The sequence below is a fragment of the Capricornis sumatraensis genome, chromosome 8 (genome assembly GCF_032405125.1).
Source record: "Capricornis sumatraensis isolate serow.1 chromosome 8, serow.2, whole genome shotgun sequence".
NCBI classification, from domain to species: domain Eukaryota; kingdom Metazoa; phylum Chordata; class Mammalia; order Artiodactyla; family Bovidae; genus Capricornis; species Capricornis sumatraensis.
The window spans coordinates 63,281,355-63,419,991 of NC_091076.1; the positions used below are offsets into that span (position 1 = coordinate 63,281,355).

General features: G+C 49.5%; 6 protein-coding genes and 2 non-coding genes across 14 annotated transcripts; 7 read left to right on the forward strand and 1 right to left on the reverse strand.

Annotated features, from left to right (window-relative positions):
- Positions 1-1,239: 1,239 nt before the first annotated feature.
- ZNHIT3 (zinc finger HIT-type containing 3) lies at positions 1,240-8,229 on the forward strand. Of its 4 annotated transcripts, none has more exons than XM_068978465.1 (5): positions 1,240-1,353; positions 1,454-1,485; positions 5,934-6,020; positions 7,210-7,305; positions 7,804-8,229. In XM_068978465.1, the coding sequence occupies exons 1-5, from the start codon at positions 1,268-1,270 to the stop codon at positions 7,983-7,985; spliced, it is 483 nt and encodes a 160-aa protein (XP_068834566.1). In that variant the 5' UTR covers positions 1,240-1,267; the 3' UTR covers positions 7,986-8,229. The 4 variants fall into 4 exon arrangements, with proteins under 4 accessions (XP_068834566.1, XP_068834567.1, XP_068834568.1 ...); XM_068978466.1 differs by having other exon boundaries at positions 7,210-7,293; XM_068978467.1 differs by having other exon boundaries at positions 7,210-7,293; positions 7,816-8,229.
- A 78-nt stretch (positions 8,230-8,307) lies between these two features.
- On the reverse strand, positions 8,308-40,814 carry MYO19 (myosin XIX). Its single transcript, XM_068976687.1, has 25 exons — positions 40,689-40,814; positions 39,317-39,470; positions 34,577-34,715; positions 34,098-34,246; positions 32,538-32,651; positions 26,491-26,623; positions 25,531-25,600; positions 24,877-24,979; positions 24,113-24,209; positions 23,914-23,990; positions 22,305-22,395; positions 21,669-21,840; positions 19,674-19,747; positions 18,944-19,065; positions 18,682-18,795; positions 18,299-18,475; positions 17,832-17,984; positions 16,865-16,972; positions 15,909-15,979; positions 14,963-15,066; positions 13,178-13,293; positions 12,951-13,080; positions 11,614-11,699; positions 10,012-10,314; positions 8,308-8,915 (listed from the first exon to the last, which is right to left on the reverse strand). The coding sequence occupies exons 2-25, from the start codon at positions 39,326-39,328 to the stop codon at positions 8,787-8,789; spliced, it is 2,844 nt and encodes a 947-aa protein (XP_068832788.1). The 5' UTR covers positions 39,329-39,470; positions 40,689-40,814; the 3' UTR covers positions 8,308-8,786.
- On the forward strand, positions 10,492-10,621 carry LOC138084924 (small nucleolar RNA SNORA11). The gene has a single exon (XR_011145322.1). It is a non-coding gene; the product is annotated as a small nucleolar RNA SNORA11 (small nucleolar RNA).
- A 903-nt stretch (positions 40,815-41,717) lies between the features above and the next one.
- PIGW (phosphatidylinositol glycan anchor biosynthesis class W) lies at positions 41,718-45,479 on the forward strand. Of its 2 annotated transcripts, none has more exons than XM_068977871.1 (2): positions 41,718-41,778; positions 43,537-45,479. In XM_068977871.1, exon 2 carries the CDS (start codon positions 43,549-43,551, stop codon positions 45,058-45,060), a length of 1,512 nt encoding a protein of 503 aa, XP_068833972.1. In that variant the 5' UTR covers positions 41,718-41,778; positions 43,537-43,548; the 3' UTR covers positions 45,061-45,479. The 2 variants fall into 2 exon arrangements, with proteins under 2 accessions (XP_068833972.1, XP_068833971.1); XM_068977870.1 differs by lacking the exon at positions 41,718-41,778 and adding an exon at positions 42,133-42,228.
- A 5,377-nt stretch (positions 45,480-50,856) lies between these two features.
- On the forward strand, positions 50,857-83,355 carry GGNBP2 (gametogenetin binding protein 2). Of its 3 annotated transcripts, none has more exons than XM_068976689.1 (13): positions 50,857-51,310; positions 59,315-59,395; positions 61,650-61,903; positions 64,472-64,570; positions 68,685-68,798; positions 74,768-74,977; positions 76,010-76,184; positions 77,632-77,826; positions 79,611-79,758; positions 80,092-80,217; positions 80,300-80,448; positions 81,416-81,664; positions 82,739-83,355. In XM_068976689.1, the coding sequence occupies exons 1-13, from the start codon at positions 51,218-51,220 to the stop codon at positions 82,940-82,942; spliced, it is 2,097 nt and encodes a 698-aa protein (XP_068832790.1). In that variant the 5' UTR covers positions 50,857-51,217; the 3' UTR covers positions 82,943-83,355. The 3 variants fall into 3 exon arrangements, with proteins under 3 accessions (XP_068832790.1, XP_068832792.1, XP_068832791.1); XM_068976691.1 differs by having other exon boundaries at positions 77,632-77,811; XM_068976690.1 differs by having other exon boundaries at positions 74,768-74,971.
- Positions 83,356-85,692: 2,337 nt separating this feature from the next.
- DHRS11 (dehydrogenase/reductase 11) lies at positions 85,693-93,837 on the forward strand. Its single transcript, XM_068977863.1, has 7 exons — positions 85,693-85,943; positions 88,631-88,840; positions 91,144-91,238; positions 91,999-92,128; positions 92,746-92,838; positions 93,033-93,098; positions 93,222-93,837. The coding sequence occupies exons 1-7, from the start codon at positions 85,812-85,814 to the stop codon at positions 93,261-93,263; spliced, it is 768 nt and encodes a 255-aa protein (XP_068833964.1). The 5' UTR covers positions 85,693-85,811; the 3' UTR covers positions 93,264-93,837.
- An 842-nt stretch (positions 93,838-94,679) lies between these two features.
- MRM1 (mitochondrial rRNA methyltransferase 1) lies at positions 94,680-101,911 on the forward strand. The gene is made up of 5 exons (XM_068979020.1): positions 94,680-95,242; positions 95,444-95,537; positions 100,813-100,945; positions 101,038-101,157; positions 101,643-101,911. Exons 1-5 carry the CDS (start codon positions 94,680-94,682, stop codon positions 101,813-101,815), a joined length of 1,083 nt encoding a protein of 360 aa, XP_068835121.1. The 3' UTR covers positions 101,816-101,911.
- Positions 101,912-103,402: 1,491 nt separating this feature from the next.
- Positions 103,403-103,483, forward strand: LOC138084913 (small nucleolar RNA SNORA17). Its single transcript, XR_011145312.1, has one exon. It is a non-coding gene; the product is annotated as a small nucleolar RNA SNORA17 (small nucleolar RNA).
- The last annotated feature ends 35,154 nt before the right edge of the window (positions 103,484-138,637 follow it).

Consider the following 138,637-nt stretch of genomic DNA (forward strand, 5'->3'; position numbering starts at 1 on the left):
AAGACAGCACCGCACATGTGGAGTGGGAAGCCTGGTAAAGCTGGACAGTGCTTCGAAGAGGAGCAGGGCTCCCAATAAAATATGACCTTGTCTATTCCTAAAGCCCAAGGTGGCATTCAAGCCCTTTTCTGGACCAGGATCTCCACCTTTGGGCCAGAGGTCATTCATCTGTTCCCTGGCCAATCAGTTCCACCCAGGGATTCTCCCTCCTGCCTTCACTCTAAGCCTTAAGCTCCCAGAGACAGTGGCTGCTACTCCCTGGGTGTTCCCAGCCCAGCGTCTGGGAAGCACTGGGCCCACAGTTAGAGCTCAATAAACATTTGTCACTGGCCAAGGCTTGTCTTCCTTTCCTGTGAGAAAAATGGCTGGGAAGAGCACCTGTGTGTCACGTGGTCTAGCTGAGTCTGGTTTGGCCAGTGTGTGGACTTCTCATTTGCTGTGCTTAGTCGCTCAGTCATGCCTGACTTTTTGCCATGCCATGGACTGTGGCCCGCCAGGCTCCTCTGTCCATGGGGATTCTCCAGGCCAGAATACTGGGGTGGGTACCCTTTCCCTTCTTCAGGGGATCTTCCCAATCCAGGGATGGAACCCAGGTCTCCCGCATTGTGGGTGGATTCTTTTGCAGCTGAGCCACCAGGGAAGCCCAAATGAGTTGTGTGGGGAGAACCCAATACCCATGCAATGCGGAGAAAGTCCAAGGCAGAAGATAAGGGCATTTAGCCCCACCTATTCTCTTTAGGTATATGCAGGGCAACAGAGCCGGAGAGTGACAATGACTTGCTGAAAGTCACATAGCCGCGTAGGGACAGGCACAGGGCTATATAACAAGTTCTTCCAGGACGTGACCTAATCAGGGAGTGAAAGTCGCTCAGTTGTGTCCGACTCTGCGATCCCATGGACTATATACAGTCCATGAAATTCTCCAGGCCAGAATACTGGAGTGGGTAGCCGTTCCCTTCTCCAGGGGATCGTCCCAACCCAGGGATCGAACCCAGGTCTCCCTCATTGCCGGCGGATTGTTTACCAACTGAGCCTCAAACCTAATAAGGGAGTATCCCTGACAATGGGCTCTGGATGCGTATCGAGCGCATCGACTTTCTACTTCTCAGGCCTGGAACGATGAGTGGGATCAATCGATTGCTTTTGACGACCAGTAAGTGATGCGCGCTGATTGGTCCTGGTTGAGGAAACGGAAGAAGGGGCGTGCACGTGGGGCTCCGTGGCCCGGGGCTGCCAGGCAGACGTGGGGAGCGTCCCGGGAGAAACCATGGCGTCGCTCAGCTGCGGTACCGCCGTCTGCGTTGTCTGTTTGGAGAAACCCAAATACCGCTGTCCCTCCTGCCGCGTGCCCTAGTGAGTGCCGGGGGTCGCTGGGAAGAGGGCGGGCGGCGGGGCGCCGGGAGGCTCTGCGCCGCCCTTGGGACTGACGCAGCCTGTGGCTTTGTTTTTGCAGCTGCTCCTTGCCCTGCTTCCGGAGGCACAAAGGTAAGGCCTCCTTCTTCGTGGACCGCAGCGCGCTCATGCCTCTGCGGTCTCGGGAACGTGAATCCCGGGGCCCGGCTATCAGCCTGTCAGCCTTGCAGCGCCCGACCCTGGGGACCGCCTCCCACCCACCGTGGGCAGACGGATACCTCTTCTTGAGAATGCGCCTCCACTTTACGGACAATAAAAAACCTTTCCTCTGCTTCACTTTCCTTTCTGCGTGCCATCTTTTTTTTTTTTTTTTAAACAGTCTGGTTTTTGCCCCAAAAGCCTCTTCTAGCTGTGCCTTCCTCTTACTGCTCTGGCTGAGGTTAACGACGTTTTCTTTCTTTTAAGTGATGTCTTGATAGAAACGGGGAGGTAACACCACTTTACTGTAAGGAACAGCGTCCCTGGCTCTCACTGTTACCAAGTCTACGTTTTATGTCTTTTTCTATCGGCGCCTCTTCTCAGTCTTCAAGGACCCTTTCCCACGCCCTCTTTCTCTCAGTGACTTTTCTGCTAAGAGTTCCTCACTGGTGGTTTGCCTGTAGTTTTATCCCCTCCAGTCTCTGATTTTATGGCTGTTTGTTTCGCGCACCACCGTCCCCGCTCCAGCTTTTTTTTTTTTTAATCCTAATGTCTTTGGAGCGCTTTGAAAAAGACACTTTTCAGCTCAAGATAGGAACGAAGTAGAACTGCTTTGCTGGAATAGTTTGGGAGCTGTGTCTGGAATGCTTCTGTCTGGTCCTACAGCCCTGTGAGGCCCCTGCCAAGACCCGGTAGCGCAATCTGGGTAATTTTTCTGATACACAGATTTGCGCAGTTCACTCCTGTGTTGAGAGTCTTCCCTGGTGGCTCAGACGGTAAAGCGTCTGCCTGCAATGCGGGAGACCCGGGTTCGATCCCTGGGCTGGGACGATCTCCTGGAGAAGGAAACGGCAACCCACTCCAGTACTCTTGCCTGGAGAATCCCACGGGCGGAGAAGCCTGGTAGGCTACAGTCCATGGGGTTGCAAAGAGTCAGACACAACTGAGCGACTTCACTTTCACTTTCTCCTGTGTTGAAAACTCCAGCTTCTCCATTAGTGTGTTTTTTTGAGGGGCGAGGGGAACGCTGCGTTGGTTCTTGTTTGCTGCTAAGGGACTTTGTCTAGTTGCGGTGCGGGGGGTGGGAGGGTGGTCCTCTTTAGTTACAGTGCTTGGGCTTATCATGCAGTGGCTTCTCTTGTTGCGGAGCACTGGCCCTAGGGTACATGGGCTCAGAAGTTGTGGCCCACAGGCTTCGTTGCCCTATGGCACGTGGCATCTTCTCAGACCAGGGATTGAACTGGTGTGGAAGCACTGGACCACAGGGAAACTCTGCTTGCTTTGTTCTTATTTAAAAAAAATCTTTTAATTGAAGTATAGTTGATTTACAATGTTTCAGATATACAGCAAAGTGATTCAGTGATCTGTATCCTTTTTTGGTTCTTTTTCATTATAAGTTATTACAAGGTAATGAATATAGTTCCCTATGATATACTTTCCTTGGTGGTTCAGTGGTAAAGAATCTGCCTGCCAGTGCAGGAGACACGGGTTAATTCCTTGAGCTGGGAAGATCTGCTGGAGAAGGACATGGCAACCCACTCCAGTATTCTTGCCTGGGACATCCCATGGACAGAGAAGCCTGGAGGGCTATAGTCCATGGGTCACAAGAGTCAGCTACCACTTAGCAACTAAATGAAACAATAATATATTTTAGGCCCATGTTGTTTATCTATTTTGTACATGGTAGTGTGTTTCTGTTAATCCCATATTCCTAATTTATCCTTCCTCATCCCTTCTCCTTTGGACCCATAAATTTGTTTTCTGTGTCTGAAGTCTGTTTCTGTTTTGTAAGTAAATTCATTTGTATCTTTTTTTAGATTCGATGTATAAGTGATATCAGGATTATTTGTCTTTCTCTGACTGACTTCATTAGGTATCATAATCTCTGGGTCCATGTATGTTGCTGCAGATGGCATCATTTCATTTTTATGGCTGTGTAGTATTCCGCCATATATGTATACACCACGTCTTCCTTATTCATTTTTCTGTTGATGGACATTTAGGTTGCTTCCATGTCTTGGCTATTGTAAATAGTGCTGCTATGAACATTGGGGTGCATATATCTTTTCAGATTTGAGGTTTTATTTTTTCTGGATATATGCCCAGGAGTAGGATTGAGGGCTATGGTAACTATTTTTAATTTTTTTAGAGAATCTTCGTACCGTTTTCCATAGTGGCTATACCAATTTACATTCCTACCAACCGTGTAGGAGGGTTTCCTCTTTTTTTTTGAAGGAGTTCCTTTTTTCCACACACACTGCAGCATTTATTATTATTTGTAGGTTCTTTTTTTTTTTTTTTGGCTTACTGAATTATAAGGTGAACACCACCCAGCTCAGGAAAATAAAACTTGGACTTCCTGGTGGTTCAGTGGATAAGAACCTGCCTGTGAATGCAGGGGACACAGGTTCTACCCCTCGGAGCTTCTAAGCCCGTGCACCGCAACTACTGAGCCCACATTCTAGAACCTCTGCTCTGCAATAAGAGAAGCCACTGCAGTGAGAAGCCCGTGCATTGAAAGAGCAGCCTCTGTCTGTTGCAACTAGAGAAAGTCTGTGTGTAGCAATAAAAACCCGGTGCAACCAAAATAAAAATAAATTATATATTTTTAAAAATATTAAAAAAACTGCCTGTCAGTGCAGGGCCAGTGTGTTCCATCCCTGGTCTCTGAAGTTTCCATATGCCTTGGGGCAGCTAAGCCCGCATGCCACAGCTGCTGAAGCCTGTGCCCCTAGAAACCGTGCTTTGCAGCAGGAGAGTAGCCCCCACTTGGTGCAAGGAGAGAGAAGCCCTTGGAGCAAGAAAAACCCAGCACATCCAAAAATTAAAAAAATTTAAAAAGAAAATAGAACTTTGCCATCTACTCCAGAAACCCCTCCACACGCCCTGTCCTGACCCACCGTTCTCACTTCCTGTAAATGACCACTCTGTTGAACTTTATAGCAATCACATCTTTGCTTTTTCAGTTTTATTTTGCAAGTATGTATCCTGAAAGAGTATTGTTTCATCTTGTTCTTAGTTCCCTGACCAGGGATTGAACCTAACCTAACCAAGTCCCAACCACTGGACTGCCAGGGAATTCCCCCAAAATGTGATATTTCTTTTAAGTCTCTCTTAATTTGTAAATTGCTCCTCCATCCTCTGTTGTTACCTTTTTTAAAAAACAATTTCTCTGTGGAAGAATTCAAGCCATTTGACTTGCAGAGTTCCCCACAGTCTGGGTTTTGCAGACTGCAAACTCATGCTGCGGTTAGGCATACTCCTCAGTCCTCTATTTCTTACAAATTGACAGATTAGAGACTGGATCAGAGCTCAGGGTCAGTCTCTGGGAAAACTACAGGTGGTCTTAGGCACAGCTATAGATGGTGCATAGTGTCTGGTGATCTTTTTTTTTTTTAATTGAAGTATAGGTGATTTACAGTGTTACTAGTCTCTGTACAGCAGTGACTCAGTTATGTACATACATAGCATTCTTTTTTCTTTATATTCTTTTCTATTGTGGTTTATCATAGGATACTGACTGTAGTTGCCTGTGCTATATAGTAGGACCTTCTTGTTCATCCATTCTCCTAATATTTTCATCTGCTAACCCAAACCTCCTGCTTCATCCCTCCCCCAGTCCCCTCCCCCTCGGCAGCTACCAGTCTGTTCTCTGTCCAGGAGTGTGCTGCAGTCTCATAGGCTCATTTGTGTCATTTTAGATTGCACATTATGGTGGTGTGGGATGAGACAGACTGGCCTCTTGCAGGTGGCTTCCTCCTCTTGTGCCCCATCCTCCTGCCAGGCCTGCTTTGCCTATCCACTGCCAGTTGCTTGTCACCATGTCCTTGCACCTGGCTCGACTTGCTCAAGGGTCCGCTCCAGCCATGGGCCTTTCCTGCTGCCCGGAATGCGCTGGCAGCACCTCCCCCTCGTCTCCCCACCCTCTTGGGTGACTCGGATCCGACTCGCCTTGCCTCGTCCATCTCTCTGTCCTCTGTGAGGCGGAACCCCTCCCAGGTGGGCCCGGTGAGTTTCATGTGTGGACTCCCGGTGGCGCGTGGAACCTGCACATTCAGTATCTGAAACCGCTGAGAACACAGTTTGTGGCTAATTAAAGTCAGTGTGTTACTGCATTGTGGTGAAGTCTCTGGGATCAGGCAGGACAGGGAGGATGGAGACGGGCCCTAGGGGAGCGTGAGGCGGGCTTCCTCAGCCCTTCTGCCGGGCCCAGGTTTCTCCTGCCCCTTGACGGGATCTCTCACTTCCACTTCTTTATCCCCCACCCAGTCCCTTGCCCCCTACATAGGCTTCCCCCTAGATGCTGGATGCTGGCTTGGGGGAGTGCTGCAGCCTTGTCACTCAAACGGAGGTGACGTACACCTGAGATTTGTGTCTTTCAGAGCAGTGCAAGCCTGCAGCTGGTCCTGTCGAGAAAAAAATAAGATCAGCTCTTACTGCAATAACTCAAAAGCCTGTGGAAAACGAAGGTGGGTTGGTTGACTGCAAACACACAAACTGAGGAAAGGCTTTCAAATAGAATATGTGGAAAGAGGAGAAGAGACTCATGGACTGGGGCCAGGAGGCAGGTTCACCAGGGAGCAGCAGGTTCACCAGGGAGCAGCAGCTTCCTCAGCCCTGTGCACTGGGGGGCACACGTCGTCACGGGTGGCGAGGTGGGGCCGCCTGAAGATGCAGGAGAAGGATGGGGGGGCGGGGGGGAAAGGCTGCAGCTGTGGTTTGGGGTGAGCGGTGGACCCTGCTGGCAGGAGCCGCCGCTAGTCACGGCTTCGGGTCTCCCTCCCTGGGCCTGGTGGGGGTTCACCTGACCTGGACCCGTGTGGCGCGCAGCCTTTGGCCTCGCTGCTCCTGGCGGCCCTTAGAGCCTGCAGCACGAGTGTCCTCCCCATCCATCTAGCCTTTTTTTAAAAATATATATATATATTTTTTCTGGTATTGGGCCTTGGTTGCCGTGTGCTGGCTTTCTCTAGCTGCAGAGAGCAGCACAGGCTCTAGGGTGAGCAGGCTTCAGTGGGACAGCGCTCGGGTTCCAGAGCGCAGGCTCCATAGTTGTGGCATAGCATACAGGATCTTCCAGGCCCAGGAATTGAACCCGTGTTCCTTGCATTGCAAGGCAGATTCTTAACCCCTGGGCCACCAGGCAAGCCCCACGTACCCTTTCTTTAATGCCTCCTGCGCCCTGTGCATCATGCTGGGCTCTGAAGACGGTGCCACTGAAAAGGTATTGAGCAGTCAGAGCCAGGGGATGGCCGGCTTCTGCCCTTTGAGAAACCTCCTTGTTGCGTTCAGAAGTTTCCGCCCATGCCGAAAACACAGGGAAGTCCTGTCCGCGGGTTTTTACAGACAGGGCTGGAGCCATAGTGAGCAGAGGTAGGCTGGGAAGAATTGGAAAATAAGGCCCTAAGCCCAAACATAGTTTAAGTGTGTGAACACTAGGAGGCATTTGTTAAAAGTCACCAGCTCTTCACTTTCCTAAAATAAAGCGTGTTAGTGTAGTCACAAATTCCTCAGAAGTGGTTGTTTGGTCTCTTCCCACTTGCTTTCTCTCTATTCTTGTCGTGTGTGCACACACATTTTTTTTATTTACTGGAGTTGTTAAAGTCTGGCACCTAGGTTTCCTTTGTGGTCACATAAACAGGTGACTGTTATGTTCCTTAGATGATGATGACGACTCTGTGGCTGATTTTCTCGATAGTGATGAGGAAGAGGACCGAGTGTCTTTGCAGAATTTAAAGAATTTAGGTAAGTCTGCAGGTAAGACAATTTTTAAGCTAAGTCTGTGCAGGTAAAATAACTTTTTCTTAGGTGAATGGCATTAAGATATTTACAGAGGTCTAATAAAGAAAAAGATTTGGACAGCATTTAACTTGGAAGCCACCTGATGTGCTGACCTCACCTTACATGAGCATGCATGCTTAGTCATACCCGACTCTCTGCAACCCCCTGAACTGTAGCCCACCAGGCTCCTCTGTCCATGGACTTTTCCAGGCCAGAATACTGGAGTGGGTCGCCATTCCCTTCTCCAGGGGATCTTCCTGACCCAGGGATCAAACCCACACCTCGCGTGTCTCCTGCGCTGGCAGGTGGATTCTCTACCACTGTCGCCACCTGGGAAGCCCCACCTCATGTGAAATGCTGGGTCGGGGGTGCAGCGTGCTTGGTGTTTTATTACGTTTGGAACATCTGGCTTTCAGCCGTCTCTGCCTGCACCCACTTGAGCTCAGCTTGGCTCTCCTCGCTGTTCATTTTAAGGGGAGTCTGCAGCACTGAGGAGCTTACTGCTCAACCCGCACCTCAGACGGCTGATGGTCGACCTTGATCAGGCGGACGACAAGGCCGAGCTCATGCGAGCCTGCATGCGGGAACCCTTGTTTGTGGAGTTTGCTGACTGCTGCCTGCGTATCGTGGAGCCGCCTCAGCGCGAGGGTCCTTAGGGTGGATTGCTGTGTTGCCTGCTCCTGCTGGGAGGCCGCCACGTGGGGGGCCCTGCCCAGGGGTGGCGCTGCCAGGACTCAGCGGCTGACGTCAGGTGGGCCCCCCAGACCCCTTCCAGCACTGCAGGCCGGGGCGCAGGCAGGCGGAGGTACTTACGGTGGCAGACCCATATGGAGAGAGAACTCGATGTTCAAATGGTGGTTTTTAAGTGTTTTATTTTTGGTACCATTAAGACATAAATATTTACTGAGTTTCCACACCCATTTGAGTAAAAACTTAATCAGTGTTTCTAAATAAAATTTTGGTGTGGTATTTCTTTGGTATATTGCATTGATCATTCTTGATTTATAATCTAGTTGTTTGACATTAAATTAATCAAATATTTAAATAGTAAGGTTTTGTTCCTTTTAAAGGAACTCAAGGCAAAGTTTTCCCCAGCCACAATTCTAGAGAGTGGGGTGCCCACTGCACTGATGGCCGGCACCGCTGAGTTGGATCCGTGAAGGTAGTGAAGGCCCTGATGTTTCCTAATCCTGGTTTGGTCACTGCCAACCCTGACACTCATCAGGGTGTGGAGGCAGGGGGTGTGTAGCCTGCCGCCCCAGGCCACTGGTGCAGCCGCTGGCCCGCCTGCCCGCGGAGCCACGGCTCCCTGAGTGCGCTCGGAGTCGCTGTGGGAGTCGTCTGGCAGCCGGGTGTTGATTACATGTCTCTGGCGAGGCCGCTGGCAGGAAAAGGCCTTGTGGAAACAAAGGCACAGGGGATGGCCCAGCTGGGTGAGGCTGGGAGGGGAGAAGAGGTCACACGTGGCCCGGCCTGTGTCTTTCCAGCAGGATCTGATTAAAGCCAGTAACACTGTCGGGCGAGGGTCCAGGGCAGGTGTCAGCGTAGCGCAGTGGAGACTTTCTGCAGTGGAACCTGACTGAGCCCTGGGGAGAGAGACGCAGCTCAGCCCCAGCTCCCGGGAGGTCGAAGGGACCTCTTGGAGCGAAGGCTAGGAGTGCAGGGACGTAGGGACACCCAAGGACTTGCTGGAGTCACAGCAGTGGCAGACTGAGTGTGGTTTTCCTCCTTACTCTAAAATGGTAGCAAAGTCCAAAAGGGTATTAAAGACAAACTGTCACATCCACCTAGCGTGAGATAGATGAGGAAACGCTAGGAGGGAGTGCTCTCCTGCCAAGAATATCATCTGTCCCAGTCTTAGGACTGCTTAAAGCTGGAAGGTCAAAGAGCTGCACTTCTGTTTACACTCTGGCGGGCCTGAGTGTTGTCATGGCGATTTTATCCAGATTATGTCCTATAGGAATTCCTCCGGTAGGAAATGCAGTGTTTCCTTCCTTCTGCCTTGTGTCACTTGATCCTTGTAAAAGGCGGGTATTAGCCCTTGTCTGTGCTCGCTGCCTCTTTCCCTGGCGGCTGCCCACAATATAAAACCCTGAATCACTGACTATGTGGTTCTCAGGAATAAGATAAACCAAGGGATACAAGTGAGGGGAAAGTGTGTGTTAGTCTCGCTAGGTCGTGTCCGACTGTTGGCCACCCCATGGACTGTAGCCCGCCAGGCTCCTCTGTCCCTGGGATTTTCTAGGCGAGAATAGTGGAGTGGGGCGCCAGTTCCTCCTCCAGGGGATCCCAATCCAGGGAACGAGCCTGGGTCTCCTGTATTGCAGGCGGATTCTTTACCGTCAGAGCCGCCAGGGAAGCCCAAGTAGGGGGGAAGCGTGGTGCTAAATCCAGCGCCATTGGAGGGAAAAGCTGCTGTTACCATGACCCATTTTTTTGGAAGTAGGACTAATTTAAAGATGACTCAGAAGAGATGCTACAACACTTGGAGGCAGCTTTTCAACAGTGAAAGGGCTTTGGAAAACCCTAACTGTAATGATGGGAACGACGCGACTGCTGCCAGCTGGGATGCGCAGGGTTCAGAGGCCTTCATCTCAGCCTCAGTCCTGCTCCTGCTGCGACCCCTGGCTCTGCCCCCCACCCCGCACCCAGTCAGAATGCCAGCCCCATCGCATGGCCCACCTGAGGCAGCGCTCGGATGGACAGGACTCCAGCTTGTTCTTGGGCCGTCTGGATGGCGCAGCTCCTGGGGCTGCCCACAGGGAGCTGGAGGCAGGCGAAGACCACCAGCTTCCTCTGAAAGCCGTGAACACCCACCGCTGCATTGGCCAGGGCCAGTCCCAGGGGCCAGAGGCGGGTTATTGCGCCCTGGAGCCTGGTCTGAGCCAGGGGCAGTGGGCTGGAGCTCGGGGAGCAGGGAGCTTGAGATGAGTGTTTTTCTTCCACACCATCCAGTTCTTCAGAAGCAAGGAAGGCCATTCTGATCTTAAAAAAGAACACCACATCACAGCTTTCTCTTAATGGAAAACAGAAACCAAAAGGCTCTTTGGTGATTCACCCTTAACAAGGTGAACTGAAGGGCACCTGGCTGGATGCGGCACAAGCCTGTACCCACAGCAGCTGTGCTGAGGCTTCACATTCTTTTAAAAAATAACAGCCTTTGGGGTGTGCTCAGAGCAGGGGGCCTGAAGAAATGGCTCGTCTGTTTATAACACACCCAACAGGAATCTGGGTTCACTGTAACAAGGGGCATAAAACGTGTGGCCTTCCTATGAACAGAAACCCAACACGTGTCCCCCTGACCTCCACGTGGCTGCTGGGCAGGGCCAGTACTGGACGGAAAGCCGCAGCACGTAGTGGGGGAGCCTGCCACCTGGAGCCTGTCTAGTCCACGCCTGGGTGGGCCAGGAGTGGTCTCATAAAGGGCCTGAACCTCTCATTTCAAGGAGAAAGAAAAAGATTCCAACTGTGTGGGAAAGGCAAAACTGTGGAGGCAATAAAAAGATCAGTGGTTGTCAGGAGTTTGCAGGGAGGAGTATATAGAGTACAGAAGTTTTCATGAGCAGTGGAAGTACTTTGAGCGACATTATGGATATATGTGGTCATCCTTTTGTCCAAACCCAGAGTATGGAACTGCTCCGCCCATTGGAGTGAGCCCTAAGTGGCCTGGGGATGTTCTGATTATGTGTCAGCGCAGTCATCCTTGGTCTAAAAAGAAAAAGAGAAGAGGTACCATTCTGTTGATAATGGCTGTTCATGTGAGGGGAGGCCATATGTGGGGAATTTCTGTACATTCCTGTCGAGTTTTATTGTAAACCTAAAACTGCTTTAAAAAAAGAAAAAGATCTCCAAAAAAAATTTAACACTCAGGTAGACACTTTTGGCAAAACTTTTGTTTCACTTTTATGTATGTATACATATTATATATGTGTGTGTGTTTGTTGGATTGTGATATAAAATGTATTTTTTTTTAGATCAAAGAAGCCTGCAGGCCACTGTGGTTAATTATGCTGGCGAAGAAAAGCATAAATTAACCTAAAAAAAAAAAATCCGCCTTATTGAGATCTAATTGATATACGGTAAAATTCATGCTTTTAAAGTGTACGGCTGTGTGAGTTTTAGTGTATTCCCGGAGTGGCTTGTACCCGTCACAGCTGTCCTGCCGCATGGCTGGCGCGGTGCCCACATCACTCGTGAGGCCCTGCGGTCACCTGCCCCGAGGGCAGGGCCAGTCCCCAGCCTGGGCCCATCACTGGCCACCCTGACCTCCGGCTCAGCACTTACCCTCCACTCCCGCCATGCACGCTTGATGACCGTGGCAGCCGCGTGCAGCCGCCGGACGTGCTTCCGAGTCAGCCAGGAACGGACGGCTGAGGGGTTTGTCCGGAAACAGGAAACGAGAGTTAACATGCTGGTTAGAGCTCTTGGTAAACCAGGCTATACCAGCGCCAGAGCTGCCGTACACGTGGGAATGAACGGCAGCATCCGCGTGAGGTCAGGGACCGAGTCAATGGGACATGGACCTGGCTCTGAAAAACAGTGCTCAGACCTGCAGGCAGATGCCTACAGCCAAGGGGAAGCTGCCACCTCTCACCCTGGGCAGCGCCCAGGGAGCACGAGGGGTCTCAACTGTCTGCACCTTTTAAAACGACCTCAAAAAAAAAAAAAAAAAAGACCTCTATTTTTGGAAGCCCTCATTTGAATTTGCTCGCTCGCCTTATGAATCCGTGATGGATGCCACCACACACCCACACCTGGTGAAGGTCATAGCTACTGGATGGGAGACTGATCATGGGGCAATTTTAATTTTCTCCTTTTGAAATAACGCATTTTCTGGTTTCTTGGTACAGTCACTCAGAAAAAGGGCTATTTGGTAAAGACATAGGAAAGTCACCGGTTATCAACCCAGGTAGTTTTGCAGCACCCTTCATATTTTTCAGGCCTACACACACACACCCCTTAGGAAGGTGGCATCACCTTGCTGTGTAAGCGCATCATGCAGGTTTAAGCATCAGATTGGAAGTGGGGTTCCCATGAAACTAAAAATATTCTTCAAGAACCTCTTAGCTGGATCACAAGGATGGGTCCATAGCCATGCCTCCACCAGTGTCAGATATTTGGGTTGTTTCTAGTATTTTTGCTTTTCAAAGTGAGGCTGTGTCATGGTTCATACACTGCTTCCCTGTTTCATCAGATCTTACTGGTTTTTACCTTCTTAAGCGCAACAAGCCCAGGAACCCAGGTGATGATGGGAGTTGGCGTCAAGGGGAATAATACATGACAAACATAGCTAGCTGGGACTGGGGGAGGGGGATTCAAGGCGACTTCTGAGCCTCTGCCACCTATGGAGCACCCTTAGTTGGGGTGGGACGTGGTCTGCACTGAACTGGGGGTGCTCTGGGTGAGCTGGACAGGGAATTGGAGGCCCAGCACACCACAGGGTCACGCAATTAACATCTAGAGGCTGGGACACAGGCCGCTTTGGTCTGTGGGGACTCTAGGAGTAGCGTCTCAAGGGAAACGGGTATCCTGTGGGGCCATGTGCAGCTGCAGAGATGGCCGCCCCTGGGCCCACCTGCTGGCCGTGAGTGCGGGCCGTGTGCCCCGGGCCCCCTTCCTACCTGCCTGGATGAGCACAGCTGCCCGCCTCTGCCTGGCCTGTGTGCGGCACCGGTGTCTCCTCCAGCCACGCTGGATGTGGCGGGCACACTGCTCCAGCACCTGGGCACGCGCACGCTCCAGGAGCTCCAGCTGGGGGAAGGGCGTCCGCTGAGGTCCTCAGCCTCCCGCGTTCCCCATCCTCCACCCAGGCCTGTGGCCGCCAGCTCCTCACCCCAGGCCCGCTTACCGTGGAGTCGGTCATGAACACCTTGGTCCTGCCGCAGTGCAGCGGGGCTGGCAGCACGTGGAGGATCTCCTGGAGGAGGCCCCGTAGCGTGGCCGGCTCGGTGCACGGAGGGCGCTCTGAGGATGGAGACAGGGCCAGTCAGCGTGTCACCATCCCCTCAGCGTCCCCCTGACGTACCACAGTCTTCCTTCCCGCTGCACCTGCTTTTCAACATCCCTTCCTTCCTTTTGGGGAGGAGGCCAGAGGGGGCCTCTTCTCATTGTCCCCCAGGCTGCCTCGAGGGATCTCGAGGTCCCCCTGGAGGCTGTGCCCTGCACTGGCCGGCAGCCCCCACCCTGGAGGTCCCCTCGGGCAGGGGGCACTTGGTGCCTAGACTCCCACGCTGCTTTGCCAGCCTGTTTCCAAGGCTCCAAACATGCTGAGGGCCGCACGGGGCAGCCCAGCCTCCCCCTCTGCCCCCGAGCCCTCCCACCCCAGATGGAAAGTGGAGAACAGACCCCCAGACCCCAGCGGAGGCCCTGCCTGCCCCCCACACCTGGCAGGGCAGCTCCTGCAGACGGAGGGTTTACCTGAGGGCTCTGACCACCTTTAGCTGCCCAGGGCCTCTCTGGAGACAGCGGCAGCCAGAGGTGATGCAGCAGATGAGAAACAGCAGCAAAGCCGACCAGGGGCCAGGGGGGCTTTGGGCGAGAGACAGAACAGGAGAGCACACCGCAGGGAGAGCGGGGAGAGGTAGGGAGAAAGGATGAAAGGAGTGGGAAAACTGCCCAAGAGATGGGAGATCCAAAGCAGAACGGTGCCTGCGGGTGCAGGGCCCTGGGGGAAGGCTGGGGGGGGGTGTGCTGGGGGGACTCGCCCCGTCCTTGGCCTTTGCCCAGGTGTGTGTTTGTGTGTATTGGGGGGACTCGCCCCGTCCTTGGCCTTTGCCCAGGTGTGTGTGTCTATGTGTGAATGTATTGGGAGGACGTGGCAGCCCTTGCCCAAGTGTCTGTGTCTGTGTCTGTGTGTGTGTGTGGGTGTATTGAGGGGACTTGCCCCGTCCTTGGCCTTTGCCCAGGGTCTTCACACCTGCTCTCACAGCCTCAGTGATGCCAAGTGCGACAGACAACCCCCCGTAGAGCAGGCCTCTCCTGACATCCCCCTGGCCAGGCCTGGCCCGGCAGCTGCCCCAAAAAAAGCCCTTTCCCGACCACTCTTCCCTGCTGGCCGGGCATGGCTAATCCTCCCTACATCAAATCCAGTGCTAGCCAAGTCCGACCAATTTCTTCCCAACATTTCCCAACTGTGCCCACATCTAGAGCCTCTCTCCCCTCTGGCCACTCAGGGCCCCACCCCGCAGTGGCCTCTGGAAAGCCCCAGGCTGGAAGTGCCTCCCATCTATCTGGAGACTGTCCAGCTTCTGGGACTGGGGCCCGCCTGCCCCCAGCCTCGCCTCACTGTCCTCTATCCCCAGGAGCCAGCAAGCTTCAACAGCCTGGAGCTCCTCACACACACGGTGCTGTCTCCTGTCCATGCAGTGCCTTCACCCGGCTAGTCCCACCCCACCTCAGATGCCACCTCCTCCAGGAAGCCTTCCTGGTTCATCACACACAGCATCCCGTTTCTGTCTCGCCATTTTCCTCACTGCTTAACTGCCTTCTTTTAGTCTCTCCCACTGGACCAAGAGCCATGAGGGCAGGACTGTGTCTTACTCATCTCTGAGGCCCCAGGCCCTCGCCCTGAGATGTTCCAAGTAGGTGCCCAGGGAACTGGGTGAACAGATGACTGGCCAGTGGGTGCCCTCACCTGAGCGCCCTCCATCAGAACACGGGCCATGGCGGCTGAGGGTTGTGGCAGGACGGAGCCTTCTCAGTAGCTCGTACCGCTCCACGAAGTTCCGGTGAGAGACCCTGGAAGCCGAGACAGGTGGAAGGAGAATCAGAGTGACTAGTGGGGAACCAGCTCACTGTTTACTCTGCTCGACCACCTGTGAGACACTGCCCTGCTGTGCCCACTGCGTGGATGAGGTCACTGGGCTCCATTGGCGGGAAGCCAGCCTTGGCCTTTGCCAGATGGAGCCTTGCTTTTCTCCGCAAGGCCTTAACAGAGTGCACTCGCTCTCAGCCTCCAGGACACCCGCAGCCCCGCTTCCTCTTTTACCCCCAACTCCCTCCAGGCTGTTGCTGGCTTCTCATCCCTCAGGGAGTGGCCTCACACCTCCCGCCTCACCCTGGGTCTCCTCCTTGCTCATGCTGTTAAAAGTCACCGAGAACAGTCCCTCACATGCCCCAACATTTCAAACCTGACTCCCCATCCCTGGGCGTCCCCCCAGGTCATCCTGTGTCAGCAACTGTCCCGATTCACCCATTTGCCTCAGATGGAAGCTGGAAGTTGCTCCTGTGGCCTGAAAGTCGGCCGCTCCCCTCCCCAGTGACCCACCATCCATCAGCCCAGGTCCCATTCCCACAGCCACGCCACAGTCCACTTCTACCCCTTTTCTTTCACCAGGCCATCCTTGCACCTGGAGGATCGGTAACCATCTCCCACTCACGTCCTCCCTTCTCTCCTGAGCGTAGGGCAGACCCGGTGCCTCAACAAACCAGGGCACAGCAAGTGAGCACAGCCCCCGAGCTCCAGGCCGACTTCTGCGGGCCTGCCTCTCACTCCCATCTCCGCGTCTGCTGGGCGTGGCCTGAGCGCCACCCTGGCTCCGCCCCGCCCCCACGCCGGACCGACAGACCGACCCACTCACCGGATGGGGAAGCCGGCGGCACTGATGTGGATAGTCTCCACGAGGCCACAGGCCTCCAGCTGGCTCAGGACCTGCGGGGAGGGGAGATGGCGTGGGCAGCAGGGGCCAGAGGCCCTAGACGCCACGCCATCAGTGGCCCCGCTGGCAGGGAGCTGCGGGCTCCCGTGAGGGCGGACACCCTTTGAGGCAGCGAGCAATCAAGGGACCTGGAGAGACTCTCCCTGCTAGAAGGGGTCCCGGTGGCTCCAGACCCCTTTATGTGAAGCCTGGCTTCTGGTACAGTGGAGGCCAGTGCTGGCCGTCTCACTGCTTCCAACTGTGCTTCACAATGTAGCCCCATCCAGTTCCTAGTTTTTATTTCTTTTCTATTCTGCAGACAACACAGTGCGTCACAGCCGAGAGGTGGGGGAGGTTGTACTGTGAAGACGCTTCTGGGACCCACCCAAGGTCTTTACCACAGAGCCATGATCCTGGCCATGGACCCTAAGGCCACATCAACCATGCGGCTGTGGGGCCCACTCCAGCACCGTCCAGCTCTCACACCTCACCCACTTCCCTCCACAGGCCAAAGGGCAGCTGCTGGCCACACAGTGCTTCTGAGCAAATTTTAGGAAGGAATTACATACACCCTCATCAGAACCGGCCCTGTGCCTGGTCTGTAAGGTGACGCAGACTCTCAGCTAATCACAAAAGACACCCGTTCCTCTGGGCCGCCTGTCCTTCAGGGCATGTGACTTGGCGAGCAGAGAGCAAGATGCACTGTGGCCCCTACTCGCCTCTGTGGCTGGGCCACTGTGCAGCACAGGCCACACCACCGTACACGACTGTCCTGCCAGAGCTGGGGAGAGAAGCCCTTCCTCACGCCATTCCACTTGGAGCAGACGTCCGTCTCTCACCCCTCCAGCCTCTCGGCACAATGGGACCCTCCACGAAGCAGCTCCAGCCCAGTGTGTTACCTCCTCTCGGTGGAATATCTGCGCCTGGGCCTGGCTGTTGGGCTTGATGCAGCGAATGTAGTGGGGTGTGGTGCTGTGTAGCACCTGCAGGAGCTGCTCCAGGGAGGCCTGCAGAGGAGAGACTGCGGCTCAGGCTGCAGGGGGGCATCGGCTGGGCAACCCGGAGACCAGGACCCTTACACACCCAGGATGACTCCCAGCGGCCCTCACTGGGTATACCCAGAGCACGCCCCCAGGGACCCTTCTTGACCTGTGACCCTCCACCTGGTCCATCTGCCTGCATCTAGTCTCAGGCTCCCCCCACAAAACCAGGGCAACCTTCCCAGAAGGGAACCGTCTCAGAACCCCTGTCGTTCATTTAGGCGACTCCTGTCATTACTAAGCTCGTTCTGTGTGTGGGGGCTACGACACAGCTGTCCACCGTCATCTCACAGCGCTGGGCCTCGCAGACACGCAGGGCCTCGCAGACACGGGGTGGTCCCTCAGGGGCGTGTCTGAGGCTGGACAAGGAGGTGTTTCCGGGCCCCGGGAGGTGATGAAAAGATCGGTCGGAAGCAGGACAAGGAATAAACCGAGAGGGGCGGCAGGAGGGTGGGAGTGCCACCGAGCTGAGGGGAGGGCCGAGGGGCGGGGCTGAGAGCAGCCCACGGCGCCCGAGGAACGGAGTCCGTCCGGAAGTGAGGGAGCTGGCAGCCGGCCGCCACGGAGGTTCAGCAGCCACTGCTCTTTTGTGATCACTCTATCGGTGGAGGGCGAGAAGGCACACCACCGCCCACGGGCCCGAGGCTTCCTGTCACGTCAACTACAGACCCCCAGTTCATCTGTCAGGTTCCCGTCTCTACCGCAGACCAGGACCATGGCTCTGGGCTCCGCTGTGCTCTGGGTGCACGGCCCCGATCCCAAGAGGTGTTCGGTAAATGCTGGACACTCATGAGAGAGCACGTGGTGTCAATGCCGCCAGACCCACCTTGAACTTGGACACCACGGTCAACACAGGGGCCCGGTTCTGCCCGGAGGGGTCCTCCTGGGACTTTTCTTCGGGTTCGGCAGGAAACAGCACCTTGAGCAGGGGGTCCTGGGATTGCTGGAGGAGCCTGGTCAGCTCCGGGGGGACAGGGTCCTATGGGGAAAGGAAAGGGCAGCGGGTGAGGGTGGGGGTTTGGGGGGAGCTGCCGGCCCTGTTCACTGGGGCTCCAGGAGGAGGGCTGGCCCACGTCTGAGCCTCGAGGTCAGGAGACGCTGTGTGAGGCGGACTGTTTCCAGGCAGGTCGTGCCGGAGTAGCAGAGACTTCAGAAAGGTGGGCCCGAGAGGTGACCCTAGACCCCGAGAAGATGTGTGGGTGGGCAGGGGACACCGTGGATGCTTCTGTACACGTGCGGCGACGCCTCCGCCTTTGGATTCACAGGTGACACTGGGCATGGCCCGGCCCTCACCTTGTTCTTCTCCACCAGGCCTGCGGTGCGGTACCGCACGGGCCCCGCGTAATGCAGCACAATGAAGCTGGGCTCCGGGCTCAGCCTGTCGCGGCCCAGGCGGGGGCGGCCGGTCAGGGCGCTCTCGATGCGCGTCTGGAGCTGGGCTGCGCTGCTTGGCCGATTAAGGCGGCACTCCTGTGTGGGGCGGGCAGTCAGCTGCAGGGCAGAGGGGCGCGGGAACCCACCCATGGGAGCACCACGGCACCCCTGCCACGGCGAGCTCACAGGGCAGGCGAACCCACTGAGCAGACAGAGAGAAAGAGGCACAGGGTGGGCCTCGGGGTCCCGGGAAAAGCCCAAAGCCCCGCCCAGGGGGCTCCGCACACCGGCGACCCTCCCACCTCGTTTATGAGGGAGCAGATGCTGACGGGGCTCCCCTCGATGAGATCCAAGCAGGGCTGGTTGTCCTGGAAGCTGACAAATGACCACTCCAGGCCCTCGACTGCGTACTCCTCCTGGGGGTGGAGGGCAGGGGTCTGAGCTCTGGTGGGTCACCCCCTGCTGGCCTCGGCACTCACAGAGGGAACTGAAGGCGCCCAGCGGCACCCAGGCAGGGGCTGGGGGCCGGGGAGAGGGCGAGGACGCGGGCCGCCCACCGCGCACCTGCTGGGCCCGGAGGTAGTGAGCCACGAAGTGCTGCTGCAGCTTCTCGTTGGCGTAGTTGATGCAGAGCTGCTCCAGGCTGTTGTTGGGGAACGACTCAAACCCGTACACGTCCAGCAGGCCTGGGGGGCCGGGGGAACCCGTGGGGGTTACTGTGGGGCTACAGGGGCCTGGGGTGAGGCCTCACCCTTGGCAGCCTGAGGATGGAACCGAGTGGGTACTCTACCCCACCCCAAGGAGGGAGGCGGTTCCCATCGCCACCTCCTGCCCCTCAGAACTCAGCAGGAAGAGGCCGAAGGTGTGAGGGAACCAGGACCCAGGGACCCCGTGTCCCACCCAGTCTGGACGGCCTGGGTCGCGGACACTCATTGAGTGCTCACCATTCTGTGAGCCAACATTACTGTTGCCTCTGAGCTTTGCTTTCTCCCCTACCTGACTGTCCCACCCAGGGTCCAAAGATGTTCTCAAATCCCCCCCGAGGCCCTTCGAGCCCGTTCGCTGCTCCTCACTACTCTCCTGAGACTGGATCTGGGTCTCCAGGGGGTGAAGGAGCCCTCGTGACCCGGGCACCAACTGAGCCTGCCTGGAGAGCTAGGGATGGCCAGACACGGGCACCGGAGAAAGCGACATTGGCCCACACTGGTGGAGCAGGAGGGGATGGGTGCAGGAGTTGCCCAGAGGCCCCCAGAAGACCTGGGCTCTGCTCTCTGTCCAGGGTCCCCCGACCTACCTATGAAAGTGGTCCAGGAGTCGGGGGCGGCACAGATGCTGCTGTTGATCACCGAGACCAGCCAGTCAAACAGCCTGTTGGTATGTGTGGGGGGTTCGGGTGAGGGGGGTCCGGCTGAGCTGGAAGGGTGGCAGAACTGCCCTTCCCGCCTGGGTACCACCCTTGGATGGAGGGCCTGTCTTCTGAGCCTGAAAGGTCAAGGGCTAAACCCTCTCCGCTGGTTTCCCGCCCATCCTGTCCCAGCTCACTACATCTGCAGGCTGGGGTCACGTGTGTTCCCAGGCACATGAAGGCCTGGCTGGTTCACAGCAAGAGTGAGCAGGGGACCAGCTGCAGGCACATCACAGTAAGCTCCCTTTACCGCCTGCTTACAGACTCAAAGTCTGTGCCAACTCGACATCGAGCAAGCCTATTGTGCCACTTTTCCGACAGTGCTATTTTAAAGATATTATACGATGTTCTTTCAGACATAAAGCTATCGCACACTTAACAGACTACATCTAGTGTAAATACACCTTATCTATGTACTAAGAAACCAACAAATTTGTGCGACTCGCTTTATTGCGGTGGTCTGAAAGTGACCCTACCATATCGCTGAGGTCTGCTGTGGAACACTGGGGCTAGACAGGGTAGGTGTGCGCCTCAGTCACTGGTCTGACACCCAGCTGCCGTCTTGACAAGAAGGGGTGGAGGGGCAGGCCTGGGTGGGATTATAAAGGACTGAATTCACTGGACTTCCCTGCAAACCTCGGCCAGTGGAGGCCAGAGCTCAAGGCCCCCCGACATCCCTCTACTCTGTCCTGTATGAGGGCACCCCGTCACCCCAGCTGCTCAGTGACACCCTGCACTCTGCAACCATCGCCCCTGAGACGATGGAATGGTTGCCGTCCAACGTGGTGACACGTATGACATGATACAAGGGTTTTCTTCCTTATGGCTTCTTTAAGTAACTGCTCTGCAAATTTTTACACGGTTTCTATTTTTGCAATAAGGGCTTCAAATATCCATGTGAGGTAGTAAAAACAAGAGACCTAGTGATACAAGGACCTGTTTGCTGTGTGTAGAATGAGCCACAGTTAGAGGTTCACTGTGTCTGTGACCGGCACGCTTTATCCACCCATTTTGCAGTCATTTGACACAAAACCTTTAAAAATCTTTGCCCTGAAATTCTGACCTGAAATTTGCTTCAAGGGAGTGAGAACAGAGCCCCTTGCTAAACTGGGTTCAGTCTGGGCCCAGGGGCCCTGGGCCACTTTCCCTCAGAGGTTCTGACTCCCTCAGCGGTGCTGGTCAGGCTCTTAGCTCTTGAGCAGTTCATGAAAGCAACGGGACCTTCCCTCCAGCTGCCGAAGCACTCAGATGTGTGCACACGTACACACAGAGGTGTTCTGTCCCATAATTTCAGAGACTCCTGGGCCCCAGATACCCTCAGGGGCATCCTGAAGGGTCTGAGAGCCCAGGGTGAGAAATGCCCCCAAGCGTATGCCTGGAGGGTGGAGATGCCCACAGAACCAACAGGGAAAGGCCATGACCCCCACCTTCGCCGTTCTGGGCTCCACTCCCTGCAGTGTAGCTCAAGGCTGTGGGCTAAACTCCCAGCTCTACCAGCAGCTATCAAAACCCCACTACAGAGAGCACGAGGGCAGGGACCCAGGAGCCTGTTCACCCACAGGTCAGCGCCTGGACCTGGAAGGACCTCACGTCACCTCTGGGCCGGCCTTGCCAGCGGCCAGCCAGGCAGGCCTTCTTCGCCCATCGCCAAGGTGAAGGCAGGCTCCTGTCCCCGAACAACACACTGAATCTAGGCCAGGCTGTGGCCACTTCCCCAGGCAGAGCCCTCTGGAATCGAGCCAAGGGCTTTGCTCGAGGAAGCCCAGCAGCCACTCCCTGCTGTCCCCCCGGGGCTGGGGAACAGGGCAGGGAACCCGTCTGCTTCCGTCTGGTCCAACTCCAGACTGGGGCATCTGGGAGGAGGGCAGGGCCCAGAACGCTCACCGTGCATAGACCAGTTTGGCCAGACAGTCTCTGCGGGTATCGCACTCGGCCTGGGAGCAGGGCTTCCGGAACACCTGCCGGCCCCTGCCCGCCCGGATGGTTCGAATCCGCAGTGTCTCCAGCAGATGATCTTCCGGGAGCCCCAGCAGCAAGGCTGACGTCCCAACAGAGCCTGGGAGGCACAAACATCCTCTGTCCAAACAGCCCTCTGCACAAGGCCCCGTGAAGTCAGCATGGTGGAGCCGTGACCCCCTCAGTGGGGCAAAGCAAACTCAGGAATGGGGAGGGAAGAGACTCAGCAGGGGCAGGGGCAGGACTTGAACCCAGAACTGCTGTGTCCCAGTCCACATGGCCAGGAGCGGGATAAAGCACTACATAACCCCCCCCCCCCCCCCCCCCCGCCCCGCCCCAGCTCTTGTTTTCTCATCTGTAAGGAAGCTGTCTGCCTCAGCGGAGATGGGGTGAGGAGGAACCCCTCCAGGGCAGGGCCCTACAGCGACAGCTTCAGGGGCACAGATCCCAAACTGCACCCTCTGGCCTCCTTGCACCCGATCCCACCACACGCTGGCCCTCCTCCAGTCAGGGCCTGCCTTGCTCCTGGGCAGTGTGACCAAGGCCCCCGGTCCTTGCCCTCACACTGAGCATCATCCACCAGCGGGCAGGGCTGGGCTTCGTTTCCTGAGTCAGCAAACCGGGTGTTGCCGAGGTGCAGCAATCCAGCCAGGGCCTGAGGGGGCAGGAGAGGACACCCAGTGGGCACCTTCTCAAGGGCTGGAGCCCAGCCCGGGAAGGGTCTCTCTCCTGCCGAACAGAATCACGATAGTGGAATAGCAACAGCTCTCATTTACTGCCCACTTACTCCCGGACTTGGCCAGGCAGGACTCTGCACAACTGATACGCATCGTCTCGTGTAACCAGTGAGGCACGTGCTATGGTGATGCCCATGGCAGAGACGACGCAAGCAGAGGTTAAAGCCCACACTTGGTAAAGGAGAAGGAGCCCAGGGTGGAGCCCAGGCAGTCCGACTTCCGATCCCTCCCGGGGCAGCCAGAGGGAGCGCCACGCCACCCAGTCCGACCCTCTGTCTCCCGCTCCAGGAGCAGGCTGTCTCCTGTGCTCCAGGCCACTTCTGGGTGGCTGCTGGGGGCTTGGCTCTGGTGCCCTTTGGCCCTTTCCCAACACTGTTGGGCTCCGATAGCTCAGCCCAGCCCAGGGAAGGAGCTGTGAGCTTGGTCTCTGTACAGTGGGTGCTCCCTTGCCTTTGCACTCAGCGATCCACTCGGGGGAGGCCCTGAGGGCTGAAGGAAGAGGACCCCGAGGTCCAGCAATTTGGAAACCCTTGGACCAGGCACCAATAGAGCAGGGCCTCTCCCCCCATCCCTGTCTGGTCCCAGAAAAGGTGGCTCCATATGCTACCGGCTTCCAAGCCACAAACACCTCAGGAGGAGACGCCGTGCTGATGGGCATTGTGGATGGGCCAGGGCTCACGCGGGCCTCAAGCTCGCACTCCTGGCCAGACTCCTGGGTGGTCCACTTGCCCTGGGCTTGTCCCCTGTGCCGTCACTCTGGCCAAGCTGCCTGTACTGGCTGTGAGCCCCCTACCCTGCCTAAGCAGGGGTGGGATCGGGTGCAAGGAGATGGAGGCCACACTTCACCCCACTGCTCTGCAGGGGTCACCACCTGCAGATGGAGGCTGCCATTGGGGGTGACTGGGCCCGGCTCGCCTGGGCCAGCACTGAGTCCCAGGAGGAAGGAGAAGGAGGTGGGAAGTTGGAACCAGCACGTCTCCAACAAACTATCTGTACCACCGAGTGCTGTCTGGCTTTGGGCAGGTCTCAGCCATGGAATGGGAATAATCTCCATACCCACGGAACTGCTGAAAAAAACAAGGGAGCTAAGAGTGATGATTTAAAAGTTTTAACACGCTAGACAAACATGTGGCAGACTGTTCGCTCTGCTCTGAGTTAACAGAGCAACAACTGATCCAGGCACTTTCCCTCTGACCTCCGGGATCACCGTGCTGGTCTCTTCTACGGCACTCTGTGCTCTGCCCCTGTCCACCCTGACACCCTGTCTCCAGGCTCCGCTGCGCAGAGAGGTGGTTGCCTTCTCTTGGCGATCGTGCCGTCGGAGCCTAGAGTCCTAGATCCTCAGGGAAAGAGACTCCCGAGTTGAGAGAAGGGCCCTTCGAAGGGGGCTGCCCGTCACCACCGCCACACCTGAGTGGTGTGGCTTTTCCTCTGACCTGAAAGATGTTGTTCTGGGTGGGGGCATCGATGCCCAAATGAAGCATGGCCTCCCTGGTCACCTCGAAACAATCCTCTGTAAAGGAATCCGAGCCACAGCCCTGTGTCAGGACCCGAGGTCAGCGGGGGCAGCGGGCCCTGGGGGGATGTGTGGGTGCTGCTGGGCCAGCCCAGGGCGCCGGGCAAGGCTTCCCCTACCTTCCAAGGTCCTCTCTGGGTGGGGCAGCCAGGAGAAGGTGGCTCCCTCGGGGAGGCACCACCGGACCCTCTCCTCCGCGTGGGCTCCTTTGTAGATCTGTGGGGGTGGAGGCGGGTGGCTGAGGCGGGGGTCCTGGGGATGCCCAGGCCTGCATGGGCTTGGGTGGGCGGGGGGGGAGCGGCAGCCATACCACAAGACCCAGAGGCCCCTGAAGGGAGCCACGGGTGGGCGGGGGTGCGAAAGCAGTGGCAAACAGTTCTGGGAGTCTCCACTCGGTGCGAAAAAACCCCACTCACTGATGGGGCCTGCGGCATGAGGAGGAAACCCTAACCCTGTCTGGGGAGCCCCCGGTCCCGATCTGAGAGCAGGGAGACACTGTCCATGCCTCGGGGGACCCCCAGTCTGATGGAGGGGGCACGGTTTAGAGAAGGCCTTGTTCGGTTGGTGGAGGCAGCTGCCGTTCCAGGACAGCCCTCCATCTGAAGGTGAGCGTTTCCCGTGTGGAGACAGGCCCAGCCTCAAGGACCCTCTGACGGGAAGAGAAGGCGAGAGCACCTCCAGGCCTGGGACTGCCCTGGGAGCTGAGGGCCAGGGTGAGGCGTGAGTGTGATGCGAGGTTTGTGGGAGTAAGTGGGGTGGCAGTGCTGAAAGCCGGGCGAACAGGAGGCAGGAAGCAAGGCGGGCGGGGGGCCGGGTAGGTTGAGAGGCACAGACCCTTCTCCACGCTGCACCTGGGCAGCTGCGGGCCCCGCCTGGGACCCACCTGGTAGAAGATGTGGAAGTTCCTCTCGCTGGGGGCCTGGCAGGCCACTCGAGTTTTCTCCAGGAGGTAGGTCTGAACTGCAGCTCCCGTCATCTGCTGGGCCCTGGGCACAAGCAGGTTGGCCCGTTAGTAGCCTGTTCATTCCAGAGCCATTTATTGGGAACTTATTGTGTGCCAGGCTGCAGCCTCGCTCCAGCTCTTTCACTTAAGGAAAGGGGGTCATGAGGACTCGGGAGGACCACTCAGCAGGTCCTGGGGTGGGGACAGGGGTAGGGAGGGGATAGGCCGGGACAGTCCCCTCCAACCAGCTCAGGGACAGGGCCCAGGCCTCGGTGCCTCACTTTGCTCCAGCCCAAGGCAGGAACAGCAGCCCCAGCCTCAGGCTCAGAGATGCGGCCGAGAGGTGACAGTTTTAACTAGAAGTCTCCACGAAGGGCAGAAGCCAGAAGGCACATGTCAGGACAGGCACTGTCCCTGGGTCCCTCGGGCTGGGGGAGCTAGAGTTCCCCAGGTTCAAAGTGTACACGCAGGTTCACTCATCTCACATAAGAACCTGCCAGGAGCCGCGGGGTTTTGTCCGCGGCGGCCGCCCAGGCTGGGCACTGCCCCCGAGCCCACCCGGCCCCTAGCAGCCAGGGCAGCCGCAGAGATTACCGGTTCAGCTGGAGCTGGATGAACTTCCCGAAGCGGCTGCTGTTGTTGTTCCTCAGCGTGCACGCGTTCCCTACGGACCACAGCTTCTGTTCAGAGGCCCCACGGGCTAAGGTGGCCGCAGGTCACCGACAGGCCCCTCTACTGGTTTCCGGGTCACAGAGGGCAGGGCTAGGGACTGGGCACTTGGGCTTTCAGCAAGTGTAATTTGGTTGGGTTAGAACTTCCTGGCAAAGTGGGAAGAGCCAATCTAGGCAGTCAGGGATTTTTGTTTGAAGGGAAAGGATGAAAAACAAGATGTCGGGACTTCCCTGGTGGTCCAAGGGTTAAAAATACTCCTGCTAATGCAGGAGACCCAGGTTTTTGATCCCTGGTCCGGGAAGATTCCATGTGTCTCGGGGCATCTGAGTCCATGCGCCACAACTACCAAAGCTGCTCGCCTAGAGCCGGTGCTCAAGAAGAGAAGCCACTGCAATGAGAAGCCTGCGCACTGCGACTGCAGAGTAGCCTCCACTTGCCACGAGAGAAGGCCCATTTGGAGCAGCAGAGACCCAGCATGCCCCACCACCCCCTCAAAAAAAACAGCGGTTACTACTGAGGCGGACAGTAAGGGGCAGCATCTAGAGTGCCAACATGGACACGACCGCTGTGCATCCTCAGACATGTCCCCTTCTCTGAACCATCAGGGAGCTGTTCAGAAGGACGCGACATGGACTGGGCGAGCCTCTCCTGCGCCTCTGCTCCCTCTGCCTGGGCGAGATGGAGAGGACGACAGAGTGATACTACCACTGCTGGAAGGAGGCTAAGGGCACCCAGGAGGCGTGGTTGCGGATCCAAGGCAGTGAATGATGAGTCACTCTCCACCCCGCAGAGAGGGTCTCAAAGCACTGCTCCCCCGCCTGAAAGGTGGTAAATCCCAGAGGAGACGGGGCAGGGGAGCTGTGCAGAGGACACTGGGCTTACCAAAAGCTTCCATGATGGGGTTGGAGTTCAAGATGCGCTGTTCGATCCTCTCGGCAACCTTGTGGCTTTCCCAGGACGTGGGTGAGGCAGCTACCACGGCGAAGAACTTCATCAGGCAGCGGGATGTCCATGTCTGCGGCAGAAATGGCCCTGTGGGAGCTGTGCCCACGTTCTGTCCACGTGTGAGCCTGCCAGGGGGACTGGGGGCCCATGACCGCCCTCTTGTCCGCCATCCATGGTGCTCATCAAAAGGCTGAAAGCTGAATTCAACTGTGTCCCTCATCTGTGTGATGGGGACACTGACTTCTGCTTCTCCTAGCTCCTGAGGATACGTTTAAGAATTGGGGGGGTGGTGGTGAGGAACTTCTCTGGTGGCCCAGTGGTTAAGAATCTGCCTTCCAAGTCAGGGGATAAGGGTTCGATTCCTGGTTGAGGAACTGAGATCCCACGTGCCGTGGGGCAACTAAGCCCAAGAGCCGCTAGAGAAGCTGGTAAGTGGCAACTACTGAGCCTGCGCTCCACAACAAGGGAAGCCCACGGGACACAACTAGAGAACGCCTGCAAGCTGCAACAGAGACTCGGCGCAGCCAAAGAGAAAAAAAGCAAATGACAGGGCCTGGGATAGAGGAGGACCACCCACACTGACCTGAGCAGGCTACTGAGCCACAGATGTTTTCACCAGCCCTACAGATGCAGGTGCAATTATATACTACCTGCTTTCTAAATGATGAAACTCGGGCATCAGAAAAACCTAGATTTTACTGAAGATGACTTACTCAGTAAATGATAGGGCTCTGATTTATACTCAGGCAATCTAATTATAAAATTCCCACTGTTTTTATATCCGCTGAGGTCTATTTACATTTTGATTTCCATTTGTTCATCACGAGGACAGAGACACCACAAGAGATTTCTGTATACTGACTCTGGATCTCGTCACTGCTCTAGACCTAAGTTGTTAGTTGTAGCTTTGTTTTGGGATTTTTTTTTTTTTTTTGGTTGCTCTTTAGGTATATGTTTTTTTAGATCTCCCTCTGAGGTGGGAGGTGTTCCCTCTCTACTGTTTTTTAGAAGAATCTGTATGGAACTGGTAACACTGATTTCTGAAATACTTGGTTGTAGCTGTCCTGCAGTGGCTCAGTTGTGTCCGACTCTTCCTGACTCCAGGGACTGCAGCACGCCAGGCTTCCCTGTACTTCCCTGTCTCCTGGACTTTGCTCAAACTCACGTCCATTGAGTCGGTGATGCCATCCAACCATCTCATCCTCTGTCATCCCCTTCTCCTCCCGCCCTCAATCTTTCCCAGCATCAGGTTCTTAAACACTTGCAAGAATCCACAAAGTGAAGCTGCCTGAGTCTGGGGCTTTCTATGATTTAAATTTGCCTCAGAAACTTAGATATTGAGGTTATATATTTCTTCTTGTGTGAGCTGCAGCTGTTTGCATATTTCAAAATACTTTTTCGCTAAATTGGAGAATTTATTGAAATAAAGTTAATGAGAAATCTCATCTGTGGGATCTTTAGTTATGCCTATTCTTTCATTTCTGACATTTGTAATTTGTCCTTTTTTCTCTTTAAGTCTGGTTAGAGGGGGACCTCCCCAGCAGTCGAGTCGTTAGGACTCTGTGCTTATACTGCAGGGGGTTCAGGTTTGATCCCTGGTCGGGGAACTAAGATCCTGCGCTAATGGACAGTAAAAAAGCCTGACTAGAGGGTTATTGATTTTACTGATCTTTAAAAAAGACAGCCATTGATTTCATTTACTTTATTATTTTTTTCTGTTTCCACTTTAGTGTTTTGTTAAAAATACATTTATTTATTTAAGAACTATGGACACCACTTTGCTGACAAAGGTCCGTATAGTCAAAGCAATGGTTTTTCCACTCGTGTACAGATGTGAGTGTTGGACCATAAAGAAGGCTGAAAGCCAAAGAACTGATGCTTTCAAACTGTGGTGTTGGAGAATACCCTTGAGAGTCCCTTGGACTGCAAGGAGATCAAACCAGTCAATCCTAAAGGAAATCAACCCTGAAGATTCACTGGAAGGACTGATGCTGAAGCTGAAACTCCCTTACTTTGGCCACCTGATGTGAAGAGCTGACTCATTCGAAAAGACCCTGACGTTGGGAAAGATTGAGGGCAGGAGGAGAAGGGGATGACAGAGGATGAGATGGTTGGATGGCACCGCCGACTCAATGGACATAAGTTTGAGCAAGCCCCAGAAGATAGCGAAGGACCGGGACACCTGGTATGTTGCGGTCCGTGGGGTCGCAGAGAGCTGGACACGACTCAGCGATTCAGCAGCGACAACTCCTTCATTCCTGGCTGTGCTGGACTCTGGTGGCCTTGTGGGCTTCTCTCTAGGTGTGGCCAGTGGGGCTTCTCTCCAGTTGTGCTGCGCAGGCCTCTCGTGCTCTCCAACACAAGCTACAACAAATCTCCCTCCAGGTACCGCTTTTTCTTTTTTTAAAGCACAGATTTTGATATGTTGTGCTTTCCTTTTCATTCAGTTCAAAGTGTTTTCTAACATGCATTGTGATTACTTCTTTGACCCAAAGGATATTTACAACACAGTTTATATTTTAATCTTTTCAAATTGAGATATATTTTATGGCTCAGAAGAGAGTCCATATCAATTCTATGTGTACTTGAATGTACAAATATCAAACTATTAATTCTGACTTTATTTCTCCTTTCAATTGCATTTAAGAACAAGGATCTGTGGTTGCCACCTTTTGGTAATTTTCTTAGGATATTATTAATACTTTTGACCCACATTCTCTCTTCACCTGGGACACCAATTACAAGTATGGTAAACCATTTGATATTGCACCAAAGCTCCTGAACAAACTTTTTCTCTTTGTTTCTCAATTTCCTCTTTGGTTTTTCATTTTTATTGACCCACTCTCAAGTTCACTGATGTATCTTCTGCATGTCTAATCTGCTGATAAGCATAAAGGAGTTGTTCATGTTTTTAATTTTTATCATTTCCATTTAACTGTAGTTTCCATCTCTCAGGAAAGAGACTGGATGAAATCTTTTCTGGAGATACTAACAAGCTCATGAGAAAAGTTATGGGCATTCAGGGTCCTACAGGTTTAGAAAGCTACCCCTGGTGAAGTAGCTTTCTAGACTCTCATAGTCTCTTATGTTTATGGTATCCTGTCCATAAACAAGAGATTCTAATCAGTTGCTTAAGGCTTTACTCTTAAGTATGAACAGAAATTCAATCATCAACTACTTGGTGAACTTCTTTTACGTGACTGGCAAGTTATCACAACAAAAGAGGAAAAGGACTAGAAGGAAACAGAAATGAAAAGGGCAGGAGCCAAGTAAAAATCATGAAAGATCCTCAAAGAGAAGAGAAGAAATAAGACCAAGATGCTGGGGGGAAAATTATACTCAGAGAACAAGAAAGAACTCCTAGAAGTAAACTGCTTAATAAAAATTCAAAGTTAAAAAGAACTGAAGGAGAAATTAGAGAATATCTCCCAGAAGACACGACAAAATATGAAGAGATAGAAGAATTTGTAAGGAAAATAGGATATTAGACAATTTATCAAACTCCCTCCTAATGGGAATTCCAGAAGTAGAAAACAAGGGGTGTAAATCATTAAACTAGTACATATGGCATTTTCCCAAACTAAAGGACGTGAGTCTCAAGGTTAAAAAGACCTCCACAAAGTATCCAGCAGAGCAAGAGAGAAAAGACACGTCACTGTGAATTTGAACACCTATGGATAGAAAAGATGACCCTAAAAACTTTTGGAAAGAAAATACAAACTGCCACTTATGGACTGGGACTTTTAACATCAACACTTGAAGAATATATAAAGAAATAACTTCTAAATTCAGAAAGAAAATGATTTCCAACTTGAGATCGGAATATCCAGCCAACATGTCGAATTAAGGCACAATAAACGTGCAGATGCGCAACAACTCAAAATACGCCCTTCATGTAACCTTTGTCGAGAAGCTACTAAAGAAAATGCTCCAGTGAAACAAGGCAGTAAAGCAAGAGGAGGAAGCCACTGGGCTCCAACAACAGGGGATTTACCGTAGGACAGACGGCACTCTGGATCCCCAGAGCGAGGCAGACAGCTCCCGGGTAATAGCGCCCCAGTAGCCCTTGGCAGCCACCAGTCCAGATGGAGGAGACGTGAGAGCGCTAGCTAGGGCATCACCAGGGGAAAAAAAGCACCTGATGTACCTGCCAGCTGGGCAGGTGTTTCCCAGTTCTGGTTACAAGTTTGCTAATAAAGAACAGGTATATAAAAACTATACAAGTGAAAATATGTGGGAGTTATTAAGAAGAAAGTAAAAATCATACAAAAAAGGAAATATAATCATAGAATATTATAGTGCTTGGCTGTGAACAATACGTACATAGCTGTAAATGAGCACTATAGATATTAACCTCCTTAGAAATCATAAGATAATTACATATGCATTTGGGGGCAGGGTAACAGGGTTACACCGTCAAAGTAGGAAGAGAACAGAGAAGGTTCAAAAGGGAAAAATCAGTAACTAATTACATAAGCACACTGTTTAGAAACATGGCTGGCCATACCCAAACTGCTAAGATGGAAAGTCAGTTGCCCCTGAGACAGGCAACAGGGTTGAGAGACACAAGGCAGGGCTGCTGTTTTTCTTTGTAAGCCCTGTAGTATTGCTTGATTTTTGAAGTATGTAACTATATTGCTAGTTTGGGTCTAGGGCCAGGTCCAGCCTCAGCTCCCCAGAGCAATTCTGGAGGACAATGGGCTTCATCCAGGAGCCGAGCATCACCACCCCACCAGCAGCCTCGGCACAGCTCTCAAAGATCACCTCTGTACTCAAGTCCTAGCCTCATCCCTAGAGCGTGCAGTCTTCATCTGCTTCCTTGTCTCTTTCCCACTGGGCCAAGCGTTGTTGTGAAAGTTGCTAAGTCGCATCAGACTCCTTGTGACCCCATAGACTATACAGTTCATGGAATTCTCCAGGCCAGAATACTGGAGTGGGTAGCCTTTCCCTTCTCCAGGGGATCTTCCCAACCCAGGCATTGAACCCAGGTCTCCTGCATTGCAGGAGGATTCTTCATCAGCTGAGCCACAAGGGAAGCCCAAGAGTATTGGAGTGAGTAGCCTATCCCTTCTCCAGTGGATCTTCCCAACCCAGGAATTGAACCAGGGTCTCCTGCCTTGCAGGCGGATTCTTTACCAACTGGGCTATCTCTGTTTCTCCCCTTGCCACTCCTCACTGGCTAGCCCAGGGCCTAGAACCTGCCTCGGTGCTTGGTAATGCTTTCATGGGTGACTGTAGACAGAGTGGGTTTACAGTCCAAAGAACCCCTTGAGAAGGTAACGTGGAGGAAAGAGTGGGGTGGCTGGTGAGGCTTGACAAGAAGGGGGTGAGGCCCGGGCCAGCAGGCCTCTGACAGCCGTGCGACTCCTCACCCATCCGTGCACAATGGTCCGTGTCACCTGGACTGACTGTGCCACCTGGGGACCACATGGCCACACAGGAGACTCTGTCCTTCCCCGCAGCCGGCCCCACGCACTGCCCTTGCCATCAAGGGCAGCCCAGAGATGCAGGCAGGCTGCTTCCTTATTGGAACCCTGACTCTGGAGGAGAGCAGCCGAGTGCCAAGCACGCCACCAAGCGCCTTACGTGCACAGAAGGCCCCCATGAGCTACGTGCCAGTCCTTCCCTCCTTGCCATTTTACACGTGGAAGAACTGAGGTCTGCAAGAGCTAAATACTGTTCTGATGTGATCTTCAACGCTATGCTGGAACCCCCAACTGCTGACTTTAGTTTCCAATGGCTGTCAGAGTTGGGAGAGTCCTCCCATGAGGACATGAAGGCTCAGAGAGGAAAGACTCTCCCCTCAGGTCAGGGCAGAGCTGGCGGAAGAGCCGGCCTAGAACCCCTGGCTCCTGACTTCTGCCCAGGTCCCATCCAGTGCTGCAGGCCGACTCCATGAGTGACACTCCCCAGAGCCCCAGCCCAGCCTGTCTGCCCGTCCAGCCAGTCATGAAGCTGACGGGGTGGGAAGGAGGCCCGCCTACCTTTCCAGCGCCACTCTCGCCACTGACAACAATAGACTGGTTGACCGGCTCCATCAGGCTCTTGACATTCCTGTAGGTCTGTTCACCCACAGTGAAGATGTGGGGCTTCAGTGTCTGAAACACCAAGGGGTGAAAGGTCATGGGAGCAAACCCCTGTCTGCGAGGAGTGGTTGATCCAGCGATGGCTGCAATGGGGAGCCTGTCCACAGCAGCGGCAGAGGCTTCCTCTAGAAAAACTTCTTGGTATAACAATGTGAGGCCCAGTTGCGGGCGTGACCCATTCATCTTCTGTTTGGAAGCAGTGCTGGCCTTGACCAGTCTGTGACATTAACACGTTATCCTCCCATCTTATCTTATGTCAATAGTTTTATTCTGCTACTTTTTTTATGTTATTGCAATTTGCGAGAACTTTCTTACCAGTTATTGCCTAAGAAGTAACCCTATTTTATAGATGAGAAATCTGAGGTTCATATGGGTTAAATAACCTTCTCAAGGCCACTCAGCAAATAAAGGCATCTGTGTGATTTGGATTCCAATGTCACTGTTCTCCTTTCCATCAACAAAGATTAATTGTTCTGTATGCTGGGCATCAAGCCGGGCACTGAGGGAACAGAGGGGACCATCACACGGCTTTGCCTTTGAGGAGGCAGTCGGTAAGACGGGCTCTCAGGCCAGACCTCCCTGGATTCCCATCCGGACACAAACCCTGGATGAGCCGGGTTAGTCCATGCAGACCCAGTGTGGCTCTGCCAGCAATGACCGCTTGCCTACAGCTTCCTGAAGGGAGAGGGCATCGTTCTGGAGGCTGTCAGAACCATCTCTCTCTCTCTCTAGGCCCTCACCCCACCCACTGCTCACCTGGACAGTTACAAAGCCTCCAACCCTTCAGCCGCTGATCTCACCTTCCTTAACCCAAGTCCGCCAGCTTCATCCCCATGGCGGGCTCCGCTCACAGCCCCACTCCCAGCCCGATGAAGCAGCTCTGTGGACTCTAAGCTATGGTGCAGGCCCTCTGGCGACAGCCCTGGAGTAGCTCACGTTCCCGGCCCCATCTGTGCTTCTCCCCACAGCACCCTGCTCCCGCCGTGGAGTCTGCTCTGGCTTCTCCCTGCACGCTAACATCAGCTGGGCTGTTCCCTGCCTGCACCAGCTTCATCCCCACTTGCGTAAGACGTGACCCCTCATCTCAATCAGTGGAGACGAACCTGTGCTGAATTTTCTAAGGCAATCCTTAAGCACGTAATTTTATTCTTTTCCCCAAAAAGTGGTTTTTAAATACACAAATGTGCCTTGGGAAATTCCTTCCGACTAATAAATTCACAAACAAGAATGTCTCTATTTTAGGTTCCAAAATCAGTTAGGCAAATACTGCTTTATCTCTCATTTTGCACCTCCTGGCATGTGTCCAAACTTCTGTGAGCTTCTGGTGGGCAGGTCACTGCCCCAGTAGACTCTGAAAGACAGCACGGCTGATGAAGACACAGATAAGGACAGCAAAGCTGCCAGGTGCCTGCGGGGAGGAGGGGGAGCCCTGATTCCCTCGGAAGCAGGGGGTCTCACCTGGGGCTGAGAAGCAGCGTGGTACTCTTGCATCAGGTCGGGCGAGTAGAGCTGAGGGACGGGCTTGAAGGGGTTCATAGCCACCAGGGTGCAGCCGGCGTTGGTGTAGAATGTGTCAGCCGTGTACCGGGCCTGCAGACACCTCAGGACTGAGGCAGGGGTGCTGTTAGCAAACTCTGGCTCAGATGGAGACACAGCCGCATGTACAGACCAACACCCCACCTACCAGAGTTCCCTCTGCAATTAGCTAAGAGCCATGAGATCCCAGCCTCTCCCTGATGAGCAGGTATGAGAAAGATCTAATTAAGATGAACCCCACATCTGGAGCAAAGCCTGTGTTGGGGAGCCTGGGGGGAGCTGCCAGGCGGGGGTCTGGAGCAGCCCACCTGGCTGTCCACGTCCGGTCTGGCCCGAGGCAGCAGAACTGAATACCCTCTGGGAGAAGGCGCACCCCTCTGGGGTGGCAGGGGGAGGCATACCTGTCTCCAGTGTCACAGGATTCACCTTGGTGAGGTCATCGAGCTGTTGCAGTGGGGCCTCCCCGCCCAGGAACTCCTGCAGGTCTTCCCTGAGGGACTCCCCGCTGTGGGCAGCAGAGCCTGAACCGTGGCCATTAACCTGGGAGGGAAAAACAGGACCAGAAGTGCGGGGACTCAGACCGGCCGGCAGCTCCGTCAGGGTGAGGGCTTGTACTGGAGATAGAAAACCGGCCTCTGGGATCACGGTCTGGTTGTTCAAATTGTACCTCCGCCATTTACTAGACCTGTGAGCCTGCAAAAGCTTCTTAACCTCTCTGAGGTTAAGTGGCGGTTTCTTTCTTTGTAAATAAAGGAAAACAGAATCAACTCACAAGGTTGTTTGGAAGAAAAACAAGAAAGAGATATGGAAAGCACTTAGTTGGGGACCTCCCTGGTGAGGCAGTGGTTAAGAATCTGCCTTGCAACGCTGGGGATGCGAGTTTGAGTCCTGGTCGGGGAACTAAGATCCCACGTTGCTGCGGAACAACTAGGCCCACAAGCCACAACTACTGAACCTGTGTGCTCTGGACGCAGTGGGCCACACCTGGAGAGCCCTAGTGTTGCACCTGCCACAACCAGAGATTCTGTGCTGCAAGGAAAGACACCAGACGATGCAATGAACACCCTGAATGCAGCAACCAAGACCTGATGCAGCCAAATAGATAAATGCTGGGGGCAAACACGCAAAGCCCTTGGTGCCTGGCACAGAGAATGTACTCAAAGCGGAAGTGTTTGTCGTTTCAGTCATGTCCGACTCTTTGTGACCCCATAGGAATGTAGCCCGCCAGGCTCCTCTGTCCATGGGGTTCTCCAGGCAAGAGTACTGGAGTGGGGTGCCATGCCCTCCTCCAGGGGATCTTTCCGACCCAGGGATCAAACTCTCATTCCCTGTGTCTCCAGCATTGCAGGTGCATTCTCCACCCGCTGAGCCATCAGGGAAGCATGCACTCAGGAAATCAATACATGTGATCCCTTCTCCTCTGCCAAGCACTCCAGCTTTCAGGTGAGTCAGTGCCCGGCCTTACTGGGCTGGCGGGGGTGAGGCCCGAGGTGGGGGGTACTGCGAAGGGAAAGAACCAGGGTTTAGGCCTTTTTTGAAAGAGACGCTATCAGCTTGAGGTGAAAAATCAGCTGTGAGGTAGTACCATGCCTTCATCACCTGCCTCTGGAGACTGAATTTAGCCTGGCTAATTAATTAGCTCCTGCTGCCCTGGTCTACTTGAGAGCAGATGAGGTCAAGAACAAGCACCAGGGGGAAGAGGCCATCTCTGCCTCTCCCTTGCCCATCCCTGATACCAACGCTTTACATAACTTCTCCCCACTTTCCTCCTGTGATCCCACTTCTCTCTTCTCCCAGGGGGCTGCAGGGAAGGTGTGCAGAGCAGGCAGTAACCTGGCTGAAATCTGCTTTTGGAGGAAGGGGATGTGATATAACATGTGTGGGTTTCTTTTTTGGAAATTTTTATTCATTTACTTGGCTGGCTGGGTCTTCACTGCTGTGCGGGGGCTTTCTCTAGTTGCGGCAAGCAGGGGCTACTCTCTAGTTGGGGTTCACAGGCTTCTCCTTTCAGCAGCTTGTTTTGTTGCCGAGCATGGGTTCTGGGGCAAGCGATCTTCAGTTGCAGCTCAAGAGCTTAGTCGCCCGTGGCAATATGGGATCTTTCTGGACCAGGGATCAAACCCGTGTCCCCTGCAGGTGGATTCTTAGCCACTGGACCACCACGGGAGTTCCTATGTGCAGGTTTCTAACGAGACCAGTGAACCTTAGAGTTCAAAAATCTCCAACAAAAGTGGCAAGTGTCACTTGAGAGGCCCAGTGATAAGTTTCCTTCCAAAGATGCTACCTGTTCTCTGAACTTAGGCCCACCACAATGCATGCACAAGGCAGACTCTTATCTCCAGGATTAACTGCTGAGGTCAGAGAGTGACTGTGTCCATGGAAATCCCTCTACCCTAGTGGAAAAAGGAAATCACTCACACCCAGCCATAATTTATGAACAGATCTGATCCAACCAGACAGGCAGCTGAGTATCATGGTTCTTGAGTTGGACTTGAAAGCTAGATTGCCTGGGTTTGATTCTTGATTCCACCACGTCCTAGTTACAGAATCTTATGTAAGTTTCTTAGTCTCTTTGCACCTCAATGTTCCTCATCTGTAAAATGGGAATGGTGGTAGTAGTGATAGATCTCATAGATGCTAACAAGCACATAAAGTATTTAGAAAAAACATCTGGTTTCTGCCACCAAAAGTTTGCTATTATTATTCTGTTAAAAAGTAGCTCTTCTAATTAGGCAATAAGATACTGGTGGCTCAGATGATAAAGCGTCTGCCTATAGTGTGGGAGACCCAGGTTCAATCTCTGGGTCGGGAAGATCTCCTGGAGAAGGAAATGGCAACTCACTCCAGTATTCTTGCCTGAAAAACCACATGGACGGAGGAACCTGATAGGCTACAGTCCATGGCGTCTCAAAGAGTCGGACACGGACTGAGCAACTTCACGTTCTTTCACTTTTCATACCAAGGGCCTTAAAACTACCCTGCAATTCTTCTTCTAGAACATGATACTATGTAAAGGCCATAAGAATGTTCTGTGCATATAGAAACATTTACAATTGCAAAACAAACAAACAAAAAAACCTAAGCGTCCAAATAGCACCTTAAATTATAGTGAAGTGAAAGTGAAGTTGCTCAGTCATGTCTGACTCTTTGCAACCCCATGGACTGTAGCCTACCAGGCTACTCCATCCATGGGGTTCTCCATGCAAGAATACTAGAGTGGGTTACCATTTCCTTCTCCAGGGGATCTTCCCAACCCAGGGATCGAACCCGGGTCTCCCGCATTGGAGGCAGACGCTTTAACCTACCTCCTTACAATTGAATTAAGCAGGTTACAAAGAGAATGATATCTTTAAATGTTTTAAAAATTTTTAGGGAGAAAAATCTAGGATATTCTTTAAAATGTCAGTTATCTATGGGCAGTACAATTATGGGTAATTGTAATGTTCTTTTTGCTTATCTATATTTCCCACATCATTGTAATGAACATGACCTTGAATAAGTCACCTAACTGCTCTGAGCCCTATCTTCAAAATGGGGATATAATGGCATTGGATATGTAATACTGTATCCTTCTCAAGTACTAAACAAAATTATATGTGTAAAATGCTTAGTATAGTGCTCACTATACAGCAAGAGTGCAATACAGAGGAGCTGCTAGTATAGTTATGATAAACGTGGTTGTTTTTTAGTTGCTAAGTCACGTCTGACTCTTTTGTGGCCCCACAGACTGCAGCCTGACCGACTCCTCTGTTCATAGGATTTCCCAGGCAAGAATACTAGAGTGGGTTGCCATTTCGTTCTCCAGGGGATCTTCCCAACCGAGGGATCGAACTGTCATCTCCTGCATTACAGGTGATTCTTTACTGCTGAGCCAACAAGGGAAGCCCTGATAAACATTACTGTTTTTTAAATGAGAAAGAAGTTAAAAATGGACAATAAAAAAGTTCCCTCTGCAAAAAAAAAAAGTCTGGAGCAGGCAGCTGTCCTGCCTGCTTCTCTCTGGCTTTCAAGCCTGTTTCTCGAGCCAAAGGATTAAGAGGTCAAGCAGCAGAGTCTACCAGGGTTCCCTTGAGGCTGGCTGACTTCACATTCAGTTATCCTGCCTTACTCGCCTGGGACTCCACTAGTCCAGGAATCATCTTAAATATCCGCCTTGGCCCAATGGCTGCTGCAGCTGCTGCTAAGTTGCTTCAGTCATGTCCGACTCTGCGACCCCATGGACTGTAACCCACTAGGCTCCTCTGTCCATGGGATTCTCCAGGCAAGAATACTGGAGTGGGTTGCCATTTCCTTCTTCATGGTCCAATGGCAACACTCAGTAAATTAAAAAATTCAGCTAATATCTGGCATTCTCTCCGGACCAAGAGCTGCAAGTGAAGGATGATATAGGTAGGAGGTGGGGCTCCACAGGGAAGGGTGATTTGGAATCCTGCAGGCCCGGGGCCATAGGAGCCTTTAGTGGCAGAGGCCCGCAGTCAAGGGCGGGTTTCACATCCATCCCATTAGCAGTCCCCCATGTTCCCTGTGATCCTTTCATCAGAATTCTTGTCTATTTCCACATAGGTCGTCATCTCCCACATTTCTGCACAGGCTGACTCTGCCTGGACTGCTTACTTTCCTTCTCCATTTGACCAATTTCTACTCTTTCTTTTTTCTGGCTGGGCCATGTGGCATGCAGGATCTGAGTTCCCCAACCAGGGGTTGAACTAGTGCCCTTTGCGATGGGAGTGCAAGTCTTAACCACTGGACTGCCAAGGAAGTCCCAATTCTTACTTCTTTAAGGCTCAGCTTTAAAGAACACCTCCTCTTAGAAGCCCCAGGCTTCCAACTTGTCTTTACAATTCAGGCTGTGAGGAGCATCTCTCAGGACTCCCTCACAGGTTCAGGCTTGTAAGGTCACCAAAACACCCCATCCTAGGGAAAGAGCTAAAAACCACAACAGGAGATATTCAAATTAGGTATCAGGAAGAGCTTCTCAGCAACAGACAAAAGGCACCAAGGTGCCTCTCTGAAGACAGAAAAGAAGGGGTCTTTCCCTCCCTTCCAGGTCAGGGCAGTGGAAGCATCATTTGGGTAAACGAAAGAGGCGGAGCTGCCTTAGGTACTTGAGGGTCTGGGTTATCTTAGGGTGAGGACTTTACCTGCTGGAGCATCCTGCTTCAGTGTGGTCAGCCAGGATTCTGGGTCACGGGTACGTGGAATGCTATCCACCTGGTCATGGGGGCACAGGCTGGGGCATGGATCCCGCGAAGGGCTCAGCTCCCAAGGAATCTCTGAGATGAGCCACCCCAGAACCTGTGGTAGAAGAGAGAAGATAAGGGCCGCATACAGGTGATGAGGGTTTCTCCAAGGTGACTCAGTCCTGCTCCTCCCACCGAGCACCAGGAACCAAAATGAGACCCAGGGCGAGCCTGGGCAGAGAGGAAGACTCTGTCCTGCTCCCTGCCAATTAGGGAACGAAGGTAACTTTTACAAGAGCCTCCAGAGCCTCCTGGGGTTCCTTCAGGGCCAGTTTCACTACAGGGCTTGGGGTGGGGCTGCAAATTTTCTGGGTCAGTGTGCCATGGAGGCTGAGGACACTGGAAGGCAGAGAAGCCTCTCGGGCACACAGAAATATTCCACCTTAGTACAGCCAGTATTCAGTGGGGCAGGAAGGCTGGAGTCAATTCTTGATATCCCAGGAAAGCGGTTGTGTGGGACAGAAACCATAGCTTAGTCTTTCACCTGCTCAGCCACCTCACCTTCCCTGCCTGCCTTCACTCCTCATCTGGAAAATGGAGATAATAAAAGCTACTTTGCAGGGAGTGGCTGTGAAGGTCAATCAGGTGAAACACTCTACAAAGTCCAAATCTGAATATTCATTTAGAGGAGAAACACTGTTAGTAAGAAGGATGGATGACCCATTCAGGAGCACTGATCAGGTGGAACAGTTCAGTGTCAGCATTAATAAGGCCAAGCTTTTGGAGGAGGAGAATCCATCTGAGAGGGGGGTGTTGTGAGGCTGGGTTTGGGCCAATCTCTGAAAAACTGTGAATGACAGAATTTTCAGGCCCCACACATCCCCAGCAAGGAGGGATGAGGATGAGGGGTCCTGGTAATGGACTGACCTTGGAGAAACTTTCTTGAGGCTCTGAACACATTGAGCCTTTGAAAGAACTCAGGAATGAGGGACCTCCAAGAAAACAGGAAAAAGGATAATGTAGGCAGAGGAGGGCATCAAGACTGGGATGGACACATTCACTCTGGACACTGACTGTACCCCATCCAGGCGACAGCTGTGCAGAGGGTTCCGGAGACTCAAGGCCAACAAAGTTCCCTCAATGGAAAGCTCATCTTAAGAGAGGGGATCAGAGGGGAATACAGCAGGTTGTGTAGTTAGAATCCAGAGCCCACAACCCCTCAAAAATGCAGTTCACAGGACCTCTGTAAGCCTTATCCCGTTTCTTCCTTTGCAAAAAGGACTACTAATACCCAGATCTCACAAGGCCGAGTTAAGGATCAATGAGATAGTACCTTTGACAGCGCTTGGCAAATGCTGGTTACTACGATACGGAGCCCACTTCCTGACAGAATCAAGTCAGATGGAAGCGGTTTTCTCCAGGTTCCGCCAGCTCTTGCTCCCTGTCGGCTTCGCGATCACCAGCCGAGAATTTCTGAAAAGGGCGTGACCACTGTGGGCAGGAGGGAGACAGGGATGAATAGATGAAAGCCCCTAGGCAGGGCAAGGCAAGTGGCAACCTGATTATCAACTCCTCCCTCCCCCCGCCCCCCTCCTCCAGCCTCCGGGCAGACGAGACTGGCAGGGTAAGGGTCCCGGGAGCCCGGCAGGCCCCGCCCGCAGCTTCCCGGCGGGAACCGGGCACTCCCGGGCCCGGCGAGCTGCCGCCGGGCCCAGGGCTGGGATGCCGCTCCGGAAACACTGGGCACGGGGACACTCCGTCCTTCTCGAGAAGGTGGACGTGACCCCCCAGCCAAGGGCGCAGCTGTCTGCAAGCCTCCCTGGCACCCCCTCCCAGGTCTCCAGGCGGGGAGAGGCGCGCAGCGGGAGTGGGGCCTCCCTGCACCCTAGGCCGCCCCTGCCGGCACGGTGAGGCGTGACCCCGGAGGGTCCTCGTCCTGGAGCAAAAGGCAGAGAGCCGGGCTTCCTCCTCCTGGGATACGAGAGGGTCAAAAACGAAAGGGCAAAGAAGTGAAGCCCGCGCTCTGGAAAGGGGAAAAGAGGGGCGCCCCCTTCTCCAGCGCCGCGGGGGCCCGCTGGCCTCCCCGGTTCCTTCGGGCCCGGCTGCGGGGTGGCACTCACCGGTTGCACGGCCCGAGCCGCCGAGCATGCGGCCCCCCGGCCAGACTGGAAAGACAGACGGGCGGGCCGGGTGAGGCGGCGGGAAGGGCCAGCGCGGCAGAGGGCGGGCGCGGGGCGGGGGCCGGCCGGGGAGGCGCCGGGAAGGCTGCGGGCGCCGGGCCTCGGGCCGAGTGGCGGGGAGCCGGCCGGCTCCTCCCCGGGGGCGGGGCGCGCGACAGCCGGGCGCACGTGGCCCGCCCGGGACGCCGGGATCTGGTGACGAGGGCTTGCTCCGGGACTGTGTACTGTAGAGCCCGCGGTGAGGTGCGAGGGAGCGGGAAGGGACGGAGGGGCCCCGGGGCCCTCGCGGGACTGCGGGTCTCCCAGCCGGGAGATCGGGCACCCTGACGCTCGCCGCAGGGTCTGATGGCCAGTGGTGGGGTGCGGGACCCGTTTCCGCCCGGGCGCCTCTGACAGACCGTCTTGCTAGCGGTCCGGGTCACGGAGTCAGGACCTGGGCTGGCTGAGCCGGAGGCCGGGAGGCAGGCGCGCGGGGAACAGGCGGGGCGTGGGAAACGGGCACCCTTCCGGGCGGGGCCGCGCGGTGGGCGGGGCCTGGGAGCGCGGGCCGCCCCGCCCCATTGCGGCCGGAAGCGCCGCTCGCGAGGCGGAAGTGGCGGGCTTCCGCTCTTCCCGCCGCGGCGGGGTCCCGGCTCTCCAGCCCGGTGACGCGGCGCTCTGCCGAGGGGCGCCGAAACCCCAGGAGCACGTGAGGTATGAGGACCGGCGCGCATGTCTGTCAGAAAAAGAGCTGTTTTTAAAAGGCCAGCCGGTTCAGATAAGATTTCTTCTCGGGTGACTGGGTCCCGATAGGCCATCCCTCAAACGTGCATTCTCGGGGTGGTTCTTGTTTGACTGACTGATGTGTGCTTCCCGTGTGCCGCTTTTCAGACATGGACTTGGGGCGTAGAGGCGTTTTGTAACCTTAAAACAATTAACACTAGTATATACTTTACGGTCCCTACTCCTCCGTGATTAGCGTCCCTTCCACTCTACCTACACCTTGTAAAGGAGGTGAGGAGCAAGCAGCCTGGGGAGCTCGGGAGATCCCTGGAGGGTTCGCATTTTGTGCTGGAGGCAGGAGGTTCAGAGAGGCTCGGGACAGAAACTGAGGCCCCCAAATCCAAAGTGTACTTTAAGCACCTTCTCTTTCCGCGTCCCTTCTCCTCCCCCCTCATGCTGCTGCTGCTAGGTCGCTTCAGTCGTGTTCGACTCTGTGCGACCCCATAGACGGCAGCCCACCAGGCTCTTCTGTCCCTGGGATTCTCCAGGCAAGAACACTGGAGTGGGTTGCCATTGCCTTCTCCAGTGCATGAAAGTGCAAAGTGAAAGTGAAGTCGCTCAGTCGTGTCCGACTCCTAGCGACCCCATGGACTGCAGCCTACCAGGCTCCTCTGCCCATAGGATTTTCCAGGCAAGAGTACTGGAGTGGGGTGCCATCGCCTTCTCCTCCCCCCTCATAGTGGACTGGAAATCATTAGTTAGGTGTGTTTAACTTTCATTACATTATTTTCATGACAATGTACTGTGTGTATTTTTTAGCAATTCTGGGTCTTCCTTGCTGTGGGAGGGCTCTCTCTCTTTGCAGAGAGTAGGGACTGCTCTCTACTTGTGGGTGCACAGGCTTCTCACTGCAGTGGCTTCTTTTTGTTGTGTACAGGCTTCAGGACGTGTCTGGCCTCAGTGCTTGTGGCCCAGGCCTAGCTGCCCTGTGGCATGTGGAATCTTCTGGGACCTGGGATCGAACCCATGTCCCCTGCACTCTTAAGGTGGACTCCTAACCACTAGACCACCAGGGAAGTCCCAGCTAAAGCTTTTTAACCAGTAATTTCATTCTATTAGTGGGACATCCTTATCTTCATATATTAGGCTTCTTCCAACAATCCTTGGAAGGGGAATCTCAAGTCCTAGATTCTGCTCTGAAATTCAGGAATAAGTAAAATCCAGTCAGGTGCATCTATATGCCAATCCCACAGAAAGGTTGCTTTTCACAAACGCATCCCTTTGCTCTTGTTTTCACAGGAAGAAGAAACAATGTCTCAAAAGCAGATGAAGGAAGCTTTTGTCAGTAACCAGAATGGAACGAGCGTGCTGGAGATCACCGAGGGCTTGTGCCTGCCTGCACTCTGCGTCCTGTGTAGAGGGCTCCTGATCATTCTCTCACAGCACTTATGTTCTTCTCCACATAACTCGAGGACTCGATTCTTGGTTGACTTTGCGTTCCTGATAGTTCCCCTGGTCACCACGTTGACCATTTTCTCTTCATTTGTCCTCCTCGAGTATCTTGTTGCAATTATCCTTGGGGCAGGGCTGCTCTATGAAATATACTGCAGAAGAACTTGCTATGCCAGAATGCCTTTCCAGAAAATCTGTGAAAAATTTTTGAAAGTCAGTCTAGAATCAGAATACATTCCAGCCATTTCCTGTTTCCGTGTTGTTAACAGTGCCTTTACTGCTGTTGCGATTTTGGCTGTGGACTTCCCACTGTTTCCCAGAAGATATGCCAAAACCGAGCTCTACGGGACAGGAGCAATGGATTATGGAGTAGGGGGCTTTATTTTTGGGTCTGCAATGGTTTCTCCAGAGGTTAGGAGAAAATATACGAAAGGCTCCAGACTTTGTTATCTTACAAAGTCACTGTACTCTCTTTGGCCATTAGTTTTCCTAGGAATGGGGCGATTAGTTGCTATAAAATCCATAGACTATCAGGAACATTTAACTGAGTATGGTGTTCACTGGAACTTTTTCTTTACCTTAATAGCTGTGAAATTGATAACATCACTGCTTTTGATTATTTTTCCCCTAAATAAATCCTGGATTGTAGCCATCAGCATTACTGCATTATACCAGCTAGCCCTTGATTTTACCCCCTTGAAAAGTTTAATTTTGTATGGCACTGATGGTAGTGGCACAAGGGTTGGTTTCTTAAATGCCAACCGAGAAGGAATCATCTCTGTCTTGGGGTACGTGGCAGTACACATGGCTGGTGTTCAAACAGGGTTATATGTGCTTAAAGAAAGGTCACATATCAAAGACTGGATAAAAGTAGCATACTGTATTCTATTGACAGCTATTGGCCTCTTCATTTCTCTTTACATAGTTCAGGTAAATGTAGAAGTAGCATCTCGAAGAATGGCCAATTTAGCTTTTTGTATTTGGATAGTTGCTTCTTGCCTGATCCTTCTTAGTAGTTTATTACTGGGTGATATAATTTTGAGTTTTGCCAAATTTGTAATTAAAGAGGCAGCAGTACCATGTTCTTGGAAACTTATCCAGTCACCCACTGCAAATAAAAAGCGTTTGGAATCCATAGTCTCTGAAGCCAAAAGAAAGGAACCCACTCTCTGTTTAATCACAGCAATGAACAGAAACCAGTTACTTTTTTTCTTGCTGTCAAATGTAACAACTGGTCTAGTCAACCTTTCCATAGATACATTACACAGCAGTACCCCGTGGGCCTTGTGCCTGCTCAATCTCTACATGTTTACCAACTGCTTTATTATATATGTGCTACACTTGCAAGATAAGACAATAAAATTTTGGTGATCAATAGGGGTAGTATATGTTTTGAGCAATATTATGTTAATGAGGAAGAATATAAAATGTGAAGAAAATGGGCGTCTATCGATCCAGGGTTAAAGTTTTATTCCTGCTTTAACAGTAGTGATGCTTAATATTTTAAATGTATGTCAACACTATGTAAAACAAATCAATATAGAAGAAACAAAACCTTATGACTTGTTAGAATACTTATAAATTTTAGTTATTTTAAAGAAGCTGTTGTGTTTACAGTTGTGACACTGGAAGATTGGAGGGTAGGAAGGAGGATTTCTTACATTATATCTTTTTTTGGGGGGGACAGAAGGAGGAAGGATCTTAGTTCCTCCACCAGGGATTACCTTTGTCCCCTGCAGTGGAAGTGGGGAGTCTTAACCACTGGACTGCCAGGAAAGCCCCTTTTACTTTCTGTCTTGTATCACCTATTACCATTCTGTATTTTCTGTTGTATGTATTTTATAATATTTACATTAAAATATCTCAGTTGTGGGATTGCCAACAGTACTGCTCAATTTTAATCTTTAAAAAAGACTCGATATAAGAAAGCAATGTTTAAAGTCAAATACTTAAAAGATCATAAAACAGCTAAATGCTCCAAAGAAGAATGTGTTAGTTGCTCAGGTGTCCAACTCTTTTTGACCCCAGGAGCTTGCCAGGCCCTTCTGTCCATGGAATTCTCCAGGCAAGAATATTGGAGTGGGTAGCCATTCCCTTCTGCAAGAGACATTCCTGAATCAGGGATTGAACTTGGGTCTCCTGCATTGCAAGTGGATTCTTTACCTTCTGAGCCACCAGGGAGGACCCAAATGCCCTAAAGAATAGATTGAATTATTTGTTGTGATTTACAAGCTTAACGAGACAACAGTTTTGCAGTGAGATTCGTTTTTTTTTTCCTAGCCTGCTCTCTGCTAGGGATTGGAGAAGGGAATGGCACCCCACTCCAGTACTCTTGCCTGGAAAATCCCATGGACGGAGAAGCCTGGTGGGCTGCAGTTCATGGGGTCGCTGAGTCGGACACGAGTGAGCAACGTCTTTCACTTTTCACTTTCCTGCATTGGAGAAGGAAATGGCAACCCACTCCAGTGTTCTTGCCTGGAGAATCCCAGGCACGGGGGAGCCTGGTGGGCTGCCGTCTATGGGGTCGCAGAGTCGGACACGACTGAAACAACTCAGCAGCAGCAGCTGCTACAGATGATAAGCAAAAGGTTCCTGATATCTTGGAGCTTGCAATCTAATGGGGGAAACACATTAAACTGTTATAAACTGTGCTGTCGTGAAATATAGGTTGCCAAAAGTGTCAAATCAAGAATTGACTTTAGAGTGAAGAAACTTTTCCCCACAGATGGTTAAATTTTTTTTTTTTTTTTGAGCTAGAGTCCATGGGTGGAATGAAGAGTTAGTGTTTGTGTGTCTAGGGAGCAGAAGGTCAGATGCTAGTAAGGGAGAGGGTCAACAGCAAACATGACTATTGTACCAATGAGTTTAAATTTCTTAAGTTGATGAGGACTAATTTAGTGCTTAGGTAGCATTTTATCCTTGCTAACTACAGTTAGTTATATTTGGAGGTAATCTATTGAAAGAAATTTCCCCCTTAAAAAAGTCAACATATTGAATAGTTATGTTGCTATAAAAACAAAAGATTAGATTTTATTTCTGATTAATAAGGAAGACTTGAAATTTAACCAAGATTATAGTATGTAAATTAAGTGACTAGCAAAGGTGACTGGTTTTCCTGTTGTGTTCAAAGCATTTTAGGAGGGCTGAGAGGCTCTAACCATATTGTTCTCATTAAAATAGTAATTTAAAAAGTATTTGGCGACTTAATGACCATGTGTCTAATTGGTCTGCTGCTTCTTGTCCCAGGTCTTAAATATCTTTCAGTAAGTCTGCCAATTATAGACACTGAATCATAACTAAGAACAAAATGTACTATATGTTTTGCTGCTAAGTTGCTTCAGTCATGTCCAACTCTGTGTGACCCCATAGACGGCAGCCCATCAAGCTCCCCCGTCCCTGGGATTCTCCAGGCAAGAACACTGGAGTGGGTTGCCATTTCCTTCTCCAATGCATGAAAATGAAAAGTGGCAAGAACACTGGAGTGGGTTGCCATTTCCTTCTCCAATGCATGAAAATGAAAAGTGAAAGTGAAGTCGCTCAGTTGTGTCTGACTCTTAGCGACCCCATGGACTGCAGCCCACCAGGCTCCTCTGTCCATGGGATTTTCCAGGCAAGAGTGCTGGAGTAGGGTGCCATCGCCTTCTCTGACTATATGTTTTTTCCACCTCCAATTAGGAAAGTACCTCCAATTAGGAAAGTCACAGAAGAGAAAGTTAATGAAATTACATTCATAAAAAATAATAAACCAATCTGATTTGATTTTAGTTTACAGAAGAGAAAGTGATCATTAAATAAGAATTTATTGAGTTCCAATATGCTAGATACAGGTGCTGGGGAAACAACAGAAAATAACACCCTGCCCTCAAGGGGCTTCTATTTTAACTTGTGGACATTATTTTTCCTTTAAAAATTTTCTTATAATGGGGAAAATCTGTCCCTATTTTTGACAGATACAATAGAACCTCCCACTGTCAGGTCATGAAAAAGAAAACCCAATTCACAGATACTCAGATCTGGACAACTGTGGTAAATTAAGTAATAAGATTTTGCTGTTGATTTTACTACCGCATAAAACAATGAGGTTATTATAGTGAAAACAACAGTAGGCATTTTAATCTTCAACTATCAATTTTTGAGGACAGAGAAGGGAGGGGAAAAGAAAGAATATAAGCTCGTCTAGGACTTATCTGTGACCTTCAGAAAGTGACTCATTCCCATGACTTTAATTTTACACTATTATAAACTGGGGATGTCTACTACATATGTATTAACAGTTTTGTGTTCATTAGATGACAATGTTTTATTTTTATTGAGCACCTTGTCCAATATGTTGTGTAAATTAAATAAGAACATACTTTGCTCCCTAGGAATTCCTCTATGAATACAGGAATATAAGGAACAAATCAGTATCCTCTGTTGCTTTTAAACCCAGGTAGCTTGGAGACTAGTCATATCTCATCATGTCTGAGTTTTGCCCTTGGCTTCTCGCACATCATGGACCTGCCAAAGAAGAAAAAGAATGGTATTTTTATGGAGAATGTGATACGATATCGCATCTCCATCGCACCAACTGTTCCTTATGAGGTACCAGCAAAAGGTCTTCTGTTGTTAACTGCCTGCTTTTTCTTAGCTTTTAAAAATTTTCAGCTTTGCCCTTCACAATGCCAGTATTGAAATTTAACAAGGCAACAACTGGCTCTTTAAAAAATGTAATCGTTTTATCAAAGATAAGCTCTCTGAAGGCAGATCCTTAGTCATGAAACATTTGCTGTAGCACTAAATATAATATTTGCTTCAGCTAAATATAGCTGCAGACCAATAGTGAAAAAAATGAATGCCTGCTCTCAAATGAAGAAGATACAAGGTTAAAAATACTAAAAAGTTGTTTTGCAGTGAGGTAATTTGCTAAGCATTTTCCCCTCAAATGTTGATTTTTTCTTATTTGTAGCACCCAGGGACCTCCCTGAGAAAGAGCAATTTATCAAGCAAATTAACTTTTTAGCCTTATAAGAAGTTCATTATTAAATAGTATGTGAAACATTGTCCAAAGATACTACACAGTGTGCTCAGTGGATCTAGAAGACAAATCCAAATCAGGGGAAGTAATCTCAGATTTAGACATTGCTGTAGTCTCCTCATTTTAAGTTTTATATCTGAGTTTTAATGCCTTTTTTTAAACTTAGATTTAAACCCCCAAGGTAAACACTCTTTCTTTGCTAGTCCCCAGTGTGTATTCAGTCATGAAAGTTATTAAAATTAACACCTATACATTGAACTTGTATTTTCAATGTCCTTTGCCAACCATCATCCAAGGAAAGTTTGAAAGGTATAACATAGGTACATGAATTGACAGTCGTTATAGGAGCACTTTCAGATTTCAGAAGCCACCTTATTCTTTTTTTTTTTTCCTTAGGGATGTTTTACATAAAACACAAAATTCTCTAAAACTGTCCGTATTTTGGCTATGGAGTCTAATTTGTCAGAACTTACATGCAATCCTATATGCCTACTGACTTTAAGCTAAAGACCACACTCTTCTGCTCTAACATGGCTAAGGACATAAATACTTACTGGATAATCACACCTTTGGGACTGAACAATGGTTCTTCCAGTTTATTATGTCACCTACCCTAACAGTGACCACACAATGTCATAAGTCAACATGGCTAAGGGGTTGCATGCACTATGGGTTTTTTTTTTTGCGAATCTCTAAGACTTCATGTGATGACCAAAATACTTTTTAAAGTCAGTATCACAGCTCTAGCCTATTCTACCAGGAAATACAGATCACCAGGATTAGTTAGTTGTAAGAGCATCCGATGGATTGAGTCTTAAAATCGTCAAGACTTTTCACAGGCAAAAAAATCTTCCCGACAACTATACTGGCTTTACAAACAGGACTCTAACGCCTTCAAGGTAAGAACCGAGTACACGATGGCACGCAGAGTGTGCATGAATTTGTCTTGACGGTAGCTCAGATTCTCGGAAGAGGATCAGAGGGGAAGGCCTTTGGCCAGCACCAGCACTTTGCCCAAGGGAACTGCTGTCCTGTCTGAGTCTCTAGGTTAATATTAACCGGACCCAAGAAGTTTCTCTGCCCAGGACGCGTACACAAGCCACTATCTGCACAGTGTAACAACAACAAAAAACTGTCAGCACTTAATATATTTTCTTCCCCTCTCGGAGGGATCTCAATGAGTCTGGAAAACACCTAGCTTCTGAAGAACCAGGGGGTCAGGGAAAGGGGCGTCAAGGGCCTGGAAACCCAGCCTAGTCTCCCCTCCCCCGACTCCCACCTTTTGCTCTCACTGCTTTTGAAAAGTCTCAGCTCCCCCCTCACTTCACTTACCCAAGTCCTCACTGGGCCCCGACCCTCGGCAGAGTCCCCTCGGCTCCGCTCCCTTCTCCCCTCCGCCCTCGGGAGGGCGGTTCCCGGGCCCCACACAGCGGAGGACTGAGGGGAGGCCTACTCACCCCTCCTAACAGCCCTATTTCGGGTTTATTTGAGTAGCTAGACTCCGGGGAGGGCGCAGGTCACGCGTCAGGAGACCGCCGGGGGAGCACCCCGTCCCCTCCGCCGGGGTTTCGAAAGGGGCGATCCTGGAGCGCGCCTGGAGTCTCGCGAGAGGAGGCGGGGCCCCTCCCGGCTCGCTCGGCCCTGCCCCGCCCCACCCTCCCCACATCCCCCCCACCCTCCCTCCCCCACTCCCCCGTGGCGCGAGCGGCTGACTGAGCCGGGAGAGGAAACGGCGTTCTGAGCCGCGCTCCCGCCCAGGCCGGCCCCGACGCGGGCCTCGTCAGCCGGTAACGGGGAGCCGAGGTGGGGGGGTCAGGGAGGCGACCACGCAAGCGGTGAAGGTCAGAAGCGGGAGGCCTCCTCCGAGAAGGGTGAGGAGGGGAGGGTCTATGCCTCCCCCGCGGACTCCGCAGAGCTGAGGCGGGGTCGACCCCTCCCAGGGGCGGGGTCGCGCTGGGCAACTGCAGCCCAGGGGACTGATGGGGCGGGGCGCGCCCTTAAAGGGGGAGAAGGGGTCAGCTGTATGGGGGGGTGGGCTGAGGGCTTTCGGGCGGCGGGCCGTGGGCTGAGGAGCGGAAGCTGGGGGTGGCGTCCTAGAGCTGGGACTACGCTGACCGGCTAGGGGAAGCCCCGGGGCCGCCAGGTCCCTTCCGCCTCTCCTTTGGACCCTGACTGGAGGCCGGCGGGCTGGGTGGGGGGGTGGGGAGAACGGCGCGAGGGGGCGGGTCCCCGCGCTGCTCGCCGCTGATTGGCTGAGCGCGTGTGGAATCGGGTGATGGGAAACGCAGCCCAGCTCTCCCGTCCCCTCCTGCTGCTCTCCCTCTCCCCCCGCCTCCTCCCCGTGGCGAAAGTGCTGCGAGGCGGCGGGTGCTTACGCTCGCGGGGTTTGGCTGTTGCAGGCAGGAGCTGGGAGGAGGCGGCAGCGGCAGCGGCAAGAGCGGCGGCGGCAGCAGCAGCAGCAGCAGCAGCTGGGAGGAGGTGGTGACGGTGGCAACGGCAGCGTCAGGGACGATGGCGCGACTGGTGGCAGTGTGCAGGGACGGGGAGGAGGAATTCCCCTTCGAGAGGAGGCAGATTCCCCTCTACATAGACGACACCCTCACGGTGAGCGGGCCGGGCCGGGCCGGGCTCGCCGCTCCCCTGGCAGCTGTTTCCCCTCCTCCCCCTCCCCCAGGCCGAGCGCTGCGCACTGGAGAAAAGAGTGTGTTGCAACTCCTAGGCGAGGCCTTCTCTCCGGCAGGCCCCACAAACTCGCCTTTGCAGTGGGTCGTTTGATAACGTCCGCGGGCCCCTAGGCTGGCGCTCCACCCGCAATGAGAGCCCCTCTCCCCGGCTCTTACCCTCCTTTGCCACTCTCTTCCTTCACCCTTTCCCTTTCGGAGACGGTGCTTTTGCCCAAAGCAAGCTCCTTGGAGAGGGGCTGAAGGATCTCGGGCGTCCAGGGCCTATCCCTTACAGAAACCACCTACCCTCGGGGAGGCTTAATTACCTGGAAATGTCGCAGCTGCACTGCTACCTGTCTATTTTCTAGCTTAATACTACAGCTCTCACTCCCTAAAGCATAATTACGGAGGGCAGGGTGACATGCTTTTGTACAAGAAAGATCCCACTAAAAGGATCTGATTTCGCTAGAGTCTCAGTATGCCTAGTCCATTAAAACTGTTGGAAATGATTGTATTGCTAGGCCATGACTCTTCAAAACGGGCTTTCTTGGCATTAATGATTCTTTAATTTACAGATAGCTTTTCCTAAGGAAGCCACAATATTGAATGTGTAAGGGCATTATAAAAGGCTGATGGCTCATCTTGAATGTCAAACCCAGTTCTGAGTAGTTTTCCTTTTTAGAGTTGATGGTGGTACAGCATTACACCCTCTGCCCTGGGTTGCTGTAGTGTTTCCTTTAGAAGGAAATGGCAGAAATTTGAATCTGAACAGGAAATGAGTTGCAGTCGCTTGTCACAATTTCTTAAGAAATGAAATGGACCTTCTCTGAGAATCTTGAAATGTGCATTTTGATGATGCTGAAGCTTTGGATTATACATTTGCATTTTGATAAGGTGTAACTAAGTGTCTTCATCATACCGCCTTTGCCTTTTTTTCTTTTCAAAGGTGGTTGGTGTGTTTTGTTCCTGAATTTCTTTTTTGCAAATACCTACTGAACTTTTTTCAAATTTTGTGTAAAATGCAAGTCATTGTAGAGATGTCACTCTATGCTTTCTGTTTGCCAGTCTCAATTAAGACTTGATTGAGCTGCAGTACCTTTAAAAAGCATTAGAAGAGCTATTGAATGATTTAATTTGTTAGAACTTTTTAAATCAAAGCATATAATTACCTAAGTGCATTTTTAAAATTTTTTCATGGAAAAAGAATGATTGGGCTCACATAAGGTACATAGACTTTGTGTTTCATAAGAAAGTGTACTTGTATGCTTTGGTCATGATTTCTGCACTTTTTGCATTAAAAGTATAATGGACTTGTATTTTAAAAAGTGTTTTTTAAAAAATTAGCACTCAGATCAAATTAAATGAAGGATTTCTCAATTTGAAAATTAATATGAGTTCATTTATTGATAATTTTCTTTCTTCTGTCTCCCTTCACCACAGATACTTTTCTAGAGCATATAGTTTGTTACCAATCTTTTGTGTTTATTGTCCTAAATAATCTTTGAAGTTAAAAAAATTTGGACATCAGGTTGCTATTGAGTGTATACTATCAAAACAGGGGAAATCAACCTAAGATTTGAGTATTTACAAAAATTTAAGACACTTATGAGTCTCTCCTTATGTTCACAGAGTTAACTTTAATATGGACGTGGCATTGATATATCCATTAAATAGTTTTTTAAAATAGACAACTTTTGGGTGTTTTTAAACTCTCTTCTAAATGAATTTCCAAAATTTTCCTTAGAAAAAGATGTAACCTGCACTGTGATTTATTATTGTACTTACTTCTCTAGGGAAGTTGGGATTGGCAGTAGAGTTTTGCTTTTATTGTATGGTGGACTTGTGACCCAGGCAAATAAAATTTAGGCTTGCTTAATTTAAGTATCTTAAGTAGCATCCTTTTTTTTTTTTTATGTATCTTTACTCTGGAAGGGTTTTTATCACTAGGAAGTGAGTGGGACTCTCCATTGCTTTGTTATGGAACTTACATATGTCACTGAATGCTGGTTTGTGTAAAATCTTGTCAAGAGTCCATCATATTTAGGGAAACAAGTTTTTTTCAGAACCGTTCTACCAGACACTACTTAAAGGAAGAGTGTAGAGCAAACACCTGTTGAGGAGGAGGGAGGAAGCAAGCCTGTAACAGAGGGTTATGCTCAGCACTGGGTCATTGATAGTTTGATGACATTGTATCCCTGAAGGTAACTTTTGGTTTGATATTTGTTCCTAGACTCCATAGGTAATCCACTGAGGAAACATTGTGTGATTATTTCAAGTCTTAGAACCTTGTTAACTTCTAGGTGTTAAGTCTAGTTGTAATGTTTACAGTCAGTTACAAATATTTATTTTTGCAGAAGCCAAAACCTCTAGTCTGAGGTAAACTAGCGATTTTAAGTTGGATCTGTAAAATGAAATTAACAAGCTTGTAGATGAGGAAGTAGCCTCTTTTATGTGGTATGTTGTAGCCACATTTAAAAGACTCATGACAGTTCAGTGGGTTTGAGTACGTGAGTACAGTGCTGATATAGGTGTGTTTGAGAAAAATCCCAAGTAAGTAAACTGGTGGAATATTTAGGAAAATGGTATGCTGTGTAGCCAAAATGCTTTTCAGTGTTATTAGAATTATAGAATAGCAGATGGACAGAATACAGATTTTATTTTAAAGACATCTTTGAAGAATTGGGGCTTCCCTAGTGGCTCAGATGGTAGAGAATCTGCCTGCAATGCAGGAGACCCAGATTCGATCCCTGGGTCGGGAAGATCCCCTGGAGAAGGATATGGCACCCCACTCCAGTATTCTTGCCTAGATAATTCTATGGACAGAGAGGATCCTGGTGGGCTACAGTCTATGGGGTTGAGGACAACACTGAGTGGCTAACACACTTTCTTTGAAGAACTACCGTTTTTAAAGTATTTTTAGAAGGAATTAATAGTCAGAATATATACTCCTTATAATATAATCTTGAAAAATAGTTGCAAAACAAAACAAATTATCCTTTACCCTGCTTCCCAGAGATAGCTGAGATTATAGAGCAGCATTTCGTGTAGTTCCCATCATAGCAACATACAGATTCAGAGTTGAGATATGTCATCTTCTGTAACACTTCATATCTTGCTTCTTCTCACTGAATGTAATATTGAGAACATTTTCTCTTGTTATTAAGCAGTGTTAATGGCCTTGTAATACTGTGTTGTATGACATTCCAGGATGTAATCATTCTTCCTTTGTTGGGTGTAGAGGTGGTCCTAGTTTTTGCTATGAATAACATTCTTAAGAATATGAATAATGCATAAAACTTTGCATTAACAATTTTTTCTGGCTTTTCAAAGGAAAATTACTGGATCAAAGGATAAAAATCTTCTATAAAATTCTTGATACATACTGTCAAGTTACTACAATGTGGAACAGTTTACCCTCCTAATTCAAACCAATCTAAATGGACTAGAAGCTCTGATAAGGGTTTTTGAGACTTTAAAAAGATGAAAAATGTAGTGTATCCTCTTGAGGATTAGGTAGTTAGCATCAGTTAGAAGTTTTTTATTGTTTGCTTTAAGAAAAAAAACAACTTAGATCTTTATTTATTTATTTTATATTTTAGGCTAGGCCATGTGTGTCATGGCATGGGGGATCTTAGTTCCCTGACCAGGGATCGAACCTGTGCCCCCTGCATTGGGAGCTCAGAGTCTTAACCACTGGCCCACCAGGGAAATTTGCCTGTTTTAAATTCTTGATTAAGTTTTTAATTTACCAAAGGTGATAGATGTTACAGATGGCTGTGAAGATGAAGAAGTAAAAAAGTAAAACTAAAAGGACAGGGATTTTTAATAAATACAAACAGTATTGTTGGATTAGAGCTTGTGAGAATGCGCTAGGAACAGATTATTTGTGATCAGGAGAAACCAGGACAGGTACTTAAGAGTGAAAGTGGGTAATGGATTCAATAAACTTTATAAAGCAGTAATTGCAGGACAATGACTTGTTCTATTTTTGGCAAGCCTAGGGATAGGCAACCTCATCATGAAGCCAGACACTAATGATTCCTCTGTGAGACCACACCTGAAGTACTTTACGTGAGTGTCTTCCTTTGGGTAACCTAGAATCTGAAGAATAAGTCAGGGAAGTGATTTTAAAGAATGAGGGAAAATAGTTCCGCTGTCCTCTTATCTTCCTCTTTTTATTTTTTCCCTTTTTCTTATTTTGGTGTCATCATTGAAGAGGATATAGTGATTGGCCAGTAAACAAGTAAAAAGCCATTGTTGTAAGGGAAAGGCAAGGACAATAATTATTTAGTGTGAGCATGGAGTTTCTAATTGGGGCGGTATTGAACGTGTGTGTGAGTGTGTGCATGCGTGCTCAGAAGCTCAGTTGTGTATGTACAAGAGAAAATTTAGTAGTATTCAAGCCAGTGAAACACAGGAAAGACACAGTAATATACTTGATCTTTTTGTCTGTACTAGTTAGGTAAAAATGAAACGGTTGGAAATGAGGGTTTTGTTTCAAAAATTTTAACCCTGTTCTTTATCGACTTTTTGAAAAGGATTCGAGAATTAGGTATTATTCATTAAATTTTACTTATTTATGGCTGTGCTGGGTCTTCATTGCTGCATGGGCTTTTCTCTAGTTGTGGCAAGCTGGGGCTACTTTTGGTTGTAGTGTGCAAGCTTCTTATTGCGGTGGCTTCTCTTTCTTGCGGAGCACACACTGTAGGGTGCATGGTCTTTAGCAGTTTCAGCTCCCAGGCTCTAGAGCATAGGGCCAGTAGTTGTGGCACACAGGCTTCGTTGGCCCAAGGCTTGATCCTCCTGCATCAGGGATTGAACCCGTGTCTCCTGCATTGGAAGCCGGATTCTTTATCACAGGGAAGCCCCTATTAAATTTTATAAACATATGTATTTTAAAGGTCAGCATGTAGATTTTAATATATAGGTATGCTCTCAGTCCTCTGCTTTAATTATTAAAACAATAAAATATAGTTGATCAGAATAAAAATAATTTACTTATACAGAGTCAGAATTTAGGATTTCACCTATGAACTGGTGAGGCATTGATTTGGTAAATTAAATAACTTTGATTTTAAAATAGTATAGGTAATTGTCTCAGTTTTTTTTTTTTTAATGGTGGCAAGTAATATGTGGTGAAATGATGTATCAAGCAAGTGAAAATGTAAATCAAAGTATTAATTGTTTAAATGGTAGATTGGAGTGACTTGCAGTGTTCTAGTGAGTTACATGGTTTATCCTGTACCTTTTTTTATGACTTGATGAGTTAAATTTATTTGTGTTTTAAACCATGTGGTGATTCCAGAGAACATGTGAGTTAATTGTACTGTTCTTTTTTTCAGTTTTTATGGGCCAGGATTTCTAATAACCAGGATTGTTAAGACTAGTAACCAATTTTATTTTGTACTGTTGGCAAAGTTAATATATGACAGTGCTCAGAACAAAGGCTAGTATACCTAAAGCTATGTTAAATGTCTTTATTATTATTACTGTCAGTCTTTGGGGATAAGACACTAAAAACTGGTGACAAGTTGGTTAGCCTAAAAATTCGGTAATTGATCGTAAAACTGTGAGCTGTGGACATGCAGTCTATATGTATGGAAGAAGAAACTTCCAGCATAGTAAAAGCTATTGAGATGGAAGCATGAACATATCTCTGAACTTGATATGATGAATATAGAATTGGAAACAAGGAACACTGGCTCTTTCCCTGGTAATAAGTGGTGTATGTGTGTTACAATACATTTGGGAAAGTCATCTATCTTTTCACCTAGAGATAGCCACATCTAATACATATTTTCTTTTTCTGTAAGAAAATAACACACATGAAAATTTGAATCATATTGTACATGCAGTTTTTGGTTCTGTAAAATAAACTCAAGTCCTCTGGATTGTTGAATAGGTGTTTGCATCCATCCTTAGTAACTACTTGCCTTTCTAGCACACATATCCAGTAGTCCCCTCTTCACAAATCAAGAAAAGGTCTTATATCTGTTTATACTTCCCTTGATTGTTTAGTCCTCTGTTTACTGTTGGAACAAGCACGTGTTTAGGTTCTCATTTCTGATGTGGAGGGGAAAGAGTGGTCACTTGTTTAAAGAAGCAGGTCTTTGTGATGCTGGTTGGTGAAGGAAAGTATGTTTTTAAGATCGCGTTCAGCTGAGTGGGTTTTTTAGTTTTTGCCTCACATGGTCTCTTGGTCTTGACTTCACTCTTTGAGTGTGTAGGAGTTTGTGGCCCTTGTCACCTGGAAATAGAAGTTTGTCCTAGCATAGTATGTTTGATACATTTAACAATGCTCTTGTTAAGATATAAATGTGTTACTTTATTTCATTGTTTCGAAGGCATACTTTTTTCATATTTAACATCTCTATGGAGAAGGAAATGGCAACCCACTCCAGTGTTCTTGCCTGGAGAATCCCAGGGCTGGGGAAGCCTGGTGGGCTGCCGTCTATGCGGTCGCAGAGAGTCAGACACAACTGAAGTAACTTAGCAAACCAGATGTGCACGCGTTCACAGAGCCTCAGGGGACGGTGTGTAGCATGGCAGGCCCTCTGCAGAGGCATGGAGTCCGGTCCCCGGCAAATGCTCTTCCGTTTCCACCACCCGCGTTCAGCTCCCCCCAGAGATGCCCATAGGAGCCGATCTGTAAACAGAGGATCCCCCAGTGTTGATCGTAGGCTGTGTTCACCCTCACCTCAACAGCACCTTAAGTCTAAACAGCTAACTAGGATCTGTACATTGAAACCTATAGCACATTAGAAACTTGTATTTAAAAACAATTAACCGTACTGACCGATTTTTACCTGGGAAATATGTAAATATGAAGTGTTGGGGTTTCTTTTTTTTTTTTAAGAAAAGGAGACGTTCACCGCCCTCACGTGCCATTTGTCCTCAGGGCGGCTTTACTTTTTTGGTAAAGGAACAAGCTGCTGATCTTGACAAGGAATTCACATATAATTGTTATTACAGAGGAATTGCTATTACTCATGTTTTAAAAATATCTATTAAACATTATTAAACTTGATCGGGATGGGCCAAATAAAGTTTTATTGGAACATTAAAAAAAAATCTCTAAAATTGGGATACTTCTTTCATTTGATGACATCTTCCAGTTACAGTGGTTCTTACCTAGTGGTACCTAGTGGTACATAAGTTACTCCTTGAAATTAGTGGTGTCACAGATCAGTGAAATGTGGTGATTACTGATTTCCATTGTCTGACATCCCGAAACAGCCTTAAGCTTTATATATCTCTCATCCTCTGCAATGAATTTTGAGAACTGAATAAGTATTTCAGTGTATTTTTTTCCGTTCATGATTAGAGCAAACATTTGCTATGTGTTGGGTATTATTCTGAGTATGTATCTGTGTGTGTGTGTGTATATGTAAAGTGAAGTCATTATATATATAGTCATATATGTATATATAGTTATTTACATGATAAGATTTACTGTGTTCTGTAGCTCTGAGGAATAACTGAAAATGTCAGGATTTTTAATGTAAGATATCAGGTTATTTCACTTACTAAGTGCTTTCATTAGCCACTACAACACACATTTTTAAATACAAGTTAATCCTCACAACCCATTCTATAAGAGATATTAAAAGTTACTACTTAATCTCATTTTACACATAAGGAAGCTGAAAATCAGACTTGTTAAGTAACTTGCCCAGAATTGTGACATAAATTGTAAAATTATAATAAAAGTGCATTTGAATTCAGGTCTGCCTGACTTCAGTGCCCTTGCTTATAATGACTATACCATTTCTGGCTTTAAAAACTGTAATTTGGATTTTTTTTTTTTAAACTTTTTGATGGAGGTGGGAGGGAGCAAATCTGGCTTTAGGGGAGTCTATTTCTGTCCTAGGAAATTATAAAATAATCTGTAACAATGCTTTCATAGAAGGTAAAATAATTGATTTGTATTCTTTTACATATTAAGATGGTGATGGAATTTCCTGACAATGTGTTAAATCTTGATGGGCATCAAAATAATGGTGCACAACTGAAGCAGTTCATTCAGGTAAGTTTTAAAAATTAATGTTTTAAATGGCGTGTGTGTGCATGAGCACGTGCGTGTATGTATGTGTGTGTGTGTTTTAAGGAGTCAGAGATGTGAGCAGTCATTTCATCTTACCTAGGGCTCTTTAGGTCTTAAGGTTCAGTGAGGTTGCTTTGTTTTACTATGGCTCCGGTTACATTTACATCCCTGTGATGCGAAAGATTTGGTGGTGGTGTGTTACCATTTTACATGTCCGTAAGGCGTTAGTTTCACTGGTTTAATTTTAAATTTAGTTTAATTTCCTTGTTTTTAAAAGATAGGACAGACAACTTTTCTTTGAGAACTTTGTTATTTTCTATAATTGTTTTCTTCGGTTTAAAAAAAACTTTGTATTGTGAATTTTCTGATTTTTATTTAATTCTTAAAAAAAATTTTTTTTTATGGAAGTATAGTTGCTATACAGTGTCATGCTCATTTTTGCTGTACAGCAGAGTGACTGATTATACACATGTACACATTCTTTATATTCTTTTCCTTTATGGTTTATCCCAGAAGATTGGCTATAGTTCCCTGTGCTGTACAGTAGGACCTTGTTGTTTATGCATTTTAAATGTAATAGTTTGCCGGACTTCCCTGGATGTCCAGTGGCTAAGACTTTACTTTCTAATACAAAGGGTGTGGTGTGAGTTCTGTCTCTAATGAGGAGCTGAGATCCTGCATGCCTCATGGCCAAAAAACCAGAATATAAACAACAGAAGCAATATTGTAACAAATTCAATAAAGACTTTTAAAAAATGTAATAGTTTGTGGCTACTAATCCCAAACTCCCAGTCCTATTTAATTTTTAAACTGTGATACTTTGTAAATAAACCTCTGCTGTACAGCAAAAATTAGCATGACATTATATATCAACTATACTTCCATAAAAAAAATAAAATTTAAAAAAGAAATAAAAATCAGAAAATTCACAGTACAAAGTTTTTTAACTGAGGAAAACAATTATAGTGAATATATATATGATCAGTATAAAGGAAGATAAATGGTTACTTTATTTCAAAATTGTTTCAACTTTTGGAGAAAACTGAATTAAAGGTTAATGGTAAATATGATAATATCCTTCTTGGGAGTTACCTTTCTCACCTTTATTTATTTATTTTGGTAAACTGGATTATTGGTAAACTACACTACATTACTTGTAGTATAACTATAGCTCCAGCTAAGTAGAAGTTATTTCCTGGAGTTTCTGTCCATTTCCCTACGTTCATATGCACCAGCAGTTTACTCACTCACTGCTGCTGCTGCTAAATTGCTTCAGTTGTGTCCAACTCTGTGCGACCCCTTAGACAGCAGCCCACCAGGCTCCTCTGTCCCTGGAATTCTCCAGGCAAGAACACTGGAGTGGGTTGCCATTTCCTTCTCCAGTGCATGAAAGTGAAAAGTGAAAGTAAAGTTGCTCAGTTGTGTCCCACTCTTTGCAACCCCCTTGCCTGCACCCTACCAGGCTCCTCCGTCCATGGGATTTTCCAGGCAAAAGTACTGGAGTGGGGTGCCATTGCCTTCTCCGACTCACTCACTGCAGGCTCCTCCATAGGTGAGATGGGCCTTGTTCTCTCCCACTGATCCGTAACTCACCTGCTCACGCCTCCAGGTTGAGAATTGCTGCCCTGCATGATCACCATCCTAACTTGACTCATGCAGCTAAACATAGTGTGTGGTTAAAGGTTGAAAAGGAGACATAGTAAAGCTACATTGTCTTTATTCTTTTTTCTTTTAAAGTTTTTTGTTTTAAGTGAGAGTGCTATGCTTAATACACACATTGAACGAACACTAGATTTCCAGATGCAGGGTTTCTTTTTGCTGTGCTGGTCACCTACTGCACAGCCCTGGCATCCCAAGCAGTGTTTGTTTATTTTAGCTGTGCTGTGCAGCATGCGGGATCTTAGTTCCCCAACTCAGGATTGAACCCGTGCCCCCTGCACTGGGAGCTCAGGGTCTTAGCTGTTAGACCACCAGGGAAAGTCCGTAAGTACAGTTTTTTATACTTGAGATTCTAAAACTGGGCTCGGGGGAGGGCAGTGTAAGGGTTGTGGAATAAACTCAGTGCAGCATGGATAAGGCTGGCCCATCTTGCCTTCCTGACTCAGTTGCAGGTAGATGGCAGGCCCTGCCCAGTTGTACTTACTGCACAAGGATAAGGAATCAGAAAGAGTAGTGAAAGTCATTTTATGTCTTCCTTTATGAACTCTTCTTTATTTTTCTTCCCCTTTTTTCTCAGCGACATAGTATGCTTAAGCAACAAGATCTAAGTATTGCCATGGTGGTGACATCACGTGAAGTCTTGAGCGCACTTTCTCAGCTTGTGCCATGTGTGGGTTGTCGTCGCAGTGTGGAACGCCTCTTTTCCCAGCTTGTGGAGTCTGGAAATCCTGCCCTTGAACCCCTGACGGTGGGGCCCAAGGGAGTCCTGTCTGTAACTCGAAGCTGCATGACTGATGCAAAGAAGCTTTATACATTATTTTACGTACATGGGTGAGTATAATCAATTAGGAAACAATGGATTTGCTTAATTTTAAACTCAGTGACAGTGGGTAGCTTTTTTGTAACTTTGACTGGGGCAAAGCTTGAGTTCAGATTTAACACAAGTAACTTCTGTGTGCCAGTGACTGTAAAGTTTCTTTTCTTGAGGGAGAGACAGGCAGTAGGCAAATACATACTTTGTCAAGAATGTTGTTATGAAGACAAACCAGTAAGAGAGAGAGAATGAGTGGGTAGAACTCACATGGAGAGTGGTCAGGGAAAGCCTCTCTAATAAAATGACATCGCATATAGGCTAGAATAGAGTGAGGGAGTGAGCCATGTAGTTATTTGGGTGAAGCAGAGAAAGGGCAGCAGGGTAAGGGTTCAGAGATTGGAGTTTCCCCGGCGTGTTTGAAGAACAGTAAGGAAGCCATTGTGACTGGAGGCAGATGAATGAAGGGAACAGTAATAAAAGATGAGGTCAGAGGAGCACTGAGAGGCCTAATTATGTGGTGCTATGCTGAGGTCTTTTATCTTAACTCTGAGGAAGGTTTTGAGCAGAGGAGTATGTGGTCTACCTTGGAGTTATGCTTCCTTTTACCTCTGCATTACGAGTAAGTGGAAGGCAGAGAAACAAGCTGTTCAGTAGTCCATGCAAGAAAGAATAGTGGCCAGTGTAGTGGCCACAGAGATAATGAGAGATGGCTGGATCCAGTAGTGGCAGTGCCTGGGCTAAGTTGCCCCGAGGCATGTGGGATTTTAGTTCCCCAACCAGGGATAGAACCTGAGTCCCCTGCACTGAAAGGCAGATTCTTAATCACTAGACCACCTTGGAAGTCCTAGGAGGAGCAATTTCGCAGAGCTGACTTTTGGGCATGTTAATTTGAGGTAGCAGTTGGGAGTGCAAGTAGAGTTCAGAGAGTTAGGGCCTAGGGATATAAATTTGTGTCATCAGCATATGCACACACACCCACCCACCCACACACACACACACACACACACACACACACACCCCCACCCACCCACCCACACACACCCCCACCCACCCACCCACCCACACACACCCCCACCCACCCACCCACCCACACACCCCCACCCACCCACACACACCCACCCACCCACACACACACACCCACCCACACACACACCCACCCACACCCACCCACACACACACACACACACACACACACCCCCACCCACACACACACACCCACACACACACACACCCACCCACCTATGAGGTGAAATGTGATCACCAAAGGGTAAGTGGTGTGAATAGGAAAAGTGAAGCTGTTTGAAGGTGGTGGTAGAGATTATGGATTTTTATTCCGCCTGAGAAAAGAAGCTTTGAAGGATTTCTGAATAGAGATAGAACAATATGATTTTTATCTTGAAAAGATGACTCCAGCTGCTAAGTAAAATGTAGAATGTAAAGGCAGAGGGTAGATGGCAAGGAGACCATTTGGGAGGCCAACTGTTGGAATTGACTAAGCTAGAGAGGTGAGTGGGACAAGGGTTATAACAGTGGCAGTGATGAGAAGTGATCTAATTCTGGATATATTTAAGAGTTGACAAGCTTTGCTTATTGGTTGGATTCAGGGTTTGGATGTTTAGCAGTATGTATTTCTATATTTGCATAAAATTTCTGTTGAAGGCTCTTCATCAAGGATAATTTAAGTTTATTTTTAGAAACTTACTAGCTGTATGAGCTAGGACTTTTAACAGTTATTTTTATTTTGGCTGTGCTGGGTCTTCGTTACTACTCGAGCTTTGCTCTGGTTGTAGAGAGTGGGGCTCTTCTCTAGTTGTGGTGCTTGGGCTCCTCGTTGCAGGGGTGTCTCTTACGAGCACGGGCTCTGGGGCTTGTGGGCTTCCGCAGTTGCTGCTCCGGGCTCTAGAGCATGGGCTTGATAGTTGTGCTCATGGGCTGAGGGGCTTCGTGGCACGTGGGAGCCTGGCAGAACAGGGATTGAGCCCGTGTCTCCTGCACTGCCACTCAGATTCTTTACCATTGAGCTACCAGGGAATCCCCTGTTTATTTTATTTTTAATTAACCTCTGCCTCCTCTTTTTTTTTTGGCCATACTACACAGCTTGTGGGATTTTAGATCCCTGAGCAGGGATTGAACCTGGGCTGTTGGTAGTGAGAGCTCAGAGTCCTAACCACTGGACTGCCAGGGAATTGTCAAGGATAATATCAGTTTAGATATCTATTGTTTGGATAAGGGAATGTGGCTGAGTGTCAGGTAGCAATAAGTCATAAAATACTGGAGTGCCAGGCACACTGCTAGATACAGTGGAGATGCAGGGATGAATGAGATGCATGCAGACTAAGGGAAAGAGTATGTTGAGTAGAGCAGGCCTCCTTCAACATTCTGAGAGTCTGAGAATGGAATAGGAATAAAATTGTATAGACTCTTGGGTTAGAGTTCATTTGAAGAGAATTTTTCAAAGTGATATGTCTGTAATACTTTAAATATACTTCTCATTAAAGGGCGTAAAGATTTTGAAAATTCTAAAGAAAAATTAATGTTAATCAGACCTTTAATGGTTTATTTATTTTTTATTATTTATTTATTAGGTCCAAACTAAATGACATGATAGATGCTATTCCAAAAAGTAAAAAGAACAAGAGATGTCAGTTGCACTCCTTAGACACGCACAAACCCAAACCTTTGGGGTAAGTAGAACTGATTATCAAGATACTTTGTTAGTGTTAAGATTATAAATGTTGATCCTATTTGGTAAAAAGAGAAGAAACAATGCTAGTTTTATTTCATTAATTGTTTACACTGTAAAATAGAACACCATATAATTGGTCAAAATAAATATGTCTCCTAGTTCTTTTTGCATTGGGTCTATATAGGGTCTCAGTGTAAGTCTGACTTCTAAAATTTATTTTCCCTTGTACTATATGTTTCAGAGAAGGGAGGTTGAGATCCTTGTGTAAATTTATGTAGCCAATATTAATTTTTTCAAAGTAGTGGTATCATTCTTTAACCTATGTAATAGTTGTGTAAATTATTTTTCTTATCTTTCTTGTCTTTAGGTCTCCTTAATAATTTATCAAGGATTTACCAAAAAAACCTTGAGTTAGTTAAAGCAATGTGAATTTATGTAATTATTTTGCAGTTTTCTTCTTGGTTAGGTGCTATAGTGCCCCAGGCTTCCCCCTTCTCCCAGCTCAGTGTCAAGTTTCCCTTTCAGAAGTGCTTGGGGTTGGGGGTGGGTGGTAAGGAGAAATCATGGAATTTGAAGGGAGTTTCTAAGAAGTAACTTTTGGGGCGAATGGGATGATATAAAACTGTGCTCCTGAATTAATTTTAGAAGTTAGTTTTTTGAACATCTTATTAGTATTGTTGACATTTTCCTCTCTGGTAAAAAGATCTGGATGACCAGGTGGTGGTATGTTAATAATCTCCTTTTCCCTCCATACTCAGGAACAAAAAATTTTTTTTAAACTTTCATCATGAAGACTGTCAAACACATAGAAAAGTAGAGAGACTATACAAGGACTCTCTTACCCCCAAATACCTTTACCCAGACTCAGTTGTTATCAGGATTTGCCAAGTTTATTTCATTTGTTCGCCTTTTCCTTGGCTGAAGTATTTTAAAGCAAGTTCCAGACATCATGTTATTTTACTACTGCATTCATCTCTAAATACAGTGACATTCTCTTTCATGACAGTGCCATTATAACACCTAACAAAAACTTAACTACAATAATCTAATACCCAGTTCATATTCACGTTTCACCGACTCTCTCTGAAAGTGTCTTCTTACACTGATTTGTTAGAATCAAGATTTACATAAGAATCACATATGATTTCTGAATGTGAGGACTCTAAACGCAGTAAAACTCTGTACAACCCCAAATGGTTATCTAAGGATAATTATTTCACATACCTGATTTACCAGTATCTTTAAAGAATTCCTGACTCTCTGAGTGCAGAATTTAGTCTGATTTCATTGGACAGTAACCTTTATCTGAATAACCTGTTGACTAAAGCCACAGAGTAGTCTGACTGATACAATACAAAGGCTGCCTTCTGTTTCTTGATCACGAATGTTTGTCACTGAGGAGCTGAAAAGCAAGAGCTACCCCACATCGTGAACATCTGTGCTCATTGCTACCTTCCTACAAAGACCAGTCCTTCCACTTTTGCTCTGGATTCCACCGCTCTCTTGTTCTCCTGGACTGCTTCATCAATTATCTACTTTCATTAAATTGACATATAGCTGTATCTGCATACCTCTGCAGACTTCACATCCAACGTCAGCTCTAGCCCCACCACATAGGAAGCCAAATGTTTTGGAAGGTTGTTGGCCGAATTATGCGATCAGTGTGAGTGGAGTTAGTTGATCTTAAGCAACACCTCCTAAGGTAGTTTCGGTTATTCCCCATGCCACGTGGATAGCTGGTCAGAGAGTACAGTCTGCTTAGCCAAGACTTCTCCTCCTCCACTTTGGATGGTCACCGCCATTCTGTGCTACTATGACTTTTTGTATTTTTCCACTGTTGTTCCCTCCTTTCATTTTCTTCAGGGGAAGGTATAATACAGTTAATTAGGTTTTAGCCTAACCAATAGTAACAGTCCAGTTCAGTCTTTCTTAGAGTATTCTCATATTCACACAAGCAAACCCAAGTTATTGTCTGGGAGTAAGTGTGTGGTCTGAAAGAAAGGTCTAGGTCCGGGTTGTGGGCCTGTAGCTGATGAGTGATGTACCACCGACTCTTGAACAGCACAGGGATTAGGAGCACAGACCCTCCACACAGTGGAAAATTTGAGTGTAACTTCTAGTCGGCAACTTCATATATTATACATGGTTCCTTCATGTCCTCATACTCAGTAACTGCAGACTGTGCAGTGCTGTGGTACTTACTATTGAAAGAAATCCATGTGTAAGTTGACCTGCGCAATTCAGCCTCGTGTTGTTCAGTGGTCAGCCGTATAAGATCACCTACAGGAAAAGTAGGGTAACAGAAAGGAATGCTGAGGACTTCAGTTTAATGGTAGGAAAGAATAAGTCTAAAGAAACTTGAGAGAGTGGCCGGAGGCAGGAGGAAACCACGGGAAAAGTGTTTTGGGGGCAGGGACTTGGACAGCCATGTTGAAGGTTGCTGAGTTATCAAGGACCTCAGAGTCCATTGGATATAGCAACACCAAGATAATTGGTGATCTTGATGAGCAGATCTGTGGTTGAATGGATCAGAATCCAGATCAGAATGTGTAGAAAAATGCATGCATTGGAGGGTTTTAATGGACTAAGCTGTCAGTGGAAAGTATGGAAGTAGAACAAAGAAGTGAAAAGACTTCCTTTTTCAGAAAGCTTGATCTTGACAGGAAGAAGTGGTATAAAGACATTTGGTTTGGAGAGATTACCGATAAAATCTTGATTTGAGTTATAGAATTTTCAAGTCGTTTTAGAATAATGGTTTCACATTTGGATGGTGTAATAGTCATTCCCCAGCCCTTTTCATCAATACTGAGAATTTGAGAGTTATGTGGATCACTGAAGCATAATTAGAAAATTCGAAATTTGGAAGATGAGAGTAGAAGGATGTAACATGCAAGGCAGAGCAGGAGTTGAGGTGTTTGCTTCAAAAACAAGGACAGTTTACCCTTTCTTGAGCCCTTGTGAGATGGGACTAGGGAGCTGAATTGTATGTCTGATCTTATATGGTGGGCAGGGGGTTGAGAAATACCTATTTAGCTGTAGAAAGTAGGTTAAGTAAAGATTCAGAAGTGTTTCCATCTCAAGCATCCCAGGTAATGAATTTCTAGGACTAGTGAGACCTGCAGAAGAACAGGCAGGAGCCAGTTGTTCAGAATCATGAAAAATCAAGAAGACTATCATTGAATGGAAAATAGAAACACATTTCTCTTGGAATGCACATCTGCAACAAAGCAAAATGCGTGACCAGCGCCACATTGAAACCTGTGGGGGAGGGAGAGTCTGGGAAGTTTTTAGTAAGTTTTTTAAAAATTATTTGTGTAGTACTACTAATTTAGGCGGTGTAAAGTGTTCATCTTAGTATGCTGTCTTTATTTTCAAAAACGTAAAATTTTATTTACTATAATTAGATTAATCTGTGACTTTCCCAGCTACTTATAAATGTGAAGATAGATAAGAATTTTGTTGCCATGGGCTAGCTATAAAATCACATTAAGTAGATCAACACTAGTTAGCATTTTCAATTTGTGAAAAGTTGATCCGTGTATAGAAGTGAAAATATTTTATAATTTTTTCAGCCCTTTTGACTTTAACATTCCAAGTAGATATGCTCCTAAAATGCTTACTATATTAAACAGTTACTATCTTGATAAATGTAAATGTTAAATTATTATCAAGTAAACGTAATAGTTGAGCACACGTTTTTGTGTAAAGATATGAGCTCCTGTATAAATAACATTTTAATATGGTTAAAGTAAATATGTAATTATATACAAATTTGCAAACTTACCCTACTAATATATCTTAATGTATTAAAGAGTTCATGATCTTAATTTAGACTATAGAGATTCTTCCTTCAGATGATCTCAGTGTCACTAAGCTTTGTACTGTACTGTACTACAGTGAAGGGAGCAGTAGCAGTGTCAGTTCAGAGAAGTTAAGTACAGATAAGAGGAGTAGTGAAGACCACAGGAAGGACAGCAAGTGTAGGATCATTTTCCATTATGGACCTTTCCAGGGAACAGCCAGGTAAAATCAAGCACTCCTTTACTCCGCTTTTTAAAATGTTTTTCCATTATATATTCTTCCATCTCACTAAGATTTGTTTCTTTCTGCAGAGGTTGTTGGATGGACGTATGGGAACTCATGTCCCAAGAATGCAGGGATGAAGTAGTTTTAATTGACTCTAGTTGTCTTTTAGAAACACTAGAAACCTATCTGCGAAAACACAGGTAAGTCCAAAGGTCATGATGATGTAGTGGGAAGATGCTTTAGGGGTCAGTCGCCTTGTTCCTGTAATGGTACTCTAGCCTTCTGGTTAATACCTGACGCCAGGCGGAGCTTAGTGTCAGGGCAGGAAGTTCCTTTATGGCGTGATGTTGGCCTTCTTGTGTTTTACCTGTTGGTTCCAGGCCAGCCTTTCAAGGAACACAGAGTAACTGTGAATCGAATAAAGTGTACTTAATCACTGTGGAAATTCTTGTATTCCTTGTTTTTGATGGAAGTGTTTCATGATGTCATTTTCAAAACTAAAGTTAAGATAGCAGCTTTTACTTAGTAATATTTTCAATTATTTTTTCTTTGTCAAGAGCTAAAAATAGAGTTGGAAATCATGTGCTTCATGTATTATAAAAGTAACTTCAGATTTTTCTTTTTAGAATACTGCTTTACAAAGAATTTTCCAAGTGTCATTAATATTTGCAAATTCGTAGGGAGGGAGAGTGCAGTAGAAAGGAAACCGGTAAAGGAGTCATCTAGAGGTGGCATTCTTGGGGAGAGTTGTACTCTTCCAATAAAAATTTGTCACATGTTGGGTTTGTGGTTATGTGTTCTTTGACTTTGGGACAGATATACACAATTACTTTGGGGACGCTTCTAGAAAACATACATAAATTATAAAAGCTGGCATTATCAAGGTTGGTGTTCTTATGGCAATGAGCTAATAACTTAATCTGCATACTAAGTTTATTAACTATTTTTCTTTTTTCAATTACAAGCTTTCTTGTTTTTTGCCTTTTTGGTTGATTGTACCCAAAAGAATAGAGAATGTCAGTTATTTGGAGTTTGGGAAGTAAACGTAAAACATAGGAATGTATAGGTCCGTCATAGATACCGTTCTTTTTCAATATGAATTGATCCTTATATTCAGTATGAATTGGCCCAAAAGAGCTTTTTTGGGTAATAAATTACTAGTTATTAGAGCTAACATTTTGGAATTTCCTGTATTGGTTGTAGATATTTCCTGTGTTTGGGGGGCAGTATTTTATAGGAAAGGTGGAGTCCATTTTATAAATATTTTTAAGGATGCAGGGGAAGAAGTATGATTAGAAGCAGTTAAGGAAGATTGCAGTGAATCTAGGTCCTACTGATTATAGCTTTGTACAGGCTACTTTTCTGTGCTTCCGTGTTTTTCTTTTTAAAGACAAAATAATAGTAGTAGTCCTATAGAACTTATAAGACTAAACTTGTTAGGATTGATGATACATAATAAGACTTAGAACAGTATCTGGCACGTGGTAAGCACACCGGGGAATATGTGTCTGCCAGATTTGCAAGTCCTTGTTATTCCTGTGTATCTAGTTCTTATTTTAGGTACAGTTTGAGTTTTTGGGGTACAGTCAGTTGAAAATGATTTTTAAAGGTCTGAATAGTGGATGTTCTTGGCACATCTATTTTATTTAATAGATTTTTCTGAGCAGTGTATAATAAAGATTTTATAACACTTTTTAGCCAGTTAAGTGTTATAATAGTGCATTATTAGAAATTAGGTGTTAGAAACTCTGAAACCTCTGTCTTAAGAAACTTTTTTTTAAAAATTTGTGTGCAAGGTTACTTTTGAAAACAGGAAAAATCACTTTCATTCTTACAGCTTCCGTATAAAATTTTAAATGACTGTTTGCTTATGTTTATGCTACTTAACGATCATGTACAGTCAAACATATTAAACTGATGATTTAAAGCAGTAAGATATGGGGGAAATATTTCAAGTTTTATTATTGGTACTATATGATATTTAACCATTTATTTACTAAAAAAATGTAGACTTACCATTTATAGCGTCAAAATGTGGAAGTAATTTTATTTCTGTGTCTAAGACCATTTCTCCCACCAAGAAGACTTTTAAAAACTTGTGAAAGAAAATACATAACATGCGTTTACCCTCTTAACAGTTTTTAAGTGTATAGTGCAGTGCTGTTAACTGTTTACTAGCTGTTGTGCACTGGATCTCTAGAACTTTTTCATCTTGCATGACTGAAGCTAAACCCACCCATTGAATAAAAGCTCATTTCCCCCCCTGCACCTCCTGCCAGCCACCGTTCTGTTTTCTGTTTGAGTTCAGTTACTTCATGTAACTCATATAGGTGGAATCATGCCATATTTGTCTTTTGTGTTTAGCTTATTTCACTTAGCATAAAGTCCTCAAGGTTTACCCATCTTTTAACATATGACAGAATTATCTCTTTTTAAGGATGAATAATGTCCCATTGTATGTATACACTGTGTCCCTCTATCAAGGGACATTTAGGTTGTTCCCACATCTTGGCTTTTGTGCATAATGCTGTAGTGAACATGGATGTGTGCCAAAAGCTCTTTGAGATTCCGTTTTTAGTACTTTCGTATGTGTTCCCAGAATTGGGATTGCTGGATTATATGGTAATTCTATCTTAATTTTTAAAGGAAATGCTATACTATTTGCCATGCTGGCAGCCATTTTATAATCTTGTCAACAGTGTGCAAGGAAGGGTTCCAATTTCTCCAGATCCTTGCCAACACTTGCTATTTTCTAATTAAAAAAAAAAAAATATATATATATAAATATAAATATATTTGGTTGTGCTGGGTCTTAGTGGATGTACTTGGGATCTTCAGTCTTCATTGCGGCATTAGGGCTCTTTAGGTGGTGCCTGTGAACTCTTAGTTGTGGCCTGTGAAATCCAGTTCCCAGGGCAGGGATTGACCCTGGGCTCCCTGCATTGGGAGTGCAGTCTTAGCTGCTGAGCCACCAGGGAAGTCTCTCTTTTCTAATTTTTGACAGTGGCCATACAGTGGGCTTGAGGTGATTTTATGTGGTTTTGATTAGCATCTCCCTGATGATTAGTGATACTGAGCATTTTGTCATGTACTTACTAGCCTATCTTCTTTGAAGTGTCTGTTCATGTTCTTTGTCCATTTTTTAATCATACTTTTTTTTTGTCTGTTATGGAATTATGAGAGTTCCTTATTCTGTACATTAACCCCTTATCCAGTGTATGGTTTGTAAATACTTTCTCTGCTCCATAGGTTGTCCTTCACGCTATTGTTTCCTTTACTGCACAGAAGTTTTTAGGTTTGATGTAGTCTCATTTGTCTGTTTTCTCTTTTGTTCCTTGTGCTTTTGATTCCATATGCAAGAAGTCATCACCTATTCCACTGTTACATGTTCTCTAATAGTTTTACAGTTTCAGGTCTTAATATTTAGGTCTTTAACACATTTTGAGTTAATTTTTGTATATTTCTGTGTCTCTTTTTTAGTGAAACAGTGATTTAACTTTACTTGCCAACATGATTGCTTTAGTTTACAAAGGGCTTAGAGCTTCTGTTTTAACAAATATTCATTTCAAGAAACAGAGTTATCTGCTATTGGGTCAAAAAGATGTGCATAACAAAATGATTGCATGACATTGTAAGGGTAAATGCTATAACGATAAGTGTAAATCAGAGATAATAGGAATATAGGAAGGTTGAATTTTAGTTATGGAAATTGCAAGAGGCTTTTTTAAGGATGGGTATGATTTAGGCAAATGGAGATGAATGTGGAGGGGAGTGGGGAGGAAACAGAAGGAAAAAAGACTTTGTAGTAGGGACGCATCAGTTATGTACAAAGTCCATTGTACATGGAAGCGACCTAAATGTTCATTGACAGATGCATGGATTAAGAAGATGATGTGTGTGCCCGTGCATACACACCATGGAGTACTGCTCAGCCAGAAAAAAGACCGAAATGATGCCACTTGCAGCAGCATGGATGGGCCTAGAGATTAGCATACTGTGTGCTTAGTTGCTCAGTTGTGTCTGACTCTCTGTGGCTCCATGAACTGTAGCCTGCCAGGCTCCTCTGTCCATGGAATTTTCTAGGCAAAAATACTGAAGTGGGTTACCATTTTCCTCCACGGGATCTTCCCGACCTGGTGCAAACCTGCATCTCTTGCGTCTCCTGCATTAGCAGGTGGATTCTTCACCACAGAGCCATCTGGGAAACCCAAGAGATTATCATATTAAGTGAAGTAAATCACAAAGGCAAATTCCATATGATGTCACTTATATGTGGAATTTAAAATATGATACAAATCAACTTACTTACAAAACAGAAACGGACTCACAGACATAGAAAACAAACTTACAGTTACCAGAGGGGGAAGAAAATAGGGGCGGGGGAAGAAAATAGGGCAGGGATAAATTAGGAGTTTGGGGTTAGCAGGTACACACATTGCTTTGTATAAAATCGATAAACAGCAAGATCCTACTGTATATATAGCACAGGAACTATATTCAGTATTCTGTAATAAACCATTATGGAAAAGACTACGGAAAAGACCCTCTGTGTGTGTATCTGAATCACTGTGGCATACACCAGAAACTAACACAACATCATACATCAGCTTTACTTCAATTAAAGAAAAACGAAAGTAGTCCATTTGTATATGTATTGTGTGTATGGGGGCAGGGTAGCGTAGAGAGACCATGAAGGGAGAGGTGAGTCTTGGGAAAAAGTCTGGAAATAGTAGGTTGGGTAAGAGAAGAAAGCACCAGAGGCCTTGACGAGTTTGAACTTTATTCGTAGATGGTGGGGAGGTTTTTAAGCTGAGAGTGAGGTAATGAGATGTTTTAAAAAATTATTTTGGTATGAGAGATGCATTAGAGCTAGTAAGAGTGGAAGCAGGGAAAAATGTATTAGGAAGCTTTTTTTTTTTTAATTGACTAGGCAATTTAAAACAGGGCAGAGGGAGTTGAAAAGAAGTAACCTTCCTCAGTGTAAGAAAGAATTGATAACAATTGGCTCCACCCCTAAAAGCAGGAGTTGGAATTAACTAAGGAGGAGTTGGAATTACCTGAGGGTCCATCCTGGGTAACTGTGTAAATGGTGATTTCTTAACACCTGTGGAAGAGAACATAGGAAGGGAACCATGTTGCCCTTGGTTTTGGACATCTGTGTTGTCCCGCATTTTTCAGCATGGGTCTGGCCTTCAGGCAAGGACAGAGCCTTGAGCGGAGCTGTGGAGTTGACATGTTGATGGGAGCCGCTATGGGAGTAGATAAGCTCACCTGGATAGATGAATTTAAATCACAGAGAGCAAAATTTCCTCATTCCATCACAGCTGATCTCCTCAGAGAGCCAATTACTAATATTGTGAGCCTGGCTTTTTCACCTGACTGAATTCTTCCTTATTTTAGGAATTGAAAACTGGAAAGACCAGACTCTATTTTTTCTTTTCTGATTGAATGATGTTTGGTTTCTAGAAGAAAATGTTGTCGTCCTACTTCACATGCTCTTCTACACTTTTTCCTCATTAGGTACACTTAAGTTGAGACCACATTTCTACATATATGTTGTATATATTATTTATGTGTGTGTTGAGAAACATACTTTTTTGTGTGGCTGGAGGAAAAAATTTGACATTTAGGAAATTACCAGTAAACTAAAAATACATGTACCACTTTCCCATTCTTCTTGCCCTCCCCACCCTACATATTAATACTTAGCTGGTGATGTATTTATTAAAATGTAAACATTTGAATCAAGGTTTACTGATTGAAGATACTGTTTTCAGAGACTGAAAGGAGAGGGATCCTAGAGTCATTGGTTGGTAGCCTCTGTTGTTTTATTTCTGACTTGCACAGATAGCTTGTGAAGTGAAGATACATAGTCCTTGGCAACTAATATCTTCTGGGCATGTATTTTATGAACTAACAGGTATTTTTCTGCTTCATTCTTTTAGGCCCATGTGTTTCTCTAGTTTAAAAATCATTTGTAAGTGGAGAACTAGCTATAGCTGTGTAGTCCCTAAATGTGTATTTACCTTATGTGTGTGTGACTTCAGTGTGTGGAGGCTTTTTTAATGCTCTATATGGGCGGGGAGTGTCATTGTCTAGCATACTGTTAAATACCTCATGAAATAATTACACAGCCAGTTCTTCATTTTGAAATTTTTCTTTTCAACAGGTTTTGTACTGATTGCAAAAATAAAGTCCTGCGAGCCTATAATATCCTTATTGGTGAACTTGATTGCAGCAAAGAGAAGGGCTACTGTGCTGCACTTTATGAAGGCTTGCGGTGCTGTCCACATGAGCGGCACATTCATGTTTGCTGTGAGACAGACTTCATTGCACATCTTCTGGGTCGTGCTGAGCCAGAGTTCGCAGGAGGGTATGAGTATGTAATTTGCTAGAATGGGCTATCTAGCGCTTTGCTTCATTTTATCCTTCTGCCTCAGTACATCTGTGTGTAAATTAAAGTGTGCCTGTACAGATTTTGCTGTCTTTAAAATATGCATTTAGTTGAGTAAAAAAAAAAGAAGAAAGTGTTGATCCATTGTCTGCTCATTGTTGCTTGAAGTAGGAATTCCGGCTTTTTTTTTGCTTTCATTATTATAGCTTATCATTTTCACTTGAAAATGATTAGAAGGGATTTTTTTCCTCCCCTCCATCCATGCATTTCCATGTTTAAATTTTGTTTATAATGATGGTTTTTGCATAGGAAACGAGATCTTTGCAACAGGGGTTTAAGAAATACCTTACTGAATGTAATTCATGAACTGTGGCTGTTATTATTAAATTACAGAGGAACCTAAAATTTTATCTCTGGCTTTGTTGTAAAAGTCAGGAAAAGTTGTTCACAGAATACATCAAACCCACTCCCTCTCTGTTTTGTGTATTAGCTGTCATGTGAGTGCCTGTTTTCTGCTAGGCATTTAGAGTACAAACGCCACTTCTGTCACTGAAGTTTGTGATCATTTCTAGTAAAGACTAGCCTAGAGGGCTTTTGCCCAGCATTGAGTCACTTTAGCATTGTCTTTCTCCATTCCCATCAAAAAGAACAAAAACCGAGTAGGCATTTGGTATAATTGGAAGATGCACTGTCATGCCTGCTATGAGCTGGGCACTTAAATATGTGATGTCTCTGTGCCCCCAAAAGCATCTCTTTAGGGCCAGTTCCTGAATTACCTTCTTTTTAGCAATATTAGGACTAAGTTCTGCTTGCATGTGTATTTTGCATTGGTAATATACATGTGTGCTTGTGTATTTATATATCTGTTGAGTTTGAATGTATAAATGTCTTGTTTTTAGTTTGTTTACTAGATACGCAGATTATGTTTAAAACCTGAACCTGCAGAGAGGTGTCATCGATCTCTTACTGTTTCAGCTTAAGAACTGTAGGAAACATGTGATTTATTCTCCTTTATAGGAGAAGAGAAAGGCATGCTAAGACAATAGATATAGCTCAAGAAGAAGTTCTGACCTGCTTGGGAATTCATCTTTATGAAAGACTGCATCGAATCTGGCAAAAGCTGCGGGCAGAAGAGCAGACATGGCAGATGCTTTTCTATCTTGGTGTTGATGCTTTACGCAAGAGTTTCGAGGTAAGAACAGTGGACTTGCTTCAGTGTCTGGGCTGCTTAGTTGGAACGTGGAATCTTTTTTTTTAATTACTCATTTCTTGATTGTGCTGGGTCTCTTTGCTGCATGAGGGCTTTTTTCACACGGCCTTCTCACGTGATGGCGTCTCTGGTCGCACAGCACAGGCTCTAGGTGCACGGGCTTCAGTAGTTGCAGGTTCAGTAGTTGGGTCTCCGGGTCTGCAGATCGCGGGTGGGCTCAGCAGTTGTGGTACATGGGCTTGTCTGCCCTGCCGCATATGGAATCTTCCCAGACCAGGGATCAAACCCGTGTCCACTGCATTCGAAGGCAGATTCCTATCCACTGGACCACTGCGGAAGTTGTGAACTGTGGACTGAATCTTAATGTGAATCGCTGCCCTCACCTTGCCTTAGAGAGCTGTGATCCACTGGTCATGGCTCTGGAGGGTTAGGAGAGGAGTTTGCTGGAGAGCTGGAATTTAGTACAAGTTTGTGGATTTTTCTTTGTTTTTTAAACCTATCGCACTGCCAGCCTTGATTTTTAGAGATTTTCAGAGTAGAGAACTGAAATCGACGATTATTTAATGAGAAGCTGCTATGAAACATAACTATCGACAAGTCAAAAGCAGCCCAAAAATAAGCATCAAAATTAGAAACATTTAATGAGTCCCAGTTTGCCTGCTTCTTTCCAATAATATGAAGTAAATGCTGTCTGAATGCCATGATATGAGAGCTACTTTTTAGAAGCACACTGAAGGCTCTTTATAATGCTGGTATTGGGTTTTTTTTTTTTTTCCTCAACCCTGGTATTGGGTTTTGTGTTGTGATTTAGTAATGTCTTTTCTCAGTTATGCTCTGTAGAATATAAATATTTGGCTAGTGAATATTCTGTTATATTCTAGGGCAGGGTCATAACTGTTTAACTGGTCACCTGTCCCTTTTGAGAATGGTTTGAGAACTGTAAACTCTTTTCAAAAGCCCATCCTTGGACTTTAAACATTGTTCTGGGGAGTCTGAGGAGATGTATGTTCGTTCTTGCCGAAAAGATTTCTTATTCCTTTTCTCTTTGTATATTTGTGTCTTCAGAAACTAGATCATTTAAGCAGGTTAAATAGTGTTCTCATTGTATGAAGAAATAGGATGAATGTTTACTTTGCTGTGTTAAAATTCTGAAATTTAAAATTAGAATTTCTGGATTTAAACTGGAGTATGTGTAAGTCTCCCTTTCCCATAGGAGTTAGTTGCACATTCATTTCCTGATATTTTAAGACTGTCATCATTTAAGGTATTAAAATTTAAAATTCTTTTTGGGGACTGCCAGTCAAAATTGCAGCATGCAATGCCAGTTTCTCTGTGTGTGATATCATTTAAAATTAACAAGTGAGAATTTCCTTGGAGAATAAAGAGAAGTTTGAGCCGGTACTCAGTCTCAGCTTTGTTTTTATAATAGATGACTGTGGAAAAAGTACAGGGTATTAGTCGATTGGAACAACTTTGTGAAGAATTTTCAGAAGAGGAACGAGTAAGAGAACTCAAGCAAGAAAAGAAGCGCCAGAAACGGAAGAATAGACGAAAAAACAAATGTGTATGTGATATCCCTACTCCCTTACAAACAGCAGATGAAAAGGAAGTAAGCCAAGAGAAGGTAGTACTCCTTAATATTGACTTGACAATATATGGCTTTTTTCCTAGATTTCAGCACTTTCACTGTGCTTTCTCAGAACATGGGTTCCTCTGGCTTGTACGTTGGCTTTTTTTCTTACTATAGTCTGTATAACAACCTCTTTAATGTCATTTGTTTTATAAAGACAATGTTCAATAATTAGTAGTATCTTACTGTCTGACCTTAGTATTCTGTTAGATCAAAGCCCAAATGTGAAAAGTTATCTCCATGCATGACCTAGAGCAGTTCTCAACTTCTGGTCTCAGGATCTCTTCTCATTCTTAAAAATTAGGGTGCCTAGTGAGCTTTTGTTTATGTGAATTATACTTATCAGCATTTATTGTATTAGAAATTAAAGTGGAGAAATTTAAAGTTATTTGTTCTTTTAAAAATAGTAAGCCTATTAAATGTTAACATGAATAACATATTTTGAAAAAGAACTGCTTTCTAGGAAAATTTGAGAAGGGTGGCTTTACTTTATATTTTTGCAAATCTCTTTAATATTTGGCTTAAAAGGGATCAGATAGATTCTCTTTATCTGTTTCTGCATTCAGTCTGTTTGCATATGTTGCTTGGTCAAAGCATGTGAATAAAGTCTGACTTCACTCATATATGGTAGGAAAAGAGGAGAGGAATAATTTAATATAAGCCTTTTTAGATAGTTGTGGATATTCTTCTTCGGCATTATAACTTGACAGGTGGTAATTTCGTAAAGATTTTTTATAGTGTGGAACCTGACACCTTTAAGTGACCTTTCATACTTTTAAAATCCATCAGCAGTTTGAATAAATTTTATTCACGCATGATTCTGTAACATCATGCACTGGTCATTTGAAAACATAATGGTTCACTGAGGTAGGCACATCTCCCCAGATGTTGACATTTCATTACATAGTATCAGACAGTCATGTTAAAACCACTGTTCTTCCCATTAGAAAGGTCTTAAGCTTCAATCTCATTGTGCTTATATATACAAGTTTTCAAAATTCTAGTTGTAGTTTGAAAGTTTAAATTTTATCAGTGACAACACGTACTGTCTTTTTTTCTTTTAAGAGCTAGACTGACCTCATTTATTTTTGAGAAAATGTCTTTTAAATATTCAAGTCTGAATAACCATAGTTTGTCTCTTATCCTCTCTTTCAAGTGAAGTTGGTGTTCTAGCTAGTTTAGCTTGCAACTCAAACTATTGCACAGGTACTTCTTGAGACAGTCATACATTGGTATTCATCAAAAATGCTTTAAGCATTCTTCTCATTTCTCACAGACTAATAAAAAGACCTCTACTTCATGAGTTGGTATTTAATAATATTTTTAGTGCTGCATGCATCAAAGACATTTATAAGTGAAATATCCTTTTATCTCTGTTTATTTCTGATGAGAATGCTTGACAAGTGAAGAATACAGTGACTGTTGGTACACACTTTGGTTGCTTTTCCCACCACTGCTTTTATACCATCAGTGTAAGTGTCAAGACAATGAAGAAGGCAAATCACATCTTAGTGTTGGGATGAAAACGGTTTTGACCTAGGGAGCCCCTGGAGCCAGCAGACCACACTTCTGAGAACAGTTGTCCTAGACTTTCCTGATACCATTAAGGTCTTGACTTGGTTCTAGTTGGTTCTCGGTTTTTAAATGAATTAATGATCTTCATGAGAATAGTTTTTTTTTCTTTAATTTTTATCTTTCATTAGTTAATGTTGAGGAAATTAAAATATAGCCATATGGAGGTAAAGATTTTTACTATCTCTTCATATTGATCCTTAAAGGAAACAGACTTCATAGAAAACAGCTGCAAAGCCTGTGGCAGCACTGAAGATGGTAATAGTTGTGTAGAAGTAATTGTTACCAATGAAAATACATCCTGTACCTGTCCTACCAGTGGCAATCTTTTGGGGTCTCCTAAAATAAAGAAAGGTAAGTAAATAGTTTAAAAAATACTAACTCTTAAGTTTATTCTTTCTTTTAAAATACAAGAGCTTTTAGAGAGTCTGTAACCTAAAGGTTAGGAAGTGCTTTATAGACCCAAGAATATCATATAATTTAGTCAAACACTTACAGTATTTGATTTGTTAAACAATAAGGAAGTAAAAAACCGTAAGTCTCCAGTCACATTTTCATTATTTAATGTACTATTTACTTTCAGTAAGCCATCGGTTTTGAAATTTTTAAGTAGTCCCCATTTGCGTTATCCTTTGTCTCAATATATTTATTGGCATGTTAATAGTAACTCACTTGATTTGTCCTCAGGCTTATCGCCACACTGTAATGGTAGTGATTGTGGATATTCATCTAGCATGGAAGGGAGTGAAACAGGCTCTCGGGAGGGTTCAGACGTCGCCTGCACTGAAGGCATTTGCAATCATGACGAACACGGTAGGTTCAGATTACACTTCCCAATTATTTCTGCTACATGGTTGAGTTAAGCACATAAATAAGAAATGACTGATTCCTGCAGGTGATGACTCCTGTGTTCATCACTGTGAAGACAAAGAGGATGATGGTGATAGTTGTGTTGAATGTTGGGCAAATTCAGAAGAGAACACCACCAAAGGAAAAAATAAAAAGAAGAAAAAGAAAAGCAAGATGTTGAAATGTGATGAACATGTAAGTGTCATAAAGTGTCATCCTTAAACCTTTGCTCTTTTCCTTGGAGTCGCTTAGTCGCTACACACCTTATTCACTAGGCTTTTTTTTTTTTTTAGAATGAATACCTATGCAGTTCCGTTGGTTCCTCATCCTGTGATTTTTTTAGGCATGTGTGTCTGATGTGTGGGTGTTTGTCCAACAGTCCATGTGCGACATAAATCCAATTCATTTTTTCGCAATAGTTTTTAATCTGTTAGCTCTGTGATCTTGAGCGGTTTGCTTGATCTGTTTTCCCTGCTGTACAATGGAGATAATAGTCCCTGTCAGATCAGATTCTGTGAAGATGAAATGAGAGTATATTGATGGGTTACATAGTGTTTGTGTATGCATGCTCAGTTGTGTCTGACTTTTTGTGACCCCCTGGACTGTAGCCCCCCAGGCTTGTCTGTTAATGGAATTTCCCAAGCAAGAGTACTGGAGTGGGTTGCCATTTTCTACTCCAGGGGATCGTCCCGACTGAAGGATCGAACCCTTATCTCTTGTGTTTCTTGTGGTGGCAGGCAGATTCTTTACTGCTGAGCCACCTGGGAAGCATAGTGTTCGCTGTGCAGTAAATGCCTAGTAACTGCCCGCTGTTGCTGCTGTTCTGTATTCCTGGTGAAATCTTAACATACTCTCGGGGCATGCATTTTTTTCTGTAAAAAATAGTCATTGCTATTATGCTCTGCCTTTTGGGGCTTCCTTGGCTCAGTGGTAAAGAACCTGCCTGCCAGGCAGGAGACTTGGGTTCGATCCCTGGATTAGGAAGATTCCCCTGGAGAAGGAAATGGCAGCCCACTCCAGTATTCTTGTCTAGGAAATCCCATGGACAGAGGAGCCTGGCGGGCTGCAGTTCATGGGGTCGCAAAAAGTCTGACACGACTTCACAACTTAACAACCACCACCTGCTTTTTTACCTGAGAGATAACTTTTGCTGTGGTTTCAGATCCAAAAGCTAGGAAGCTGTATCACAGATCCAGGTAATCGAGAGACCTCAGGAAATACCGTGCACACAGTGTTTCACCGTGACAAGACCAAAGATGCACATCCTGAAAGCTGTTGCAGCTCTGAAAAGGGCGGGCAGCCACTGCCTTGGTTTGAGCATAGGAAAAATGTACCACAGTTTGCAGAACCTACAGAAACATCGTTTGGTCCTGATTCTGGAAAAGGTGCCAAGAGCTTAGTTGAACTCCTTGTAAGTAAGCCATGGTATCTTTTTGTGGATAACTGATTGCTCATGGGATAGATGTGGGAGGAGACAGTATTTGAGGGTTTAACATTGGGAATGGGAGGAGGCTTTTAAGCAGTATTTTACTATTTTTTGGTGACTTCATTCCTGCTCTTCCACTGTGTAACTGTTCTGGAGCACATTTCCTTGTCCTCCTTTGTCTCAAAGGTAGAAGAGCCTAGTTGGGAGAGGCACAGAGAGTTAGCATCAAGTCTAAGAGTCCGACTCCTTGGTGGGGGTTACTATAAGCAAGCTGCCTTTCTGAGTGCTTATTAATGGTAGCCAACCTTCCAGACCAGGAAAGTATATAGAATCTGAACTCGAGTCCATTTTCTGGGTTACTTCCTTCATGTAACCTTCATGTCATGTAGGATAAAAGCATAACTGAACTTCGGACATCTTTTATAATTGATTTGCAGTCTTTATACCTGATTTTCAGTCTTTATACCTGATGAATTATACCTGATTCCAAGCAACCTGGGGCATAGTTCATGTGGAATTTGGAGGAGGGACAAGGAAAGAAAAGGGTGGCATCTTTTCTGTAGTCATTACAGGATTCCAAGGGAAACAAATACTTTAGAATACTAGCTTTTTTTTTTTAATATAGTTGTAAAGTTTATTGGTGATACTGTATATTTCACAAGTTTTAAAAAGGTTATATTTTACCTAACTTGTGGAGATAAATGTTTCAACATAGAACCAGCCAGAGAAAAGTCAGATTATTTAAAATTTGGTAGCTATTTATAACCATCTCTAATTAATCACTTTTTAAGGCTAAGGTGTGTTAGTAGTCTGCTTATAGGCTTCTGGGACAAATTATAGATCGAGTTTTAAATCAAGTTGAGTTGCATTTTATTCTTACTTAGTACTTTCCAAGGCAGAATGACATTTTGTTATCCTGTAAACATTCTATTTAAAGGCTTTATGTGACTGAATTAAAACTAAAAACTAGCCTGCTTTAATTTTTAGCTGTCTTCTATTAGCATAGCATTTTGCATTCTTCATTTAAGTCATAGTTTTAATTACTGCTTTAATTTGCAGGATGAGTCTGAATGTACTTCAGATGAGGAAATCTTTATCTCACAAGATGAAATACAGTCATTTATGGCTAATAACCAGTCTTTCTACAGCAATAGAGAACAATACCGACAGCATCTGAAGGAGAAATTTAATAAATACTGCCGCTTAAATGATCACAAGAGGCCCATTTGTAGTGGCTGGTTGACAACGGCTGGAGCAAATTAAATAAATAAAATAGCTCTGTCTTTCAATGAAACACTCAAGATGACTACTGCGCCTTCTCTTTCAAAAAAACTCTTTAATTTTAGTGACTTATGGCAAAATTTTATCTTAAATCAATGTGATTCTTTCTTGTTTTGGGAGACGGTGGAGGTAACCTCATTAGTTTGTTCTTTCTTCAGGCTTGTGTCTTTAGTTGTGTGGCTGCGCAGGCCTGCCATATGATTTAAGCCATCTCTTTTCATTAAATGTTTCTCTTCCTGTGAGACTTACTAAAAAGCAACTTAGTGGCAAAAGTAATGTTGTACTTATACTTCTGTACAGAAATGACAATGAGCTGAATATATGGTTTTACAAAGTAGACATCCACTTGCGAAATGTTTGGATGTAATGTTAAAGCGCAATGTGCAAAATTTAAAATAAAGAATATTTATTAATACGCATAGTAAAATTTGGTGTACATGTTTCTACTTAATGTGTGGCAGTATTTTAATTAGCCACCTGTGGTCTTGGTACTTGACCAGTGATGATATTAGAGAGGATGAAGAGCAAATGAGGAGAGAGATACAGGCTGTTGAAGACAAAAATTCTTCCCTTCATCAGAGTTGACAGCTGAGAAGAGCAGGTTCCAGTCTTTTGTTCTGAAAGAATAAATCTGCTGCGATACCTTTAAATACTGACTAGCATATTACTTCCTTGTGAGATTTTTAAACTGCTGTTATTTCTAATGCTCCCTGATAACATAACACAAAGCACCTTAAATTCAGAGGTTCAGATTGAACTAGAAGAGTGAAAGCAAAACTTGGCAGAATTTCAGCCAGGGGTTGCCTGGTCAGTAGTTACTCAGTGCGCAGAGAACTGGGAGCAGAAGGCTACGCTGAGAGCTGACCACACTGCGGTCTGTGTAAGTGCCTGTTCCTTATCTGGTTTCCAACAATAAAGTCACTCTGGCTTTACAGTTTACTGTTTTCACAAGCTGTCTGTGAGTACTGAAGGTGAGATTCCCCTAGGATAGCATTTGGCTGTCATTTAAAAGGTTGAGTCAATAGTTCAGTAAAATCATGTGCTTAGAGCTTTGTGTTTACATGTTGATAATACTTGGTGGGCAGCAGACAAATGGTGGGACGGTCAGTACCTCTCTGCAGTGGGGATGGAGTGAACCTTCTGGATTTTCTACCACTTACTCAGATTTCTAATCAGATTTCAAGTGGGAACAGCAGAAGCTTAGTGAGATTTTAACTTTTGTATGTGGTATTCTTTTGAGCTACCCGCTGAGTTGTCTTTTCAAATCATAGTGTTGTACAAGGACTAGGGCAGAGATAAAATGAGTAATTCCTTTCTGATCCTTGTTTGCCTTCATCCTGGAATCCATAAAAAACGACTAAGGGTTCTCCCAACAGCCCTTGGCTCTGAGCCCAATCCTCTTTCCACCACCTGTTGCAGTCAAGTTTTCTCTTGAGACTCCTAAATTAAGTAAGGGCTGGTTTTGTTTTCATCTTTGCCCTTGGGGCCAAACACAGGAGGGCTTGCTGATTGAATACCCCAGCCACATTCACGGCTTATTCCATTGGTTGCAGTGGTGGGATTCCAGCAGAGATGTTTTCTCTTTGAAAGGATGGCTATATAAAGAATGCAGAAGTGAGGCAGTATTCAGTGATTTGATGGAATATCCTTAGTGGTCAGCAAAGTGACTTCTACTTTGAACAGAACCAACAACCTAAGAAGAGACAAGGTGAAGAGACACAGTGAAGGCAATTTCAGAACACATCCCCTGGCCTAATACTGGACTGCTTGCCATCCAAGCCAGGCTCCTCATCTGTCTCGGTATATCCTATAAAATGACTGTTAATAGGTTCTATCTCATAGGGCTCTTGTGCACATTAATATATTTGAGGTGCTTAAAATATATTTTACTGCGCCTGTCACAGTAAGCGCTCAATAAATGTTAGCTATTGCTTTTATCTTTCGTGTACACCATGATGTATTTGCTCCAGTGGGAGCAGGGGGGCTTAGCGAAGTTGTAGACTGTAGGTTATTAGGGATACAATCCCCTCCACCCCAATACACGTGTACTTGGAAGTGTTTGCATTTTTAACCATGAGTTCTCCTCGGTTAGAAAGGCCGAGCGATCAGGCGGGGTTGAAAGATCACCCCGTCCCAAGGTCACCCAGCGTCGACCGCTGAGACGCTCAACCTTCTCTTAAGCTGAACCGTTCCCATCAGCCACCGGCTGGTTGAGGAAGGCGTCACCTTAAGTGCCCTGTAACTTCTCTTCCTGGCCTTTGGGTCAGGATGGGGAAGGCGGACAGAGCAAGAGGCGAGTACGCGCGTCCCCAGGCCTGGTGCAAGCCCGCGCCGAGCCTCGTTCTCTTCCAAGGATAAGGACTCACAGAGAGAAAACTACAAACTACCGGGACCCTCCCGTCCAGTCCCGCGAGAAGCGGTTTTCTCCGGGCGGGGACCGGGCGAGGGCCGGAAGGGGCGGGGCCGCGCTGGAGGAGAACGGAGCGGGGTCGGGGATCCGGCGAGAGCCGGATGGGGCGGGGCCGTGCCCGCGCGGCAGGGGCGGGGCGGGGCGGGGCGGGGCCGTGCCCGCGCGGCAGGGGCGGGGCGGGGCCGGGCCGCCAGCCCGCATCGTCCTCCAGCCGGGATGTGGCCGATCGCCGAGGAGCGGAGGGTGGAGCAGGGGGCGGAGGCCGGCCAGAGTGGAGGCAGGTCCTGGCGTACCTCTGACGCGGGCAGGTCGACGGCGGGCGCCGCGGGGGTGACAAGAGAGCGGCCGGGCTCCTACGACCTAGGGAGGAGCCCGGCGGTCCAAGTGCTCTGCTCCCAGAGCGAGGTGCGCGGGCGGCTCGGGACCCTGGCCAGAGCCGGCATGGAGCGGTGGCGTGACCGGCTGGCACTGGTGACGGGAGCCTCGGGAGGCATCGGCGCGGCCGTGGCCCGGGCCCTGGTCCAGCAGGGTCTGAAGGTGGTGGGTTGTGCCCGCACCGTGGGCAACATCGAGGTAAGACCCTGCGGGGGAGCGAGTGGCTCCGGGTGGCGTCGTTTCCGCCGGGCTTGGGTCCAGGTGGGGGATGGGGAGCGGTCGGAGCCAAGGTGTCACGCCGCCCTCTTGCCCCAGAACCACTTGCAGCGGGCTCAGGGACAAGAGAGGTGGATGCCTAGTTGGTGGAGGAGGCTTTTGGATCCCTCAGGGCAGGACTGTATCTTTGCTTTTTAAAGTCATATCCGTTAGGGAGCTTTTTTCCTGACAGCCTCTGTTCTAGTATACCAAGTCTCTGACTCCCTGGCATCTTTTCTCCTGCTTCCCTACCTGCCTGCTCAGGTTGGCTGAGAAAAGGAGAAGCCAGGGAGAAGGGAAGAAAGCTTTCTGGCCTCAGTGGCTAAGCTAGCTACTGGATTGCTTCCTCTGATTCCCAGACCTAGTCCACAAAGCCAAACAAAGCGAGCAGGAGCTAGAGGACTTGATCCTGCTCAGTTTTCACCCAGGACTGAGAGTGGGGTTGGAGTGGGAGTGGAGCTTTTCTGAAGAGGCACAGCTCCACCTTCTCCTGAAGGTGAGGGTTAACCCCTCCTCGATGGACATAAGGGACAAATGGGATGTATATATAAAGTAGACCTTTTTTCAGTTTCACTGTCACAGGTGGGACTGAGCAGGTAAACCAGGGCATTGAACCTGTGCGCTCTGGGGGACAAAGCAATGTGGAACTGAACTCCCTGGTTTTTCTCTTAATGGGGGTTGGGAGCCCCAAGGGTTGTGAGCAATAAGAGCTTAGAGAAAAAGGAAATGAAGTTGGCTGTGTTGGAGCAAGGAGGAAGAAGGAAGAGCAGTTTCCATCATAGGAGCACTTTGGATTTACCCCAGGCAGGAGCCCCCCTCAGGGTTTGGGCTGGTGCTGAGCTTGACCTCCACCCTTGCTCAAAGTCCTCGGGGCAGGGAGAGGGCGAGGAGGCCTTGGGTGGGGCTGACCTGGAAGGTGTGCTGGAGGGAGGCCTGTCCCCTCCCCTGCTGCCGACCAAAGGTACGCTTTATAGCCTCCTAGACGGTTCCAAGGTCACCTGGCTATACCCTTGCCCCACACTGCCCCTCCCTTTCTCCTGTTCTGAGGTGCTCAGGGCCTGCCTCCACTCAGGAGCCTAGAGGATCAGACCAGGGATTAGGCCACTTGATTCTCTGATTCTAAAGCCACTCTTGCCTTCTGTTCCTACTCCCGCCCCCACTGCAAACCAGCCAGGAGAAGGGTCCCTGAACCCCCTGATCACTTGCCCCCCAGGAGGACTCCTTTAATGAGGGGGGATGGCTCAGCTGTGAGGGGACTGACATGATTTCAGGTCCTTTTTGAGGATAGATGTGGACAGGTAGGGCAACGAGAAGACAGCGACAGAGAGACATGTATTATCAGTCCCTCCATTTAGGGCTTTGAGTCTGGAGGAGGAATGGAGAAGTTTCCTGCCAGGAGAGGGCAGAATTCCAGGGTGCTTTGCCCACCATCTGATTTTCTTGATTGGTTGATGGATTCATTCACTGACACTCAAACAAAATTTGAGTTCCAACCTCCTACAATGAGAAGCCCTGTTTCCCGAGGGGGTCGTTGAGCAGGTGAAATGTTGAGTAGGTGAAATTGGGTGAAGGGGGACTTCTGAGTCCCAGAAGACTGTACTGCTTAAACTCATGGAAAGTTAACGCAGAAAAGAATTTCCTAGATCACCTGACCGAGCCCTTCATTCCTGACTTCGTTTGGGGGTAGGACGGTGTTCCAGGGCAGGAGACCAAGCTGGCCCTCTTCTAGAGCTCCCTGCCCTGGCACCCAGGGCCCACCCACACATGTCCATAGACACCTTGAGGAGGCTCAGGTGTCCAGTCACTGGCCTCCAAAGCAACCACACAGCCGGTTTTCTTCATGCTTCTGAATGGCCGCTTACCTCATCTGTCTCCCAGTGGCCTTTCTCTCTCAGGGATCCTTAGTCTAGGGCCCTGGCAGTGCCCAGGGGGTGCCCAGTGTCACCTACTGCCTGGCTTGGCTCACAGTCTCCAGAGAAACTGGGGTGGAGGATGGTGCCCCGTGGGTCAGAGAGAAAGACTCCCCTGACCTCCTAACGATTTTTATAGGCGGGGCGATGGGAGACTGGCTGTTGAGCTCAAATGAAAAGTGAAAAGTCTGTGTGAGGGTTCTGAGCCAGCTGGCTGCAGCTTGTGGAGGGACAGCGATCATGTAGATATAAGCCTATCTGAGAGGGGTTGGTAGAGTGATGGGAGAGAAGCAAATCGAGGTCCTGGTGACTCTGGGCGCTGGTGGAAGAAGCATGGGGTGGAGTATGGCTATGAGTGGAGGGGTGTTCCTATTGGGAAAGAATCAGAAAAGAGACATCTCTTCATTCCCGGGATCCCCAGGCCCCTTCTCTGACCCCCCCACCTCACCCCAGAGCCCCAGAAACTTCTCCCTTCTTGAACGGAAGACTCGAGTTTATTTGGGAGGTTCCTCCGCTGATGATCTCAGCCTCTCCGACCCTCGCTCAGGGACTGCTCTCACCCCTGGACTTTGACCTGAGAGGTCAGGCTGTGGGGATGGCCACCAGAAGAGAGAGCTCTGTGAGCGGTGACAGCGGCGGGAGGTGGGGTTTGAGGGTGTGGGATGGGTTGTGTGTGGAGTGAGCAGCTCATCCCAGTTAGACCCCTGTTGGGTTTCATAGGAGCTGGCTGCAGAATGTAAGAGTGCAGGCTACCCCGGGACTTTGATCCCCTACAGATGTGACCTGTCGAACGAGGAGGACATCCTCTCCATGTTCTCAGCGGTCCGCTCTCAGCACAGTGGTGTGGACATCTGCATCAACAACGCTGGCCTGGCCCGGCCTGACACCCTGCTCTCCGGCAGCACCAGAGGCTGGAAGGAAATGTTCAGTGTAAGGCCTGGGGGTGAGGTCTGTGGGTGGGGAGAAGAGGGTCACAGCAGCTGGGAGGAAAATAGGAAGAAACCATAGACATCTATAGCCAGGAGGAAAGCAGGAAGGTAGACATCTAGGGAGAGGAGGCTTCAGGTTTCTGCCTGGGGCACTTTGAGTCTCACCTGCTCCCCAGAGGGAGAGGGAGTGGAGGAATGGCCAAATCTTTCCCATTCTTCTTTCCTTTGAGCCCGTGGGGGCAGTGCTTAAAAGCTGTTGGAAGGGATACTGGTAGGAAAGAAAACTGCCTTCAGTCAGATGTCCCCAGGTGTCAGCTTTGTGCTTAGGGACACGGTCTGATGGGAAGGAAAGGAACCCAGAGGCAGGAGATGAAGATGATGGTCTCATTCAGCCCCTCCAGTAACCATGTGGCTTCAGGCAGGTCGTCACCCTCTCTGAGCTGCAGTCTTGTCACATGTTAATTGGGATGAACTGCACCTAGACCATCAATGTCTGGGATCAGAAATTCCAGTGTCCCCTGAGGCCAGGTAGGAACCCAGAGAGTGGGGCGGGTCACACAGGGAAGCACTTGGCTATGGAGGCACCCCCCCCCTCGCTGCCATCTAGGCAAACAGCCTGGTGTGGCCAGATCGTGTGACTTCTCGGCCATCAATTTCCATGGAGACCCCCCACTCAACCCATTCACCAAAATCTCAGCTCCAGGAATGCAAGGACTTTTGTCTATTTTATTTTTAGAATGTTTTAAAACCACGTGTAGACCAAGCACAGCCTTCAGGGCATGAGTTTTCAACCTCTAGACTGTAATATGGGGCAGTACCTTCAGGGTATGAAACTAATTCTGAGAAGTGAAAAGCAGTGTGTAAATGGAATGTTTCTATCCACCCCCAACGCCCCCCCCCCCCACCCCCCACGCCCCAGACTTTTCATATGTGCTTACAATAGCACCTGACAGGTGCTTGGGCCCAGAAATGAGCAACAAACATTGAAACGTTAAACAGGGATATGCAGCCCTGCCCTTGCCCTTAGAGAAACTTCTGGGAGATCCAAGTTGTAGACTTCACCTGCAGTCAGGGCGTCTCTAAACCTAGACCTCAGCTTGCCCGACTGTAAAGCGAGGCACGGATATGAAATCCCTAAGACCCCATTCAGCTCGAACATTATGTCTTTCTCTTAGGATTGTCTTACGAGGCATCTCCCAAGAGAACCACATCAGTGATCACAGAGGGAACCCTTGACCCCCAGATCTAGGAGATTCGCTCCCCTGGCCCGAGGGGATCTGTTTCTCCTAGTTTCTCTGCCTCCATCCCTCCATCCCCAGGAGCTGAGTTCTCTGCCCCACAAACCCACGTTGTTAAGAGGACCAAAAGCAGGGCTGGAAACTGCCTGTGTCCTGCCGTGAACGCCGGGCCAGGTTTATAGCCGGAGTGTTCTGTCCCGATGCCTGGCGCTGACACCTGATAAAGAGAAACGTCTGACCTCCCAGCTGGTCTCCTCTCTTCCCTGGAGGAGAGAGTGAAGGCCCGCTGAAAGTTTTATCTCTGGTTGCCCTCCTGGGCGAGCCTAAGTGGTGGGGCTGGGTGGGTGCTTTTAGCAGAGACCCTTCCGTCAGGCCTCTGTTCCCTGCAGGCTGGGGTCTGGGGGTCACCTCTGCCAGAGGAGCGGGAGTGGGCGGGGTGCAGGAAGCCTCATGCCCTTGGGAGGCCCCTTGCCACACAGTGACACGTGACCGCACCCCCTGTGCCCAGTCCTGTAAACGGGATGGAGGTTGGAGGATGGCCTGGAAGGACGGAGGGCCAGCCTTCTCCCATCCACTCTAGTCTCGAGGGAGGGGCCAGAAAGGCAGAGAGCAGCGGGGTGAAAGGCTGAGCTTGGTCCCGAGGAGAGAGATTTTCAAAGGAAGGATTTTAGGCTGTTTTGGAGAGACGAGAGCCAGTGACTCTGTCCCAGAGAAGAGTAGGGCATTTGGGGAAGAAAAGGGGGTGAATTCCCTGAGGCAGAGGAGACAGCCAAGATGGAGAGCGCTCCTGGGTCCTGGGTGCGTTCTAGGGAGGGGTGGTGTCTCTCCCCGAATACACGGGAACTTGAGGGCATCACCCAGGGTGGGGAGCTGCCTCTGCTGTCAGCTGGGGCTGGTGGCTGGACGGCAGCGGCACGCAAGGCCCGCGATGCTGGCCTGTCCTTGGTCTAGGGTAGGACCCGGCCCTGTTTGGGATGCCCCCCACCCCAGAGTGCTCTGGGGCTCCATCACCTGCTCATATGGGCCCAAAGATGCAAACACGCTTTGCCCCCACCACGGCCTGCAGGTGAACGTGCTGGCCCTCAGCATCTGCACGCGGGAAGCCTACCAGTCCATGCGGGAGCGGAAGGTGGATGACGGACACATCATCAACATCAACAGGTGCGGCGGGCAGCGGGGGCTGGGGTCAGGTTGCCCCCACCCTCCCAGCGGAGTGACCTGCCACGGCTCCTTTGACCTCTTTGGACCTCAGTGTTCCCCGGTGGTAGAGCAGGGCTTTCACACCCAGTTAACACCCAGGTGGCACGACTTGGGGGCGGGAAAGAATGTTGTTGTGGTTGTTTAGCTGCTTAGTCCTGTCTGACTCTTTGTGACCCCGTGGACTGTAGCCCGCCAGGCTCCTCGGTCCATGGGATTCTCCAGGCAAGAAAACTGGAGTGGGCTGCCATGCCCCCCTCCAGCTGGGGAAGAAGAGTACATGCCAAATGCCAGCCCCTTGTTGGCTGGAAGGGGTAGCTCGGCCCCTTGGTGGCTGAGGCCTGGGGGCCCTCCCGGGACTGGGGTTGTCCATCCCTCAGGCTGCAGCAGGAACCTCACCCAGTAGCACAGAGGCTGCAGTCTCTGTCATGGGGGCGCCCGCGGAGACACGGCTTCTGTGCCGTAGACTCTCAGGAGAAGCCTCTCAGTGAACCACACGGGTGAAAGGGAGAGAGCTTTGACAGCCTGCGTGGACTGAAGAGGGAATCCTGGGGTCCACAGAGGGAGGCCTTGGAGGAAGGGGGCCAGAGGAGCTGTCAGTGTGGATAAGTCAGATGAGTGGCGGGGGGACAGTCCCTGATGTTCAGGAGGCACCTGGGGGTGCAGCTGGTCCGGCAGGCAGCCCGGCGTCACTCTCTCCTTCCCCTTCCCTCCCTCCGCCCAGCATGAGCGGCCACCGAGTGCCACCCCCGGCCGAGACCCATTTCTACAGCGCTACCAAGTACGCTGTCACCGCGCTGACGGAGGGGCTGAGGCAAGAGCTCCGGGAGGCCCAGAGCCACATCCGAGCCACGGTGAGGGGCGACCTGACTCCGGCCCCTTCCCGCCGCACACACTCGCGGCCCCAGAGCCCGGCGTCCGCCCCGGGCACAGGCCTCCCGGGCTCTGCTGCTGCCTGCGTGGCCCTGCTCAGTCCTCAAGTCCCCGCGTGTCTCTGCCTTTAAGGCGGGAGAGGGGCTGACTTGAACCTAGAGGAGGGGGCGGGGGCGGAGGGGTGAGGCTCAGGGAGCACAGGGGGCCTTGGGAGGCCACGCCGTAAAGCAGGACTGGGGCTCTTCCGGGGAAGGCTGCCCGAGCTTGGGTGGCTTGCTCAGCCTCTCCATGCCTCAGTCTTCCCAGCTGTAAAATGGAGATGAAATCACCTAGCAGGTTATGAGGGTTTAAGGGAAGCCACTTTGTAAAGCTGACCTGGCTTTTAGTAACGGCCCAGTAGCTGGTAGGAATCATTCTGATAACCCCCCCCCACCCCCCCGTGGCAGCTTTGGAGGGCGGAGGTGGCTGCTGGAACTTGGGTGGCCGTCCCTGTGAGGCTGGGGCCCTGTGGCCTCCGTCCTTTCCCTTCCAGCCCCCGCCCCAGGCCTGACCTCAGGCCAGGGCTCAGCTCCTGAGCAGGCTCTCTCTGTTGGCACAGTGCATTTCTCCAGGAGTGGTGGAGACACAGTTTGCCTTCAAACTTCACGACAAGGACCCTGAGAAGGCAGCCGCCACCTATGAACACATGAAGGTGGGGCCCAGTGAAGCCACCCACTCCCTAAATGAAGGCGAGGGAGCCCTGGCCTTCAGACCTCGCCCTTCTAGCCAGCCTGTCGCCTCTCCTGGGTTGGGGGAACATGGATGCTGGAGAGGACCTCCCTGGTGGCGGGGAGGACCTTGGATCATTCTGTCTTTGCCTCACCCCTTTCCCCCCCGTGCCCCCAGTGTCTCAAACCTGAGGACGTGGCCGAGGCTGTCATCTATGTTCTCAGCACGCCCCCACATGTCCAGGTGAGTCTGGCCTTGGCTGTCTGTCCCCTGGAGGAGCCCAGCCAGCCCAGAGGCGGAGAGTGGGGAGGCCTTAAGAGGGTGGGGAGAGCGTCCCGGCTTCCTCAAGCCTTGTGCCTTCTGCAGATTGGAGACATCCAGATGAGGCCCACGGAGCAGGTGACCTAGTGCCCTGTGGGGAGCTCCTCCTTCCCGCACCCCCCTCACAGCTGGGCACCTGCCCCTGGACTGGGGGTGTTGATTTCTGAACCCCTGGATTCCACTTCCTTTCCCCACTCCCACCAGGGGCTAGAAAACTTGAGGTTTTTATATGTCAAATTGTTTCCATCATGAATGGGTGAGGGGAGAGGAGGTGGTGTCCCCTGATTGTTTTATCTGCTCCTGCTTTCTCGGTCCCCTTCTTGGGCTCCCTGGCCTTTGTCTGCTGCCCTTGTCTTCTTCCCTTCGGCCTGGGGAAGGGACTGTGGCCAAAAGTGGGGCTTTCCCCTATCCCCATCCCCACCGTCCCTTGAGGATGAGGCCGCGGAGGGAAGCCCTCACCTTCCATCTGAATGCTTACTGGGGCTCCAGGCGTCCCCCTCCCTCCCCCACCGCCCCTTCTTTGCCCCATCTCAGTTCTCCAGCCCCACTGTGGCTTCTCCACCCCTCATGGGGTCCTCCCTCCACTCTGACTATGGCAGCAGAATACCAGGTCCTGCCTCCCAAGTGGGTTTCACTGTGATCATTAAAAAGAGAAAAATTGCATTAAAAAATCTTGGCTGCAAAAGTGTCTTTCAGTTCTTACCCCTTCCTGTGATGAGGAATGGTTGTCTCAGTTTCTTACAGGAGAGCTGGAAGGTGGGTGGATTGGGGGCATCCTTCCTGGAGTGTGAATTACCTTTTGGTTGGGTCTGGAAAAAGGGTAGGAATTTCCAGCCAGAAAAAGAGGACCGCAGGGCGCACCAGGCAGGGAAGCCCCAAAGAGCACGCAGGGCTGGAATAGCACAGAACTTAGTGCAGGAGTGACGGTGGGGCTGAAAATGTAGCTCCTGCCTGGATCTCGGTGGGGGGGCGGGGTCTGGGTCCTGAGCAAGGAGTCTGGCCCTTAACCTGTGCGGCCAAGGGCATCAGCGGGCTTGTCAGTAGGCCAGACCGGTGCTAAGGTGTGACAGGCAGTGGAGGTGTCGCGGAGGGGCTGGATGCAGAAGCAGCACCGGAGGAAAACCGCCAGCCCCCGGTGGCGGAGGGCGTCCCTACGCCCAGACAGGTTGGACAGAAAACCCAACACATCGCCTTAACGTGTCCTTTGCTGGCGCCGGGGTGAAAGGTCTTCCAGCCTCCCAGGGCCTTGGAGGGAGGGTGCACGACGCTGCCCAGCCCGCGGTCGTGTCAGCTTCGCGGCGAGCACCCCTTCGCTTCGGCGGTGGATGGTGGTCGCTCCGCTGGCCCTCCAGGGGGCGCTGTGGGAACGGCCTGGCCTCCGCGCATGCGCCTTGCGGCTCCCGGGCGGGGGCGGGGCGTCCAGACGCGGAAGCGGAGCTGCTCACGTGGGGGACGGCGCCAGCGGGAGTGACCGCCCCTGCGGGTGCAGCCCGGGCATCGACCATGCCGCTGCTCCCGGCCGTCGGGGCCGGGACCTGGCCCTGCTGTGGCCTCCCCCTCACGCGTCCTTTCTCCCAAGCGACGCGGCGTGGGGGGCGACCCGGCGGGGAGGAGCTCGGCCGCCTGCCCCTGGATGACCTGGCGTCGGTGCCGCGGCCGGCCGGGGGCCCGGAGCTCCTGTTTGGCCTCTCCCCGTGCCTCTTGGCGCTGCAGGCCGCCCGCCGCCGCGTCGCCCGGCTCCTGCTCCAGGCCTGCAGGTCGGGGCTGCAGGGGCAGCGGGCCGAGCTGCTGCGCGCGGCCGAGGCGCGGGCCATCCCGGTGCTGCGGCCCCGGCGGCGGGAGCTGGACGCCCTGTGCCGTCACCAGGTTCACCAGGGCGTCTGCATGGAAGTGAGCCCCCTGCGACCCCGGCCCTGGGCCGAGGCCGAGGCGGCCCGGCCAGGAGACGACCCCCAGCAGCTGTGGCTCGTCCTCGAGGGGCTGCAGGATCCCCGGAATCTTGGGGCCGTGCTGCGCTCCGCTCACTTCCTCGGAGTGGATAAGGTCATCACCAGCCGGAGAAACAGGCACGGACGCCCTTTATTCCCCGTGCGTCCCCATCTGGAGGCGCAGCCGAGTTCCTAAGCACCTTGACCCTTGGGTGGTCCCTCAGCCAGGCCTCCCCGACGCCAGAATTCTTACCCCCTAACCCTTGGGGTATGGGGGAGGGCACAGCACCGGGCCTGAGGTTACCCGGCTTCATATGGTGGCATGGGGAAACCTTGCAGCTGCCCGCTCACTCCAGTAGTCAGCAAGGCCAGCGCCGGGGCTATGGAGGTGATGGACGTGTTCTCCACTGATGACCTGGCCGGTTTTTTACAGGTAATGGCGCGGGGGAAGAGGGGGTGTGTCAGTAAAGGAGAAGAAATGAGCCAAGCTCAGTCTCTCCAAGGGCCTCCTGGCCAGCAGCTGAGGGAGGAAAGGGTGGGGGGGGGGGCGTGTTGGTTTCGCTTCCTTGTTTGTTTAGTCACGAAGTCGTGTCCACTCTTTGCGACCTCACGGACCTGCAGCACACCAGGCTTCCCTGTCCAAAGTATTGTGGCCATTGGAGCTTCAGCATTAGTCCTTCCAGTGAATATTTAGGATTGATTTCCTTTGGGATGGACTAGTTTGCTCTCCTTGCAGTCCAAGGGACTCTCAAGAGTTTTCTCCAGCTCCACAATTTGAAGGCATTAATTCTTCGGAGCTCAGCCTTCTTTATGGTCCAACTCTCGCATCCATAGATGACTACTGGAAAAACTGTAGCTTTGGCTATATGGATCTTTGTTGGCAAAGTGATGTCTCTGCTTTTTAATAACGCTGTCTAGGTTGGTCATAGCTTTTCTTCCAAGGAGCAAGCATCTTTTAATTTCATAGTTAAAGTCACCATTTGCAGTGATTTTGGAGCCTCCAAAATAAAACCTGTCACTGTTTCCACTTTTTCCCCTTCTATTTGTCATGAAGTAATAAGACCAGATGCCGTGATCTTTGTTTTTTGAATGTTGAGTTTTAAGCCAGCCTTTTCACTCTTTCACCCTCTTCAAGAAGCTCTTTAGTTCCTCTTAGTTTCTGCCATTAGAGTGGTATCGTCTGCATATCTGAGGTTGATATTTCTCCTGGCAGTCTTGATTCCAGGTCGTGATTCATCCAGCTGTCTAAATTGCTTTCAGGAGAGAAGGATCTGGAGTTTTAAAAAGCATGCATGGAGCAGAATCTGCCATTAGAGACTTCCACTGCACTCCTTTCAGAGGCATACTTTTTGCCCCTCCTGCTGGTTTACTCAGTGCTTCATTGCCTAGGGGCATCCTGATGGCTCAGTTGGTAAAGAATATGCCTGCAATGCAGGAGACCCCGGTTCGATTCCTGGGTCGGGAAGATCCCGTGGAGAAGGGATAGGCTACCCACTCCAGTATTCTGGCCTGGAGAATTCCATGGACTGTATAGTCCATGGAGACGCAAAGAGTCGACATGACTGAGTGACTTTCAGTTCACTGCCTAGTAAGTAAAGTGTTAGTTGCTCAGTCGAGTCCAACTCTTTGGGGCCCCATGGACTGTAGCCTGCCAGGCTCCTCTGTCCATGGAATTCTTCAGGCAAGAATAGTGGTGTGGGTAGCCATTCCCTTCTCCAGGGGATCTTCTCAACCCAGAGGACGAACCCAGGTCTCCTGCACTGCAGGCAGGCTCTTTACCATCTGAGCCACCAGGGAAGCCCATCTAGTCAGTAAATGTTCACTCGTGAGAAACCAGTGGTTCCTGCTTCCTCCTGTAGGGAAGCACTTAGAAAGGCTCTTTGAACAAGGACTAGTCTATCCCTTTCCCCTGGTCCCTCCCACAAACGAAGAAACAAAGAAAACCCCCCAAACCACTACCACCAGCAGCGTCATCACCACCACCAAAAAACCCCCCTTTGATATCTAGGAAGGAAGGGACAGTTCAGTTCAGTCACTCAGTCGTGTCCAACTCTTTGCCAGCCCATGAATTGCAGCACGCCAGTCCTCCCTGTCCATCACCAACTCCCGGAGTTCACCCAAACTCATGTCCATCAAGTGGGTGATACCATCCAGCCATCTCATCCTCTGTCAAACCTTAGCAAAACCCCTGGTCCATCAGCATTTGTCTTCAGCCAACACCAGGGTGTCATAGCAAACACCCTCTTCCAACAACACAAGAGAAGACTCTACACATGGACATCACCAGATGGTCAACACCGAAATCAGACTGATTATATTATTTGCAGCCAAAGATGGAGAAGCTCTATATAGTCAACAAAAACAAGACTGGGAGCCGACTGTGGCTCAGATCATGAACTCCTTATTGCCAAATTCAGACTTGAAGAAAGTAGGGAAAACCACTAGACTGTTCAGGTGTGACCTAAATCACACCCCTTATGATTATACAATGGAAGTGAGAAATAGATTTAAGGGACTAGATCTGATAGAGTGCCTGATGAACTATGGACGGAGGTTCGTGACATTGTACAGGAGACAGGGATCAAGACCATCCCCATGGAAAAGAAATGCAGAAAAGCAAAATGGCTGTCTGGGGAGGCCTTACAAATAGCTGTGAAAAGAAGAGAAACAAAAAGCAAAGGCAAAAAGGAAAGATAAAAGCATCTGAATGCAGAGTTCCAAAGAACAGCAAGAAGAGATAAGAAAGCCTTCCTCAGCGATCAATGCAAAGAAATAGAGGAAAACGATAGAATGGGAAAGACTAGAGATCTCTTCAAGAAAATTAGAGATACCAAGGGAACATTTCATGCAAAGACGGGCTCGATAAAGGACAGAAATGGTCTGGACCTAACAGAAGCAGAAGATATTAAGAAGAGATGGCAAGAATACACAGAAGAACTGTACAAAAAAGATCTTCATGACCCAGATAATCACGATCGTGTGATCACTCACCTAGAGCCAGACATCCTGGAATATGAAGTCAAGTGGGCCTTAGAAAGCATCATTACGAACAAAGCTAGTGGAGGTGATGGAATTCCAGTGGAGCTATTTCAAATCCTGAAAGATGATGCTGTGTAAGTGCAGCACTCAATATGCCAGCAAATTTGGAAAACTCAGCAGTGGCCACAGGACTGGAAAAGGTCAGTTTTCATTCCAATCCCAAAGAAAGGCAATGCCAAAGAATGCTCAAACTACTGCACATTTGTACTCATCTCACACACTAGTAAAGTAATGCTCAAAATTCTCCAAGCCAGGCTTCAGCAATACGTGAACCGTGCACTTCCAGATGTTCAAGCTCGTTTTAGAAAAGGCAGAGGAACCAGAGACCAAATTGTCAACATCTGCTGGATCATGGAAAAAGCAAGAGAGTTCCAGAAAAACATCTATTTCTGCTTTATTGACTATGCCAAAGCCTTTGACTGTGTGGATCACAAGAAACTGTGGAAAATTCTGAAAGAGATGGAATACCAGACCACCTGACCTGCCTCTTGAGAAATCTGTGTGCAGGTCAGGAAGCAACAGTTAGAACTGGACATGGAACAACAGATTGGTTCCAAATAGGAAAAGGAGTACGTCAAGGCTGTATATTGTTACCCCGCTTATTTAACTTCTATGCAGAGTACATCCTGAGAAACGCTGGGCTGGAAGAAGCACAAGCTGCAATCAAGATTGCCGGGAGGAATATCAGTAACCTCAGATATGCAGATGACACCACCCTTATGGCAGAAAGTGAAGAGGAACTAAAAAGCCTCTTGATGAAAGTGAAAGAGGAGAGTGAAAAAGTTGGCTTAAAGCTCAACATTCAGAAAACAAAGATCATGGCATCTGGTGCCATCACTTCATGGCAAATAGATGGGGAAACAGTGGAAACAGTGTCAGACTTTATTTTTTTGGGCTCCAAAATCACTGCAGATAGTGACTGCAGCCATGAAATTAAAAGATGCTTACTCCTTGGAAGGAAAGTTATCACCAACCTAGATAGCATATTCAAAAGCAGAGACATTACTTTTCCAACAAAGGTCCGTCTTGTCAAGGCTATGGTTTTTCCAGTGGTCATGTATGGATGTGAGAGTTGGACTGTGAAGAAGGCTGAGCGCTGAAGAATTGATGCTTTTGAACTGTGGTGTTGGAGAAGACCCTTGAGAGTCCCTTGGACTGCAAGAAGTTCCAACCAGTCCATTCCGAAGGAGATGAGCCCTGGGATTTCTTTGGAAGGACTGATGCTAAAGCTGAAACTCCAGTACTTTGGCCACCTCATGCAAAGAGTTGACTCATTGGAAAAGACTCTGATGCTGGGAGGGATTGGGGGCAGGAGGAGAAGGGGACGACAGAGGATGAGATGGCTGGATGACATCACTGACTCGATGGACGTGAGTCCGAGTGAACTCCGGGAGTTGGTGATGGACAGGGAGGCCTGGCGTGCTGCGATTCATGGGGTCGCAAAGAGTCGGACACGACTGAGCGACTGAGCGACTGAACTGAACTGTGCTTCCCTTGCTAGACACAAGGGGGCAGTATTGCCATGTATTTAGCAATTTCTCTGGCCATCCCCCAAGGGCTCCTCAGTCCTTGGGTCCTTTTTCTGTACATACTTATTTCTTGTTTGTCACATGCAATCTGATGGTTTTAAATTGCCGTTTAGATACGAATGCCTCCCAAATATATATCCTTCTGGGTTTTGCTCCTGAACCTCAGATTCACATATCTAGTTGCCAACTCAACAGCTCTTTTTTCTAATGGGCATTTCAAACAGGGTTTCCAAATGCTCCTGATCCTTTTGCAGACTCAGCCAGCTCAGTTGATGGCAGCTCCTCCTGCCTTCAGTTGTCAGGCCTTGGCATCCTCCTTGGGTCTTCCTGCTCTCTCACCCCTCATCCCACCTGTCTTACGAGGATGTGATTGTCCAGTCCTGCACATGCAGCTGACGACAAAGGTGCCCCAGAGATTAGACAAGGATGTAAAATAAACAGATATCGTTAAGGCACATCCTTTCATTTTTACCTTGACCTTATTTCCACATTCTGACCATTTCTAACCATCGCCAGTGTTACCACTGTGGTCCACGCCACCATCATCTCTGCCTGTGTCACTGCAGAAACCTAACTGGTCTGCTTGCTTCTGCTCTCAACATAGAGTGATTCTGTAGAGACGTGAGTCAGACCATGTCACAGCTTCTCTGCTCAAAACCCTTCAAAGGCTTTGCCTCTCTCAGAGTGAAAGCCAAAGGCCTTCCAGTCACCTTGAGGTCCTACCTCCTGTGGCCTCTCTTTTCCTTCCCTGTCTCAGCAGCTCCCTTTCCACTGGCCACTTGGCTGTTCTGCTGTTCCTCACGCTTGCCCGGTAAGCACCTGCCTCTTGGCTTTTGCCCTTACTGATCTCTGCCTAGAGTATCTCCTCCCCCAGGTGTCTGCGTGGTGCTCCCTTCCCTCACCTCCCGCAGGTCTACACTTCAATGAGGCTTCCCTGACCTCCCTGCCACGAGGCTGGGGTTTGGACCTGTTTTGTTCATCACCTTATCCCCAGTGCCGAGCACAGAGCCTGTCCACTCTAGGTGCTTGATAACTACTGACTGAATCCAGCGGTTTAACGAGGAGATGACTAGATGGGCAAGGCCAGGCTCCTCCCAGCTGGTGCTCCACTGAAGGATTGATTTCTCCTCCCCCCTTCAGGCCAGAGCCCGGCAGGGCTGGCTCGTGGCTGGCACAGTGGGCTGCCCGAGCCCTGAGATCGCCCCATCCTCCAAGATCCCCATCACTCGCTGCTTGGATTTCCTCTGGGACCGGCCTACCCTCCTCGTGCTGGGTAGGTAGATGTCCCTGCTCTTTGCTGAGATGAAAGCTTCCTGAGTGCCTGCCTGCCCAGCTGGGGCCTCCATAACCCTCCGTGCTCTGCAGGGAACGAGGGCTCTGGTCTGTCCCGGGCAGTGCAGGCCTCCTGCCAGCTTCTCCTCACCATCCTGCCTGGCCGGCAGCTGCCTCCTGGACTCGAGTCCTTAAACGTCTCCGTGGCCGCAGGTGAGTTTCCACTCCCTGTCCTTCTCTGCCTCTGATCACATGCATACAGCTGCTTCAATTCATCCTAAATACCTTTCTCAGTCTTTCTGTGTCCAAATTGCTTATATGTGCCAAATGAGGAACATATCTACATCTTAAAAATTAACATAAGTTTTGACTGCTCTGGGCCATCATTGCTGCCCAAGGGCTTTCTCTCATTAAGCTGAGCAGAGGTCACTCTAGTTGCAGGCTTCTCCTTGCAGTGGCTTCTCTTGTTTGTGTGTGGGGTCAGTGGCCGTGGTGCCTGGGCTTCATCGCCCTGCGGAGCATGTGGGAATCTTCCCGAACCAGGGAGGGAACCTCTGTCCCTAGCATTGGCAGGCAGGTTTTAACCAGTGGACCACCAGGGAAGCCCCCTACAGCTTCTTCAGGATGAAGTGAAGAAGTGCCTGGCCCATGGCCCCTCCTCCAGGTGTCCACCCTTGTCCTTCTGTCTGTCTGTGCAGGAATCCTTCTTCACTCCATTTGCAGCCAGAGGAAGGCGTTCCCAGTGGAAGGGAGGAGAGACCAACTTCTCCACGACCCCCAGGATCCCTCGGCCTCATCTGAAGCAGCCAGAGCAGCTCAGCACCCAGGACTGTCCTTAGGATCGGAAAAGAAGAGCCAAGACGGGGGCTAACCGGGACTGTCCACGGTGTCTGTGTGCTGGGGTCGCACGCACCCACACCCTCGAATGTGCTGGAGTCTCTTGTCTTCTTGAGTGGGCATCAGGCCTCTGTTTATAAACCGCTGTCCTGGGGAGCCAGGAGCTTTGCAGTAGAGGCCACAGGAAGTTCAGTTTCCCATTTTTTTGGACTTGCGGTTGGAGGTGGCAGCTTGTTAATTTCTACGCTGCGCTGGGACAGAGGGTCTGTTTCTTCGCAGGTCCCACCTGGAAGTGAGGGGGAGTTTTGGACATCAGAAAGAAGGGCATCGGGCAGCCCCATCCAGGGTCCTCTTCCTCTTGGACGGGTGTGAGAAGGCAGAGGGAAGCCTGGGGTACTCCTGTGGGCCAGACAGGTGCAAATCCAGGCTCAAACCCTGTGAACACACGGCTTCATCTTTCTAACCCCTAGGGCTATTGTCAGGATCCAGTGAAACATCACTTGATATCCAGCAGGCACCCCTTCTCTCTGGTTCCTCCACTAGGTGGCAGCCTTGCTCTTTGGTCCACAGTCCCTTTGGGAAGCTCTCGCAGCCACCTGGGGAGATTCCTGGCTGTGGCCCACCCGAGAGAGGCAGGAGAAAGATTAGCAAATAACTATCAACTCACTGGCCCTCCAGTACTCACCGTGGGTGAGTCACCAGTTAGTTGGCCTCCATGGAAGGACCTGCCGAACCAGAGTTCTGGCCTTTGCTTCTGGGAGGTGGTGAGGACCTTGGAGATTTGCTGTTTATTGTACAACCCAGACAGATTTGGTACTCCTTTCCCAGGCTCCCATGAGTGGAGCAGAAGCCATTAGGATAAGTACCTTAAGTTCCAGATTAGTCTTGGCTGCTCACTGGAACCACCTGGCAAGCTTTGAAGAACAGCTGACACCCCTCTCAGCCTGATGTAATTGGTCAGTGTGCAACATGAACATCCGACTTTCTGTTTTTTTAAAGGATTTTATTTTCTTTTTTGGCCGTGCTGGGTCTTCACTGCTGCTCGGGCTCTTCTCTAGTTGTGGAGAGCAGGGCTGCTCTAGCTGTGTGCGCAGGCTTCAGTAGCTGCGGCACAAGCGCTCCGCGGCTGCAGCTCCCCAGCTTCTAGAGCACAGGCTCAGTAGTTGCGGTGAATGGGCTTAGTTGCCCCGCGGCACGTGGGGTCTTCCCAGATCAGGGATCCAACCCTTGTCCCCTGCATTGGCAGGCGGATTCTTTACCTCCGAGCCACCAGGGAGATTCCGAACATCCGAATTGTTAAAGCTCCCTGAGCTGGATTCCAGTTGCAGCCCAGGCCGGGACCCATTAGGTTTCTACTGATGTTCTGGGCTGGGTAACTTGTGAAGGCCTGTCTTGTACATTGTAGGGTGTTTAGCAGCATCTCTGGCCTCTGCCCACAAGGTGACAGTAAGCACCCTCTGTCTCCTGAGTTGTGACAACCAAAAACATCTCCAGACGCTGCCGTGTGTCCCCAGGGAGATGGGATCAGCCCTTGAGCAGCACTGCTTGGGGGCGTGGGTCTGGGGGATGGCCGCCCGAGGTGCAGGTCCTTACCCTGTGACCTTGGCCAGTTCCTCACCCTCCTGCTCCTAGTGGGCAGGGATAATCCTGCCTCCCTGGGTGGCAGGGAGGAGAGAGGCAGGAGAATTCAGGGCCTTACACATTGTAGATGCTTGGTAAGTAGTACTGCCATATTCTCTGTGGGATGGATTCATCTCGAATTCTAATGGTGATGCCAGTTTAGAAAGACTGACTTCAATTTTAAAAAAGTCAAAGATGGGACTTCCCTGGCGGTCCAGTACTTAAGATTCTGTGCTCCCAAGGCAGGGGGCCTGGGTTTGATCCCTAGTCGTGGAACTAGATCCCACGTGCTGAAGCTAAGACCTGGTGCAGCCAAATATTAAAAAAAAAAAAATCGTATAATTCCAGCTGATTTGGATTGTTGTACAGCAGAAAACAACATTGTGAAGCAGTTTTCCTCCAATTAAAAAGTGAAAGTGAAGTCAGTTGTGTCCGACTCTTTGTGACCCCAGGGACTACAGCCCACCAGGCTCCTCCATTCATGGAGTTTTCCAGGCAAGGATACTGGAGTGGGTTGCCATTTCCTGCTCCAGGGGATCTTCCCGACCCAGGGATTGAACCGAGGTCTCTCTGCATTGCCGGCAGACTACCGTCTGAGCCACCAGGGAGTCCCTCCAATTTAAAAGTAAATTATAAATGAATAAAAGGGACAACGATGGCTTTAAAATCAGAGCTTTTCCTCTCAAAAAGGAGAAGGAACCCCTCCTTCATACACTCCATAGATCTCCATCACACAGGTTTCTCCCTGAGCTCTGTCCCTGACTGCCACACAATGTGACCTCCATCCATCTCAGGTGTACGACACTGCCTCCCGCATCACCTCTGCTCTTGTGACGAAGAGGCTAGTGTGTTTGTGTTTCTCTTCTTTTTTCTGGCTGCACCACATGGTAAGTGAGATCTTAGTTCCCCTGCCCAGGGATCAAGCCCCTTCCCGCTGTAGTGGAAGCACTGAGTCTTAACCTCTGACCACGAGGGCGGTCCCCCTTGTGTGGTCTCTAGTCTCATGGGGTCAGGGAAAGGGAGGGTCACTTGAATAGTCCAGGTGTGCAGAGGTACCAGGCTGACTGAATCAGCATCTCTTGGGAAGAAGCCAGGCACCAGCAATTTTTTTTTAGAACTATCCAGCTGATGGCCAGTATACAGCCAGGTGGAGAATCACTGGCTGTCAGAGTACCACATATGTCCAACCGCTTCTAAGTCGTTCACACCCGTGCTTTTGCGTGCATACCTGAAAGTTTGGGCCAAGCAAGCTTTTACCTGTCCCCAAGGTTCTTCAGAAGATGCTGGATCTCCAGCCCTGACTCTGGCTTCCTCCCTGGGTGGTGCCTCGGTCTCCTCATCTGTACAATGGGGATAGTGCCATCTACACCTGCTCCAGCTACCCTCTCCCCAACAGGGAAGTTGTAAAGATAAAAAAGCGCTGTGTAAACTGCAGCACTGTGTGCCCAGGACTGGCACGTCATAATTCAAACCTGGACGCAAGGGTTCAGGTAAATGTGTCAACCTGAGTGGGCCACAGGGTGCCCAGATACTTGGTCAAGCATTATCCTGGGTGGTTCTGTGAGGGTGTTTTTAGATGAGATTAGCATTGCTGGACTGAGTAAAGTGGATTGCACTCCCCTGTGTGGTGGGCCTTGTCTAATCCGTTGAGGACCCCAGTAGAACAGAAAGGCTGACCCTTTGCCAAGTAAGAGAATCTGCCTGCCTTTTGGAACTGGAACATGGCCTCTTCCCAGGTGTCAAGCCTGCTGGCCCTCAGATGGTCACTATATCATCAGCTCTCCTGGGGTTTCCAGGCCTACCCTGCAGAACTTGGGGCTTCTCAGCCTCTATAATCACATGACCCAATTCCTTATAACATATATAGTGTGTATGTATATATGTGGGTGTGCATATTTGTGTGTGTGTGTGTGCACACGCATGCCTGCATGCTTGGTCATGTCTGACTCTGTGCAACCCCATGGACTGTAGCCCGCCAGGCTCCTTGGTCCTTGGGATTTTTCAGGCAAGGATACTGGAGTGAGTAGTCCTTTCCTTTTCCAGGGGATCTTCCTCACCCAGGGATCAAACCTGCATCTTGTATCTCCTGCATTGGCAGATTCTTTACCACTGTACACCTGGGAAGTCAAGTCGACTTAGCAGCAGCAGCATAGAGAGAGAGAGGGGTTCCGTTTCTCCTGTTGGGTCTGTTTCTCTGGAGATCCCAGACTAATAGGTCTGGTGAAAACAAACTGAGGTGTCCTGGTGCTCCTGCCATACTGGGGTGCAGAATTGAGCTCTGCTCTCCAGAACTAAAGCCAGCATGGAACCTAGAAGTAGGCTTGGGTGTTCTTGGGGTCCAGAGCCCTCTCCTGCTCACCGACTCCTCTGCGGTGTCCGGAGCCCTATCTAACCTTGGGCCTGCTATCCGGCCCAAGCTGCTATCCAGCTCTTTGAGTCCGTGTGGTCTGGGTCACCTCCAGGACCACTCCCCTGGGGAGACAGCGGGCCCAGGTGGCTCCTTCCTGCTTCATCCCCCCAGGCAGCAGGCTGGCTGTCCTCTGGAAGACAGGTTCACTTGAACCAGAGGGAATTGCGGCTGAAATTACCTGCTCAGGACGTACATCCGTAGTTGTCATGCAACACAGACACTCCCCAAATGAAGAAAGGCCCTGAGGCCAAGGCTGAGGCCTGCTTCTCTGCACGCGACCTCAGGTGCCAGGTACATAAGGGCTGCTCAGCTCAGCTAGTGTGGTTCAACACCCGGGACCTGGGGCGGCTGAGGAGTGGGTACGAAGGGCAGCAGGGTCAGGGTGCGGCCGGAGGAGAGCACGGTGGTGGCTGAGGACACGACCTTGGCTGGCAAGCAGTGTGTGCTTTGAGCTCCAGCTCTGACACTCGGCAGTGGTGTCAAGGTGGCCATATCCTTAACTTTTCCAAGCCTTGGCTTTCCTCCTCTGTAAATAGGGCCGACAACAGTGTCCACGTGGGCGGATCGTGCATGTAAAGCCCTCTGCCCTGTTTCCTCGGACTTCGAGATGCTCTCACAGCCGACATGGGGGGCTGACCTAGAGGTCAGGACACTGGACCCTGCCCTCCCACCACCCTGGCTTCAGTTTCCCCAGAGGCTCAGGACCCATTTTAGCTGCAAGACACAATGGTTTACCGGGGAGAACAGAGGGAGCTGGAAGAGGCGGGGGCTGAAATGACATTCCCAGGCTCCTCTTGTCAGGGTCTCCCAGCCAATAGGGGCAGGGTCTCAGAAGGCGGGGTTCCCAGAGAACCCTACCCCCTCCAGGGCTGGCATCTTTTTTTTTTCCCCTACAGAAGGCTATATTGCCAGTTTCCCCACCCCGCCCCAGGCTGGGATCCTCAACTAGAGTCCCCCTACTCCTACAGGGAGGGCCAGGTGCCAGGGAGCCCCACAGTTTGTAAGTGTAATCAACCTTGAGGTCTCTGACTTCCACAGGTGCAATTAGCATGCCCATCTGCTAATCCCTGATTAATGATGTTTACAAACACAGGACTCTGCTCTCAGAGCTGCTCAGCACCCTCCTCCGGGGCCAGGAGGCAGGGGTCTTCTGAGCACCACCGCCCAGCCCCCCACCCCATGTAGCCCACTACTTTAGACCCCCCCACCCAACACCCCTTCCATCCCCTCCCCCAGGCAGCGAGCAGAGCTGGAGGGCCTTCCAGAGCACTGGTCCAGTCCTCACTGCACACAGGTAGAGCGGAGGCCCCGTGAAAATGCAGGGAACCCAGAGGCCGCTGGGCTGGGCCCTTGCTCTCTTTCCTCCCCAGTTCCGGAACTCCCAGCGCTAGCCCTGGGGCACACACGCCTCCCTTCCTGGAGGAGTGGGCCTGGCCCCGGCGCCCCAAGGCCTCTCCCCAGACAGGGGGGCATTTCCACCCCACCTACCCTCCTGAGAACTGCCTGGGTCCTCTCACAGGCAAAGTAGCTAAAGCACCAGGAACACACCGCTAGGGGACTTCCCTGCTGGCCCAGTGGTTAACGATCTGCTTTCTAATGCTGGGGACGTGGGTTCCATCCCTGGTCGGGGAACTAATCTCCCACGTTGTTTCGCTTTGTTTTTGCTCTTAAGTCGTTCAGTCGTGTCCGACTCTGCACCCACATGGCCTGTAGCCTGCTAAGCGCCTCTGTCCACGGGATTTCCCAGGGAATTATGCTGGAGTGGGTTGTCATTTCCCTCTCCAGGGGATCTTTCCAACCCAGGGATCAAACCCAAGTCTCCTGCATTGGCAGGTGGGTTCTTCTATCACTGAGCCACCATATGCCACCGGGCAGCTAAGGCATTGCACCGCGACTGCTGAGCCTGCTGCTCTGGAGCCCACGTGCCACAACTAGAGAACTTGTCCGCTGCCCCGCACACCCTGCAGAGATCCCGTGGGCAGCAACTAAGACCCCACACAGCCAAATAATGAATATCAAAACACACACAGACACTTCTGAGTCAGACAGTCCTGGGTCCACATATTGGGTCAGCCTCAGGCCCATCCCTTAACCTGATTTAACTGCAGTTTCTTCATCTGTGGAGATAGGAACAGTGCCTTTCATAGGGGTTGTTGTGAGCATAAACAATGGGATGTATAAGAAGGACTCAGCACGGTTCTGGGGACACAGTAGGTGCTCAATAAAGGTGAACACTTTCAGGGCAGCCGAAGTAATGATAATGGTGATGACGATGATAGGAAAGGAGGTCTCTGAAGTTCCAGGATGTTCAGGAAGTTTCCTCCTGCTGCCCCCCACCCCCACCCCCGGGCTCCTCTGGGGAGAAGGACAGGTCCCAGCTCATTACTGGCAGGGGCTGGGGTGGAGGTGTCAGATTGGAATCCCTCCTGGGTCTGTTCACAGCTTCCCTGTTTCATTAACACCTCCCTGGTGGTCTTCAGCTCATCCTGCTGGGGGAGGTGCTCCGGAAAGTTCTAACTCCCTGGCCCAGAGCTCACTGCTCCGCGCTGCTAGGTCTGTGCTCAGACTCGCGTAGACAGAACTTTATGTGGGAGAGAGGTGGCCGCTGGCCCGGAGGCTATCTCTGTCCCCCCACCCAAGGGTCCTGGGGGCCTGGTCAGGGGGTCTGGAGTCTGAAGCTGCCCCTTGCTCCCCACCAGCCTCTCCTCCCCAGTGTGTCCCACCCAGCCCAGCCACTTCTTCCTTCCTTTTGGATCTCCGTGACTGTGAACACGGCTTGGTCCTGGGCTCTCATCCTGACCCACCACTTCCTAGCTTGATGACCAGAGGCAAGTCGCTCTCCTCCAGGACATCTAACCAGTTCTGCAAAATGGGGACACGACACCCACAGCCCGGAAGCCCATGGCCCGCTAAATCAGTCAGTTCTCCACAAACAGTTCTCCACAATGGGCAGCAGTTATGATTTCACAGGGAATGACAACCACTCTCAGAACGATCATTCTACACCCCAGGACTTGGTTTAGCCAGCTGGGGGGTCGGGGAGTGAAGGCCAGGGTCCCAAGGACCTGTCAGGTTCCAGGAAGCAGGAGAGGGCGTGAGCTTTGCCCCGATGAATTGTTCCAGCTCCAACCGCAGACTGGGAGAGGGAGTGGGGCTAGTCAATGAACTGGGACCAGGAGATTTATTCCTCGGGCTCTGGGAAGGCTGCTTCTAAACAAGGTTCCTCTCCACTACACTCCAAGAAGGCTTCTTATGGAAATGCCTGTCCTTCGCCCCCCTCTGCCCTCTCGGTCACAATGGTCCATTTCTGAGGATGCTCTTCACCAGCTGCGGTGGCCCAGGGAAGGAGGGGCTCGGCTGGAGAGGGGGCTGGGCCCGAGCCCCTCTCCGCTCTCCCCACCCCCAGTCAGGCAGTCTAGTTGAACTTGACCCCTTCTGCTTTCTCCTGCCACCTGTCACCCTCCTGGCCCCCCTCCGATGCCCTGCTTTTGGCTGGGGTTTGTGGATGTCAGAAGGGAAAGACTATGGAAAGCGGTACCTTTTGCGGTTTGTCTGTCAGCTCAAAAAAATGTCAGTGGGCTCAACAGTTTCCTTCAGAAAGAAGAAAATGAGAAGTCAGCAAACAAGGGAGGCAGTAACGGGGTTGGGGGGGCTTGCTTCCTTCTTGCTAGCAGCCTTAAGGCCCTTCCCCCAGCCTCTCGGCCCCCAGAGTCCTCTGAAGACCCTAAGCTCCCCCTCCCCTGCCCCCAGGAAGGCCCACCCTGTCCTTGAGTCTTTGGGGCAGGAAGTATTAATAGCTTCCTAGGTCCCCCACACAGGGCCAGGCACTTACAGGGAGAGGGGGGCTAGTTTATAAACCATGAATGAAAAAGCAAATAGGTCCTGCGGTTGAAGTCTAATTGCCTCCTGCTTCTCTTCGGTGGGGTGGGTTGTGGGGGCAAATCCCTGCCCCTCCACTTTTCAGAGGAGGCAAGATGCAAATGATCCCCCAGCCACAGCTGCTCTCAATTCTCTGAAACAAAGGAGCTCATCGAAGGCTGAGGGGACAGTCTGCAGAAGCCCTCAGCCCTTCGCCCCGCTGAGATCCATCAGCACCCAGGCCCCGCGTGGAAGCCCCTCCCCTCGACGGAGGTACTAGCCATGGGGCTGGATCTTGCTTAAAGCCCCGAGGCCAACACACACCCCCCACTCATGGTGGTGGATGTGGGACCCGGAAGCCGGCAGCAGGGCTATGATGTTGATGACGGGAATGATAATGATGCCGATGTGGTGATAGTACTAATGTTTATTATGTACGCGCCGTGTGCTGGCAGTTTTACGTGCCTCGTCTCCTTGAATCCTTTCAATGCCTTTGGGGCGGCCACCGTTACTACCTTTGCTTTATAGATAGCAAACGGGCACGGAGGGGTTGAGGAATTGCCCAAGGTCATGGTGGGGCAGTCAGAAGGGTGTAGGAAGGAGGGAGGAGCCAGGGTGGGCAGGAGAGGACCTGCCGCCCAGGCATCCCCTTGGAGACTGCCGCCGGGGAGGCCAGGCCATGGGGCACGCTGCCACCCTCCCCACCCCTACACCAAGCCCCTCCACGCACGCAGGGCCCCACCCTGACTCCCCTCCCCGCCCCTCCCCAGCTCTCCTGACAAGCTCAAAGCGGGGCATCCCAGTGCAGGGCACCTCCACCCACTCCCCGCTCGGCCGTGGCTGTTAGGCTGGGTGGGCTGCAGTGGGTGGCAAGGCTCCTAGAGACACCCAGACTTGGGTTTGAATCCTGCCCCTGCTCCCGTGTCTAAAGCCTTGGACCTGGGCTGAGTTTCTGAGCCTGTCTGCTTAGTTTTCTCCCGGTAAAACGATGCCCACAGGACTTCCCTGGCAGTCCAGTGGTTAGGGCTTCGCCTTCCAAGGCAGGGGGTGAGGGCTCGATTCCTGACGGGGGAGCTAAGATCCACATGACTCGTGGCCACAAAAACCAAAACACAGAACAGAAGCAGTATTGTAACAAATTCAACAATGATTTAAAAAATGGTCCACATCAGAAAAGTAAAACGGTGCCCAAACTGGCTTTGAATATTCATTGGAAGGACTGAGGTTGAAGCTGAAACTCCAATACTTTGGCCACCTGATTCGAAGAGCTAACTCATTGGAAAAGACCCTGATGCTGGGAAAGATTGAAGGCAGGAGAAGGGGACGACAGAAGATGAGATGGTTGGATGGCATCACTGACTGGATGGACATGAGTCTGAGCAAGCTCCGGGAATTGGTGATGGACAGGGAGGCCTGGCGTGCTGCAGTCCATGGGGTCGCAAAGAGTCAGACATGATTGAGCGACTGAACTGAACTGAGACCGGCTTTCTCCTGAGGGTGTGCTGGGGCTTGAAACAGATGCCCACGGCACGAGGTGGGTCTTCAGGGCTCTGGGTCTCCCGCCCCCTCTCCTCCTCTGCTCTGCCTGGGTTCCCATGTTGCCATCCCGTCTGCTGTCACCGGGGGCCCCTGCTGCCGTTCCTCTCTAGGGCTGCATCTCCACACACCGGATGGCCCTCTCTTTGCCTCTCCTCTGGCTCCACCCCTTGGGGCTGATCAATGGCAGCCGCTGGTTATCGATTGGGGTGGGCATCCAAGGGAGGCTGCCGGAGGCCAGTATTGATGGACAGGATTGGTGCCCAGGCCGAGGGGGAGGCAGTTGGGGAGCCTGGAGCTGCAAGGCCCCAGGGCTCCGGCCTCTCCTGCTGGGACACGGGAGTGGGAGTCGGTCCAGCTGCAAGGCCCTGCTGCTCGGATGGGAGTAGAGGGTGGGGCAGAGGTCTTCTGGGGACACACTGCCAAGGCTTAGCTCATGCTGTCATTGGACAAGTATTTATTGAGCATCTAGTATGGGTCAGCCAGGGATACAGCAGTGTGGGAGTCAGTGAAAATCAGTCAGTAAACTTATATAGTGTGTTATGTAAGAAGTGGAGCAGGAAGAGGAGGGTGAGCGTGCAGTCTGAGGGAGGCGCCACTTCGAATAGTGTGGTCAGAGACTGGCCCCCTTGCAAAGATGACCTGTACACAAATACCTGGGAAAGGGAAGTAGTGAGCGCTCTGAGCTTTCTGTGCTGTGGAAACCGAGAGAAGGGCCAGACGCCTTCTGGCAGGGCCAGAGCGGTGTGCTTTGGGCTCCCAAGGAAGGCAGGTGGCTGGAGTGAGGGATAAGGAGGGAAGGAGGAAAGGAGGGGAGCTGGATAGGGTGGGGGTGGGGGTGGAGGGCCAGGCTCGGGCACGGTGGGGCACACAGTCAGTCCAGGCTGAGAGGCCCGAGCAGCTTCCGCACAGGACAGCTTCTAGAGCATGACTCTGCTGCTCCAGCCATGTCAGGAGTCTCTGTTTATTTATTTTTGACTTTTACTGAAGTGTAGTTGAAGTATGTAGTGGGCTTCCTGGGTGGCTCAGTGGTGAAGAAGCTGCCTGCCGATGCCAGAGATGCTGGTTCCATCCCAGGGTTGGGAAGATCCCCCTGGAGGAGGAAATGGCAACCCACTCCAGTATTCTTGCCTGGAGAATCCCACGGACAGAGGAGCCTGGTGGGGTGCAGTCCATAGGGTTGCAAAGAGTCAGACACAACTGAGCATCTAAACAAGAACAAGAACAAGCAGAGCTGAAGTACAGTTGACTTAGGACGCTGTCTTAATTTCAGGTGTACAGCGCAGTGAGCCAGTTGTACATATGTGTGTGTGTGTATACTTTTTCAGATTCTTTTTCCTTATAGGTTATTGCAAAATATCATTCCCTGTGCTATACAGAAGGTCTTTGTGGGTTATCTAGTTTTATTTTATATATTTTTAAACAGATGTTTAATAAATGGTTTCATTCATTTATCGATTGATATTCTGGCTTCACTGAGTGCTCACTGCTGGGCACGGCCTTCTCTAGTTGCTTCGGGTTGGGATGACTAGCTGCAGTGCACGGGTTTCTCATTGCGGGGCCTTCTCTTATTAAGGAGCTCAGTCTCTAGGGAGCCTGGGCTTCAGTAGTTGCCAGGCACAGGCTTAGATGCCCCTCGGCACGTGGAATCTTTTCCAACCAAGGATCGAACCTGTGTCCCCTGCACTGGCAGGTGATTCTTCACCACTGGACCACCAGGGAAGGCCGGTTGTCTATTTTATATAAGCCACTAAAAGCCACTAATGTGAAGTCGCTCGGTCGTGTCTGACTCTTTGCAACCGTGGACTGCAGCTTACCAGGGTCCTCTGTCCATGGGATTTTCCAGGCAAGAGTACTGGAGTGGGGTGCCATTTCCTTCTCCAGGGGATCTTCCTGACTCAGGGATCAAACCTGGGACTCCCACGTTGTAAGCAGATGTTTTACCGTCTGAGCCACCAGGGAATTTTATACATAGTAGTACATATATGTTAATCCCTTCCTACTAATTTATCCCTCCAATAGTGACCATGTCCAAGGTCCTCCACTGACTTTGCCAGGAAGATAACGCTCTTCTCAGACTCTCTCAAGTCCCTCGTCTAGTTGGGGGTACTAAGGCTCAAAGACATTCAGCAACTTGCCCAGGGTCATGCAGCTAGGAAATGACACAGCTGGAAATCAAAGCCAATTTTGTCTGACTCCAAAATAATTTCTCTTTCCTTCTTTTTTGGTTGCCATCCTTATCACTTTTATGTGTACATTCCAGGAGTTAAGTATTTTCGCACTGTTGTGAAATAGATCTGGAGATCTTTCCCATCTTACAGAATTGAAACTCTCTACCCATTATACCATGATTCCTCATCCCCAGCCCCTGACGATCACCATTCTATTTTCTGTTTCTGTGAATCTGACAAGTTTAGATACTCATTGAAGTGGAATCATATAGTATTTTTTTTTTATGACTGCATTATTTCAGTTAGTACAATGTCTTCAGTGTTCGTTCATGTAGCATGTGACAGGATTTCCTTCCCTTTTTAAGGCTGAATAGTATTTCAGAGTATGTATTTACCATGTTTGGTTTATCCATTCATCAGCTGGTGGGCACTGGGTTGCTTCTGTCTCTTGGCTACGGTGGGTAATGCTGCATGGAACGTGAAGGCGCAAATCTCTCTGTGAGATCCTGTGTTTTGATTCTTGTGGATATATACCTAGAGGGATTACTGGATCGTATGGTGTGTGCGTGCTAAGTCGCTTCAGTCATGTCTTTCTTTGCAACCCCTATGGACTGGAGCCCGCCAGGCTTCTCTGTCCATGGGGTTCTCCAGGCAAGAATTACTGGAGTGGGTAGCCGTGCGCTTCTCCAGGGCATCTTCTTGAGCCCGCCTCTCGTATGCCTCCTGCATTAGCAGGCGTGTTCTTTACTACTAGTGCTTCCTGGGAAGCCCAGATCATATGGTAGTTCTGTTTTTAATCTTTTTTTATTTGAATACTGGAGTGGGTTGCCAGTCCCTTCTCCAGGCGATCTTCTCGACCTAGGGATTGAACCCACGTCTGCTGTGTCTCCTGTATTGGCAGGCAGATTCTTTTATCATTGCACCACTTGGAAGTCCTCTCTGATACATAGAAGTTTTAAATTTTGATGTAGTCTCATTTACCTTCTTTTATTGCCTGTGCCTTCATTGCCAAGTCCATCCAAAATGGTTGTTGTTGACCACTCCTGTCTGTCAACAATTCTGCTGACAACTTTGGGTGAGTAGGAGGGATGGGGGAAGGACAGTTGGCCGTGGTTGAGGAAATGAGGAAGATTTAGCCAGGAGAGTGGGGGCGGTGGTTGTAGTGGGAGCAGCGGTCGCGGTATTCCAATTACAGAAGAGCTTTTCATGGGCCAGACTGATAACCCAGAGGGCAGTATGGGCCCAGTGGGAGGCCCAGGGAGTCAAATAGCAGCTCAGTCTTAACAGGATTCCAAAGATTGAATGGGGCTACTTTGTAAATAGTGAGCTCCCTGTCACTGGAGGAATGCAAGCACTCAGATGACCACTCAGGCAGGATATTGCCAGGGGCTTCAGGCACATGATATTAAGATTGGGTTGATGGCCTCTGGTCCCTTCGATTATTCAGTAGAGAAGGAGGGAACTCAAACTTTAGCCAGTGGGGTAGGGTAGACAGGATTTCAGCTGACAGATGTCCTCTGTTTTGTGCCTGGGGTATGTCTTGTAATTTGGGGTTGAGTTGTGGAGAAGATTCCCTGAGTTTCTGTCACTCTGGAGCCGGAACCCAAGCTCTGACCCAGATGGCCCAAGTATCTGGAAGAGGAGAAGACAGGTGACGATATGGCACCTTCATGGCCTGCGAGGTGCTTCTCTCCAGCAGAACGGGGAAAACAGACTTCCAGGCCTGGCAGGCCTTGGTTCAGGTGCTGCCTCGGGCATTTGCCACCTGGGCGGCTGTGGGCAATTTCTTCAACTTCTCTATCCCCACTCTCCTCATCTGAGCAAGGGGGCCATTGTGTCTCTTACAGGATTTTCTGCAGAATGATGATAACAGGTGCTTCGAGCCAGGAGGCTGCTCAATAACTGCCCCTCATCACCCTCCAAAGCCAATGACCTTGAGTGGGCTGTACAACCCCACCCTCTGTTGCTGCTTCCTGCTCTTCTTTGCCACGAGCAGCCCCTCAGACCTGGGTGGATCTCAGCCCCTCCTTCCTTCTGAGGTTGAGAGTCCAGAGTCCTGGATCCAGAATGCAGCCTGGCCCCAGCAGACACCTAAGCCGGCCCAGGGGCCCTCTCAGCCCGGCAGGCTGGGGCTGGGTGGCAGCCTGATCGCCTATCTGTTGGTCCTCTGTCTTGGCCTGTCCTGGAGGCTGCTGGCCCTGGAGCCTCCCCGCCGCTTGTTGCCCAGTCCCTCCCTGCCCTGTAAGCTGTGCCTAGCCCCATCTCCTAGCACACTGCACCCAGAGAGCTCCCACATCACTCCCAGCTCAGCACCCCTCGTTGGGGCAAAAACTCAAATCTCAATAAAGGTCATTGATTTTCCTCCAAATTTGCAGCGAGTATACTCTGAGGCTTCTTAAGAGAGTGAGAGGGCTGGGGAGCGGTCTTCTGGAGCCCCTAGCCCGCTCTGGCCCTTCAAGGCAACAAGATTCTAGAAATGCCCCTGATTTCTGGGGAGTGAGTATTCTCCTATCTGGCTGACCCCATCTTCCGGGTTTGCACAGAGCAGTGTGTGTATTTCTTTGTGTATATCTGTCTTTGCATGTCAGTGTGTGACTGTGTGTCTGTGTGTGTGTCCCTGGGTGCTGATGGTGTGTCTCTGTGTATCCGAGTCCATTTGTCTCTGTTTCTGTGTGTACATGTGTGTGTGCGTGTGTGCACGCTTGCATGACTGCAGTATGGGGGATGGGGCTTGGCAGGCAGTTGAACTCTGGATGTTCTGCTGCCCATGGACCAGCCAGACTTGATTTGGGGTGTGTGCATGTGCAAGCTAAGTCGCTTCAGTCGTGTCCGACTCTTGGCGACCCCATGGACTGTAGCCCGCCAGGCTCCTCTGTCCATGGGATTCTCCCAGCAAGAATACTGGAGTGGGCTGCATGCCCTCCTCCAGGGGATCTTCCCGACCCAGGGACTGAACCCTCATCTCTTACATCTCCTGCACTGCCAGGCGTGTTCTTCACCGCTAGTGCCACCTGGGAAGCCCTATGTGGAATAAACCAGTGGATCTGTTCCCAGGGGCCACAGACTGGGAGGGCTCTGGAGGGGGCATAGGCATCCCTGTCTTCTCCTAGCTATCCCTGCTGTCCCGCTGTCGTCTTGGAAATGGGACACCTTGCTGGTTTTATTGTTCCCCAACAAAAAATTGGGGCTTGGGGGAACTGGTGGAAAAGATTTGTAGCCTGATGTTGAGTGTCTGAACTAAGAGCCCCAGGTGAGTGTGTTTGGAGTGGAATGGACATGCATTCACCCGAGCAAACTCTGGGGGACAGTGGAGGCCGGAGGAGCCTGGTGAGCTGCAGTCCATGGGGCTGTAAAGGGCCAGAGACGACTCAGCGACTGAACAACAACCACATGTGCACCCGGTGAGTCTGGAGGGAAGGTTGGTCAGTGAGGACTCCAGAAAGGGGGTGTGCACAGAGAGCATCCCTGTCCGCCTGAGCCGCCTTCCCAGCAGAATCAAAGACTGCCTTAATGGGGATAAAGGTCACATGGGCCCTTTGGCTTTCGTGGTGTGGAGTGGCTTATGGCCTGGCTGCAGGGGTCTTCTCTGGTAGCTCAGACATTAAAGAATCTGCCCACAATGCGGGAGATCTGGGTTTGATCCCTAGGTTGGAAAGATCCCCTAGAGAAGGAAATGGCAACCCACTCCAGTATTCTTGCCTAGAGGATCCAATTGACAGAGAAACCTGGTGGGCTACAGTCCATGGGCTTTCAACGAGTCAGACTCGACAGAGCGACTAACTCACAAAATCACCACCTGCCAGGGACAGAGGTCAGCCATGATGCTGGCCTGGCCTTCTAAGCCCTGGGACATGGCTGAGATACCCCAGCAAGCAGCCTCAGTGAGGTCTCCCACACATTTGGGGGTGGGACGGTCCCTGGATGCGTGCCCTCAGTGAAGCCTCGCCTGCACCCCCAGTCCCAGCCCTTCACAGGCGTGTCCTGTGTGAGTTCAAGGATGAGCATGTGTATTCTCACTGCGGCCTCTGCCGGGGGAGCTGGGAGCAGCTCTCTGGGTTCCAGGGACAGGCCAGATTTATGGTGCTGGGAGAAATATTTAGGCCTGAGACAGTTTGGTTGTGTTAATTATGGAAATCTAAAGATAATCTATATTTAATGCTGAATTTTGTCAAATTTGCTAAAGAATTAGGGGAGCATGTGCAAACAGTGACACTTCAATGAAGAACAAGGTGCAATTAAACTCTGAAATTTACAGTGGAATAATTGGAGAGCATGACAAATATAGTTATCAGCAGCAACTAATTAGGGGTCTGCTCGAGGTTTCTGGGCTTGATTAATCTCGCCTAGATGCTAATACGTTATGTTGGGCAGCTGATTCCATTTGTAGCCGCCTACTTTTCACTCTGCCTCCAGAGAGTTTGTGGGCCGGGAATGTAGCCCATTGGGTCATCCCGGGTACAACTACAGCCTGGCCTGAAGGGGGCCACGGGGGTACCACACATGCCCTGCTGAGACTGCCCTCCTCTGCCAAGGACAGCGTGAACAGCTTGAGCTGCTCAGGCATTCTGGGGTCTCACTGGGGTTGGGAAGTTCTTCTCAGTGTCTCACTTGAGCTTGTTGAGGTTGAGGGAGGGAGGTATTGGAGGCAGAGTTTTAGGGTCTGACTCAGCCTCAGTGGGTCAGATCTGTGCCCTCCAAGCTGACGTAGCTCGGTCTGTCTCCTACCTCCGCTTCCCACTCCATGTCTTGTGGGAAGGGGTGCTGAACCCCCTTTCCCCCCAAGATAGATTCCATGCACATTATTCCTTGGCCCGGCAACCCCCCGCCCCCTCCTTCCCTCCCTGGTCTTTGCTAATCTTCTTTGTGGCTGATTGTGGCCAAGCCTTAGATGGACTGATTCAAGTTTAGGCCTGAACTGGTGCTATTACTGGGCTGGTGTGTGGCCAGCACCCTGGGCCTCACTGGAGGTGAACCAGAAACGTCTGCTTCCTCTCCACCTCTCGCCCTGCCTGTGTCTCCTGCCCAGATACCCCCTCTAACCTGCTGTCCTTGTCCCCCTTCAGGGGCCCAGCCTTCCCTCAGCACTTCTCCTGTCTGCCATGTCCCCACCCCAGGGGGGTCCCCCAGGGCTGGCGGGGCATGGACCCCAACCTGGGCACCCCCTCTGCTATCTCCTGCCTTTACTTAACATCATCTGGCACAGGCCGGGGACTCCGGTTGACATCCTCAGATGAGGTTGGTGAATAAACTGGGAAGTTGGATGAACTGTGATGTTCTCTGTGAATGTCTGTGACGCACTAAGAACTCAAAGCATAATGCGTGTGAGCGTGTGTCCTAGGAGGCTGGTGGAGAGACTGCAGGGGCGGGAGCCCCCAGAACGCCTCCCCTTGTGGTCTGGGCCAGAGTGGTCCTCCCGGGAGCAGGAAGTTTGCTTCCTTGAGGTCTCAGTTTCTCTTTCTGCTTGTGGTCTGAGGAGCCTTGAGGTCAGACCCTCCTGGGCTGGCATCCTGGCCCTGGGGTTCCTGGGCTGTTCCTAACCGCCACGGGTCTTGGTTTCCTTCTTTGGAAGAGAGATAATTATTTCAGGGCACTTACCCCCATGGTCACTGGGACCGAGGGTAAAGGGTGAGGACCGAGCAGACGCTCAGTAAAGGGGCTCCCTCCCGGCCCCCTTCTGATCCCCTACCCCTTCACCTTTCGGGGGACTTACATACTCCTCAGGCAGTGTTGGGGCCCTGTCTGAGGAGGCCAGTGCGGGAACCAGCGCCTGGAGTTTCACTGTCCCCAGCGCCTGTCTTCAGGCTGGAAACCCACACAGCTTGAGGCCTGTGTGCAGTGGTTAAAAAAGGGCTAGCTCAGATGGTAAAGTGTCTGCCTACAATGCGGGAGACCCGGGTTTGATCCCTGGGTCGGGAAGATCCCCTGGATGAGGAAATGGCAACCCACTCCAGGACTCTTGCCTGGAAAATCCCATGGACTGAGGAGCCTGATAGGCTATAGTCCATGGGGTCTCTAAGAGTCAGACATGACTGAGCGACTTCACTTCACTTCACTTCAAGGTCTCCTTATAAGAATTGATCCCTTCGAGTTGTGGTGCTGGAGAAGACTCTTGAGAGTCCCTTGGAATGCAAAGAGATCAAACCAGTCAATCCTAAAGGAAATCAACCCTGAATAGTCACTGGAAGGACTGATGCTGAAGCTCCAATACCATGGCTACTTGATGCAAAGAGCTAACTCATTGGAGAAGACCCTGATGATGGGGAAGACTGAAGGCAAAAAGGGAAGGGGGCAGCAGAGGATGAGATGGTCAGATAGCGTCCCTGACTCATTGGACATGAATCTGAGCAAACTCCAGGAGATGGTAAAGGACAGGGGACCCTGGGGTGCTGCAGTTCATGAGGTTGCAAAGAATTGGGCACAACTTAGCGACTAAACAATAACAACAAAAGGTCTCCAGTCAGGCCATGAGCTGTTGCTTTTGTTAATGGCAGGAAGTGGCGCCCATAAAAATTGTTTATTTATGGCTGCCCTGGGCTTTCTCTAGTTGGGACAAGCAGGGGCTACTCTCATTGAGGTTCACGGGCTTCTCATTGCGGTGGCTTCTTTTGTGGAGCACGGGCTTAGCTGCTGCATGGCATGTGGAATCTTCCTGGACCAGGATCAAACCCACGTCCCTTGCATTGGCAGGTGGATTACTTAACCACGGGATCACCAGGGAAGTCCTCTGATAGCCTTTTTGTCTCCACTTCCTCTCCAAAGGGTAATCCTAAAATGCAAATTGGATCTTTCCTGTCCCAGCTCAGAAAACTTCAATGGCTCCTGTTGCCTCCAAGATAAAGTGCAGGTTTCTTAGCCTCAGGGTCAAAGCTATCCACAGTCTGCCCCAGTCTGGCTCCTACACCCTCCTGGGTCCCTTGAAGTTCCTTCACTCTGCCCTCGATCCCTACTCAAACCCTCTTCCCCCCAAACCCCTGCGGCATCTGACACTTTGAAGACTTTTATTGTGGGTAGTTTCCACTGCCGGAAATGTCTTCCCTCCTGCTCTCATCTCCACGTCCACCTTCTAGGAGACGCAGCTCAAGCCTCACTGCCCCTCTTCCCACAAAGCCTGCCGAGATGCTCCCTTAGAACTGTCAGCCCCTCCACCACCCCATCTGAATTCCTTCTGGTTGTGGTTGTCCCTTGGTGGTTCAGACAGTAAAGAATCTGTCTGTAATGCAGGAGACCTGGATGTGATCCCTAGGTCAGGAAGATCCCCTGGAGAAGGGAATGGCTACCCCCTCCAGTATTCTCGCCTGGAAAGTTCCACAGACGGAGGAGCCTGGCAGCCTGTAGTCCATGGGGTGTCAAAGAGTCTGGACACGACTGGGTGTCTAACACTTCCACTTTCTTGTACCTGTGGCACGCTTCTCTACCAGGGCATGGTAGATGCCATGTGGTTCTTGTTCAGTTGCTCAGTCATGTCTGACTCTTTGCAACCCCATGGACTGCAGCACGCCAGGCTTCCCCATCCTTCAGCATCTCCCAGAGCTTGCTCAAACTCATGTCATTGAGTCGGTGATGCCATCCAACCATCTCGTCCCCTTCTCCTCCTGCCTTCAATCTTTCCCAGCAGCAGAATCTCTTCCAGTGAGTTGACTCTTTGCCTCAGGTGGCCAAAGTATTGGAGCTTCAGCTTCGGCATCAGTCCTCCCAGTGACTATTCAGGAGTGATTTCCTTTAGGATTGACTGGTTGGATCTCCTTGCAGTTCAAGGGACTCTCAGGAGTCTTCTCTAATACCACAGTTCAAAAGCATCAATTCTTCACTGCTCAGCCTTCTTTATGGTCCAACTCTCACATCTGTACGTGACTTCTGGAAAAAACGTGGCTTTGACTATATGGACCTTTGTTGGCAAAGTGATGTCTCTGATTTTTAATACACTGTCTAGGTTTGTTATAGCTTTTCTTCCAAGGAGTAAGTGTCTTTTAATTTCATGGCTGCAGTCACCAATTGCAGTGATTTTGGAGCCCGAGAAAATAAAATCTGTCACTGTTTCCATTGTTTCCCCATCTATTTGCCATGAACTGGTGAGACCAGATGCCATGATCTTCGTTTTTTGAATGTTGAGTTTTAACCCAGCTTTTTCACCCTCTTCTTTCACTTTCATCAAGAGGTGCTTTAGTTCCTCTTCGCTTTTTGGTCACAAGCCAAGGGGACCCGCAACAGCCTGGCTCTACCTGGCCTTGGACCTGCCTCTGCTGTGGTGTCTCCTGGACTTCAGGGCTGGAGGATTTGGGGTCAGGGTGCATCGCCTGACCATTTCACAGACCACCGTGGCTCGGAGGGTTTAGTGACCTGTCCACAGTCACACAGAACTTGGAGATTTCGGGGCCGGAAGCCTGAAGCACCACTCACAGTTGGTGTTGACTCTTCTCTGCAGTGTTAACACTCCTAGAGATTTGGATGAAAATAAGCTAGGTGTCAATCAGCAGCTCAGCGGTAAAGAATCTGCCTGCTAAGCAGGAGACTCGGATTTGATCCCTGGGTTGGGAAGATCCCCTGAAGAAGGAAATGGCAACCCCTGTATTCTTGCCTGGAGAACCCCATGGACAGGAGCCTGGTGGGCTACCGTCCATGGGGTTGCACAGAGTCGCTCACCTGACTTAACGACGAAACAACAAGAACCCCAGAACTAGAGTCTTACATTTGTGTACATTGGGGCAAGTTTACCTGGGTCCCCAGGACAGGCCTTTACTGGCCCATTTTACAGATGGAGAAACATGTCTTGGTCATTGCTTGAACTTGCAGAGTCTGACAAGTCATAGATGCAGAATGCGTTGGGTAAACCGAGGCTCAGAGCACATTTGCTGTGGGTAATGTGACCTGCGAGGAGGGGATTGGGACCCAAACCCAGGCCTCTCTGATTTTACATTAGCAACTTTTCCTCCACACCAGTTTCGTGGCGATTCAAGACCCTGGTCCAGTCCTTCCCTGTCAATCTCACAGCCCCTGGCGCTGAGGCAACTGTGAGTGGGGCTTCACGCTTCAGCCCCGAAACCTCCAAGTCCTGTGTGTCTGTGGACAGGTCACTAACCCCTCTGAGCCACAGTGGTCTGTGAAATGGTCAGGCGATGCTCAGTCACTTCGTGGCAGGGTTATTATGGGGTAAAAAGGGATGATGGATGCCAAGGTCCCTCTCCCCTAAGATGGGCCCCCTGTGAACCTGGGCTGGGGTGTCTCCCAAGGACTCTTGGTCTGCCAGTTGGGGCGCGGAGGGGGAACTTAGACACTGGCCGGTGTAGTTCAGCCCTTCTCCGGGGGAGGAGAAGAGAGGCCTGGGGGGCTCGTTCCTCAGGAGCCTCCAGCCCTTGCTGCTGCTGGAAGTGATCAGGTTCTGTTGCCATGGCAACTTGGGCCAGCCGCTGACCTCACTTAGGATGATTACCTTTTGGCAAATAAAATAATTGTGTTAATAAAGAGGCTGTTCACCCCCTCCTCCCTCACTGCACTGGCCCATTCCCCATCCCCAGCCCAGGAGAAAGAGAGCCCCCCCTCACCACCCAGTTGCTCCTGGTCTGTGGGATGTCTTCTCTGTAGATCAGCTGTTGACTGAGACCCTGACTGGGCTTTCATTTTTGCCTGTTTCAAGCATTTCTCACTCGGGCCTGACTTGCCCTCGGCCTCCTTGCCCGGATGTCTCTGGTGCACAGAGATGACACTCTTTCTGTTTTCCTTTGATGTAGCCTTTTTAAAAAAATTCAATTAATTATTTTATTTTTGGCTGTGTCAGGTTGCAGTGCATGGGACCTTGTATTGTGGCAAGCAGGCTCTAGAACGCACGGGTTCAGTAGCTGTGGCTCGAAGTCTCAGTTGCCCTGCGGTATGTGGTCTCTTAGTTCCCCGACAGGGGATTGAACGTGTATCCCCTGCATTGGAAAGCGGATTCTCAACCATTGGACCTCCAGGGAAGTCTCTCTGTTGACATTGCTTTGAAACCCAACGGGGCCTCCCAGCGATCAGCATAATACATTCTACCTGTTATTCTACTTGCTGGGTGTTACACCCTTTACCAGGGCCTTCAAATACGTCTTCTTTATGTCTTAACACACTGTGCAAGTCAGGAGCTTCAGCACCATTTCAGAGTGGGGAGAAGCCTGAGGCTCTGGGACAAGGCGTGTTTGTTTGGACACGACTAGAAAGCTGGATTGGTTTCACCTCTGAACTGAAGAACAGGCTCTTCCCACAGGTGTGGCCATTTGGCCTGAGAACATTCTGTCGAGCGGCTGGTTTATATATACTCACCGTTGGCTTGGTACCGGGATGGGTAAATGGACATGTCCACAGAAAATAGAGGCAACGTGCCTGTGACATGTGCTCCGAGACGAGAAAACAGTGGAGACCCGGCTTGAGGTGCTGTGGAGTCCCCGCGGGAGATGAGGAAGACGAGTCTGGCTGTTACAGAGACTCGGGTGAGTGGCTGGCACCGCTGAAGGCCACGTTTGTTATCTCATACGATGCTCATTACAACCCCATCTCACAGGTGGGAAAAGTGAGGCTCAGAGAGCCTAGGTGAGTTTTTCTTTCTTTAAAAAAATTTTTGTTGGAGTATAGTTGCCTTACAATGTTGTAATAGTTTCTGCTGTACGGCAGAGTGAATCAGCTGTGTGTACACAAATATCCCCTCTTTTTTTGGATTTCCTTCCTGATTAGGCCACCCCCACGGCATTATTAAGTGAATTTTTCAAGGTCACACAGTTGGTACAGAGCAAGGCTTCAAACCTGGACTTGGCCTGACCTCCCTGCCCCTGCTGTGTGCTCATTTGACTGTGTTTGGAGGTGGCGGTGGGATGGAGCACAGGCCCCACACTGATCACTGTTTGAGGCTCTTGTGCAACATTAGGACTTGAAGAGGATGGCAAGTCACTCCACCGTTCTTGCCTGGAAAAACCCATGTACAGAGGAGTCTGGTGGGCCTCAGTCCATGGGGTCACCAAGAGGACACGACTGAGCACACACAAAGAGGGTTTATCTTAATTGTGGCTAATTTGGGAAATTTGCTTTTCACCAATGGACACAAAACAATGCAATTTGATTAAACTACTGGAAAGCTCACTTTAAGCCTTACAGGCAGTATGAAGCCAGGGCTTTGCAGGCAGTGCTGTTGCATGATGGGGCACCACCCTCACTAGGTGCCAGGATCTCTGTGACTGGAGGAATAGTTTCACAGCGCAGAACGTCAGCAGGTAGGATTTGAGGCTCTTTGCAAGTGAGTCCCAGCCAGGACAGAGACTCTTCCTGGTTTTTGACCCGCTCTAGAGGAGAAGTGATGGCACCCCACTCCAGTATTCTTGCCTGGAAAATCCCATGGACAGAGGAGCCTGGTAAGCTGCAGTCCACGGGGTCGCTAAGAGTCGGACACGACTGAATGACTTCACTTTCACTTTTCACTTTCATGCATTGGAGAAGGAAACAGCAACCCACTCCAGTGTTCTTGCCTGGAGAATCCCAGGGACCGTGGAGCCTGGGGGGCTGCCGTCTATGGGGTCGCACAGAGGCGGACATGACTGAAGAGACTTAGCAGCAGTAGCAGCAGAGAAGTGAACCCGGCAAGTCCTGGGCAGGGTCCGGGGCGCCCACCAGGCACACTAGGTGGCGCTCTGATATCGGTCAATCCCTGGAGCGCCTGGAAGGGCCTGGCCAGAGGGCACGGCAGGGGTGACTTGGAGGGGAAGGGGGTCTGGCTGGACCTGACGCCCGGCTGGGGCTAGGTGTCAGGCACTGGAGAGGTCTCAGCCAGGCTGGGGGTCAGGAGTGTTGTTCCTCCCACTCTGGTCTCCTGGTCATCCTCGGGGCTACAGGCAGTGGGGACTGGAAGGGTGGCAGTAGGAAGCACAGAGAGACGTGTGCTGCGTAGGGGTGAAGGTTGGGTGGGGGGTCTGAGCCATGTGTCCTGTTGTTGTTCAGTCGCTAAGTCGTGTCCGACCCTTTGTGACTCCGTGGACTACAGCACACCAGGCTTTCCTGTCCTGGAGTTTGCTCAAACTCACGTCTAGTGATTCAGCGATGCCATCCAACCATCTCATCCTCAGTCTCCCACTTCTCCCCCTGCCTTCAATCTTTCCCAGCATTAGAGTCTTTTTCAATGAGTCAGCTCTTCTCATCAGGTGGCCTCAGTCCTTCCGATGAGTATTCAGGGTTGATTTCCTTTAGGATTGATTGGTTGGGATCTCCTTGCTGTCCAAGGGACTCTCAAGAGTCTCCTCCAGTCCTGTCATTGACCACTAAAGCACAGGATTCTAAACCTAGGACCCACCTCATTTGCTCTTGGACCCCAGGACAGGTAAGAGGCTGGGCAGGCGGCGGGGCGGGGCGGGGGGCGGGGGGGAGGAGGAATGTATAAGGCATCCAGCCTCTATCAAAGGAAGCCTTGGGGACGTCCCTGGTGGTCCCATGGTTAAGAATCTGCCTGCCAATGCAGGGGACATGGGTTCGATCCCTGGTCCAGAAGATTCTACTTGCCATAGGACAAAGAGGCCCATGTGCCCCAACTACTGAGCCCACGCTCTAGAGCCTGTTCTCTGCAACCAGAGAAGCTACCGTAATGAGAAGCCTGTGAACTACAGCTAGAGCGTAGTCCCTGCTCAAGGCTGCTAGAGAAAGCCTGCACACAGCAATGAAGACCCAGCGCAGCCAAAAATAAATAAATACAAATCTTTAAAAAAGGAAGGCTTGGGAAATGTTGGTGAGAGAACAGCTTTGTTCTCAGAACAAGATGCAGGCACAGGCCCCAAAAGCCTTGCATTTGTCTCTAGTTTAGCCGTGTCCCAACCATGTGACTGGGGCTCCCCTGGTGGCTCAGATGGTAAAGAATCTGCCTGCAGTGTGGGATACTCAGGTTCAGTCCCTGGGTTGGCAAGATCCCCTGGAGAAGGAGATGGAGATGGCTACCCACTCCAGTGTTCTTGCCTGGAAAGTACCATGGACAGAGGAGCCTGGGTGCTGGAGTTCATGGGGTTGCAAAGAGTCGGACCTGACTGAGCAGCTAACACACGCACACACAGCCATGTGGTGAGGGGCAGGCCACTGAGACCCGTGCTTCATCCTTTGTGATATGGACATAATTCTCAGAGTTGCTGGCAAGCTTAAACAAGACTGTGCCTAGAGAAGCACTCAGTGTGCCCGACTGAAGCATCTCTCTTGGCTGGTGGTTGGCAGGAGTGGCATCTTCACCCATTCTTTGCCTGCAGGCCAGTGAACTCTCAGTGATGTTGGTTGATTAACGCCTGGGGTTGGGGCAGCTGGAGTTGGCAGTGTTCCAAAGGGACCTTCAAACCTCAGCCTGTGGGGGATCTTCCCTGAGAGACTCCTGCCCTCAGATATTAGCATTTTCCCTGTTTAGGCATGCACGCTCTGGAGGTGGGGCTGACCAGTCCTCATACCTGTTCCTGGTCTCTCCCCTTGCAGGTCCCTCACTGCGTGTCTGCGGTTCTGTGGGGCTCGAGAGGGAAAGAGGATCCCAGCACCCCCTGGGGTGGAAAGAGGTAGAGGGCCTCTTTTCCAGCAGCCTGCTTGCCTACAGCTCTGGTACAGGTGGGGAAACTGAGGCAAGGGGTGTCATTGCATCAAACCACAAATCCCTGAAAGCTGGTAGGTGCAGGGGGGAGGTGGCAGATTGTCTTTCCAGCCTCCTTAGGGGGCCTGGGGGTTCCATGACCCTGAACTCCTGGAGGTGATATGTCAAATGTCTGGCTGCAGCCGTGTAAGGAGTCAGGAGAGGGAAGGACGAGAACGGTCCTGAAGGAGAAGCAAGATCAAGCAAGTGGGGGACAACTCAGTGGACAAATGTGCTGCAGACGTTCAGTGAGCCCCTTAGCGGGTCACACACTGTCGTAGGTACCGGGGACTCAGGGGACCCACTCTGGGGAGGGTCCATGGGGCCCGGCGGTTTGAGGCTTGGCTCCAAGTGGCTTCCCCAAATCACCTAACAACTCTAAGTGCGTGTTTCATCATCTGTGAAAAGGGGAGATGGGGATGATAACGTCTCCCCACCATGGGGCTGAATGAATGTCATATGCATGAAAAGCGCTCAGTGCTGCTCCGGGTTATCAGTAACGTGGTCACTAGCTCTGGACAGTGCGAACTTGATTCAGTTGCTTACCTTCCTTGAATCTCAGGTTCCTCATCTAAGAAATGGGATCAAGGCATCTGCCCTGCCTACCTCCCAGGACCCTGTTCTGAGGTTTAAACCAATTAAGATAATGCATGGGGAAGGGTCAGTTTAAATTGTGTGTGTGTGTGTGTGTGTGTCTGTGTGTCTGTGTAACAGAGATGCCAGCGTTCGTGCTCCATCCATCCTGCAGGCTACCTGAGTTCAGGCAAGTCGTCAGATGGCTGTGTGGTGCCTGGCAATTCATGACACCATGTCTGTTCCAGAGCCTTGGGGCTGGGACTGAAATGCAGGCCGAAATGTGAAGATAAGGGCCCAGGGGAGAATTGTAGCATTTCTCCAAAGGCCTAGGAAGTCAAGGGGTTTCCAGGTGGCGCAGTGGTAAAGAATCCACCTGCCAATGCAGGAGATATAAGAGACACGGGTTCGATCCCTGGGTTGGGAAGATCCTCTGGAGGAGGAAATGGCAACCCACTCCAGTATTCTTGCCTGGAGAATTCCATGGACAGAGGAGCCTGGTGGGTCCCAGTCCGTGGGGTCGCAGAGAATCGGACATGACTGAGCAAGTGAGTGCACACACAGGAAGTCAAGAGAGAAATTTCAGAGACTGAGTTGGGATCAACCACTCTCGCCATCCCAGCTCAGGGTGAAGGGCTGGCGGGGAAGCCTGCTGAGGTCAGGGGGTCCTTTCTCCCCTCTGTGAGCGTCTCTTTCGGCACGAGCCTCCCTCTCCCCCAGCAGCCTCTCCCTCCAGGCTAATTCCTGCTGCTAAGATGTGGACTGACCCAGGAATAAGTAATACAGTGGGACTCTATCCCAGAAGATTTTTTTGGCCATGCAACATGAGGGATCTCAGCTCCCTGATCAGCAGGCTACCTGAGTAGCCTGCCCCCTGTGCCCCTGCATTGGAAGCATGGAGTCTAAACCAGGAGTCCTTTCCAGAGGTTTTCGATGTCTGTGCCTCCTGCTCCTTGTGCCCATAAGAAGGTGCTTGGTCACTCCCATTGATGCTGTTAGTGCCCAGGGCTCCCCAGCCCCCACCCACCCCACCTGCCCAGCAGCGGGCTGAGTGGCGGAGCTGGTCAGAGTTCAGCTTGGACGAGACTGAAGAAGCAAAGAGGAATCATCTCCCTTCTGGGAGAATTTGGATTGGGGGCAGCTCCCGCTTCCCCCAGAAAAGACCTGTAAGAGGCAGTGTGACAGAATAGGAAGAACATGGGTCTTGGTGTTAGCCAGCCTGGGGTTCCGATCCTTTACCAGCTAGGGGGGCAGATCTTGGGCAGGATGGGATGGCAATAGAGTTTGCTGTGTGGGGTGGAGATGCGAATTTCAGGGGGTGACGTGTGTGATGTGCCTCAGACTGTGAATCCAAACTTCGTAGATAGGATCAGTTACCTGGGATTTGGGCAGTTTTGTGGCCTCCCATCCCCCACCTCAGCTACTTTTCTTAGCTTGTTGATTGATTGATTAGGTGAAAGGCAGCGCAGGGAATGAGCACGATGCCATTCAGTTGGGGGATCGGGGTGTGAGCAGAAAATCCCAGAGTGTAATTCCTTTCCTAGACAGCAGAGACAAGAAAGGAGCATTTCTAGTTGAGAGACTGCCTGGCCTTGTGAAGGAGGGGCTGCTCTGAGACTCTGACTGGTGGGGAAGGGGAGGGGTGCCTGGTGGAAGGATTAGCAGGAGCAGAGCCTAGAGGTGGACACGCTGGGGACACATGCGCCAAAGTGCAAAGAGGCTGCTTTCCTAGAGCAGAGGGCGAGTGAGTGAGGCTGAAAGGGCCTTGACCCAGTTCCCGGCTTATTAGAAGTCCCGCTGGACTTCCCACCAGGACTTCCCTGGAGGTCTGGTAGTCAAGAATCTGTCTGCCAATACAGTGGACACGGGTTCGATCCCTGGTCAGGGAAGTTCCCACATGCCTCGGAGCAACTGAGCCTGTGTGCCGTGCGGCAAGTGCGAAGCCCACACACCCAGAGCCCGCTCAGTGCAACAGAGCAGTCTCGGTTGCCGCAACTAGAGGAAGCCCACGCAGAAATGAAGACCCAGCGCAGCCAAAAATAAAGAACTGAAAAAAGAAATAAAAAACTAGAGTGCACTGGGAAGAGGGGAGAAGGCTGAATTACTCGGATCCTCACTAAAATGCTGTCATTTGGGGAATCTGCCCCCTCAAGGTGACCCGCCTCTTTCTTTCCCTTTCTCCTTAAAAACAACAGCGGAGGAAAACGTTTCTCCTCTACCTCCCCCAGAAGAGCATCCCTTTCCCTTCTTCCTCCTCCCCTCCTTCAACTTCACCTTGTGTCTTTAACCCCATTCCCACTCCTTGAAGAAAGAAGGTGGTGTGGGAGGAAGTTCAGACAGGAAGGCAAGGTGGTCCCCCGGCTGTGCTGGGATAATAAAGGGGGACAGTCTAGCCTTGGGGGTGTCTGGGGTCCCGTGTCTTTCTTAAGTCCCCAGGGCAGATACACATTGGGGAAGACCCTGTTCTCTGCCAGAAATACTCAGGTCGAGTGATTTACATTACACTGGGCTTACTAGCCTCTTCCTTCTTCAAGTGGATACCCAGGGAAGGGGATGCTGTTTGGGCAGCGGGAGAGAAGGAGGAGGTGGCGGCCGCCAGCTAGCAGAGATCTGGCAGAGCCCGTCGCTGACGGGGGCAGGCCGCAAGCTACAGGAGGAGACGCTTGGGCCCTCCTCCGTCCCTGCTTCCAGCTCTCCCCCTCATCTCCCCTGTGACTCTTTTGGCTCCTTGGTGCTTCCTGAGGGCTGAGCCGGGTAGGATGATTTTTGATCCTTCTCATTTTAGATGGACAAATTTCTCGTGCCCAGCCACGGAGTGTGGCTTTGGTCCTCTCTGGGGGCCCTGGTGGCAGGGAACCCACACTTCTTTCCCCCTCCTTTCTTTCCTTCCTTTTAAAAATTGTATTTATTTATGTTTGGCTGTGTTGGGTCTTCATTGCTGCTTGTGGGATTTCTCTGGTTGTGGCAAGCAGGGGTTGCTCCCCATTGCTGTGCTCAGACTTCTCTTGTTTCAGAGCATGGGCTCAGGAGTGGTGGCCCATGGGCTCAGTTGCTCCTCGGCGTGTGGAATCTTCCCGAACTAGGGAATGAACCTGTGTCTCCTGCCTTGGCAGGTGGACTCTCAACCGCTGGCCTGCCTGGGAAGTCCCTCTCCCTCTTTCTTCCAGAGCCCAGCCAATCCTTCCTGGGTCTCCTGTCCTCCATGGGGAAGCCTCAAAGCTCTGGAGCCCTTCCTCTCAAACCACGTCTTGTCTTTTTTCTTTCTTTTTAAATGGACTTATTCCAGAAACGATCTAAAGAATTTCTTTTTTTTTTTTTTGCTTCACCATCGCCTGTGGGATCTTTGAATCTGGCCACCCCTGCCCCCAGCAGTAAGAGCATGGAGTCCTAATCGCTCGACTGCCAGGGAATTCCAAGAACTTTCATTTCTAAAAGTTCGCATTTTGGTCTGTTCTTTCTTGATTTTTACAGCCTTCGGGGAGTGTTTTTTGTTAGCCCCAAAGTTTGAAACTTTGGAATCTGATTTAACCCTGCAACAACACCATGCCACGAGCAGGGGTGTTGATTGCCTTTTACCAATGGAACACTCAAGGCTCATGAACAGCGTTAACCAATGAGGCTGGATTGGAACCAACCTCAGTTCTCCCCTGAGCTGGTGCAGGGCACTCTTCCTGGGGGCTGTGTGCCCTCTGGATCTCCTGCTTTCACCTAACGTCCAGGCACACAGACATTTTCAGGGTGGCAGAGTCTGAAACATGGTCATTTTAATGTCCACGTGGTATCCCATCACTTCGATGGGTGCCGCCTCTTTCAGTCACTCCCTCCTTGCTGGGTGTGTGAGGGGTGTCTAATTTCTTACCGTAATAAATGCAGCTGCTGTGAGTATTTTGCTCAAATTGCTTCCACTATGGTCTTCATGCCCAGCGTGTTCCATGAGTAGGTGCAGGTAGGGTACCGTGGCTCGGTCTCACAGTCGGGGTTCGGTGGTAGTCAGTCCTCGGTATCTTGACTTAGGGCACAATCAATGCAGAGCAGGTTCCAACCACCTCTTTTTTTTTTTTCCTCTCTCCTTACTCAAATTTTAACTGCACCGAGTCTCAGTTGTGGTGCTCAGGATCTTGGACCCTTGCTAGGGCATGTGGGGTCTTTAGCTGTAACAAGCAGGATCTTTAGTTGCAGCAAGTGGGATCTAGTTCCCTGACTGGGAGTTGAACCCATGCCCCCTGCCTTGGTAGCTCAGCGTCTCAGCCACTAGACCACCAGGGAAGTCACTCAACCATCTCTTGTGGTTTTACATTCACCTCCACCCAGAAGAGGTTACACCACCTCTTTGGGGACTGGTATATTGGTAATTACCAGTAATTTACCAGCAGGGTAAATTCCCTGTGTGCACGTGGTCTGGGCCCATTTCACTGCTGCATAGCCACCATCACATCAAAAACCAAGAGCTGAAGTGACCCGGAGAATAAATCTACTTCAAACCTTGTCCAGGGGACTTAGTGTTAGCCGAACGGCCAAGGTTATCAATAGCCAGCTTAACGTGAAATTGCTAATGCATTTTCCCAAACAGGTAGCAAGATTTAGAGACTGAAAATGGGTAGGTGGTAGAACCATGAAGTTCAGGCTTTAGCCTTAACACGTCTGTTTGGGGGTAGAGCATACATTTTATGAACAAAGTGGGTGGAATGGGAAAAGGGATCAACTATAGAAAGAGACCCTTATTTCAGATCCAGTGGGAGGAAAGTCAGTGGTTCAGGTGGCAAATGGGCTCGGGAATTTAGGTGGTCCTCTTGGGGTGTGAGGCTCTCATGAGCTGGCAAAGAAGGGAAGCAGAGGGCAGTGGTCACTGCAGAGGGATGAGGAAGGGGCAGGTCATCCCAGTTCAGGGGGAGGTGAAGGCACAGGTCAGGAAGGGACATGCCTGGGGTCAGGATTGGACTCCTGTGGAGTTCCAAGCATTCCGGCCAAGCTGCCTCGTGGTTTTGCAAAGCATGGATATTAATAAGGATGATTAGTAATCATGACGTGTGAATAATAAGGGATGGTTAATTGTCCTGGTTATGATGAACAGCAGTCACTGGGAGAAGGTGGGAGAGTTGGGACCCCCCAACACACACACACACACACACACACACACACACACACATATACGTATGTGATCTGTTCTTGGCTGATGCTTATGAGACCATGGAGCCAGCAAGCTAAAGGGCATCAGTATTTTAAAAACTGCTAATAAGGCAAATTTAAAAATTCACTGAACACATGTTCTCAGCAGAAAATTTGGAAAATGTAGAAATATTAAGGAAGGAAACAAAAGCACCAAAAGTATTTTGGTGTGTATATCCCTCTAGCCTTCTGCGCTCAGTCGCTCTGACTCTTTGCAACCCCATGGACTGGAGCCCGCCAGGCTCCTCTGTCCATGGGGATTCTCCAGGTAAGAATACTGGAGTGGGTTGATTCTCCAGGTGATCTGCCCAACCCAGGGATCGAACCCATGTCTCTCACATTGCAGGCAGATTCTTTACCACTGAGGCACCAGGGAAGCTCAAGAATACTGGAGTGGGTAGCCTATCCATCCTCCAGGGGAACTTCCTGACCCAGAAATCAAACCAGGGCCTCCTGCATTGCAGGCGGATTCTTTTCCAGCTGAGCTACCCTGGGACACAAATATAGCCATAAACTACATTTAAAATGAAACATAATTAGGATTATATTCTGCACGACATTTGGTAGCTTGATTTCTTTTTAACTTACAAATACTTCTTGTGTGCTTCTCCATGCTGTCAAGTAATCTTTGAAACTGTGGTTTTTTTTGATGAGGGAAACAATATTTTGGGCAAGAAGTCCATCCATTTTGGCCTCCCCCAGTCTTCAGAAATACAGAAGGGTGATACTGGGGTGGGGCAGGGCCACTCACTGCGACCAGTGGACGGGGAAGTGGGGCAAGGAGCCGACAGGGTTGCTTTAGAACCTGAGCTTGAGAGAGGAAAATATCTTCTGAAAACATAATTTTTTTCTCATACTCAGTTGAGGATAGACAACAGTCAGAATCCTTCACTGGGCATCGATGCCAGGGTTAGTACGTGGTCCTGGAGACAATTTGAGCCCGTCTAAGCCTCAGTTTCCCCATCTGTATGTAGAAGAAACAGCACCTGCCTCCTACCCATCTCCTGGAAGGTTGTTACCAAGGCCTGAGACACGAGAAAACTTAGGATGTGGAAGAATACTGACTCTGGGACTCACATCAAAATAACAAAAGACAGAGCAAACCTCCAGGTATGGAGAGGGGACCAACTGTGTGACCCACGGGAAGCCTGTCCTCTCCTTGGGCCTGACTTTTCTCTGCTGTGAAACTTCCGGACACCTGGCTGGTGCCGGGGGACAGGAGGCTCAATTATGCTGCTGCCTCAGGGCTCCTGTTCTTGGGAAGAGGTTACAGCCGGAGTCACAGAGCTTCTGTCTCCCGGCTGGACCTCTGTGAGAGGAACATCTGGTTTGAGAGAGATGAGGGATCGAGTGTGATTCCATCCTTCCTAAAAATGGGACAGAAATCATGCAACAGGCAATGTTGACTTGAGCTCAAGGCCTTTCCCACCAACACGGAGAAGCCTCTGTTCCAAGGGCTCTGAGGTCAGCTGCCTCTGCCTTGCTCTGCAGCCCCAGTGTTCCTGGGCTCAGTGCATGTGGGAGGGACTCCAGGACCACTGGCAATATGTCAGCATTCTGAAAGTTTCATTCACTCATTAATTCACCCATTAAAAAAAAAAAAAGATTTATTTCTGGTTGTGCCGGGTCTTTGTTGCTGCACGTGGGCTTTCTCGAGTTGCGGTATGCGGACTTCTCATTGCAGTGGCTTCTTTTGTTGCAAAGCATGGGCTCAGTAGTGACACACGGGCTTATTTGCTCTGCAGCATGTGGGATCTTCCTGGAGCAGGGATCAAACCAGGGTCTCCTGCATTGGCAGGTGGATTTTGTTATTGTTGTTGTTGCCACTAAAGCCATTCATCCACACACTTTAAAAATTTCTTTTTAAAATTTATTTGGTTTCCCTGGGTCTTCGTTGCAGCAGGCTCGGTCTTTTAGTTGGAGCATGCAGGATCTAGTTCCCCGACCAGGGATCAAAGCCCAGGCCCCCCAAATTGGGAGCGTGGAGTCTTAGCCACTGGACCACGAGGGATGTCCTCATCCACTTGATAAGTAAGAATTATCCACACCTGTTTCTTGAATAACACTCCTGCCACCCACAAGCTCTGTGACTGTGGTCAAGGGGCTTCACCTCTCTGTCCTCAATCTCCTTACCTGTAAAATGGGGCTTTGTAATGATAGCTATCTCATAGCATTGATGGGAAGAATCAGATGAAATTGTATAAGTGTGAATTGTGTTTAGGACAATTCTGGAGCAATGATGCTGATACCATCATTATCAGATCAGCATCACTATTACGTGTCAGGTACCAGGTAAGTAGTAATAGTGTTAATCGCTCAGTGTCCGACTCTTTGCAACCCCATGGACTGTAGCCCGCCAGGCTCCTCTGTCCATGGGATGCTCCAGGCAAGAATACTGGCTTGGGTTGCCATGCCCTCCTCCATGGGATCTTCCCCACTCAGGGATCGAATCCAGGTCTCCTGCATTGCAGACAGACTCTTTATGGTCTGAGCCACTAGGGGTTATGTGTCAGGTAAAGGGATGATTAAAATCATCCAGACCCAGGTCCTACTCTCAGGGTGCACAGAATCAGCCTGCTGGACAGGCTGCTCTGGGAGCACAAACAAAGGGGTGCCTCCTGGGTAAGGCTTTGGCAGGCAGCCTCCCACCCCTAACTCCTGCCTGCTCCCAGCTGCAGCTCCCACGATAGGTAGCCCCCTGCTCATCCCCCCCTCCTCTAAGACCCAGCCTACAGCACAGCTTCTTCTTGGCCATAGAAAGCCAGGTCAGCCTCTCCCCCAGCCCCCGACCCCTCCACTGTACCAGCACGTAGGCTGTTTGGAGAGGTGACAAAAAATTAAAATTAAAGCTAAATTAAAAAGAAGATTCCCATTTCCTCTCCCCATCGCACTTTCCACCTTAATTTTATCGCATCTTCCTTCTCGTTTTATTGACTTTTAGAAGCATTGCCACAAGATTTAGTGTGGAGCAGGAGGGAAGGTAATAAATGTGGTACTGCTCGGGCCTCCAATTAATGCCGCCAGGGGTGGGGACCAGTCGGGGAGCAGGGGGCGTCCTCGGGGTGTGAAGCCCTAGGAGGGGAGCCGAGACCCCAGAGGTGGGGGAGATTACCTTACCCCCATCCCAAGGTGGGGGCGGTGGTTGCTTTTGGCTTTTGTCCCCTCCCTGGGCCTGTTTCCTGGTGACCCAGAGAAGAAAGAATCACGCTCAACTTTGCTCATCAGGCCAGACAACAGAAATCAGAATTTCATCTCCTCGGTCTGGCTTTACAAAAAAACAATTAAATAACAACTCTCCTCTCCCCCGAAACCTCCACCCATATTTCCCAGGATGAAGATTCCCCACCCACCAAACAGATCTTTATTTAATTCTATTTTATTTCATGCTCTGTTGGTGCAAGGCAGTGTTCCCTCTTCTTCCCACCCTCCCTCCTTCCTTCTTCTGTTTATTCCCCCCCATCTCTAATATCATTTTCACCCACCCACAGCGACGCCGCGTGCTTGTAATTTTCTTCTGACCCTAATGGCTCCGGTTTCCCCTCAGTATTTAAGCGGAACAAGACAGAGGTAAGTGGCAAATAAACAGCGGTTCCTATCTGCGCTGCCAATTTCTGTTGATGGTGAAGAGGCTGCCTTGAAATGAACTCTGCCGCTGTCTGCCGCGGAGGCCTGTCTGCCAGACGCCGGGGGAGGTCGGCTCCCTGCCGCCCCTTACAGCGCCTCCCGGATATCCGCTGGGGTTACATTGGAGGCAGGGGTGTGGGCCGCGTGGAGAGGTGTGCCCAGGGTAGTGTCCTTGTTCGTGTTGTTGTTGTTTAAACAGACTCCTCCCCTTCCTGGCTTTGGCCTTTCACCTCTGTAGGCCAGCGGTCCTCCCACTGGGGTGGGACGTCCTCCCACTGGGGTGGAATGGCCTTAGTTGTCACCAGATAATAGGGTTGATTCTCCAACCGTCTCAAACCTACTGAATCAGAAACTGTGAGAAGGCTTCAGCAATCCATGTTTTTTTAAAAAAACAACTTTATTGAAGTATAATTCACATACCATAAAATTCACCCTTTTAAAGCATGCTATTCAATGATTTTTTAGGAAATTTATTGAGTTGTGCAACCATCGCCACAACCCAGTTATAGAACATTTCTATCACCCCAATAAGATCCCTGACGTCTGTTTACAGTTCATCCTCTCCCTCCCTCAAGCCCTGGGCAACTACTAATCTACTTTCTGTCTGTATAGATTTGCTTATTTTGGACGATCTTTTGAGTCTAGCTTATTTTACTTAGCATAAAGTTTTGTTAACAGCTCTGTTGAGATATACAATTTACCCTTTTAAACTACAGTTCAGGACTTGCCCGATGGTCCAGTGGTTAAGATTCCACCCTTCCAATGCTGGAGGCTAGGGTTGGATCCCTGGTTAGGGAACTAAGATCCCACATGCTGTCAGGCACAGTAAAGAAAAAAAGATGTGTACAGTTCAATAGCTTTTAATATATTCACAGAGATGTGCAACATTGATTTGAGAACATTTTCATTACTCCAGAAAGAAATGCTGTTGTCACTTCCAAATTCTCTTATCCTCCAACCCTAGGCAACTGCTAATCCACTTTCTGATTCCAGTAGATTTGCCTATTCTGGACATTTCCAGAATGTTATGTAATAGATTCATATAACATGTGGGCCTCTGTGACTGGCGTTTTTTCACTTCGCATGATGTCTTCAAGGTTCATACATATGGTAGCAGTATAAAAGCAACTTAGTCTTTTTGCTGCTGAATACTATTCTATCGTCTGTGTATGCCACATTTTGTTTATCCATTCATCACGTGATAGACATTTGTGTTGTTTCTCCTTTTAGGCTATCATAATAATTGTATTGCTGATCCTGTTCATGACGCCAATTGTCTTGCTGTTCACACCATTTCCAGGGTAGCCAAGGTGAGTAGGAACTAAATGTGTCTGCGTTTCCTATGGCTCCTCAAGCCTCCGTCCAGCCTCTTAGCTCGCCTTGCCTACGCTGGGTTCAGGAGACAGTGTGGACAGCCATGACACAGCCTCCCTCCTGGCTGACGCAGCAGCTGTAGCCGCAGCCATAACACAGCCATAACATAGCCGTAACATAACCTCATTTAACATAACCATGATGTTGCTCCAATGCAGCTCCAGTGCAGCAGCAGCCAGGGCTTTCATGCTGAAGCTCATACCTTTGGTGTACTCCACAAAGTAGCCTGTGGCCAAGCGGCTACCTCCTGACGCGTATGTGCAGTGCTACAAGTGAGTTCAGCCGTTTACATAATAGTGCAAAGGCCTTGGTTACGGAATATGGGGTGAGAGGGCGCGAAAGAATGGGGGAGAAAGGCTGACTGGTGCCATCCTGTTCACTTCCCCACAATAATACTATGGAAATTTGATCCAAAAATTCTGTGTGCATAACTGTAAGAAATCCTTATCCGGTTCTGATTATGCTAAACTTGAGGACCACTGGTCTAGGCTTCATCCCCCATCTCTCTTCTAGATCGTTCCTTTGCTCTCCGTCTTCCCACACCAAGTCCCCTGTTCCCAGTCTCTACCTTCTTTCATTCTTTAAAAAAATTTTTTATTTTTAATTTTTTGACCACATCACACAGCTTGGTGGGAACTTAGTTCCCTGGCCAGGGACTGAACTTGTGCCCCTTGCAGTGGAAGATGAGTCCTAGGACCACCAGGGAATTCCCCCTTCTTTCATTACTTGAACAAACATTAAGGCAGCACCTTCTGTGTGTGCCCCGTGCAGGTTATGGTGGATGCCAGGGCCAACAAGCGGCCAGGGTAGTTGTGCTTCGCACCGTCCTTCTTATCTAAGCTTCCTGAGGCAGCGTGACTGTGGCCCTTTCCTTCCTGCTGGCCCTCAGGGGTCCCCAGAGCGTCACTGGAATCTCAACTACTAGACCAC

Coding starts and splice junctions, on each gene's coding strand:
- ZNHIT3 (XM_068978465.1), top strand. CDS start 1,268: ATGGCGTCGCTCAGCTGCGGTACCGCCGTCTGCGTTGTCTGTTTGGAG. Junction 1,486..5,933: donor CTGCTTCCGGAGGCACAAAG/GTAAGGCCTCCT, acceptor TGTGTCTTTCAG/AGCAGTGCAAGCCTGCAGCT. Junction 7,306..7,803: donor GAATTTAGGTAAGTCTGCAG/GTAAGACAATTT, acceptor GTTCATTTTAAG/GGGAGTCTGCAGCACTGAGG.
- MYO19 (XM_068976687.1), bottom strand. Junction 25,601..26,490: donor CCCCATCATGGAAGCTTTTG/GTAAGCCCAGTG, acceptor TGTGGTCCGTAG/GGAACGCGTGCACGCTGAGG. Junction 18,796..18,943: donor ACTACCTCCGGGCCCAGCAG/GTGCGCGGTGGG, acceptor CTCCACCCCCAG/GAGGAGTACGCAGTCGAGGG.
- PIGW (XM_068977871.1), top strand. CDS start 43,549: ATGTCTCAAAAGCAGATGAAGGAAGCTTTTGTCAGTAACCAGAATGGA.
- GGNBP2 (XM_068976689.1), top strand. CDS start 51,218: ATGGCGCGACTGGTGGCAGTGTGCAGGGACGGGGAGGAGGAATTCCCC. Junction 79,759..80,091: donor GTCTCCTAAAATAAAGAAAG/GTAAGTAAATAG, acceptor ATTTGTCCTCAG/GCTTATCGCCACACTGTAAT. Junction 81,665..82,738: donor AGAGCTTAGTTGAACTCCTT/GTAAGTAAGCCA, acceptor TTTAATTTGCAG/GATGAGTCTGAATGTACTTC.
- DHRS11 (XM_068977863.1), top strand. CDS start 85,812: ATGGAGCGGTGGCGTGACCGGCTGGCACTGGTGACGGGAGCCTCGGGA. Junction 88,841..91,143: donor GCTGGAAGGAAATGTTCAGT/GTAAGGCCTGGG, acceptor CACGGCCTGCAG/GTGAACGTGCTGGCCCTCAG. Junction 93,099..93,221: donor GCACGCCCCCACATGTCCAG/GTGAGTCTGGCC, acceptor TGCCTTCTGCAG/ATTGGAGACATCCAGATGAG.
- MRM1 (XM_068979020.1), top strand. CDS start 94,680: ATGCCGCTGCTCCCGGCCGTCGGGGCCGGGACCTGGCCCTGCTGTGGC. Junction 95,538..100,812: donor ACCTGGCCGGTTTTTTACAG/GTAATGGCGCGG, acceptor TCCCCCCTTCAG/GCCAGAGCCCGGCAGGGCTG. Junction 101,158..101,642: donor AAACGTCTCCGTGGCCGCAG/GTGAGTTTCCAC, acceptor CTGTCTGTGCAG/GAATCCTTCTTCACTCCATT.